The 121896-nt window shown below is 45.0% G+C and overlaps 4 protein-coding genes and 1 pseudogene across 7 annotated transcripts; 1 reads left to right on the top strand and 4 right to left on the bottom strand.

The window, feature by feature from the left end:
• Positions 1-758: 758 nt before the first annotated feature.
• On the bottom strand, positions 759-11966 carry CUNH16orf89 (chromosome unknown C16orf89 homolog). Its single transcript, XM_090279159.1, has 8 exons — positions 11765-11966; positions 9060-9209; positions 7941-8091; positions 6874-6991; positions 5509-5644; positions 4748-4852; positions 3329-3415; positions 759-1060 (listed from the first exon to the last, which is right to left on the bottom strand). Exons 1-8 carry the CDS (start codon positions 11964-11966, stop codon positions 846-848), a joined length of 1164 nt encoding a protein of 387 aa, XP_090135285.1. The 3' UTR covers positions 759-845.
• Positions 11967-19268: 7302 nt separating this feature from the next.
• LOC150009313 (GTP-binding nuclear protein Ran-like) lies at positions 19269-19687 on the bottom strand (annotated as a pseudogene).
• A 633-nt stretch (positions 19688-20320) lies between these two features.
• ALG1 (ALG1 chitobiosyldiphosphodolichol beta-mannosyltransferase) lies at positions 20321-34493 on the top strand. 2 transcript variants are annotated; one of them, XM_090277053.1, is made up of 13 exons: positions 20321-20543; positions 21724-21801; positions 21915-22018; positions 23128-23276; positions 25168-25257; positions 25594-25704; positions 26457-26578; positions 26770-26808; positions 27130-27189; positions 27967-28077; positions 29274-29388; positions 30283-30358; positions 31602-34493. In XM_090277053.1, the coding sequence occupies exons 1-13, from the start codon at positions 20336-20338 to the stop codon at positions 31731-31733; spliced, it is 1395 nt and encodes a 464-aa protein (XP_090133179.1). In that variant the 5' UTR covers positions 20321-20335; the 3' UTR covers positions 31734-34493. The 2 variants fall into 2 exon arrangements, with proteins under 2 accessions (XP_090133179.1, XP_090133180.1); XM_090277054.1 differs by lacking the exon at positions 31602-34493 and having other exon boundaries at positions 30249-30310.
• Positions 33277-48457, bottom strand: EEF2KMT (eukaryotic elongation factor 2 lysine methyltransferase). Of its 3 annotated transcripts, none has more exons than XM_090277055.1 (8): positions 47989-48457; positions 45927-45986; positions 44042-44122; positions 42730-42831; positions 36811-36944; positions 36434-36729; positions 35538-35687; positions 33277-33531 (listed from the first exon to the last, which is right to left on the bottom strand). In XM_090277055.1, exons 1-8 carry the CDS (start codon positions 48112-48114, stop codon positions 33431-33433), a joined length of 1050 nt encoding a protein of 349 aa, XP_090133181.1. In that variant the 5' UTR covers positions 48115-48457; the 3' UTR covers positions 33277-33430. The 3 variants fall into 3 exon arrangements, with proteins under 3 accessions (XP_090133181.1, XP_090133183.1, XP_090133182.1); XM_090277057.1 differs by having other exon boundaries at positions 48040-48455; XM_090277056.1 differs by having other exon boundaries at positions 48019-48454.
• Positions 48458-50225: 1768 nt separating this feature from the next.
• Positions 50226-79167, bottom strand: LOC150009310 (ectonucleotide pyrophosphatase/phosphodiesterase family member 7-like). The gene is made up of 6 exons (XM_090277052.1): positions 78886-79167; positions 62780-62925; positions 56206-56832; positions 53498-53735; positions 52243-52366; positions 50226-50574 (listed from the first exon to the last, which is right to left on the bottom strand). Exons 1-6 carry the CDS (start codon positions 79130-79132, stop codon positions 50505-50507), a joined length of 1452 nt encoding a protein of 483 aa, XP_090133178.1. The 5' UTR covers positions 79133-79167; the 3' UTR covers positions 50226-50504.
• Positions 79168-121896: the final 42729 nt, after the last annotated feature.

The raw sequence follows: 121896 nt of genomic DNA, 5'->3' as shown, positions 1-121896 counted from the left end.
AACAATTCTTTTTCTTTTCACCAAACTCTGGTATTGAGAGTTAAAATTTTGGCGGCGGGCAATCGGGCCCCTAACTAAAGAGCCCGTGGGTTTGTTTTCAACTGGAGCAGCCCAGGGGTTCTGTAACATGGGGACAAGCCCCCATGTAACCTGCCATAGCCACCCTTATGGTAGCAGGTAACATTTCCCTGGCACTTACTATGTCACAGGCACCTTTCTCAGTGCTCTACAAAAGTAAGTGTCACAGCAGTGGAGCTAACGTTGAGGTAGGTGCTCTAATTCTTCCAATTGTACTGATGAGGAAACAGTCACAGAGACACTAAATGACTTTGCCCAGGGACACGAGCTGATCAGTAAGACAACTGGGACTTGGACTGAGGCAGCCAAGGTGCAGAACATACAGTTCACCATTATGCTAAACTGCCTTTTATAAAATGACATGACTGTGACATGATGTGACTTCATGATATCATAGAGATTTTTGGTTAGGATATAAAGATTTTATGTGCTGCCTTTTGTGCTACTATTTTGAGTTCTAGGTCATGATTTATTTTTCAAGACCTTTATTTCTCCCACTGGGGAGGATACAACAGTTGACATCTGAACAAATTGCCTTTAGGACTCCAAGTTTACAGGTCTCTTTAGAGTTTGTTGAGTGGGGTTGAAGACTCAGAGCCCAGCTCTTGAAGTTGTCCCAAAGGCTGAGAAACAAGGCTCAACTCCCCACTCCACTGCACTCTAAATTTATTCATCTGCTGCTATGCCTGGATCCTTCCTAGCCCCCTCCCCTGGCCCTGCGCCCCAGGGGGACAAAGCTGGGTGCTTAGCTCTCGGCTGCCTCCTTCTCAGGGTGTGACCCAGGATCTCAGGAGGGAAGAATTAAAGGCATGGGTTTTGTCTTCTGGGGCAGCACGAGTGGGGCCATCTGTGTCACTGGCCGTTGGTGGCGCCTCTGTGGCTTGCCACGGCTCTCCGCTTGCTGAGGGGTACCGTGCCAGGACATAGAGGAAGCCACCCAAGGCTGCCACGGCCATGGCTGTGTTGTGGGAGGAGCAGCCATCTGGGGAGAGAGACAGAGTACCCCTGTAAGTGCTGGGTGGGGGCTGCAGTTCCATCATGAGTGCTTTTCAGATGTTCCCCCAGCCAGCCTGGTGCCCACAGTTCCACTTGGGTTGGGCACCTGTCTGCCAGCTGCTGTAAGTATGCTGGCTGCTCATGGCTCCCTTTCCCAGAGGAATGTCTTCAGCCATCTGATCTGGGAGGTTACACCTCCTCCCAATGACTCAGCAATCCAGGGACCCAAAAGCCAGGCCCCTGTCTTGGATTGTGACTCTGTGATACAAGATTCATGCTCTCGTACTCGAGTGCACCCCCACCTCCTGCCATGGGGTCTGACCTGAGGCCCCGCTCTTTCCTGCTTCCCCTGCTCTCAGGCCCTCTGACACCTTTAGCACCTCACTGCCCCGTTTTACAGTTGGGGAAACTGAGGCTCTGATAGCAGAGCTGAGCTCCCAGCCTTGGTAATTTCACAGCTCATGTCTTGACCCTGACAGCCTTCCTCATCGCTGCTTCGGGCCTGCGGGTCCCATGCGAGCACCTGCCTGAAATAGGAATCCCTTTAGATGTCCTTTAGTTCTCTGAACTCAACGTGGGCCACCCACCTTTAGTCTCTGGGCAGGTGGAGGGAGCCAAGACTTTTCTCTCCCCTCACAAACTTGGAGAAAAGAAGAATCCCAGCCAGGCCCCTTGGAGGGAGGAAGAATGCAGATTTCAAGGAGCTTAATTACTCCTGGCAGTCCACGCTTATCAGTGACCTACCATCACCAAATTCCATGGGGAGGGCTTTGCACAATGATCTGATATTAACCCCAACAGCCCTATGAAGGATGCACTGTTTGGTCCTCATTTTACAGATGAGGAAACTGAGGCTCAGAGAGGTTGTGTATTCCCATAGTGAATAGGGGCAGAAGCAGATTTGAACCCAGACAGCCTGACTTCAAACCCTGTGCTCCTAATCTCCATGGGTGTGTGTTATAAATAAAAGAAGGAGCATATCAATCCTGCCTGGGCAGTTTTCTAGGCTGCTGGTCAACCTTCAGGAGCCCCAGAAAGGGCTCCCAGCTCCCTCTCCAGTTCTCAGTGGTTAGGGAGCAGCCAGCTCCCAGGGTGTGCGCCGCAGGCTCCCTACCGCCCCAGACCCCTCTGTGTCAGGCAGGTCTGGCCAGGGCAGGGGCCCTCCTGAGAAAGTCTTTCCCTTGGCCTGCCCAAGCCCTAGCGGCAGCTACATAATGGACCCAGTGGATTTGTGATTCCTTTCCCTCTTGTCTGTCTGCAGATAAACGATGAGGTCGTGGTGGGGTTGATAGACGTTTAGTTACTGAAATCATCCCCCAACATACGCCAGGCATCTTCTCTGAGCTGGCTTTTCCTCTTCCCTTCCTGCTTTTGCTCTGCAGTTATTTATTTTTATTAATGAAAAGATTGACATCAAGTCCTCCCTTCCTTCTTTCTCCCTCCCTACCTTTCTCCATCCCTTTATTCCATGGTACATCTTGCCTTCCTCCTTTCCAATATAGTTATATCCTATTCTCAGTCTCTGCATTGGTGGGCTGACCACATAACTTATAATTTCAACCAGGACACTTTGGGGAGGAAAAGAAGCACTATCCAGGACAACAGGTGTAAGCTGGGGACACCAGGGCATGCGGCCCCTGGGATAGTGCTGGGTGCTTGCATGTTGGCTCTCAGATTCCCTCCCTGTCCCTCTTTGCTCCAAATCCCAGTGCACTGATCTCTTCAAACTACATTTCCCAGGCTGCCTTGCCCACCAACAGCAGGCACAGGTGGAGCTAATGTAGAAGCTGAGGTATTTCTCCCCCTTTCTGTCTCCTCTGCTTCCAGCCCCTGAAGATTCTGCTAACACCCCTCCCCTTTCCCTGCAGCTCTACCTCCTGGGAGGGCAGGGGTATCCTGAAGTGGTTCATCTCTCGGTTTTGTCACTTTTACTGTTTTCAGCTCTTGCAATACCTCTGACATGTTCCCTATATTCAATTCCCTCTTGGGAAGTTTTATATGCAGATTATGTTCTCCTGATCAGACTTCGATGGAGAGGCGTTATCTCTGTGATACACTGAAACTTCTCTTTTGTATTCCTTTCACTGAGACATCTCTAGACTCCCCACTTTCCAAGGGGAGTGTATCAGAGACTCCTGCCCATCTCCCCCAAACGCAGGGGCCCTTTGACCGGCCTCTTTAGTGACGCTGGGGCCTGTTTTCCATTGAGGGCCATCTGTGTGACACCAAGAAGGCCTCTTGGGTATTTTATTACCTGCAAATTGTTTTTCTCGCCTCTGTACTCTTCTCAAATAATGCTCTTGGTGTTGAATGACTTTAGAGAGTTCCTCATCTTCAGCATCTGGGAGAAGAGTGAAAGATGAACTTCTCAAGATGGATTTTTAAACTTTACTTGATAAACCTCCTCCCCGTCACAACATCCCAAGCAACTCAGGTCCTCTTTTGGGTCTGGAGACTCTTTCAGAAGTTTCCTTGAGCGCCTGTCAGGAGACCCTTTCACATGTTTCTCAAATTGTGGTCCCTCAACCACCCACATCAGAATGGCCAGAGGAGCTCATTAAAAATGCAGGCTCATGGTTCTGACTGGTGTGGCTCAGTTGGTTGGGCATTGTCTTGCAAAACGAAAGGCTGCCTGTTCAGTTCCTGGTCAGGGCACATGCCTGGGTTGCAGGTTCAGTTCCTGGTTCAGGGCAAGTGTGATAAGCACCCTATTGATGTTTCTCTCTCTCTCTTTCTCCCCCCACCTGCCCTCTAAAACAAACAAACAAAAATAAGAGGGTCATAAAACTGAGTGATATCATGTGCTAACTGTAATTGAAAAACAAATTTAAAACATTAAAAAATATTCAGGTTCTACAGCTCCAACCCTACTTACTGAATCTATAGGTCTGGGGACCTGAGAATCTTCATTTCATAAATTCCTCCATTTCAAAACAGACTCTTATTTCAAAAGCTTTGACTCTTTGAGCACCACAAACTTTTCATTTAGGATGCCAGTATTTATTGGCAGCCTCCACTGTACCCAGGTGGTTTCACATGTATTATGTCTGTTCCTCACAGTTTAGAAAGGAGATTATTATGCCCATTTATTTACAGCTGGGAAAATAGAGGCTCAGAGAGGTAAAGCAACTTACTCCAATGAGGAGCAGCTCTCCAGTGTCACACAGCTGGAAAGGAACTGCGTCTTCTACCCTTTGCTTCTGTGTCACCTCCTCCCAGACATCTCCCCTGACCACTCCGCTTAAAGAACTTTTCCTGATATTCTTTTCCTTGTCAGCTTGTGTGTCTTTCACAGCACTTCCAGAGCTCGCTATTATTTCACTTACCGGTTTAGGTGTGTTTTGCCTCTTATTCTCAGTGCCTTACTTCAGCTGGAGCCTAGAACAGTGCCTGGCCACAGTAGGTGCTCAGGGAATACTTGAAGGAATGAATCTATCTGTTATTGCAGGTGCAGGGGCCAGTGTCTTCCAACCTGACCACCTCCTGTCCTGCAAGGTTTTGGCTTCCGAAGTTCTGAGCCCATTTCCACTGTGTGTGGTTTGTGTGTGCATGCACATGGGAGTGGCAGATCTCTTTTTCTGTCCCTAACACTACTGCATCCTTTCCCCACCTGGCCTAGGACATGCTGCCCCCACCACCTTCTGCTCCCAGCCAGGGCCAAAGGGCAGCTCACCAGGCCTCCCAAAGCATCCTTCCTGTGGCTTTTGCCAGCTGAGAATGGCCTCCAGCCACCGATGCTTGTAGAAGTCAGAGAAGCCAGCGATTCCACAGAACATGACTGGAAGCCAACACAGAGACTCTCTGAAGCCCTGCCCCACAGGTCTACCTCCTGCCTTTCCCCAAGGCCACTACAGTGTCATCTGCCGCCTCCCGCCAGGGCCAGGCAGGGCCAGGAGGTGCACACTCAATTCAGTGGTTGGACGGAGTTAGCCGCGAGGCTCTGCTTTCATGAGCAGGGGCTCCCAGGCCTGGCTTCTGCCTCCCACTTACAGCCTTGTTCGAAGCGACTCAAGAGTTAGGATCAGGAGAGGGATCTGGACACCGAAGCCAAGGAGTGGCCACCCAGGGAACCCCTTTCTGCCTCATCTCTAAGGCTTTGAGGATCTGCTTGTCAGTCAGTCAATCAATCCATCCAGACCTATGTCACTGGGTCAGTCTTGGGAGGCAGGAAGCAGTCAAAACAGTGGCAGATAAAGTATAGGATGCCCAGTTAAATTGGCATTCCCAATAAACAACAAATTAAAAATTTTAAGTATAAGTATAGCTCATGCAATGTCTGAGATACATTTTGAGATAAAAATTATTTTTTTTATAAAGCTCAAATTTACCTGGGCATCTTGTGTTTTTATTTGCTAAATCTGGCAGCCCTACTCTGAGTGTGTATGCCTGTTATCAGGACACCCTGCTGCTTTGTCTCTAGACAGCAATGCCCACTGTTTTCCATGAAGACATCCCGGGTGGGGTAGGCATATCCAATGGCTTCAGCTCTCTGGTTCAGGTCCATCATGTTAGCGCAGAACAAGTTCATGTAGTGCTGGCTCTGGCAGAACAGCCCACTCGTGCATCCCTTCTGCGGGGACAAAGGAAGTTGGTACTGCAGGTGACGGATGTGTGCTCTGTTACAGGAAAGGCTTGCAGTTCTGAGAAGGTCCTGCAAGTAGCTACCTTTGGGTCATATCTTTTCCCTTTTCCCAGAATTTCTTCCCCATCCACACTCTCCACCTGCTGGAAGCTCAATCACTGGGGGTCAGAGAGATCTGGTTTGAGTCCTGGCTCTGCCGCTTGGGAGCTGTGTGACCTTGGCCTGCTAATTTAACCTTTGGGAGCCTCAAGGGTCTTCACAGGAAAAGGGCAATGCTGCTGGGAGCTGCCCTGGAGGGGTGCTTACGCAGATCTGTACCATTCTGGAAAATGCCCTACAGGATGCATAACACTAGGGGGCACTCTACTCCCATTAGCTGCTGTTAGGATATTCTGATTCCAGACTGACTGGGCTGGCAGCCTCAGTGCTACTCAAAGGTGGCCCACTGCTGCTGGGAGAGGACAAGAGATGAGGACAGGCTTTAGAAATCGTTATAGCAACGTGTTCAGGAAAACTTTCTGTCTGTTGAATTTAATAGTCAAAATAATTTTCCTTGTAATCTGGCTTTTATTGTATTTACAAAAATACTGGTCCATGATGATTTGCAAATAAATAATAATAAAGGAATCTGTTAAACAAAACCAGCAAGTCCCTTTTCAGCTAAAATTCCTGGACATTTAATTACATTTTTGAATAGAGATAATGAGCCCTACCTTTCTACATAAACAAATATGGGTGTTTTTAAACAATCATTATTATTTAGCAAAGTTTGAGCTCTTGGGCTTGGAAGAGCATCGGGCATTGGAGAGGTGGGGCAGGGCTGGTGTGGTCTGGATTTGGTCTCCTGGAAGCATCTATCAACTTTATTCTAAGTCCTTTTCCATTTTTTTTTTTTTTTTTTTTGGTATTTACCATCTTCTTTCTGCTGCTTCTCTTTGACTCTCGTTTTGTTTTTCTGATGCCCTATGATCCAGTTCAGCATGCGAAGCTCTTTCCAACAGAATCCTGAATCCCCCACCCCCAACCCCCAAACCAGTTTAGTTAGATTTTATAGCCAGTGGATGGCAGGCGACTCTCACTTCTCCTTCCTGATATCCAAAACACAAGTCCCCAAACCTCCTTATTTCCCCAGTGTGCAGCATACAGAACCACACTGCCAAAGTTCCTTTATCTTCCTTCACCTCCTCAGGGCATGGCCAGCCCACCCAGGCACTCACCATTCTGGCCAAGAGGAAGAAGAGCAGCTGGTGGGACAGGCAGTAGCCTGAGCAGCCAAGCTTGGTCATGAAGGTCCTGCAGAAGTTGGAAGGTCTGCAGGGCTGGCTGCTGTCTGTGCTGGGGGAGAGGTGGTTCCAGGAGGTTAAGGGTGTCCTCAAGGAAGCCCGAAGGCCTGGAGCCTTCCCTGGTCCCAATTCCCCCACTAGTTATTAGAACTCTGTAGGTTCCACCCTTGCTGGATGGAGCACAGACCCTCTATGAGCCCAGCTGTGTCCAGATGCAAACACCCCTCTTAAGGATGGTGGCAGAATGGGTGCCCAAGGGTCCCTGCATCTAGGGCTGCCCTGGGGATATGCTCTAAGGCCACAGCTCAGCAGGATAAAATGGGGGGTTCCACTAGGCTTGGGTCCTGCTTTCCAGGTCTAGGGCTGAGAAGGGGAGAAAGAACCATAAAACAAATGTACCGGCATATCACATCTGTGGCTACCAGTGGTGTCGGGAGAGGCAGCCCGTCATGGGAAGTCAGCCTCGTGCAGTGGGGTCGAGGAAGCTTCTGGAGGAAGGACTAGCAGGAGCTAGTCCTCAACTGTGAGCAGTTACTTAGGCACAGGGGTGGGGTGGGGTGGGAGGAAGCCCTATAAAGGTGTGTTCTTGGCAAAGGGATGGGCTTACCGTGGGAGAGTGCCCCTCAGGGTTGGACCAGAGGGGCCTGGGATCTGGAAGGGCAGGAGGGGTAGGTTTTTGTCCTGAGAACAATAGGAAGCTTCACACTGGGGGTGCGATGTTCAGGTGTGGTTTTTGACACAATCCCTCTGGTGTGGGGTGACCAGTCAGGAGGTGAGGGTGGGAGTGCAGAGGTGGGGGGTGGTTGGACTATGGAGGCAGCCTTAGGTGGACAGTGGGAGGCCACTTATATGTAATGGGGCTGGGAGAGGGTGGTGTCAGGGTGGCTCTGGGGAAACCTGCTCCTGATTTTGTACAAACCCTTGGGGACTTGGAGAGCTAGTTGAACAGGAGGACTGTTTTTTTTGTTTTTTGGGAAGTGGAGCAAGTACAGGGAGCCCACCTAGTTCCCAACAGCTGCACCAGGCACAAGTCACTTTGTTCCTCTGAGAAGGAGTCCTGGGGCTCAAGCGTGGGATACACCGTGGAGGCATTGGTGTGTGTCCAGATGAGTGGGAGCTTCCAAAATCCGGGCTGGATCGTTGGCTGGAACTCTAGCAGAAAGAAGGGGGTGGGGAGCAGCCCCAGGAGCAATGGGCCACACTATGCTTAACCCCTCTGCCCCCAGGCTCCTGTGGCTGAGAGCCAAGGAACTGGGTGATCCCCCCTGCGCATCCCTGACCATGCACTGGTGGGTGTCTGCTCGGGGGTCTCAGCCTTGCCTGCTGGTTGAGCACTGCATTTGAAACACTCAGGAGGCTCTTTTCCTAAACAAAGCAAAACCCAGCACAGTATTGGGACTGGCTTTGGCTAAGCCCACTGCATCTGTGGAAGCTTGGGGTGGAAAAAAGGGTTAGTTAGTTCCCTCAGCTCGGTTAGGACAGAGATACCCGGTCAGGGGCTTCTTTAGGGTTACATGAGCTGTGAGGGTCTTAGGGACCAGGCCTGGGACTGCAGAGAGCGAGGTCAGGGCTGGGGAGGGCTGGGCTGTGGCCCCCTGCAGTGGGGCCTGACTTGGCTTGTGAGCCTGAGGTGGGCGGGTTTTATAACCTCCACTCCTCACTTCTCGAACAGTTCAGGCCGGGCTTATAGGATGGGGCCCATTGTAGGGTAGGTAACTTGAGGCTGATGAGGAGAAACTTTTAGCTTTATGAGGCACAAGAGAGAGGTTAATATCTGCTGCGCTGAACTACCATTTAGATTTCCACTCCCCATCCCCTCTGGTCTAGGATGAAGGTCTCCAAGCCTGGATACAAGTTGAACAAATGAGAGGTGACATGTTCCCTACCTTCCACCCCTTCTATGTGGGTGGGAGAGGTCATCTCAGTTGGAAGTCAGGGACGAACAGACATTGCTCAGGGTCAGCCTGTGGTGCACTTGGCTGACAGGACTCAGTCGGTGACGGTTACGAGCTGTCCTGGACCCTCCCTCCCTTTGCGTCAGAGTAGCCACACTAGGTTATTTCAGTAAATGTCCCTAGGCTGTGTTCTTGAAGAAATGGGACTCCACCCCATGCCATTACCTCTTAGGTACTGGGGGTCACTTAGCTTGAGGTAGAAAATGGATCTGTGGAGGAGAGGTGTCAGCTCTTGCACCAGCTTCCCCACACGCAGGTTGTGTGGCTGCAGCCGGGGGTCCTGGGCCCACTCCTCCTGAACACCGTTTAGTTGCACTGGGAGGGAACAGAGCGCACTCATGTTACAGAAACAGGAGAGTCCAAAAATCCCAGAGTTTGCGGCTGGGGATGGGGTGAAGGAAGCATCTTTTCAGGATGCCTCCACATGCCTGAGGCTGGTGGCTAGTGTGTTTCTTATGCAAAATGGCTTTAATGCATCCAAAGCCTCACGTAGATGGGAGGGGTCTTGAACCAGAGGACAGTATGGAAAAAGCACACAGAGCAACGCCCACTGCGGCAGAGGACACAGTCAGGGATATATAAGCAGCTGCGGACACTTTAGCGCTCGCTCTCTCTCTCTCTCTCTCTCTCTCTCTCTCTCTCTCTCTCTCTCGCGCGCGCGCGCGCGCGCGCGCGCGCGCTCAATCTCTCTCCCGCTCTCGCTCTCTCGCCCCCTCCATGCGGCGTGGTGAAGGGGCCTTCTCCATGCGGAATAAAGAAGGTAAGTTCTCCATGTGGCTTGGAGAAGGGGTCTCTAGGCTGCTTTAAGAGGCTCTCGCCATTCGGTTTTGAGGAGAGGAGATCCATGTGGTTTACAGGAAGAAGGCAGTTTGCAAGGATGCTGAGAATCCAGGCGGTTCTGCATTGAGAGCTGGAGGGCACCACAGCACAGAAAGGACCTCCCCAATCAGATTTGAGTGATTGGCAGCCACTGGTAAAGCTGAACTGTGTTTGGAAAGTAGGGAAATGGTTTCTCTAACTTTTCTAAAACTAGCCTGATTTGGTGGGGGGGGGAGGCAAGGATATGTGTTTATGGGTGTTTTAAAGAACATAAGACTTAACAACAGAAATCCGCAAATAACTAAATCTATATAACTGTTAAATAAACAATTCTTTTTTTTCACTAAACTCTGGTATTGAGAGTTAAAATTTTGGCGGCGGGCAATCGGGCCCCTAACTAAAGAGCCCGTGGGTTTGTTTTCAATTGGAGCAGCCCAGGGGTTCTGTAACACTCATTCCACCATCTGACATGCCATGTGGATAGGAAAAAAGACCCTAAGATATAGCGCTTACCGAGCCTCTCTGCCTCCTTCAGCTCCTGAAGGGAAAGAATTCACTGAGCTTATTGGAAATTAGGCCTCTGTGGTGCTCAGCTGGGGATGGGGATGGGGTCAGAGTGAGGAGGTTGTGGGGGGCTAAGATATAAGGGGGTGAGCTGGGTTCAAATTCTGACTCTAGTGCTTTCTTTGTTGGGTAGCAAGAGAGTCATTTAACTCCTCTCCACTTTACTTTCTTCATATGTAAAGGGGGGATAATGATAGTAAGGACAAGGGGTTATAAAACAATTAATTGAGATGCGATCTCCCTCATGGGAGCCTGCCATGCATGCCTTTCTGACCCTCTCAGTCCCCCCAGGCGCAGTACCTTTGCCTTTCTCTCCCCTGAGCTCCAAGGGCCCTTCTTTTGCTTTTGCTTCTGTAACTTGCTTCCTGAGCTTACGCAGCCCAGCTGGCCCACTTCTATACCTTTGTAACTTTCTAAGTAAACTTTCTCTTATAATTTGAAATAAAAGGATTACTTGAGGTAATGCATGAGAGGACTTAGCATTGTCCATAGTGCAATGTAAGTGCCTAATAAAGTGTAGCTATTAGTATTAATTTGGGAGACTTGGGGTTGTTAAATAGGAGAGAAAAATGAGGGAGGGATTCAGATTGCAGGGTGAAGAACCATATACACTTAAGTTGCACAAGGACAACACATTCGTCTTCTGGGTTTGTATATGTATTAAGACAATTTTCCAGCAGATGGCAGTCAAGTGACTTGAGGAAGGGGGAACCTTTTTCTAATTCTCACAAAGGTGCCCTAAGGACTGACTAGCAGTGGCCCTGCAGTGGTAAGAGAGAATGATGGTGGCCGGAAGAGTTGTCTTTGTCCCAGAGCCCTCCCTTCTGCTGGGACCTGGAGCCCTGGTGGGCTGAAAGCTACACTGGTAGCATAAAGCGGGCGATTTGGGAGCGGGGCCAGCCAGAGCCCCAGGCTGACACCCAGTCAGCTCTTTATCACTTAGGGTGGCCTGTGGGGAGGGGCTTACTGCAACTCATGGTGTGCGTGGGGGGTGGCTCCCTGTTTGCCTTGGCCTGTCTCCAGTCACCTCCTTGGGGATCTTATATTTCTCAAAGCTGAACAAACACTTGGCTCTTTTCTCAGAGCCTCCAGGTGGCTTTGGCTGGAAGTGGGTGGGGCTGGGGCTGGAACTGACCTTAGGGGTCCCGGGTTTTGTCCATGGCCACCCTCCCATAAATACCCCTTCAAAGGACACATACCCTATGCCCACTTTGTTCATGGCATGTCATGAGGGAGGGACTGTCAAATGGATCAGTTCCTCCTGGGAAAATAATAATTTCCTACTCTTTTCTCATGTGGCCTTCGAATCTGTCTTTCTAAAAAATGTGGTAACAACAGGGCCCCCAGTCACTCAAAAGAAGCAAGTCACCCCCACCTCGCTTTCCTAATAGTCAAACCAGAGGGTGGTCAGGTCCCAGGGATTCAGAGCAGTCAGATTGGGAACTGGTTTCCCTGTGGCCAGTCCAGGGGAAGGAGAGCACACCCACCTTCCAGCACCCGGAACCCCACCACGCCATCAAGGTTGATTTCGGGCAGCCTCTTCTTCAAGAAGGAGGTGGCTCTCTCCAATGCTGAGAGGATGAGGCCAGCGATGGTAACCTTGCCCTCTGGAGTGTCCAGCGGTGGCAATGAGGAGGAACACAGTGGTGCCAGCAGCAAGAGCAGGAGCAGGAGCCCCAGGCTGGACATGGCTGGTTTCTTCTTGAGGCTGGTGAGCAGCTTCAGCCCAGGCCAACCCACCCCCACCCGCCTCTTCCTGCCTTCTCCTTCCCTCCCCTCTGAAGGGCTGCAGATGACTGGCTCAGTGGCTCTGGCTCAGCAGGGCTGACCCAGCAGCTGGGGTGGCCTGGACAGAGGGCTCTGGGAAGGGCAGCTGCAGGGGACTGACTGCAGGGGGTGGGGTGGGGCAGGGGGGTGCATGGGGAGGAGCATCAGTCAGGCCAGGCCTGGAAGTGGAGCCAGCTGGCCAAGGGCTGGGGAGAGGGGCTCCCACCCTTTCCTTCTCATTTGATTCTCCAGGCCCACCGGCTACATCTTTGATCTAGCAATTTCAGTTACAATGCAGAAATTCCAAAGCACTGACACGCAATTAAAAAAAAAAAAGTTTAGAATAAACTCATTTGAGGCACACCTGCCCCAAATGACGGAAGATTTCTTAGGGCACCACCTATCCAGTAGAAACAGAAAATGAACCACAAAAATAGACCACATGGTCACTTACAAATTTTTCTAGTAGCCGCATTAAAAAAAGCTGAGAAGCAGGTGAAATGAATTTTAATGATCTATTTTATTTAATCTAGTAGATCCAAAATGTTACCTTTTCAACTTGTAATCAATAAAAAAGATTCATTTTTACATTCTTAAAATATTATTTTACTCATCTGACTTCCTTGAAATCTGGGGAGTGTTTACACTCAGAGAACATTTCAACTCTGGCTGGGTACATTTCAAGAGCCTGACAGCCACTTCCGTGTTGGAGGGTGAGGACTTAGAGCCCTTAGGTAGCTCACTCAGTGTGAAAGCACATTTGTTTCCTTGTGGAAATCTCAATGTGGTTTATTGGGTGCTATCCCAAACCTTGCCTGACTGTCACGGCGATGCGCTCCATATTACCTTTCTAAAACTCAAAAAATTCTGAGCTCAGAAACATACCTGGCCCTGGGCTTCAGATAAGAGATTATAGGTCTGTAAAAATAATAAAAATACCACTACACAAATGTGCATCTGATGCTCCTTGAGGGCAGGCTCCAAGTCAGGGTTTCTCAAGCTTTTTATTTCAGCCTTGCCCTTCCTCACATTTCTGACTCCCAGTCTTAGACATTTTCCCCCCTGAACATTTAAGAATAATACATTTATTGAGCCCTGGTTGGTATGGCTCAGTGGATTGAGTGCCGGCCTGTGAACCAAAAGGCTGCTGGTTTGATTCCTGGTCAGGGCGCATGCCTGAGTTGCAGACCAGGTCCACAGTTGGGGGCGTGTGAGATGCAACTGATTGATATATCTCTCACACATTGGTGTTTCTCTCCCTCTCTTTCTTCCTTCCTCTCCCTCGCTCTAAAAGTAAATAAAATCTTAAAACAAACAAAAAAAGAATAATACATTTATTGAGATATAATTTGCATATCATAAAATTTGCCGTTTTAAAGTGTACAGGCAATGTCTTTGAAAGTATATTCACAAAGTTGTGCAACCACCACCACTGTCTTATTTTTGAATATTTTCTTCACTCTCAAAGGAAACCCCATACCCATTAGCAGTCACTCCTCATTCTCCCCACCCCTCAGCCTTCCCGCCCCTGGCAAACCACTCATCTACTTTGTTTGTATGGGTTTGCCTCTTCTGGACATTTCATAAAGCAGAATCATATAATACATGACCTTTTGTATCTGACTTTTCCTTCATTTAGTATAATGTTTTCTTTCTTTTTGTGTGTGGCAGTTTTATAACTTTGCTTGAAATCAGGAGTTGGTCCTCATTCACATTAACTCTTTGTAGATTTTTAAAAATGGTACAGGTATGTAGGTGACCTAAGTATACAGTTTGGTGAAGCTTCATCCTCATTACGTTTTCTGGGCAACCGCACCCAGATAGAGTATGAAGCATTTTTTATTCCTTTGGCCCAGACAGCTTGTTGGGCCTGGTGTCAGTGCATACATCTGGAGTTCCCATCTCTTTCATGGCAAATTTCTGGATCTCTGAGTGCCCACGGGGCACTCTTCTTGAAACCCACTCCATGGATGCACTTGTGAATGTTGATGGTGTATTTTCTGGTCACTACCTCGTTGATGGCAGAATGGCCCTTTTTCTTTTCGCCACTCTTCTTTGCCAGAGCCTTGATGCTGGGCTCAAGTTGGAAAGAAGGAACGCGAGGTATTGTCAGCGTAACTTTCTCTCTCTCTCCCTCTCCCTCCCTCCCTCCTTTCTTCCTTCCTTCCTTCTTTTTTCTTTCTTTCTTTCTTTCTTTCTTTCTTTCTTTCTTTCTTTCTTTCTTTCTTTCTTTCTTTCTTTCTTTATCTTTCTTTCCTTCCTTCTTTCTTTCTTTCTTCCTTCCTTTCTCTCTCTCTCTTTCTTTTTAAAAAGATTTTATTTATTTACTTCTAGAGAGAGGGGAAGGGAGGGAGAAAGAATGGGGAAGAAACATCAATGTGTGAGATACATCAGTCAGTTGCCTCTCACGTGCCCACAGCTGGGGCCTGGTTCGCAGCCCAAACATGTGCCCGACTGGGAATCATACCCATGACCTTTCAGTTTGCAGGCTAGCACTCAATCTGCTAAGCTACACCAGCCAGGGCTTCAGCATAACATTTTCAATTTCATCCACACTGAAGCATGAATCAGTATTTCTTTCCTTTTTACAGCTGAATATTATTCCATTGTGTGGATGAATCACATTTTATCCATTCATCAGTTGATGGACATGTGAGTTGTGCCCACCTTTCTGTCATTGTGAATAATGTCGATATAAATATTCATTTATACATTTTTTTTTTGAAAATCTGCTTCAATTCAGGGTTCACTTCCCATATCTAGGAGCAATTGCTGGGTCATATGGTATGCTTTATGTTTAACTGTTGAAGCACTGCCGAACTATTTTCCACAGTGGCAGCTCCATTTTACATTCCCACCAGTGATGTATGAGGTCTCCTCATACACAAGTTTTTGTGTGGAACTCCCATGAAGTTTTAATACTGCAGATATACTGTATATTTGTTTATGCACTGTATGTCTGGGCTTTTTACATGATAAGTTTTTCTTTGCTCCCCAAGAACCATTTTTTGCCCTATTGAGTGTACCGTTGAGAATGAATGTTACAGGTGAAGCTTGTCATTATCATCATTTCTTTGGCTCTGTGTGGGGGGGTGATTCATTTTTATTTTATTTAAAAAATATATTTATTTACTTATTTTTAGAGAGAGGGGAAGGGAGGGAGAAAGAGAAGGAGAGAAACATCAATGTGTGGTTGCCTCTTATGCACCCCCAACTGGGGACCCAGTCTGCAACCCAGAAATGTGCCCTGACCAGGAATCGAACCAGTAACCCTTTGATTTGCAGGTTGGCACTCTATCCACTGATCCACCCCAGCCAGGGCTATTTTTTTTTTTTTTTTATTGATTATGCTATTACAGTTGTCCCAATTTACTTCCCCCCTGCTCCCCCCTCCCTCCAGTTGTCTCCCTCCTTGGTCCATGCCCATTGGCCCTGCATACAGTTCCTTTCAACATCTTCTTGTCCACTCCATTCCCTCCCACTATGCTTCCCAATTCCTGCACCATCTCCCTCCCTCTCCCCCCTCCCCCCATTGACCTCCCCCCAGTATGCTCCGGTTACCTATAATTCTTTTTCCCTTCTCGTTGCCTACTTAGTTTGCCCTTGCCTCAGTTCCCTAACTTCTGCTGTTGGTTATCATAATACAGTTTTCATTTTAATGTTCATTGTCCTGATCCTCCTTCTTCTAAACAAGTCCCTTCAACATCTCATTTAATAGTAGTTTGGACCCAACAAACTCCTTCAGTCTTACTTTGTCCTGGAAACACTTTCTCTGCCCTTCTATCCTGAATGAGAGCTTTGCTGGATAGAGTAATCGTGGTTGTAGGTTTTTGATTTTCGTTACTTTGAATATTTCTTGCCAGTCCCTTCTTGCCTGTAAAGTCTCCTTTGAGAAATCCGCTGATAGTCTAATTGGGACCCCTTTGTACATGATTCTTCTCTTCTCTCTTGCAGCTTTTAAGATTGTCTCTTTATCTTTAATTTTTGACATTTTGACGATAATGTGTCTTGGTGTGGTCCTCCCTGGGTCCAGCCTATCTGGAACTCTCTGTGCTTCTTGGACCTGTAAGTTTACCTCCTTCCCCAAGTTAGGGAAGTACTGCTTCATTATTTTTTCACATAGTTTTTCAATTTCTAATTCTTCTTCACCCTCTGGCAATCCGATAACCCAAACGTTCGTTCTCTTATAGCTGTCCCAGAGGTTTCCGAGCCTCTCGTCATATTCCTCATTCTTGTTTCTTCTTTCCGCACTGGTTGACTGTTCCCTCCCTATGTTCCAATTTGTTGATTTGATCCATGGCTTTCCCTTCCTCACCACTTGTATGTATTTTTGTTCATTTCAGCAGGGCTAGCCTTCATTCCTTCCCTGTCTTGATTCAGCCCCGCTGTTAGGTCTGTAAGCTCTCTTATGACTATGGCTCTAAACTGAGCTTTGAAAGATTTGCTATTTGTTCCTCGGTCAAGGCTTTTATTTGTTTTTTCATTAGCTGTGTGATTGGTATTTCAATCATTAATTCTGCCATTCTAACCGTTTTGTTTATCTTTCCCTCTTGGGCAGGGTGCTGTCACACCTCCTATGCTGTATTGGGCGGAGCCCCATGTGCTCATCACAACCTGGCGACCCTTCTCACCACCCTGTGGCGCTTTGCGTGGGGGCGGAGGAGGTGTGTCCAAGATGGATTCCGGCTGTTACTCTCCAATGGGGAACAGGGATGCCTCCCAACGGGGGTCTGCCCTCTCCGGCACTGGAATCACAAGCCAAAGGATTCGGTCTGCAGCGGGGACCGGCCCTCAGGCGCCTCTCTCCTCCCCCCAAACACAGGCATCTGCTCACCAGGTCCTGCTGTTCGCCGCTGCTGCTGCCGCCTCCAGCACAGTTCGATCTCTCTCAGCCTCAGGCTCGCACTTCCTACCCATCCGGACGAGCACCACTTCTTTATGACTGCATACGCTGGACTTCCATGTAGCTTTATTTTCAGGAACTTCTTATTATTTTTAGTTTTGCATTAGCTGTAACCCTTCTTAGTTGTAGAGGGAGACAGAGCGTGTTGGTCTATGCCTCCATCTTGACCGGAAGTCGCCAGGGCTATTTTTATATTTTCAAGCTGTTCTTCCTTTTTTTAAAAAAAGATTTTATTTATTAGTTAAAGTATTTTACTTTTTTATTTTTAGAGAGAGGGAAAAGGAGGGAGAAAGAGGAGAGAAACATCAATGTGCGAGAGAAACATTAATCAGTTGCCTCTCACACACCCCCAACTGAAGACCTGGCCTGCAACCCAGGCATGTGTTCTGACTGGGAATTGAACTGGCAGCCTTTCAATCTGTAGGCTGACACTCAATCTGCTGAATTTCACCAGCTAGGGCTATTTATTTACTTTTAGAGAGAAGGGAAGTGGTGGAGAAAGAGAGGAGGAGAAACATCAATGTGTGAGAGAAACACTGGTAGGTTGCCTCTTGCATGCCCTCAACAGGTCTTGCAACTCAGACATGTGCCCTGATTCGGAATCAAACTGGTGATCTTTTGGTTGGCAGGATGGCGCCCAACCCATTGAGCCACACCAGTCAGGGCAGTAAGTGACTTATTGTAACCCACTATCTCACAGCTAGTATCAAGTGGTACAGGGATACCAGTTCCTGAATTGACATCTTCAGCATCAGGTAATCCTTCCAGGGTTCACTTCCCATATCTGAAAGGGGAAACAATAGCCTCCTGACCTTTGGAAGGACTGAATTTCATGTGTGATGAACACCAATGGGGCAAGCAGGATAAGAAGGGCTGGCTGGCAGGCACTGTGCTCCTCTCTCCCTAAAGAAAACATTCTCAACTTCTTTTCCAGTTGGAGTTTCATCTTCCATAGCTAGGCATTTACTCTCAGTTTGCCAAAACCATGGTGCCTGGTCCTTATCCTGTTAGATTTTCAGAACAAGAGGGGTTCTCTGAGATGTGAAGTTCCCTCCCTTAATTTATAGGTCAGGAAAGCCAATTGATTTGTTTAAGATCAAGGAACCCATGAAGCTGAGGTCTCTAGATCCCAGCCCCATCCCACAAAAGGGGGTGGATGGGGTGGGCAGGGCACATGCAGCTAAAGGCAGGAGCCTCGCTGGTAACTGAGGGAATAATGAGGCTGCCTACAGTCTCTGTCTGCCCATCCCTCCCATCTGTACATATTGATTCATCCTTCCTTCCCCTCTTCAGCTCAGGTTTTAAGCCCTGCCTCTCTGCCATACAGTCATTAGTGGTATGAACTTCAGTGTCCTTATCTGTATAAAGGGGAGTCATAGGGCTATTGTGAGAATCAAATCATAAATGTGCCAAGAGCTGGGGTCACTGGGGAAACACATCAGTCCTGTCCAGTGGGCACTAACCTGTCCAGGTTCTTATCTCTTTGTGGCATGTGTAACTGGGTGAGGCGGGTCTGAGGGTGGCTGGTGGCTGTGCTGGGTGGTCTGCAGGTTCTGGGGCAGCTCCCAAGGTAGGGGCAGTGGGGGTGGCTTCACCAACATGCTCTCAGTGTCTGTCAGCAAGGGGACCCCTTTCAAGTCAAAAGGCTGTCACATGGATACACACTAAACTCTGTAGTGTGGCTATTTCGGAAAGTGAAACTGGAGGGTCAGGGGGAAATTTTACTCAATACTATGTATACTTAAAATATTATGGTTTTTACTTTCTTTTTTGTCCTTTCCTATTCCCTTTATTTTTATGTTTTAAATGTTTATTCAAGTACAACACACATCTTAAAAAACTAATAAGTGTGCTGCTGGATGAATTTTCCCAAAAAGAACACACTACGTCAGGAACACCTAGACCAAGAAAGAGAACATGGCTGCCCCTGCCCCCCCCAGGTCCCCATTTGCCCCCTCCCACTCACTTCCTGACTCTCCAAACTGGTCATTCCTCTGACTTCTAACAGCAAAGATTTTTTTTTTAGAGATTTGAAATACAACTTCATTCTGATTCTAAAAGAAAAGGAATGGGAATGACAGTAAAATATACAAGGTTTCACTACTGAATATTGTGATGTGATTGTAGCAGTTTTATACTTGAAACTCAACAAGGAAGCAACTGTATTCCAAAACAGCTAAATATGCAGGTACAAAAAATGAAGGTATTTTTTAACTGTCATGTTCACTCTGAAGCCTATTCATCTCCTTCAGCACCCCAAAAGTCAAGCTCACTTCTGCTTAGCTATATAATAAAGTGGCAAACACGCTGCACCCCTGACATCACAGGACAGTTGCCTGTAAAACCGGACTTCTGATGACGCTGGGCTCCAGCGTCCCTTTCTTACAGGCGTCACCCTCGTCAAGGAAAGCGGTGGTCTGGCAACCTCTAGATTGTGCTCACACTATGCTGCCAAAGCTGGGCCCTTGACAGCCTCTGGCGGGGCAAGAGCAGGCTCCAATTAGTTTACTAGCAAGCCAAAGAAAGGGCTTTTCAGAGTTGTAGTTCTTTTGGCAAAAATGTCATAGTACTGAAGATTCTTCCTTCGGTGGAAGACGATCTATTTTGCCTTAACTTTCCTGTCCTTAATATCTACTTTGTTGCTACACAACATGATGGGGATGTTTTCACACACTTGTACCTGATCTCTATGTCAGTTAGGTACATTCTTGTAGGTAACTCTCAATGTTACATCAGACATTATAATGGCACACTGGGCTTGGATGTAACAGCCATCTCTCAGTCTGCGGAACTTGTCTTGGCCAGCGGTATCCCACACATTTGAACTTGATAGGCACTCTGTTGGTGTGAAGCAGGAGGGAATGGACAAACTTCTCAAATTCACCAGATGATGTTTCACGAATGTGGTTTTCCCAGTCTGATCATCACCAGTTGAACTTGGGGTTACTCTTGGGCAACTGTCGTGATGTTAACTTCCAGAGGCATCTCAGGCTGGTCTGACTGAAAGCTGGCAAGAACAAAGATTAATTTTCATTTTATATACAGTACGTGGAACCAGCCAGCATTTACTCTTTGGCGTTTCGCCTCTCTCTCAACATTATGCTAACGAGATTCATCCAAATTGTCATCTCACTATATTTTGAAGTTATGTTAGAACTTTTAAATAAAATGTTCCTAGATCCCCACAAGGTAAAAGCTTTTATCTTCATACGACCGACTAATTAATCCTTGAACCTCAGGGATTTCTGGGTTTGGTGTGCAGCCTCTTCGGGAACCACGCCCTTGTCTGCTTTCTCTCCGCCCATCTGGGGGCGTGGGCGTGCGGCTGCGCACAGCCTCCCTGCCGCGAGGAGGGGTGCGGTCACGTGACTGAAGCCTGTTCAGCAAGATGGCTGCCTCCTATGTGGCCGTTCTAGCGTTGTCTATATTCTTCCCGCTGCTGCTGCTGATCGTTTGGAAGCGCTGGCGACTGGGCCATACGGCCCCGCACGTGGTCGTCGTGGTGCTGGGCGATGTGGGCCGCAGCCCCCGAATGCAGTACCACGCGCTGTCATTGGCCCAGCATGGCTTCTCCGTGACCCTTCTTGGGTTCTGCAGTGAGTGCCGGGAATCTGGGAAGGAGGCAGCTCTTTCAGCTTTGATCACCCCAGAGGGGTCGGGGCGGGGGTGAGGGGAGGATGCCCTTTTTCTCTCTCCTCCCTCGGCAGTTCTTCGAGAGTGGACGAGCCCGCTTCTGGACTGGACAGCCGTTGCCAGGTTTCTGCTCAGCCTCTGGGGGTGGGTCTCTAGGAACAGCCTAAATGAGCGCCTGCCCTATGCCAGGACAGTGTTAAGCTAAATTAACTCATTGCTTAGTTCTCAGTACTCCTGTTAAGTGCAAACACGGATTGGAACCCACGTGCGCGTGTGACTCCAGGGCCAGTACCGGTAACCGCATTCTTGAGGCTATTCTTGTCAGGCAGTGTCTGTGGAGACAGGCAGCTTGTCTCCTCTGCATTACTCTTATGCAGAGCTCTGCAGGCAGGAGATGTTTTTTATTTGCGCAGCATGTCCAGCTTTTACCCTCCGTGTGCACGGTCAGGCGTATCCATTTTTCCATCTTCCTCCCTGTTGACATCTGTAGATGAAGAGTAGCTTAGTTTCCTATCCGGGAGAAGCAGTAATAGCATTCTTTCTTTGCCTTTGGTCCCTGTTTAGAGGAGGTGGAGTGGGACTTCATAGGGGTCTCCCTGTGGTGGGATAATTCCACCATCCAAGGAATCTAGATCAGTTTGAGGGCCTACTGTGTGCCAGGCATTGTGTTGTTACAAAGGTTGTTAAGATTTGGGCCCTCCCTCAGTGGGCAGTGTAGTGGAATCTGGACAAGAATTAGCCTCCTTCTTTATTCTGGCTATTGAGGAACAGAGAGCTGTTTGGAAAAGTCCTATTTTCTTTTTTTAAAAAAGATTTTACTTATTTATTTTTAGAGAGAGGGGAAGGGAGGGAGAAGGAGATGGAAGAAAGAGAGGGAAAGAAACATTAATGCATGATGATAGGTTGCCTCTTGTGTGTCCCTAACTGGGGACCCAGCTCACAACCCAGGCATGCGCCCTGACTAGGAATGGAACCGGTGACCTTTTGGTTCGCAGACCAGCACTCTATCCACTGAGCCACACCAGCCAGGGCAAAATGTCCTATTTTTCAAAATACTCCCCACTATTTTGCCTGAACTGGTGCATTATCTGACTTTAAATTAGATCATTCTGTCTGGTTCATTAAGAGGGACATTATTTTCAGACTCCAAACCCCACGATGAGCTCTTGCAGAGCAACAGAATTCGGATTGTGCATTTGACAGAGCTTCAGAGACTTGCAGGTAGGAGTTTGTCAACTCTAGATTCCTCTTAATTGATGTGTGTATGTTGGGGAAGGAGGCCTGAAAATTGCCAAGAATTCCTTTGGTAGTGACAGCTATTTTCTGACTTGCAGTTGGGCCACATGTTCTTCAGTATGGAGCCAAAGTTGTATTTCAGGCGGTGCACTTGCTGTGGAAGTTGATGTGCAGGGAGTCAGCAACCTACATCTTTCTTCAGGTGTATGTCAGCCCTGCCTCTTTCTGTGAGAATCACTGTTAACAATTTACTTCCCAGCCTTTAAAAATGTACAAGTCGGTAAATAAATTGCATATATATGTATGTGTATAAACTTTTAAGAACATGAGTAGGAGTCTATGGTATGTGTCCATTCTACTTATGGTACCCATCTAGTCTTTTATTCTATATCATCACAGATAAGTCTTACACTGTACTTATTACATCTCACAACAATCCTAAGAACTAGGTTCTTATGTTATTTACATTTTAGAGATGACATGACCTACACCCAGAGAAGTTCAGTAAGTAACCCATTGTCACGCAGCTAGGAAGGGCTAGAGGCAGGATTTGAGCTAGATAGTCAGTCTGGTTCTGGAGTTAAGCTCTTTTTAAAATTATTTATTTATTTGTTTATTTATTTATTTTTAGAGAGAGGGGAAAGGAGAAAGAGAGGGAAAGAAACATCACTGCGTGGTTGCCTCTCACTTGTGCCCCCAACTGGGGACATGACGTGCAACCTAGTCATCTGCCCTGACTGGGAATTGAACTAGCAACACTTGGCTTGCAGGCTGACGCTCAATCTACTGAGCCACAGCAGCCAGGGCTTGGAGTTAAGCTCTTAACCTCTTCCCTTCATTTTTTAACATATAGAAAGCACCTTCTTTTAATTGCCTGATATACCCTAATGCATTTATTTAGTCTCATCTTAATAAACATTCAGATTCTTAGTGTGGCAAAGAGCATCAGTGAACATATGTTTTTTTTGCATGGGTGCAGTATTTTTCTTGGGATAAATTAATAGGAGTGGAAGTGCTTGCTCAAAACTCATGCACTTTAAAATGTGTGGTGTGCTACAGGATAGTCCTAGAGTAAGGTTGGGCCAATTTATCTCCCACCCAAGGGAATGTGATGCCTCTTCTCCCACATTTGTACCACCACTAGCTGTTGTTAGATGTTTTAATTTCCACCTAACTTAATGCACCTCCTTGTTCCATTTTTTGTCTCCTTGATTATGGATGATCTTGGACTTTTCAGGTTGGTCAGTTTTGTTTCTTTTATATCAATGATGGTTTGGTTATCTCCTTTTCATTCAAAACTCTTTTTCCCAGAATCCCCCGGGCCTGCCTGCCATTGCTGTCTGCTGGTTTGTGGGTTGCCTCTGTGGGAGCAAGCTCGTCATTGACTGGCACAACTATGGCTACTCCATTATGGGTCTGGTGCATGGCCCCAACCACCACCTCGTTCTGCTGGCCAAGTGGTGAGGGTCTGGGAGGATGGTGCAGACACCATCCCTAAACTGTGGTAGGAAGAAGGGCCTGTGCAGAGACTCATTGAAGATGGTTCCTTGTGTACTCTGTGGGGTAAGGGCTAGGCTGAGGAATAGGGCTGATGCTAGTTAAAAGTGATGGAAACAGGCCTAAGCAAAGGAGGGTATCTTTTTTTAAAAAAAGATTTTATTTATTTTTTTAGAGATAGGGGAAGGGAGGGAGAAAGAGAGTGAGAGAAACATTGATCGGTTGCTTCCTGCATGCACTCAAGCTGGGGACCAGGCGCACAACCCAGGCATGTGCCCTGATAGGGAATCTAACCAATGACATTTTGGTCTGCAGGACAATGCCCAATCCACTGAGTCACAGCAGCCAGGGCAGAAGGGTGTCTGTTGGCTCATGAAACAGAAAAGTCCAGAGAAATGGCTGACTTTGAGCTCAAAAAGGGTGTCATTGGGACCCCTCTCATCTCTTTCCACACTCCCTCTTAGAGTTATTTCTCAGGTTCTGGGAGCCTGCCTTGCTTTCAGCCTCACCCTGTCAAGCTCAGTGGAGAGCGTGAGATTGACTCCTGCTCACCTGCCATCCTGTGACCTTCCCACTGACACTGGGAGCTGTAGTACCCCATTGTCTCAGGCTTGGTACAAGTGTTCCCCTGCAAGAGCTGGGATCCCAGGTGCACTCAGACCAGATCCCCAAATAAAAACTGGGGCTGCTGCTGGAAGATAGGGACACAGACCTACAGTAGATGAGACAGAGAGAGGGAAGAAGGGCCTGTGGTGGCAGGTTTGACCTGGAGCAGGAAGAGTGGGTCCGTTCTGAGCCCTACTGAGTATATAACACCTTGCCTTGGTGGGGACTTGCAGCCTCAAGTCATCAGCGGCAGCCTTTCCCCTGATGGGCCATTCCTTGGTGGTGGTAACAGCGGTGGTAGCAGCAGCAATTACTGAGCGTTTGCTGCTGCATACCAGGCTCAGGCCAATCCTTTATCTCATTTAGTCTGCACTGCCCCTGTTTTACAAGTCAGAAAACTGAGGCTGAGCCCCGGCTGATATGGCTCAGTGGATTGAGCACTTGCCTGCAAACCAAAGGGATGGGTTTGATTCCCAGTCAGGGCACATGCCTGGGTTGCGGGCCAGTTGGGAGTGCATGTGAGACAACCACACATTGATGTTTCTCTCCCTCTCTTTCTCCCTTCCCCTCTCTCTAAAAATAAATAAATAAAATCTTAAAAAAAAGAAAGAAAGAAACTGAGGCTGAGAACCATTATGTCTCTTGCGACACAGCTAATAAGCGTGAGGACCAAAATTCAGTCCCAGGCTGTCCAGTTCCAGAGCTTTCTTTGTATCCTAAGTTAGGAACAAGCCATGATACACCAATGGTGTTAATCTAGAGTCGCTCCTTCCCCCTTACCAGTTCTCTTTCAGCTCTACCCTGTCATTAGGTTGCAAGCCAGAGTTTGGAACTAATTTGTTGTTAATGCTGCTCTAATATTTGCTAAACCCCCTTTGCAAGACATTGGAAGTGTTCTAAGTCTCACAGCCTTTGCAGGGAATAGCACAGTGTGGCTAAAATTTAATAATGGAGACTTCATTATATTTCTTCTTCTTATGGCAAAAGAGACTGGACTTTCCCTTCTGTAGCGATAGATGGTTTCCTTTGAAAGTATTTCTATTTAAGCAGAAAAATGATACATTGTAAAGAAAGGTGTGAAAGAAATAATAGCACAGGTGGAACTCAGATAGTGGCCTTGCCAGTGACCTGATTTGGGAGAGCCCAGCTCTGCAGCCTCTTCTGGATCAGAAGGTTTTGAGTCACAGGATGGTTATGGTCATGGGGCCTGGCCCAGGGCTCCGGATGACCAATGATACATCTTTTCAGGTATGAGAAGCTTTGCGGGCGCCTCTCCCACCTGAACCTGTGTGTGACCAATGAGATGCGGGAAGACCTGGCAGAGAATTGGGGCATCAGGTAGGGACCTGGGTGGGGGAGCGGTTCCAGCACAGGTGCTCCCAGCTGCAGTGTCTGCTGTGCCATATTGGCGAGGCATCTGGAAATACCCAGGGTCCTGGGAGATGGGAAGCTGGGGGAGGACCAGGCTGTAGTTTCTTTCCCAGCCAGCCAGAGGGCCCAGGCAGTTTTGATGTTAGACCTCTCTGTGCTTCCCTAAGTAATTCATAACTTCTTATTGTCATTGTGTGAAGCGTGAATCCCCCAAGTGCCCTTCTTTTTTCAGATCCTTCTGGGTCTTCTATTCCTTTGACCATTTCCCGCTCCTCCTAGAGCCCCCCAATGATCTCATTGCAGAGCTGTGACTGTCTACGATAAGCCAGCATCTTTCTTTAAAGAGACGCCCTTGGACCTGCAACACCGGCTCTTCATGAAGCTGGGTGGCACCTACTCAGCATTCAGGGCCAGGTAGGTCTCCTGTCTTCTGTCTTCTCTTGTGTTTGTTGCTGTGCTGGCTTCTTCCCTGTCTCTTCACTGCAGACCTGGGAATCCACTAAGCCACAGTTTGGCTAACTATGGCTGCAGGCCCACTGCCTCTTCATAAATAAAGTTTTATTGGAATGCAGCACATTCATCCATTTATGCATTGTCCATGGCTGCTTTCATACTATAACAGCAGAGCTGAGTTTTGCAAAAGAGATCGAATGGCCCCCAAAGCCTGAAGTAATTATTCTCTGGCCATTTAAGGAAATGTTTGTTCTGTGTAAGGCTTTACTTCCTGCCTGCGGGTTCCCGACCCTGTGGTGGAGTCTGTGGACCCGTGTGTTCCGTGGGTGTCTGACAGAGATAAGAAAAGGCCGTTTGAGAGCTTCACACACTAGATGTTTGCTCCTTTCAGTAACTTGGCAGTCAGTTTGGAGGTCACAGCATTTCCTCTAAGTTGAGGAAATGATAAGAACAGTAAACTGGTGAAGGCAGGGACTGAATGGGTGTTGTCTGCTATTGTGACCTCAGCACCTAGCAACAAATAGATATTGATAAAGAAAGCAAGGTGCATGTCTATGCCCCGGCCTGGGGTAGTAGGGTTAGCTCGGTGTTGCTGACATGGCCATACCCTGACCTTGGGGAGCCTCTGGGCCTCGCTTTGCTGGGGGACAGCCATCCTGGGCCCTGTGGGCCTGCTCTGTGGTATCTCACAGGCTCTGTCTCTGCTCCTTCAGCTCAGAACCCTTGGACCCTGCCACAGAGAGGTCAGCCTTCACGGAGCAGGATTCTGGAAGCGGAGTGGTGAAACGACTTCATGGGCGGCCGGCCCTGTTGGTCAGCAGCACGAGCTGGACAGGTCTCAGGATGCTTCTGGGCACTTGGGGGTGTACAAACACCAGTCTGAGCCTGCATTTGCATCCCTGCCAGGCCTGTGCTCCACATGTACTTGGGGTGTCCTAAGGTCCTGATGAGAAAGGTGGGGGGCATTGAACTGGGCAGGGAGGCATCTAGAAACCAGCCATAACACTTAGCTCTCTTTTCTTGTAGAGGATGAAGATTTCTCCATCTTGCTGGCAGCATTAGAAAGTAGGTGTGTGGCTGTAACCAGAAGCTGGGCTTGTCAGGGGCTGCTGAGCTGCGAGATGCTCACTGAGCCTTGCATGGTGTTCTCTGCAGAGTGTTCCTGCCCCCAGGGCTGCAGGGTGGGCCAGCCTGAGCACTGGGCTGGTGGAGGAGGTGGTGGCTTTGAGTCCCCATTTGGGTCATTGAGTGACCAGGCCTTAGATCTGAAGTGCCACCTCTGGGAGAGTGACCTGTGTTTGGAAGGTGTCCCTCCCCACTCCCTTCCTCCATTCCTTCATTCATGTAATTAGATCCTGCTTATCAAGTATTTATTTTCTTAAACAGAATTTGAACAGCTGATCCTGAATGGAGAAAGTTTTCCTGCTCTGGTCTGTGTGATAACAGGTGCTGCCTGGGACCCTCCATGTTCCTGTATTTAGTTTGGGGGCAGTGGAGAGGGTGGAAGGCACCTGCCTTTCTTGTGTGCCTTTCCCATGTCAGGCACGTAACATGCCTTGTTTCCTTAATCCTCATGGCAGCTCTCTGACATAGGATTTTCTACACCTATTAGAGGGTGAAGCTGAGGCTCAGAGGGGCCTCATGGCAGGGCATGGAATCTAGATTTGGATTTCAGATAGCACAACTTCAGAGATACTGAACTTTTCACTTCTGCAGTGGTATTTAGGCTTTTTACTTATTGTTTTAAAATAAAGAGGCCATTGGCTGACATAAAACTGCTTCCAAAGTAGCATAGTGGGGAGAGGAGCAGAGAGCTATAGTTGAAGGAGGAGGGTCCTGGGCCAGCTCTCCCACCTTGTGCACTCCCCTCCTCCTGGCTCCTGGGCTCCCAGGGTGGCAGGAGCCCACTGCACATGCCATGCCACCTGGGGTGCTTGGCCAGGCACAGGGACAGTGAGAAGCTGTGTCTGGTTGGCACTCTGGTGTCCAGCCAGAGTTGATCCTGGCCGTGTTCATAGCCTGTTGGGTGCAGATTGCCATGGCCTCAGCAGTCAGGATGCACACCCCTGGGCAGGGAATATTTCTGAAAGGGGTCGATAGGGGCTTGATTCGAGCTGTGGAGCGTGAGCCTCCTGCTCACACCTTGGAGGGGCTTCTCAGGCTTGGTGCCATGGATGGAGCCAGAGACAGGCCCAGTGCAGTGACTCCGATTTTCTCTGCAAGGCAAAGGGCCTCTCAAGGAGTATTATAGCCGCCTCATTGACCAGAAGCAATTCCAGCACATCCAGGTCTGTACCCCATGGCTGGAGGCTGAGGACTACCCCCTGCTTCTAGGTAAGAACACCTGGCGGGAGGCCTGCAGGGAGAGGGCTGAAGTTTAAAAGGGGATACTTCAGGGCTAGGGGACAGACTTTTTATGAAAACGGCCAGGTTGTAAATATTGTACTGGCCTCTGTTGTATATTCTTTGTTTTTACAACCCTTTACAAATTAAAAGCCATTCACAGCTCAAGGGCCATACACTTAGAGGCCTCAGGTTGGGTTGTGCGCTGCCTCAGGCCCTGCTCCAGGAGCCACCAGGACAGGGAGATGCTGCCTGTCAGGAACCTGTCTGAGGAGCTTTTGGCTGAACTCCAGGAAATGAGGCTGTTTCCTGGTGTGCCAGCTCCTCCCTGCCTGGTGAGCTCAGGAGCTATTTACTGAGGGATTCTAAGAGGGTTATGTCCTTTTAGTCTCCATGTCCTCCATTTAGTTCTGCTCTTCTGTTCAGGCAGAAGGGCTGGGCTTGGGCTTGGGTTGGGGTCCACTGTTCCCCAAATGTGGGAGGGTAGTGCAGAGGTGATGCATTGAACAGTGTTGACTCTCCCAGTGAGAAAGTCCTTCCCTCCTCTTCCTGTCTTAATTACCCTGGGGAGGGAAGGGTTGGCTTGGTACTGATATGTCCCTAAGGCCTCATCTTCTAGTAGCCAGTTAGCAGTCCTGGGCAGAGAGCCTTTGGTAGTCAGGCATTCCAGCTCGTATTTAGTGATGCGAAGTTGTTTATTTGGCTTTATTTTCACAGTGACAGCTGGTTTTCTGTTGAATCTGCTGTGGGTTCTTCTAATTATTGTGATAAAATATATATAACAAAGTTTGCCATTTTAACTATTTTTTCACTTTTAAGTGTACATACAACTCAGTGGCATGAATTAGTCACAATGTTGTACAGTCATCATCACAATCTATTTCCGAAACAGTCTCATCACCCCAAGCAGAAACTCTGACCCCATTAAGTGTAATTGCTATGGATTCTTTTAAAATAAATTGTGGTTAAGTAGATAAAGGGAGTCAGTTTAAACATGTTAACGACAGGCAGGTAGTTTTCAGATAGGGCTGAGTGGCCAGGAGTGGACATTGCTGTGCCCCCCGCCCTGTACCAGGCTGCTTGGCCAACTCCAGCCAGTGGTATGAGGGTGGGGAGTGTTCTCCACTTGCATCATGTGTGGTCAAAGGGAGCACGGCCAATGCTCTGACAGCCCCCACACCCTGCAGGGTCAGCGGACCTGGGCGTCTGCCTGCACAAGTCCTCCAGTGGCCTGGACCTGCCCATGAAGGTGGTGGACATGTTTGGATGTTGCCTGCCAGTGTGTGCTGTGAACTTCCGGTGGTAGGAGCAGAAACCAAATCTTTCCAGAGTTAGGAGTTCTCAAACCAGCCACTGGGGGGAGCCAGTGTGGTCAGTGCTGCCCCTTAGAAAGGCGCCACCTCCTGATCCGTGCAGCTCAGCTAGGTGGCTCTGGGGATAGGAGTCCTCTCTGGTGGGCCAAATCCTGCTGTAGGAGTTGGCTTCCACGTAGAGCTCATGTTGAATGAAAACTATGTGTCCTAAATACTCAACTCGGGGCTTGTGCTCAAAGGATAAAGTCGTGGCTGGAATTGCCTGCACAATTTACATGACTTTATTTACCTATCTCTCTTGCCTGAGCTCATTTACTTGGATTCAAATCAGTCAAATGAGTGCAGTTCTCTGTCTCCACTCTTCCTGGTAAAGATGAGTGTTTGGAGAGGACAGCGTTGGAAAAGGCTCTAGAAACAGCGCCTTCCATGGGCTGAGGGGCAGCTTCTGAATGAGAATCAGGACGTTAGACCCTTGCATGAGCTGATATCTGCACGCTGTGCTACCCAGCAAAGTTATCCTTAATGTGTGGAGCCTGCCTCCGGTTGCCTTCTACCTTGTTTCTCTGCTGTGCAGTTAAGAAAAAAATGCAGAACCCACTGAGCATGTTCTCACTGGAAAGAGCATAGAGCCGAAAAGGTCCAGATTCCTGTTCATTGCCCCTCCATCCCCAGATTGGTTTGGGTTTTTGATATGTATCTTCCCAGGTCTATTTTCTATTCAAATGCCAAATCTAAAACAGATCCATTGGAAACCAGACTGACTGGTATTTACCCCTAGCTTAGCCTGTGGGTGGCAGTGGTGGCGTGGGGGTCCGGGTGGGCACCATAGGGTTCTGCTTTCTTCTCTAGGCAGCTCTTAGTCCTGCCTTGACTGTCTCTGCAGCTTACACGAGCTTGTGAAACATGAGGAAAACGGCCTGGTCTTCAAGGACTCAGAGGAACTGGCAGCTCAGCTGCAGGTAGCCACGTCTGCCCCCATGCCAGGGCTCACAGGGCTTGGAGGCTAGCCCAGAGCCACACCCTCAGACTCCCTGCTCCTGCAGCCATGTGGGCCTGTGTTGGGTCTGGTTGAAAAGCAACAGGAGGGAGCTGTGGTCCCAGATGCTGGGGCCTCAGTGGACTCAGGGGAATTAAGGTCCACCCCACCTGCGTTCTGGTTTGTGGAGCTTCTACCATGCAGATGCTGATGCACAGGTGGACTGTGTGTGTCACTTTTGACTGGATATCAGGAGGGAGAGTGAGGAGTGAAGGCAGCTTCCTAAGTCAGCCTTGCAAGATGGGTGGGAGTCTTCAAAGGATACTTATTTCTTTTTAAAAAATATTTACTTTTAGAGAGGGGGCAGGGAGGGAGAGAATCATCAGTGTGCCAGAGATACATCAATCAATTGCCTGTCGCATGCTCACATGCCCACAACCTGGGATCTGGCCTACAACCCAGACATGTGCCTTGACTGGGAATTGAACTGGTGACCTTTTGGTTTGCAGGCTGACACTCAACCCACTGAGCCACACCAGCAAGGGCAAAGGATACTTATTTCTTATTACCACAAGTAATATATCAATATTTTTGACAGTTGAGACCATGGGTTGAAAACTTTCTAAAAAAGCTGAGCTAGAAAAATCTGTGGTGTGACTGTGTTTCAATGTTACGAAGACAGGTGAGAGGCCGAATTTGGCCCACATGCTGTAGTTTGCAGACACCTGACAGTTTAGCAAAACTGGGAAGAACACAGACATTGCCTTGTTCCCAACCCATGGTCTGGATGGTGCTGGGCAGAGGTTGAGGGGTGGATGCTCTTGGTGGAAGGAGCAGCATAGCAGAGGCAGGGGGCTAATGCAGATCCCAGTGTGTGGATGGGTAACACTAGCTTGGCCCAGCTTTTGAGCAGGAGGTGGAGCATGGCTGGGGTGTGAGGGCTCTAGAATGCCTGGTGAGGGAGCAGGCTTGCTGGGTTGGGGATGTGGGGGTCAGAGATGTTTGAGACCAGTTCAGCAGGCTGAGGGTGGAAGCTGGGCTGGCAAGCATAGGGCCACTGGAGGTGCCAGGACACTGCTGGTGGTAGTGTGGCCACAGAGGGAAGGTTTCGAATCACTAGCCTGGCCGCTGGTGTTTGGGGTGTGGCAGGGGGCCCAGGCTGCTGGGAAGGAAATGATGGGGGCAGGGAAGCAGTGATGAGGGAACTTTTGGTCTTTTTCTTCTAGATGCTTTTCTCAAAATTTCCTGATCCTGTTGGCAAACTGAACCAGTTCCGGAAGAACCTCCGGGAGTCTAAGCAGCTTTGTTGGGATGAGAACTGGAAACAGACAGTTCTTCCTTTGCTTATGGACATGTGATGCCTCTGAGCATGTCCTGGTGCTGGATGTCATAAAAAGGGAGACCCTACTGCTGATGCAGACCCCTCCCTGCTCTCCTATCCTTCCCACCAGAAACCTGGTCCACTTCCCTCCTCCATCCTTTCAGCTGCTGCCCAGTCCCTGGGCAAACTGTTTAGAGCAGTGCCTCCCAGTGGACAGTAGTTGAAAGGTCAGCAACAGGTGCTGCCTGTGGAATGAAGTTATTCCCCCCCCCCCCACTTTCCTTTAAACTTCATTCAAGAGGCAAATTCTGGCCGTTTCATGACATTTTTGGTCAATTAAAAAAAAAAAAAATCCTATGGTCATTTCTAAGTTGCAAAACACAGTCTCAATCCAGGACAGATTGGTGAGGGCAGCAAGTTTTCATGTACTTGGTTCAGGTATAGATGGCTTCCCACCATTGGGAACACTCAGTCACACCTCTGTGGGGGACGCCTTTTTCTCAGGCTGGCTGCTCTCTCGGCCTCCAGTTTTGTGAGGTCCATTCCACATGGAATCTGTTGAAAGTCCCATCACTTCCTGTAGTCAGTTTATTTATTTGTTTATTTTTTTTTGAGAATGATTTAAAACACCTCCAGACAGCCAGTCTGTGGGCCTGTTAGCAGATTGTTGTGTGCATTGGGCTATCACAGTCAACATTAACACAGGTCAGAAATGGAGAAATCTCAAACCAAAGGGCCACAAATGGAATTTTCAATAAGATGGAGAAGGTTGTCTACCAAGTGAAGTGCTTGTTCCCATTGTAAATTAAGGGAAACCTATGAAAAACCATTTCATCTGCTCTTCACGCATTATCAAGGGTAGAAGGGTTTGGGTGTTTGGGATGGTTAAGGGGAGAGGATTTGTTGTAAGGGTTTCTTTACAGAGCACTGTAGTGTGAGACCCACATCTTAAAAGCCGGAAGAGGAGGTATCTGCTTCATACCTCAAACTTCGTGAAGGAGCTCCCAACGGCACACATGTGAAGCGAACATGACCTTCGTAGTCGAGGGGATGTGGTGGTCTGGCACATCCAAACAGCCAGAGGGAGGTTTACCAGACAAGCTGAGGAAGTGTCTGTTGGGACTGGAATGAAGGTTAATGACCAGGAACTTGTGGCCCAGGAAACTGGTTCAGCCTGGTTTCTTCTTTGGAGGCCCCGCGTCATTTCTCTTTTCCTCCTCTTTCTTTTCTTCCCCCCAGTTAATTACTTTTCTGTTACTTGCCTGTGGCTTATTCAGCATCACTTCATCCGTTTCTATCTCCTGGTGTCTGCCCTTCTCAGCATCTGCTCTGTTGTGTCCCGAATATTTTGATTCCTGCTTTGAAGAAGGCACCACAGCCTGCCACACTGTAGGCAGAGAGGTGCCATGCCTACGACAGACTTGTCTTTATGAGGGACGTGTCCAGAATGGGGGGAATGTACATGATATATGTGTTTGCTTGCACAAATGGAATTCTTATCTCAGCCAAAATTTTCATTTCTGATTCATGGTGATTTGCTTATGAATAAGAACTGCTGACAGAAAGGGGCAGCCCCATGCTTGAATAGTTTATATTTTATTGGAACATAGTTTGTGGTTCCTGACTCAGAATTTAACATTCCTCAAACATTTAAGTCCAATGAAAGGTTTATCCAGGTGAATGTTTTCCCAGGTGATTTAATTTTGAGGGTAATTTTAAAAAACGTTTGTGAACCTACAGCATTAGTTTCAGAATTGCCATCTCCGAGTGCTCTTCATAGGGAAACAGTTTTTGGTTGTGACGAGGCACTGCTTCCCATGGGATCCCAGCTTGGCCTGGAAACAGAGCATATGTGTCTCATGATGACGGGATTTGGGGACAGGATGCCACCCTATGAGTGCAGGGCTGCAGGACAGGCCTGGGTGTGGGTGGGGTTACACACCAGATTTTCAAGCCCCATCCAGACCCCTAGAATCAGCCTCCAGGGGTAGGATCAGGAAATCGTCTTAAAACATTGCATGGCAGACAGGTTGGCTACCTCTGCCCATTGGGCCATACTCATCTCTGGGAGGTCATGGCCTTTCTTGTTCCCTGTAGCCCTCTGCATCTGTCCTCAACCCTGTCACCAGGTGCAGCTCAATGGAGCCAAGATTTGAATGTGCTCAGCTTGACTGCTCAGCCTGGTGCCTCCTCACAAAATCTGGACATGCATCTGAAGGGGCTCCCAGCCTCTTCATAAGCACAGGTGTCTGAAGAGCTGTTGGCAAGGTTCATTTTGTCATCAGTTTTTTTATGAATGAAAAATAAGTATTTAAAAAGGAGATAGACATGCAAGTGTAGAAGCATGTATAACCTGCCATCCAAGTACAACAACTATTAACTAGTGTATATTCTTCCAGATTTTCCCCCATACAAATATTAATAGAAAGGTGATTATTTTTTAAAATAAAAATTGGCTTATACTATATATGCTTTTGGCACCTTGCTTTCTTCGCTTAAAATCTATTATAGATTTTGATGGTTGCCAGGTGGGAGGGGTTTTGGGGATCTGGGTGAAAAAGGTGGAGGGATTGAAAAGTACAATGTGGCAAGTACAGAACAGTCATGGGGATGTAAAATACAGCATAGGGAATGTAGTCAATACTGTAATAACTTACGGTGTTAGATGGATACTAAATTTATTTGGGGTGATCACTTTGTAAGTTATACAAATGTCTAACCATGGCGTTTACTGTACATCTGAAAATAATGATGTACATCAACTGGAATTTAAAAATAAAATATACTTTAAAATAAATTATATTGTCGATGTTTTTATCCGTAAGTATTTGAAGAAAGACTTCATTCTTTTTGGAGTCTGCACAGCACTCTGCCAGTGGGATATGGGCACATGTGGGTAGGTGTGTGGGTGGTCTGTGTGTCTGTTTGTAGCAGACGCTGCAGGTGGGGCTTTGCTGGGGTGGTGGTGTTGGTGCAAATGGGCCCTACACTGTTGCCAGGTTTTGAGTGGGAAGGCTGGGTTGGGCCTGGCGTGCGGTTGAATTGAACAGCAGTGGTCGTGGGGGCTGGGGGGGATAGGGGTGGAGAGCAGGAGCTGGCTCCCTGGCTCCAGCCCTTGGAGCTAGCGTGGTTATGTAGCCTCCCTATACCCCAGAGTTTCCATGGGTGACATGGAGGATGACAGCACACCCCACCCAGCTGCTGGAGGGGCTGGCACATGTCAGGTTTGAGGAGACAAGTGTCTGGCCTGAAGCAGTGCCTGTTTAGGGCTGTAAATGCAGACTCTTCCCCCTCCTCTAAAGTCACCCCTTGTTCTTCCATTTACTGGGTGCTTAATCCAGGAACAGCAGCTACCATTTTCCTGAGTGTTCCCCCATAAGCCAGGTTCTGTTTCACCTCTCAGGTGGATGTTTACGCTGTACAGATGACCCGGAGGCAGGGAGAGCCCAGCTCTACCAGGGGGGCAGTGGGATCCACCTGCAGAGCCTGTGTCTGATTGCCGTGTGGCCTGAACCTCGTCTACCCTGACACCTATCGGGCATCCGCCATTTCTCCCTCTTTACAGACAATGAAACAGGCCAAAAGGCTCTGAAAACCTGCTCTAAACACGGTAAGGCCACTGGTCTCAGCCCTCCAGGATCATGGTGTGAGTTGCCTCCATCCCCCGAGAGCCCACTCTCCAGCCCTGCCTCCTCTGCTGACCTTCAGGGTGGGAGTCATCAGGGCTTCCTGGTTTGTCTTTAGGGTCCCATTCTTTTAGTTCCCTGATTTCTGCCTCACTGGAGGCAGGCCTGGATGGCCTCTCCGAGACAGCAGCTTGTCCTGGGGTCCCGGGGCTCACCCAATTCAGTGGTGAACAGCCGGCATGTCTCTGGGTTGCGGATGGTGTAGGCAACGTAGGCAACAAGAGCCCGCTGGTCCTTCTGGCAAGCAGAGAGCCTCTGCAGGACCCTGACCAGGGACAGGATAATTTCGGGGCAATACAGCACATCTGCAACGAAACCCCAGGTTACTGACAGGGTCTGCCTCTAGGATTCAGGGCCCCAGAACTAAGGATGCTGGGTTGTGCCAACTTTGGCAGGAGGTTAAGGGCTGGGAAAGCAGCAGTTCTAATAGATGGAAAGAAAACTATGTGAAGAAAAAGAAACTCCTTAGGAGAGAACAAAAGCTGCCAAAAGGCAATGCAACAACGGAAAAATATCCAAGACTCACAGAGGAATCAGGCACAGTACTGGGAAAACTGTGCTGCTCTGTGTGGACCTGAAAGGACAAGGCTGCCATGGCCAACGCCCCCCCTGAACCCCCCCCCTCCCCCGAAGATGGGGCTGCTCTAGCTATTTGATTTAGGTTCTAGACAGCAACTGAGCAGCCTCCCTCAGGCTGCTGGAAAGGGACAGAAAAGTCTGTCTACTCGGCTGTGGCCCGGCTAATAGGTCAGACTGGCACGGCACCCAGGGGCCTTTTCTGTGGGGAAGAGCCTGGTTCATTTATCTGGTGGAACCACTTCCAATGGGATTGCGTGTGGCCATTTTCTCAAACAGGAGGGCTGTGCCTTTAGGGCACCCATGAGGCATACTCCATGCTCTGAAGTCACCCTGGAGGTTCACAGTGACACTTTCAGAAGTCTCATCATTACCCCCTCTTCCCCTGCAGAGTCCATGGTCCCTTTCCCTGAACTGAGAGCTGGGTGGAGCCACAGGGAAGCCACTGGCTTCAGTGGCTAGGGATGAGCAGTACCTGCTGCGAGTATGATGTCTGGCTGGAAGGCAGCAAGCTGCGGGGCTGTCACAACATCCCAGTCCAGCTGTGCCACTGTCACTGTGGGGCTCTCTGAGTTGTGGGTGTTGTGTCCTGGGTGCTGTGTAGGGGTGGTGGCATCTGGCTCCAACAAGAAGCCATTGAGAAGGATGTTCCCTTGGAGCTGCTCGAGGACATGGCTGTGACAGTCACTGAAGATATATGCTCTAGGATGGCACACTTTGCAAATGGCCAGGCCTGTGAGGCCGGCTCCACTGCCGAGCTCTAACACAGTCCTGAGTGGGAGATGGGAACACCGGTCTGCAATTGTGTCAGGGCAAACCCGCCCTGCTGCCCTGCCCTGAGCCCCGAGGTACCTGTGAGTGAAAGCCGCTGGGTTCTCTAGGGCCCACTCTGCAAGGTAGAGTGCAGCATTCCATGTGACCAGGCCGGTGGTGCCATGGGAAATGATGGCTGTGCTCTCAGAGAGTGTGACCGAGTCCCCAGAAGGCTGGAAGGAGACAGGGAGAGAGAATAATCCAGCTGCCGGAAGACAAGGAGTTGGTGTTAAAGACAAAAAAAATCACAACATTGGCTAAACACCTGGTTCATGGCATGGAATACTACACAGCAATACAAGAAGAATGACGTGTGGATGTGTGCCCCCACCTGCATGGACTGCAAGGGCGTGATATTGAATGAAAAAAGCTAATCTCAGAAAGTCATGTACTATGTGATTCTATTTATCTAACATTTTGAAAATTATAGAATTGTTGAGGTGGAGACACAGGTCAGTGGTTGCCAGGGGTAGAGATGGGGACAGGGAATGGGTTTTACTGTAAAGGGGTGGCCTGAGGGAGGTATCTGCAGCCACAGAACAGTTCCGTACCTTGGCTGTGGTGGCGCCCATGCAGATGCCCTCATGTGATAAATGATGCAGAATCACACACTCACGGTGCCAGTGTCAGCTGTGATGCTGCATGAGTGTCAGATGTCTCCCTTGAGGGAAATTGTGGAAAGGGTATGTGGACCTCCCTGTACTATTTTTTCAGCTTTTTATGAAATGATAATTGTTAACAAAAAAAAATTACAACTCTGATATTGTGAGCTATATGTAAAAAATCTCAGTGTGTGTGGCTCTCTGAGTTCAACCACACATTTGGGGCTGGGGAATTCTTTGGCCTTTGGAGTTTCCTGTTATTCTCATTCCCAAAGCAGGCAGGGGACCCCACACTTGGCTCGCTGCCATGTGCTTCATGGAACATCCAGTCCTGAAACATGTTCTCCAACCTGGGGCTGCTGAGGATGGCACCCCCAACAGGCACTCACCCAGGGTTGGTTTGCTAGCTGTCTCTGAGCTCACAAAACCCACGGAGAGGGTTCAGGTCTCTGGAGTTTGTGAAAATTCATTTGTTCACTTGTCCATTCATTCATCACATTTTTCCTGAGCATCTACTATGGGTGCTGGGGATTCAGCTGTGATAAGATGAACTTATTCTCTGTTCTTATGGAACTTATATGCCAGTAGGGGATATGAACTATAATAAACAAATAAGATAATTTCACAGTTATCCAGTGCCATGAAGAAAATAAGAAGGGACCCTACAATAATAGAAGACTGGGGGTGGGGAAGGGGAGGTCTGTTTTAGATAGACTGATCACGGAGGAGGTGACATATGACCTGAGACCTGGGTTAAAAAAAAAGAAGTGAGGCATGTAAGGTTCTAGGGGGAGAGCATTCTAGGCAGAGCAAATGAAAAGGCCCTGAGGCAACATTGCAATTAGTGAGTTCAAGGAAGAGAAAGAAGACCAGGGGACTGGAGCACAGGGAGAGCAGGAAGAACTAGACACGAGAGAAAGGCTGGGGCTGGACATGGGAGCCCTCATTAGCCACATAAGGAACTAGGATTGAGTCATAGTGCAAAGAGAAGCCACTGGTAGGTTCTGAGCAGGTGAGTGACATGATAGGATTTACCTCTTAAATCAGGGGCTCACTTGGGAATCTGGGGAAGAGGGCTACAGCATAGGTTTGAATCTTCTTGAATCTCCACATAAGAACAGACAGAGCAGCGAGGTAGGGACAAGATTTATAAGAAGGTGTCTCTGTGAATCTGAAAATAACAAGAGGTAAGAGAAAACCAGACAGATACAATCCTCACGCTCAGTGGGTATGTGGAGATAGAACAGGGATGGAATGGGGCATGTGACAGATCTAAGGACTGGAGAACCCAGAACCAAAAGGCATTCACTGGAAATGCAGGGGCTGGCCAAGAACAGCAAGAACACTTCAAAGGGAACTTGACCACCTGAGTCATGGGGGGTGTGAGGGACCTGGGACGAGGCCTGATGGCAACTACAAACACTCAGATATGTGTGACAATAACAGAAAATGTCATTTCAGAAATAAAGATTACTTGAAGGAACACGAGAAGAAAAACAAAACAAATAGGAGGTGAAATGAAGTGATTTTTAAAAATAGAAAAGAAATTAAGAAAGAGAGTATTATGGGATGAACTGTGTCCCCCCTTCCAAATTTATATGCTGAAGTCCTAACCCATAGCACCTTTTTCTGAATGAAACCTTATTTGAAGGTGAGGTCTTTACAGAGGGAATCAAGTTAAAGTAATGGGCCTTAATCCATTATCACTAAGTCCTTATAAAAAAAGGAAACTAGGACATTGAAACATCATAGAGGGACAATGATATGAAGAGACAGAGGAGAAGACAGCTGTCTACGAGTCGAGGAGCAAGGCCTGGAACACAGCCTTGCCTTGAAACTGTGTTGACACCTTGATTTTGGAGTTATAGCTTCCAGAACTACGAGATGATAAATTTCTTTTGTTTAAGCCACCCATTTTTAGGTATGAAAACCTAAACAAGTGCTAAAAATTATAATTCAAGAAAGCATTCCTGGAAAAACAAAAAGATTTGAAATAATATTGAAGGAGTACCCACATTGCACCTGAGACCACTGGCCCAGAACAGTCAACCTCAAGACATATTCTAGTAAAATCACTGAACTTTAAAGAAAGAAAATCCTCTGGCCATCTAAGAGAAAAGGGCATGTAGCATAGAAGGGAGAGAAAATTAGATTATCATTAGGCTTTTCTATAGCAATGCCAAAGAAAATGGAGAAACATATTTAAGAGACTCAAGAGAGACTCAAGTATAAATTGCTCAAACTGTTATTAACGTGTAAGAACTCTAGGAAGGTCAATTCCAGAAGCCCTTCTTAAAGAATCTACTAGAGAACGAACTTCAGAAAACCAAAATGGCTAGAGAGAGACGTCAGCATGGAGATTGAGGGGGAGCTCTAAAGCTATACAGATTAAAAAGAAAGAAATTATGGAATGTGTGCTAGGTCAATATTACCTAAGCCCTAACCCCTGACCCTGTGACTGTGTTATGTTACATGGCAAAGGGATTCTGAAGATGTGCTTAAGGTTAACAACTTGAGATGGAGAAATTATCCTGGATTATCTAGGTGAGATCAATTTCATCATCTGAGCCCTTAAAAGTACAGCATTTTTTTCCTGGCTGAAGACTGAGAGATGCAGAGGAAAAAGAGGCAGGAGAGATTTAAATTGCAAAAGGAACTCAACCAACTCCTGCTGGTTTTGGAGATGAAGGGGCCATGGGCCAGGGAACATGGGGCGGCCTTTGGAAGATGAGAACAACCCCCAGCCAAGAACCAGGAAGGAAATGAAACCTGAGTCCTGCAGCCACAGTAAACAAAATTGTGCCAATGACCTGCCTGAGCCTGGAAGCAGGTTCTCCTCTAGGGCCCAGCTTACTGACACCGGGATTTTAGTCCTGTGAGACTTAAGGAAGAGAAACCAGCAGAGCCCACCAGACTCGTGAGCTACAGAATTAAAAGACAACACAACAATTTATGTTGCCTTAAACTGCTAAGTTGTGGTAATACTATGTAATGTTATGGTGTGGCAACAAATGAACAAGCAAAATGAGGGAGAATGGGGATAGTACATATAAAAGTTTTACACAATTTTCAGTAACCATAATTGGTGGATAAAATTAGCACTCTTGTTCCGAGATGGCTGCATAAGTATTATGGGATAAAGCAAACAGGGAGTTAAGATCAGAACCAGAATTCCAGTGTACGAGAAAGGAGACACAAGTGCACTGTGAAAAGGTTGAATGAAGCCCTGCAGTTCTGATTTTGAATCAGAAACATCAATATGGACTCATGAGGTAGTCTATGGAAAAAGGATGGAGATATATATCACTACTCATATCCCAGTCTGTCCACTGCAAAGACCTATACTGTAGCAATGGGCACCATAATGACCAGATTGTGGTCTCTAAATATCACTGCTCACTAAAAGAAACCAGGGCTTGTTGAAGACATAGCTGATTTCAGGTCTGGGACAGGAAATATACAAGATGAGTCTGGAAAAGCTTGAAAAAAATAAAGCAAGAAAACTATTAGAGTGACAACAAACTCACAGCTATCAACAACTGAATCTAAAAAATAAAAACAAAATGCAACTAAGCAAGCCAGAACAGGAACAGAATCATAGGTATGGGGATCATTTGGAGGGTTATCAGCTGGGAGGGGGGAGGGGGAGAAATGGGGAAATGGTGCAGAGATTAAGAAGCATAATCAGTTGGTATAAAATAGACAGGGGGAAGTTAAGAATAATATAGGAAAGGGTGAAGCCAAAGAACTTATATGCACAACCCATGGACATGAACTAAGGGTGGTGGGATTGCTGGAGGGAAGGGGGGGTACTGGGCGGAGGGGAGCAAAGGGGAAAAAAATCGAAACTACTGTAACAACTTAATCAATAAAATATACATAAAAAAAGAAAGAAAGAAAACTATTAGGGTAATGTCAAAAGGGTTCAGAAACCTACTTGAAATGGCTCAAAATAGGACATTTTAAGCTTTAATAAGGACATGATTTTATTTATTTATTTCTCCATTTAAAAAAATTTTATTGTTGTTCAATTAGTTGTCCCAGTTTTTCCCCCTTGCTCTCCCCTGCCCTGCCCACCATGGATTGAACCCTTCTGGGGAGGAGAGGAAACAAATCTGTCTTGAAAAGGAAAGATGAAGCCTATATACTGCCTTTTCTCTACAAGTTGTACCCATGAGTAAACAAATAGTGGATGAAGGGAGGCACCTCCTTACAAAATTTCTCCAGCTAATGAATGAAAACAAAATGAATGAATCAGGAAATCACCCCTTTACATCTTCCAGTAAATAAATGAGTCTAAGATTTAGACATCCATAACCACTATCACTAAGAGGATGGAAAACAGATATGATGTGCCTCCTGGAACCTCGTATTGTGTTCTTGGCAAAGCAATCAAACAGACATGAATCTAAGTGGGCCTTTGAATGCAGACACCGATTTTCCGAAACAGAGGAGGGAGGAACAAGTTGAATAGCACCATGTGTGAGCAACCAAAAGCCAGCCTGTGAAAAGCTGTCTAGACAAAACCACCAGGGCTGTTCAAAGAAGGCACTGCCAGGAAAAGAAAGAGCTGGGATAGAGGTAGGGAACTTGTGGATGAAGGGAGACTTCAAGCCACACCTAGTTAATAGCCAAGACAAAACGTGTGTGTCCAGAGGTGGACAGGGCAGTGAGAAAACCTCAGAGTGATTAGTCTGGAAGGGAGATGGTAGTTACTTTTGCAGGGACTGAGGGCTGGGATGGGGATAAGTCAGACGTGGGCCTTGTGGGCTGGCTGCCAAAGTTCTGTCCCTTGAGTGACAGTCACCATGGTGGCTGCCTTGCAATGATTCAATAAGCTGTAAATTTCTTTTGTGTGGTTTTCTGTATCTATGCTTTATTTTATAGTAAAAGGTTAAAACCAAACAAACAAAAACATCCAAGATCCCTCTGGCTGTTGTGTGCAGAATGAATGTTCATGGGGCAAGAAGCTGGAAGACCAGTCAGAAGGCCGTGGCATTGGGCTAGGCTGGTGAGGGTGGTAGTGGAGGAGAGTGGGAAGTGACTGTTGTCCTACAACATCCACTCATCAAGTATTTATTGCAGACTGAGCACCAGATCCCTGCTGTGCCAATACTGTGCATTACCTAATTTAACTCCCAGCCACTCCAATAAGATAGGTACTATTATTTGTCAGAGTGCTTGATTTACGGATGAAGAAATTAAGGCTCAGGAAGGCTAACTAACTCCATCTAAGACCACAGAACTGATGAGTCAGGACATGAACCCATGGGAGGCTGACTGGAGCCTGAGTGTTAACTCTGTGTGCAGAGGTGAGTGCCTGGCCTGTGTGGGGAGAAAGACACATGGCTCCTACCAGCAGATAGGTCCGGTGGCACTGAGTGGGCTCCTCGGCTGTCAGGACCTCTGCCAACGCCTCATACAGCTTGTCCAAAGGCTCCTCGTGGGCAGCTTCGTGCTGGGGGTGGGTAGAGCGAGAGCTTCAGCAAGAGCATTAAAATGACCCTCATGAATCAAACAAAGGTCTTATCTGTTTGCTTTTACTCTGATTTCTAAAAATGGCTGGAGGATTTTCACCAAACTTGAAGGGGAAGTTTGGAATGGATTGACATAATATAGGCCACCTGGCATATTAAAAATTCACTCGGTGGGGCAACCTGGGATATCTCAAAGAGGTGTAGAGGGTGAGTGAAAGTAAGGTGTAGTCTAGGCCAGCAGAAATGGAATTGCATGAGAGCTGCTGTGTGACAGGGACAGAGTTCTGCCCTTTGATCATGATGTCCTGGATGGAGAAAACAAACGGTGCTTTAAAGTGGGCCCAGGCAAAAGCCACAGGATGGGCACGCCACATTTCAGGGTGGGGCTTTATCGGCGGGCAACCCTCTGTCCTGTGCCCCATGGGGATGGGGCGGGGCAGCATCAGGTGGCCACACTTCTCCTGGTAGTATGGGGAGACCTGCTGGTGGCTCCTAGATGCACCATGCTGGTGAGAACTGGAGATGCAGGGAATGGAAAAGCCCGGATCATTCCATGTGCTAACCCTTTCTATTCAGAGGCCGAACACGTTGGGTCTGCTACTGACCAATGAGGAACTACCTTTCTGAAGTCCAATCTAAAGTGAAACTCAGCAAATTTGAGCGCATCCTTAAAATCCATTTAGTATCAGTCAGGAAAAGAGCTGTTCCAGGTAGATTCACTGGAGAGAGGCAGTGATAAGGGGGACTAGTTATAAAGGCATTGTAAGACTTAAAACCTCCAAAGGGGACAATATAGCAATACAGAGATTGGCAATAGCAGGAAACTGTCAAAACCTCTCAGGTGGCAGAGGGAGAAAGGCCAGATTACAGTGCTCAGGGCTGCCCCGTAGGAATAAGAACTTGCACAGGGACCACAGAGGAGATGCAGCTGCTGTCAGACACACCTTGAGGCAGAGGGAGAAATACCCTGGCTTTTCTTTTCCTCCAGCCCTCCATGGCCTTTCACTGGTGGAACTAAGCTGGGAGACTTGCCCAGGGAGCACCTGCTGTATGGGGGTTTGCAGAGCAGACAAAGGGCATGGGATGGATTTGAGCTCCAACAGGAAAAGCTGGGCAGAGGGCCCACTTCTGGAGAGCCAGCCAAGTCCCAGATGCTGTGTGGCTACCGGACAGACGGTGCCCACCACTCACCTTTCTGATGAGCTCTGAGAGAAAGCACCGGGCATACTTCATTGAAGGTGGATGCTTCATGCACAGAGGATGTTTCACGGTCTGTGACAAAGGACACATGTGAGTTGCTGGAGAGACTCGGCCTTAAGTCTCCCATGAGCTTTAACTGAATACAGGGTAAACCCCAGTTACTCAGTCCCTCTGCAAAGACACACACAGACACAAAGGTTCTGGTACCAGGTGATCCTCATGCATCTGAAAGTCTTAAGAGTAAGTCCTTTCCTAAAAACATTCTCTACTACAGCAGCACAGACTGTGGCAGTGTTTCTAATGCTAACACCCTGCTAATGACTGGATATCTGTGTCTCCCCAAATTCATACGTTAAATCTAACACCCAATGTGATGGTATTATGAGGTGGGGCCTTTGGGAGGTGATTAGGTCATGGAGGGGGAGCCCCCATGAATGTGTTTAGTGCTCTAATAAGAGAGACCACATAGAGCTCCCTTGTGCCTTCCACCATATGAGGACACAATGAAAGGATGGCCTTCTATGAACCAGGTAGCAGACCCTCACTGGACACTGAACCTGCTGGCACCTTGATCTTGGACTTCCCAGTCTCCCAAACTATTAGAAATAAATTCCAGTTGTTTATAAGCCACCCAGTCTATGGTATTCTGTATAGCAGCTGGAATGGACTAAGACAATCCTTCCCAGGGCAGCCAACATGAATTAGACTTTGTAGTAAGGACAAGTCGGGGATTGTCTGGCTCTGTGGAAGAGGCAAGAGCCCAAATGGTGGGAACAAGGCAGACTTGGCACCTGTCTTGGAGCTCACATGCTGGGCCAAGGAGATGAGCAGGAGCCAGACTGTGAGGAGTGCTATGATGGCCAAAACAGAGGAAGATGAGGGCTCTGCCTGGGATGTGGAGGAGGGGGGAAGGGTGTGCTCCAGGGCGATAGTTCAGTGGAAGCCTAGAGATTCAGAGAGCAGGGGAGCTAGATCTAGGCAGAGGGAATAGTTTATGCAGGCTCCAAGGTGGCCACAGGTTGGCATTTTGGAAAGAAGGACAGGATGACAGGAACAATGAGAGCAGGGGCCAGATCACAGGGTGCCTATTGGCTAGAGGGACATGATTTACCCAAGGGCAATAAAATACCCACACAATGCTCAAGGGGCTTTCAAGTTGGCTGGTATTGGGGTGAGAATCAGAGTAGGCTACAATATAATGAACAATGACCTTGGACATCTCTGAGCTCACAGTCCTGAATACTAGATTGCCCTGGAAGTCCTCCCTAGCTACAGCTCCATCTTTCTTGCGTGGTGGTCAGATGGATACTCCTGGCTCACCCTCCACATAGGAATTCTTAATCTGGCATCCTTGGGTGGGCTTAGTGGTAGGGGGAGAGTCTGTGACTCCCCTGAATTTATATGCAAAATGTATATAAATGGCGAGGGGCAGGGTGGGACCAGGCCAGGCAGAGTGGTGGTTCCATATATACCCTCACCCCCATGTTCCTGAGAATCCAAAATTCACCTCCAAAAAGCAGGGGCCCATCTATATCTAGAAAAGAGGCACAAGTGGGTAAGACCCATGTCCTTAATTTTTCCTTAAATGTAAAAAAGAAAGTCTCTAAACAACCAGCAAATGCTATATGTTCCCACAGCTGTCATCTGTTTTCTCTATAGACAATTTAAAAAACATCCCCTGGATTCTGTCCTCTCAAGTAGATTTTTGAATATTCTGTTATCTTCATCCAAGAAAACAAAAGAGCCAGAGCTCTCTGAGGTGCTACCACCCAAATACAGTGTCTTCCCTTTTAAAGGATACAAGCACACCCATTTCACCCCTGTCCTGTCCTCATGGGCAAGTGAGGAGGCTGGTGACGTGTCCCGTGATTCTTACCTTTTGCAAAATATCCAGTAGCAGCTCAGAACCTGAGTCCCTTAATTTCTCCTCAAGGCTCTATTTGGAGACAGAGGGGAAGAGAGAAATCTCAAGGGCATTTTCACAGGAACACATTGGCAAAGTGCTAAGTGATCCCTCCCTAGGGACAAGCGGCCAATTGGAAGTGGAAGCCATAGGTATTGAAAGCCTGACCTTGACAAGTCACAGGTTACACCTGGATGAGTTGCAGAAAGAATGTCAGGAGACAGACTCTCGGTTTGCTTTAGCTCTGGCTGCTAAACCTCGCCTGTGTCAGAGACAAGCTCCATGGCTGAACTGGTCAGCCAGGAATTACAGTTAAGACACCAGCACTTGATGGGCTTACCTTGGACTTGACAAACAGTGGACATACAGAATGTGCAGCTGCCAGGGCCAGCTATGTATACTGTCCTTTCCTGCAGGGGACTCTAGCCAGGTAGTGAGCTCAGGCTCCAGAATCAGGCTGACTGCTCAGCTGGTGTGTGACACTGGGCAAATCACGTCATTTCTACAGAGCAATTTATGACACCCTAAAAGACCTATAAGACCAGGCTCTAGCCTCTCTCTCTCACCTAATCTGCCACCACCCCTATTCCATCCCTGCTCATGCCACTCCAGCCACACTGGCCTCCTCGCAGCAGCTTGCTTTTACTGGCAGAACCTTTGCACTCCCTGCTCCCCAAGACCTCCCACAGCCTGCTGCTTTATAGTTCAGGTTCTGGCTCAAATGTCCCCTCTGGGAGGCCTTCCCTGATTCCCCTACTTTGATGATATGTTTCCTTGTTTTATTGACTTTATAGCCACTGTTATCCCCTGGCATTTTCTTGCTTATTCATTTACATGTTTTTTCTCTGGCTCTCCTACCTGAGTAGGTCGTCATCATTATGCTGCTGATCCTAGTGCCTGGCTCATGGAAGGCATTCAGTAAGCATTTGGTGATGGAATACAAATGCTAGCTAACACTTACATCCACTTACCATGAGCCAGGCACTGCCTCAGGTACTTCATTCTCATGTACTCCTGACAACAACCCTATGAAGTAAACATTATTCTATCTCCTGTTTCACTAATAAAAAAGAACCTAAGGCCCAGAGACATGCAGTCACTTGCCCAAGGTCACACAGCTTGTATGGGATTCGGTCAGGATTCCAAGCAGGCAGGCTATCTCTGAGGTCTGAGCTCTTCACTACTGCACTCTCCCTAGTCAAACAACAGTTTTGGTCAAATACAATGATAGTAATAGTGCCCAGCACTTGGGTGTTGTGGGCCAGTCTAAGACCTGGAGTCAACCCAGTGAGCTCAGCACACATGTACTATAAAGGAGGCAGTGTCATTAGAAGTTCCCCCTTGGCAAAGGAAGCTGCTGCCATGCCACTGGCCTGTGCAACGAGGGCAGGTCCCCAGGGTGGGGGTCGGGGGCGGGGATGAGACCTGTTTCATCCGTTTTCTGGCCAGCTTTGTACTTCCCTGACTGTTCCATCAGAGGCTTAAGCGCCTCAAGCTTAGATTTTGTCAAATGCTGATGATACAGATAGAACACTCGGGGATGGTGGGGGAGGGGGTGTTGTCTATGACCGGGTCACTGTGCTCATTGAAACATATCTCCAGCTGTCCTGAGGCCGTTTACTGTTTAAATGGGCAACAAAAGCTGTTACTCAATGGCCAGGATGATAACTGGCTTAAAAAAAAGGTCACGAAAATTACTGGGAACTGGTCATGACCCTAAAAACCCGAGTGAAAGGGAGTTGGGCGGAAACCCTGCACTCCTTCAACTGGTGGGACCCAAGTCAGCAAAAGCAGCCCAGGGCGGGATAAGGACAGGGGAGTAAGGAGATGATAGCCCGGTGCAGGGAGGGCTTCCCAAGGGCGCGCAGGTGCACCTCCTGCTCTCCTCTGCCAGCCTGCGCGGCCCTCGGCGGAGCTCGGGGATTAGGACCGGAGGTACGGCCCGGACACCCGAGGAAGCTGAAGCCGTCACGTGGCGGGGAGGGCAGGGAGTGGGAGCCCAGAGCACCTCCCTCACCAGTCCTTCACCACCCACCGATTGCCTTCCGCGCGCCCAGCCGCCCACCTGCCAGGGGAAGGAGCGCACCGCGCGCGCCGCCAGGAAGCGGCGCTCGAAACGCTGCAGCAGGCGTGAGGTTCCCGAGCTCTCCTCCGGCGCCATGGCGGGGCGGAGCCGCGGCACTGCTCGGGAGACTGGGCGGAAGCGGGGCGGTGCCCAGAGGAGGCGAGCCGAGCCCGAAGCAGCTCGTGGGGCCGGAGGCGGGGCTTGGGGCGGGACCAGGCGCTGCTCGGGCCCCGGGAGGCGAGGCTTGGGGTATCGAGGCGGGGCCCGGCGGTGCTGTAGTCCCAGGGTGTGGTGTTGCGGAAACGGTCTAGGTGTTGCATGCAGGGTTGTGGGAGATGGGACTTGGGGAGGGTTCGAGGCGGGTCCTGGAGGAGGGCTCTGAGCCAAGTTTGCCACCTGGGAGGCGGGATGGAGCCAGGCTTTGGCGCCACATTAGTGCTTTGCAGAGCAGCGAGCGCTTCATTAGTAACGTCTGATGAGGCTGAGTCGGCAGCCGTCCGTCTCGAGAGACGATGGTGTAGCTTCTTAAGAGTCTATCTGCACCGCCGAGAATGGCTGTGCAGTCCGACTCGGGAGTGACATGGTATCTGTCTCCTCCCGTGTTGAATCGACATCATGCGATGACGCTGAAGCTACAGAGCCTGGGCAGGGTGATATGGAGGGTCTGCTGTTGCCCATGCAGCAGACCCCCCCTCTCTTCGCAGCTGAAGGATCCAAGGGAAAGACGGAGTCAATACAGCTTGGCTTCAGGTGCGCCGCAGGAGTTGCCGGTATTGACTACAACGTCAAACCGCCTTAGGGACTCCGGCTCCGGATTTTCTGTCGGGGTTTACTCCCTTAGCCTTTCCCCTGAAGAGGTATGCCGCAAGGCAGCGGAGGTTTTTTGGAGTCAGAGTTTTCCTTCTCTGCTGTACCCTGACTGGAAGATCGAACCAGCGACACTTAGCTCGCAGGCCGACGCTCAATCCACTGAGCTAAACCAGCCAGGGCCTAATGAGGCTGAGACCCTGGTAATAATTCTCACTCTTCCTGCACCTTTACTGAGGGTCTTTTTGTCAGGGGCTATCCGTGCGGACTTATCTTCGCCCTGTGCCACCCCTCTGCGAACAGGCAGAAGGGACCCCGACAGCCCTCATGCCCCTCGAGGGTGCGGGAGTGCTTGCGCAGGCCCAGGCCATAGCCGCCCTTTTTCTCCTTGGAAAAGGGCATTTAGTTCAAGGTGTTGGTTTCCACACTGGCTGGTACACGGAGGGCAAAGAGAAACAGAAGTGAGGCAGGCCACTGCAGACTAGTAGGTGGCAGGTTTAATAAGAGAGCTTACTTAAGAGTCTTGTTTTCACCCGTGTCTCAAGAGGAGCAGGCCTCCGCACTCTTTCAGAATCTTAAAATTTCTTTAGAGGCCTTAACCGGTTCAGTCACGTACCCAGTACAGGTGGTCTTAACACTATAGTTCTCTCAAGACTGCCCTGAAATCAGCTCGCACTTTGGGAATGGCGGGCGGGGGAGGGGGTGAGGAGCCTCCAACTGCCCTGGGCCGGCTCGCAGGTCAACCCCCGGTCATGTCCTCTCGATGACCCCCAAAGGAAGGCAGTAGATCTCGCTCTCCCAGCGTTTGGGTCTATCCCTAACTCATGGGGACTTTAGTTCATCAAATTCTTATTAAGCAATTATTATATGCTTGGCACTGTCAGGCATTGAGGATGCAACAGTGAGAAAAACCAGGCGTGGTCCCTGCTCTCCAGGGACCCAGGGTCTCTTAAACTAATTATCACACAGATAAATGCAGAAACATGATGGCATTATATGCCGGGCAGGTGAGCACATGGAGCTGAATGGGAGTTCTCACTTTGCAGGAAAAAGGAATCTGAAAAAAGAGTAAGAGGGCTCTTGGGTGTTGTGGGGTGGTACAGAGGTGGGGATGGGGAGGAATAGAAAAAAATAATTATTTCTATTTGACATTGTTATGTCTTGAGTGAAAGGCAGGGCAGACAGTTCACAACTCACCAGCGCTGCCTCTGGAGTTTGAACTGTGTTCAAAGTCTACATGGTTACCTTCCCAAATCTCTCATAAAACTCCATTTAGAAGCATCTTGAGAGCTAGTTTGTTAAATATACTTGCAGAAGGTAAATGAGAGGACAGATGAAATCTCATTACCCCTTTTGGATGAGAAACACTGTAGCCCTGCTATGAGAACAAGAAAGGAGAATTAATTCTAATTGACTGTATTTATTATCTCATATCTTTTGTGCTTCTTCCTCAACCAAGTGGGCACAGGTTCTGACACAAAAATTGTTCATCTTTTATTCCCTCAACACTGTTGATTTAAATAAAGAAGAAGCTGTCCTATGGTTATTGCTGCGTTTTTCCACGGAACTAATAGTTTCTGGTTCCAAGATGTTGCATAAATTCTCTTTAGTCATAGTGTCCTGAGATAGAGTCACCTGTGATACAACAATGAGCTGTAACTATGATTTAAGTCTTCGTCCTAAAAGAATGACCCTGGGAGCTGGGTCAGGTGCATTGGTTCACTTTTGTCGTTTTCATCAGCTCTCTGCCTGTAGGAGAAAACCAATGGAAATGGATCAGTTAAACTTGTAAATATAGGGTGTATTCTATGAACACACATAATAGCTATTAATTACCTTTCCTCTCAGGAGCAAAAGAACACATATAGTCAATGCCATAGTAATACTGTAAGATGTTACACTAAGATATTAATAAACCTAGGCTGGCCCAACTTTTTCTAATGCCACAGATGGGAAGCAGATTGGGGAAGGACCCTGAGCGGGCAACAGCACTGATCTGCACTCGGAAGAAAACTATCTTTGTGTGTGGGCTCTCAGGAGGGACAAAGGTTGATACATTTCAGGTCTGAATCTGGAAGGATCAAGGCACTGAAGGGATGGTTAATGTTCTATGAACGTCACAGGTGTGGTATGTTCAGGTGTAATTGAAGATTAGGACTTCTGTTTAATGCAACATGTAAAAATTCTAGGTGATGTTAATATGGAGAGAAGCATTAGGACATGTCTCAGTGGTCCTTCCAGTGGCAAGAGGGATGTGTATGTGCATATGCTATGTTAAAGATCCAGCTTCTGGATTTGAGGCTTTCAGTAATAATAATAATAATAATAATAATAATAATAAACCCTAATGCCTGTATAGAATTGTTGCCTTTTATAAATTGTGCTGTGGGCATGGCAATTTAATCAGTACATTGCAGTTTTTCCTGTATCTCTCTTATGGCTAATGGTTTCTGTAAGAAGGAAACATTAATTTATAAAATGTTGCTTCAGGGTGTAGAGACCTTTATAGGTCATGTTTGAACTTACAGGAAAGTTTTATAGTTTAAATATAAATTATGTTAAATGTGGGCTTTGAAATGGAGTTAAGGTTAAGTAAAGTTCTGACTTTTCTTAGTTTATAGTGTTCAGGAGGTCCCCATACTATGTTAAAGTAGAAGAATGGTCAGCATTGGGTGTAATAATACAGGAGGCTCAGTCTAATGATAAACTATTGAGATGTCGAAAGCAGTGCAGCAGGCTCATATAATGCTTTGACTGGTGGCAGGACCAATATTATGGGTTGAATCGTGTCCCCCCCAAACATGCCGTATTTGAATATGACCTTATTTGGAAATAGGGTCTGTGCAGATATAATTAATTTAAGATGAGATCATACTGAATTACAGGGAGCCCTAAATCCCATGACTGGTGTCCTTAAAAGACAGAGACACAGAGAGAAGGTGGCTGTGTGACAGTGGAGGCAGAGATTGGGGAAAGGACATCTAGGATTGCTGGCAACCACCAGAGGCTGGAAGAGGCAAGGCAGCACCCTCCCCCACAGGTTTCAGAGACACCATAGCCCTTGTTGACACCTTGATTTTGGACTTCTAGCCCCCAGATCTGTGAAACATTTCTGTTGATTTTAAGTCACCCAGTTTGTGGTGCTTTGTTATAGCAGCCCTAGAAAACTAATACAACCAGTGCATAATTTGGGGATGGGAGCAGTGCAAAATGAAAATGCAGGGTCCTTGTTAAAAATCAAGAATTTTGAGACTGTGACAGTATATTATTAAACCAAGCTGGCGACTCTTCTGAGTCCTGGGCCCAAGCTAGCTTTGGTTGCTGGGTTCTCAAAGTGTCAGACACCCTGCAGCAGGGAGTGGTTGAAATAGATTATTACAATGTTCACCAACCACAGGAAATCCAAAGGCCACTCACTTCTTTTTCCGTTGAATGGCTGTGTATGTCACACTAGTGACAAACAGAACTGCAAGAACTCCTGTGACAGTCCCGAGACCTATTGCTGTATTTCGGAGAGCAGATGCCCTCTGCACCTCTGCTCCTGTTAAAAAAAAATCAGATGGTTTTTAATTGTCCAATTATTAAGATGCTGTTCCAGCTGCTCATAGGTCCCTGGGAAGTTTCCCATCCAGGCACTAGTGAATATTAATTATGGAAATGAAATGTACATTTAACTCAAGAAAATGCTCACTGTAGAGAAATCTCACAGGGCAAGTCGTTGAAAGCAGATTTACTAAATGACCTATTTGCCAAATGACCCATTTGCCTAATGACCGCTTTGCCAAATGACCAATTTGCTAAAAGCCAATTCACTGAAAATCAGTTATGGGATGTTCTGCTTATCAATAACTAATGGTCAAACACATCTTACCCTGGCTCCCAATGTGCTGTGGGACAGAAGTAGGGTCCAAATAGTTCTAAAGTTAAAAAAAAATCCTCAGTAATTTGGTGAAGTGGTCATTTATTTCATTAGTTTCCTGCAAAATGGCCTGCCTGCTTTCTGTAAGTTCACAAGAATATTGTGGGCAGTGGCTTGGAAGAAGGGAAAAGGGGGTGCAGGAAGCTGTTCTTTATACTGTTTTGGTTGAGTGTGATGTTGTAAGCATTTGATAAATCATCAGGCGGTATCTAAGTCTCCTCTGGCAGAAGAAAAGCTGGCTGGTATTTGCGAACAACTGAATTCCCAGAGATGATTCCTCTATTCCTTTATGTTGCCCAGATTTGGAATTTTGAAGTTTTAGAATTAGCAATCTCATTTACAGGAATCCCTGCCTCCTTTTTTTCCAGCAACGTGCGGAAGGGGTAAGCAACATTTTTCCAGGCACTAGCATGCATGGAGTTGTAGAAGGAAGGCAAATTTTCAGTATTTACAAGGGGCATCTGGGGACAGTCTGAACACCATTTCTGAGAATTGAGAGGATTATCCTCTAACTTCCTCTATGGAGAGTCTTCCCTTTGCCCCAGACACACTATATAAAATATCACCAGCATGTCTTCTGCTATCTTTTTAGAGCTGCTGATATATTGTGCTGGGGGTGCTGAAGCTGCTGGGAAATAGGATTGTTCTGCTTGATTTCACCCCGTCCTCAGGAGACCCCATTATGAATGTATTCTTTCTCAGGACAGAACAGGCCACACCGCCAATTTTCTGGTGTTTGCTTTTGTATCTCACCTGGTTGCTGGTCGTAAGAGTCCACAAGCATTTCCTGGGTGACTGCCAGGGAGCCATTGTGGGGTTCAGGTGTGACCCCCAGGAGCTTACACATGAGTGGGTAGATATGGATGCTGTCAAAAGGCTCAGCCAGGTGATTTTTCTTGAAATTTGGCCCGAAAGCTCTGAATATGGTCTTCATGTCCATGTGGACATTGTCAAACCCATGATCTCCTTTGTTGAAATATATTATAAGTCGCTGAAAAATAATAATAAAAAAGCCAGTTTAGATTCAAATTCACTGAAAGAAAACTTCCCCTTAGATAATATCATGCTTGTCAGATCCATGAAATCCTTGAAACTTTAAATGACAAGGAAGGACACTGCTTTCCGCAGTGGCAGAGAGAAGAGCAAGGAATGAAAGATCTTTAAGAAAGAATAAAGAAAGCATATTCATTAGAAACAGCAAGAAGATAATGATAACAATACTGACAAAAACAATAAGCTCAAGCACAGAGCTCTTACTATGTACCATGAATTGTTCTGAATGCTTTGTATATATATATTAACTCTTTTTACCCTCACAGTGGCCTAGCAAGGGCACTATTATCATCATTCCTATTTTGAAGATATGAAAACTGAGGAGCCTTCTCTGAGTTATGTAGTAGCAAGGTTTGAAGCAGATATCTGAATCCAGACTGTCTGGTTCTAGAGCCAAGTATGTTTTTGATGGCACAAAAGTGTATATATATATATATATATATACATATATATATATATATATATATATATATATATATTTTTTTTTTTTTTTTTGGAGGTGGGGGTAAGATGCGGAGAGGAGGGAATAAGGACTGTAGGTAATTGTTTAATGAATGACAGGTTTTTGTCTGTGCCCTTTTTCAAATGACTGAGTAACATTAGTCACAACACTGCTTATAATGTCTTAGGACCAACAGATATTTTAACATGTAAGGAATGTGATGCTCTGCACTTTGGAAAGTTGGTCTCCTATTTGGCCTGGTGAATACAGAAAGCTCCTGTCGCTCAGCTCAGATCCTCTTGCCCTCACTAAAGAAACCAGTCCAATGACCTTTGAGGCCATGGGGCAGCCCATCAAGAGCAAGTGTAGAAGAGTAGCATCCACTCTACTCTGCACCTCAAGGCAGGCAGGTAGATGGGAACCTGAGAAAGTATATTCAGGGGGATGTACTGTGACCAAAGAATATTTTCTCTGATTGTCAGTTTGCCAAAAGATTAAACTGATCACAGAATCCTGTTCCCTCAGACTCTCTGGTTGGTCATGTTGGGGATGTGGCTGTTCCATTAAATGCCTTCACATCATGAACCAGGTTTACAAAGAGGCCATGGACTCTGGGATCTCTCCTTGGAGAGGCCTTAGCTTTGGGCATATATCCTCAGTGTTTTGGACTATTTGATGAATTACAAAATACCAATAAACTGTTGCATTTTATTGTGAATACTTCCACCACTGTTAGACAATAGCCCAATGAGTTTTCCTATACCTATTATACTCAGGACTTGTCGTAAGCCGAGAGTATACAGATTGCAAACATAATTATAATGTTTGGCTCCTGTCCACAGCCTTAGACAGGGATTCTTCAAGCTATACCTAACGTGGTCTTTTGTTATGGATGTTTAAACATCACCTCAACTTTGTTCTGCCGTGAATTATTGGTTGGTAGTTAACAAAAACTGCACCATTTCACTTGTCTCACAATTAGCATTGATTTTGGTATTTTCTTCTTTAGACTTGCTTATTTTTCTTATAACAGCTTTGTTGAGAGGTAACCCACATACCATACAGTTTACCCATTTAAAGTGTACAATTCAATGATTTTTAGTCTACTCACAGAGCTGTGCAACTAAGTTCCTCCAAAAAGAAACCCTGTGGCCTTCTGCAATCACTCCCCATTTGTCCCCAAGTCCTCTCTACTCCTGGCTCTAGACAACCACTGATCTATGTTTTTGTCTTTATAGAGTTGCCTGTTCTGGACATTTTATTTAATTATACTGTATGTGGTCCTTTGTATGTAACTTCTTTCACTGGGCATAATTTTCTCAAGGTGCATTCAATTTGTAGTATGTATCAGGACTTTGTTCCTTTTAATGGCTATAGAATATTCCACTTTATAGATATACCATGTATGTTCATCCATTCATCAGCTGATAGGCACATTTGTGCTGTTTTCATCTTTTGTTTATTGTGAGTGATGCTGCTGTGAGCATCTATAAATTTTTGTTTGAACAGGATTGCTTTTTAAAAATTTTTATTTTTAATCTCCTGGTGATCTGTGCATAATAATCAAGGATTCAGTCTTGGGTTTAGACCTCAGCCTTATACTTCTAATCCTAAATCACTTCTCTCTAGCTTTGGTTTCTTCCTCACTAAAATGAGGGAGATAAGAGCATCTGTCTTTAGGGTAGTTGGAAAGATAAAATTGAAATAACTCATATTAAGTTTTTGGCACAGTGCTGGATACTTAGCCTTGGTCAGGGATGTTTGTCATTATTATTGCATAATGGTAACAGGGCAACGGTGCTTGGGTGAGATATGGAGTGGGGGGGGGGTAGGTGGGGAACACATGGAAAACAGTGGGTTATCACTCATTGTGCATGCACTTATGTTTTCATGTTTTCTAGAAACATCCCTCCCTAGTGGTTGTCTCCCAGATCCAAGATGACTATTCATTTTAGAATCAACTCACCCCATTAATGTTATAACCGGAGTCAGCATACATTAAAATTGGCAGGACCCGCTCGTGCTTAGCAAAATGGAAGCGTTCCGGAAATTCCTCCTTCTTATAGACATTGAGGTGTGGGTGTGCATTCTTCAGTGCTTGGTAAAGGGCTTCCTCTTGCCCCGGTTTAGGTAGGATCATCCCAAATCCTCCATAGTCCACAATATCAAACTTGACCAAGTCCTTGTACCTGATGTAGTTGGTCAAGAGGATCTCAGTGACATCAGGCTTCTTTTTTACTGTGGTCATGCCGTGGTCTGATGTGATGATGACATTGAGGTGCTCAGTCAATCTGTGCCTCTCGATGGCTTCCAGCAAGTACCCGATGGTTCTGTCGATTTGCTGAATAATTACCCTTCTGTTTTCTGTCTCGGGCCCAAATCGGTGTCCCACATTATCTGGCTCTCCATAGTACAGAGTCACAAAGTCAAAGTCTTCCTTAGTGAACCAGTTCATTACAATATCGATGTTCTCCCTCCACTCAGTCTCATTGCTGTCCGGGTGAGTGTAAGACTCCACCAGGGACCTCTGGACAGCTTCCCCTTTGTATTTAGCACCTCCCCCGGGATAGTGGAATGATGCCGTCTTCCTCCCCTGCAAGCACAAGAAGAAAATTCCATCAGGGCCATTTCTCATATCTTTTTCATAATAAGCAAAGCCTAACTTGTTGACATCCCTGTCCTTGTTCAGAGGTTTAGAAAACATATGGGCTTTGGAGTCATGGGGGCTGGATTTCATTCTTGGCTTCACCAGGATCTCATAGAATCTAAACCTCTGTTAGTTGAAAGACATGCCACTATTTTAGGCACTTAAAGGAAGAACAATGCTGCCAATTAAAGGACGACACTCTGGTATATGGAAGATGTACTCTAATGCCAGAGATGGAACAATGAAAAAAAATTTCCTTAGAATGGAGGAAAAATGGCTTTCTAAGTTGGTGATAGTGAATTTTTTAATCTCTTATGATTCACTGTTTCTACATGTAAAATGCTAAAAAAGTTGATGGAAGTTTTGTGAGTTCTGAGCTAGATAAAAATTTTAAAAGATTTTATTTACTTTTAGAGAGAGGGGAAAGGAGGGAGACAGAGAAGGAGGGAAGCATCAGTGTGTGTTGCCTATCACACGCCCCTAACCAGGGACCTGGTCTGCAACCCAGGCCTGTGCTCTGACTGGGAATTGAACTGGCAACTGTATGGTTTGCAGGCTGGTGCTCAATCCACTGAGCCACACCGGCCAAGGATGAGCTAGATAATTTTAAGACAAAGTGTTGGGCATCGTGTTTTGGCACATAGTAGACAATCTTTGCCTCTGGATATAACAAGCCACCACAGACCTTACTCAGTGTGTGTAGTGTACAGTTAATATGTTTTCCTGCCCAGCACCCACTCCCCTGACTGCTGGTTAGAGTCCCCTGACTTTCCCTAGAGACTCTTCTCTGCTCTTGCTCCATGCCAGGTTTGGGATATGTTGGCTTCACATCTGGCTCCAGATGTGGGATGTGGCTCTAGCTTGGCTACAGAGGACACTGCATCCTCTGGCCGCTGTAGCTGGTTCAGCCTTGGGTCCATGTTCCAATTAAAGCTAATGAAATATGATCTTGGGACTTTCTCTGGATCTATTGGAGAGAGGAAAAGCTGTCCTACTGCTTCCCATATCTAATACTTTAAAAATTTGTTGGTGAATATTAGAAGGGGGGATTGCTATCTTGTTCCCTGTGCAGATGTTTGTTCAACTACTGGGCCTGATGACCTGCCTAGAGGCAGAACAATATGGCAGTTAAAAGTGTGCCCTGATGCTGAATTGCTTGATTATATCCTTTTTCCACCACTTGGATGCATGTTACTCACACTCTCCACCTCAGTTTCTGCATCTCTAAAACAGGGATGATGATGCCATGTCATGGGCTTGTTATGAGGACTAAATGAGAGCACATTAATACGTATTCAATGAGCTTAGCTTTTACTTTTCCTGGAGACAAAGAGCATTGGGCAAGGTGGCATAGTCAGGTGAAGAGGGGCCAACAATGGTTTACTCTAGTTTCTGTCACCTATGGGCACTGAAGGTGAATCTGGAATGTGCCTGTACACCCCAGGTTTGGGAACTACAGAGGAAAGATGAGATTGAGGGCTTCAGTAGCGGCAGAAATGACTGCAGAATGGGGCATCGGGCTTATTATATTGGAGGAATGGGGTGGGTCAGCTGTGAAGTGTGGCTGAGTCTTGCAAGGCCCCAGAGAGGCCTGGGATTGCTGCTTGACACTGAGACCCTTGTCAGTGGGGCCTGCTGACCTTCATCCCTCTATGTTGGGCCACAGGCATCTAGGCAGGGCAGTAAATTACAGCCAACAGGAAAAGGGTCATGGCCTTCCTACAATCCATCATGGGAGTTGCTGATATCTCTTTCCTCTCCTTGTCTCTAGAGAGTAAACCAGGGAAGGGTATGTGTGTGTCTGAAGGAGTAGAACACAGATCGTGCTCCTTCTGCCCCAGGCTGCTGGGGCCACCAGAGGGCCTATGGGGAGGATGGGGACATCTGGGAAGGGGAGCTTTGATGTGGATTTGAGATGAAGTTTCTTACATGAGCAGAACTGAGTCTTCAGAAATGAGGCTGTTTTAATAACGCAAGCGACTGCAAAGTCATAAAAATATTCTTAAGTGATCTGCTCCCCAGCAGAAAGGTGATTTTGGATAAAGCTTGGTAAAATAGTTAGGAAAGGAAAAGAATTTCCTGTATGCTCACTAATGTGTTAACAATGAGATGGACACATCTTACTAAGGAGGTTCTGTTTTTGCAAAGCAGCTACTCAACCAGGAACAGGCACTCAATAGATATTTGGTTCAGTGAATGAATGGCCTACTTGCTCAGGGAGCATGTACTTTCCTTCATCTCAGCTAAGCTATTACCTTGAGGATTGTTCTGTGACACACCCTGTATCGCTTAAGATTTGAATGTTCTGAAAAACACTCTGAAATTCATTGGTTTCATTAGAACCAAGGGCTGGTGGTATGTGACTGTGTTGACTTGGTATGGAGAATAAGTGATTGGGAAGAATAATGGCCACCGGGTTGTGGCTATTTTGTCAATAACTGAGCAGAAAAGTATACCTAAGAGTAATGCCCAAACTTCCTATGTATGTTTGAGAAGTCATAGTGGATGCTAATGGTGCCCCACCCAGATCTCCTTACTGGTCCAAAGCACTCTCACCCATTTCTGTGAGGCTGGCTGCTAATGATGCTCAGCTGCCTCATTATCTGGAAAATTACCCTCACCCAAGTATGCCCAGTTCTATCTTACTTGGGAAGGTGTCCCATAGTGTTCTTCCACCCCCAGCTGCCTGTGGCCAGTGATTGACTGAAGGGAGGATAAAAGATCAGCTCCCTGGCCTTAGGGTGAGATAACTTTGAGGTTCAATTTATGCTCCAGAGCTCCGCATGGGTCAGGCTGAAGCTGGTCTCCACCTGGGACCACATCTCACTTAGCTCTTTCCCCTGCCCTGTCAGTTTTCCTTATTCCCATCTCTTGAGACCTCTCTCTCAATGCATTACATGCACTGAATCCCTGCCTCAGGCTCTGCTTTTAGGAAACTTGACCTAAGAAATAGTCTTAATACTAAATACTTTGCAAGGCTCTAGGAGCTCTGCTATCCATAGCTATAGATGAAATATTATTTCCTCCACTCTCCAAGCACTCATTTTCTATTATCCAGTTTTATTTTCTGTGAAGTGCTTTCCCCAATCTGAACTTATCTTGATTTGTTTACTTATTTACTGTCTATTTCTCTCCTCTAGAGAGATCAGTGGACATGTCTATCTTGTTGCCCTCACTTTTCCTGGGACCTAGAAGAGGCCTGGCTCAGGGTAAGTGCTAACTGTTGATTAAATGCATGCTGAATGAATGCATGAATCATATTTTCTTTTGTGGGTATAAAACCCATCCTGTTCTCACTCCTTATCAACTTCTGAAAATAGTTAAAGAAATTCTCTTTTGGGTTCTACCATCTTATTTGTAACCTCCACAGGTAATACAGTTCCTTTCTGGTAATAGAATTTCTATGGTTGGTTTAACTTTCAAATCCTCTAATATTTATTTATTGCATTTCTGACCGGCAAGTAATATAATTCTCAGTTTTTAGCGATAGTGCTTTGTTTAACTTACATATAAATTGACTTTTCTCTGAAGTATAGAATTGACTGGAAGGATGACACTTCTAACATTTTGTAGAATGTAGTTTGACTGGCTATTTTATTATTTAGAATAACTGACATTGATGTTCCGAGGGGCTTAGGCAGCCCTGCATATCCAGTTGAATTCCTGATGTTTGCATGTTAAATCTCAGATGTTCCCAACTTGGAATTGAATTGTTTTCTTGTGCCGTATTCTCAACATACAATTTTAAAGACATTCCAAGCTGTAGTGTTAGGAAACTATGATTTTTCTCACTTGGTCCCATAGGAATTTTAGGAGTTGTGCTGCTCTGTGAAATGAGCTCCAGAGAGAAATGTGTGTGTGAGTGTACACACACTTGACTCTGTTTATTTGTAACTCATGATAATCAAAAGTGCTATTTTCAACAAATACTTCTGAGAAATAATCTGAGCCCTTAATTGGATGGGAGAGAGTTGATATTTACTATTTTACCCTTTAATTAGCATAATCAGTGTTTCCAGTAGCAATAGCAATTGGAAAATTGCTAATTTTATTAGGTTCATCATTCTCCCTTAGTGTAGGGTTGCATCAGTGTGGCTATTACTTTTAAGTTGCTTTTAAACACAAGAGCTGGTACTTCCTACAGGGAAATCCTGACTGCTGGGTTCTGAACAGACCCACCAAACTCTTCAGAACCAATAATTAGAGGAAAAGTTCTAGTTTGGTTTTGTGTTTTGTCTTGTTTCTTCCTTTAGGTGATAGAATTAATGTCACAAGGCAAAGGTTTTATGAAAGCCCCTGTGCTTTGGTGGGGAATATGTGTGGCTTAGGGAAAGGAGTTTGTTATTCATTCCAGGGAATGATTGAGTGGATAGAGATGGACTCCATGTATTTGAAATTCAAAAGTCAAAATTCATTCTGAGCATTTTCATTGCTCTTCTGTGCTTTGGAGAAGTCACCGAACAGAAGGCAGCTATGAATTCAAGATTCTCTTTTCTTCCCCTCCCACCCTTTTTGGAGGAGGGGTTGTTATTCTTAGAGTCCTTATGATGCATAATAAAGACTAAATTTGTGTCAATAGTGGGATGCATTATCTTGCTATTCTAGAAAGATCTTGCTCATAGCTCTTCCAAGTTGGGGAGCTATGGTCTAGAAGACCTGGCTTACAATGAGAACCGAGGACTATAGCTGCCCTCCCACCCTCTCCTCCAGTCCCCTCCTGGTAGTCACCTACTGTAGTCCTGCTACAGACTCTTGGCACCAATGAAGATCTCACTTGGATCAACTTCTGCCATCTCACTGCTTAATACACTCTATAGCTTCTCCAGAGAGAGGCAAAGTATTCCCCTAGGTTTTTATGGCTTTCCTAGGTTTTATAGTCATGGTTGCCTGCCTTTCTCTGAGAATTAGAGTTTGTGAACGTGGTGAAATACCTTGGCCATTGATCACACTTTCAGTTATTGGGGATGCTCATTGAAAATCTGAGCAATGGAGCCTCTCGGTTTATACCCTGACCATTAGTGAAGACCTGCTGGACTGTGGGTATATTTGTGGGCTGTGAATAATGGTTGCAAAGGTGGTTAGGAATCTTATCTTTTATGCATCGTCCACCAAGAAATGTCAGTTCTCGTGTATCTTGATGAACTTCAGCAGCATTAGTGTCACTGATGGAAAACATTTTACAGATGGGGCAACTCATGCACAGAGAGGAGGCCATTGCCCAAGGCTGCATTAGACCACCTTGCCATGTGACATGCTTAGTGTGGGCTTGGAGCACAGAGATGAAGCCCCAGAACCCAGCATAGTTTTGGAGCAAAGGCTGGTGTCTTGTGGAAGGAGAGAGAGGTCCTATTCTGAAGTGACAACTGGAAGCTCATTCAGAAAATGCAAAGCTGGCAACAGGTTTTGGGGCTGGGAGTTGAACACACAGCTCTGACTTCTGCCTTTTCAAAGCAATAATGAATGGCCACCAGAATCCTTTCAAATGAATGTTTTCATCAGGGCTTCACATAGTCTGAAGATGAATTAAATGGTCAACTTCATTCTTAAGAGCTTTTATGCCTAAGTCTGAGGAAGTGTATAAACAGATTTCTATTCAGAGCCGCTGGGTCCAGATGCTATGGTGAGCCCTGGAGGTACAATCATAATTAAGCCAGTCTCTTCTCTGACTTGTCCATCCATAACAGCTAACAGTTACTGAGCATTTCCTCTGTACCTACTGCTTTTCACACATATCACACTTAATCCTTACGTCAAATCTATCAAATATCATCATCATGATCCCTATTACACATTTAGGAAAACAAATGCTTAGAGAGGTCACTTGCCCCAGGTCACACATCTAATCTCCATCCCACGTGCTGTAGAATGAGAGGCCGAGGGTTTCTGCCTGTACCTGTCTCTGGGCTGTGATCCAGAGGGGGAGAACGCCATTGTCCCACCACTCAGTCTTGTTCTGTGTGGTCTTGAAGGAGTACTTCCAGCCCGTCTCAGTGTTAAACATCATGTTGTGAATGACTCCATGATCTTCAATCCAGCGACCTTGGGGATAAAGGAGGGAAGGTATAAGTTCTATGCACAGGTTGCTAGGGGTAATAATGTAGTTGTAAGACCACCTCTCCCAACATCCTTCTCGTTGGTCTATGTCTTCTGGTAGAGTGTGACTCCAGATGGCTACCCAGGGGCTTCAGACTTGTTTTTCTGGAGGTACAAATGTTGGTAGCCACAAAGGAAGGGTGATCACATCTCACACATGCCAGATTGGATCTGCTTCTGGAACAGACCTCTCAGGCCAGGGGCATGCTGATATTGGCTGTGGAAACTGATGAAGGAGAAAGGAAGGCAGAGCATAGGGAGGCCAAGTTCTTTGGGTTATTCTGCATCCAGAAGCTAAGAGCCTGGGATTTGGACACTTCCTGTGGGATTATTTTTCTTATCTTCTGCTTGTAATGATCTGGTTCAATATTTACCATCCAGTTGGCCTGATTCTCTCAGCAAACCTTCCAGGGTTTTTCCTAGGACTCCTATGGGTTATGCCATTTAGGAGAACCAATGGAATCAGGAAGGATTTCTAGACATAGCTGGGTGTAGACTTATTTCTCTCTACTTGAGGAAAGAAGGTGGATGTTGGGGAATGTGAGTAAACTAGATTGTTCCTGAAGACACAGGAATTGAACTGAGTATGAAAAGTCCCTGTAATCTTACACTGAACCAGATAAAGGGGGAGTGAACATGGAGGGCAGTCTAAGGGGAGAACTGAGCTGCTACTCCCTCTGCCTCCTGGAAGAGAAAGACTCTGGATGATCCTACTGACTGTAATAAGATGGTGATGATTTCTCTTATGTCCGAGGTCAACTGAGGCAGGGCATTCATGATCATGGGAACAGGGAAGGGAAAGGCTCTCCACTGGGTCAGAGTCATTACCAGGCTGCGGGTGGGTAAAGGCTTTCAACTGGAAAGACGCAAAAAGAGTTGTTGCTGTAAAGCTTTAAACAGTTGTTTTGCTTTGTAGGTAGGCCATACAGCCAAGCACACATGGGGTTACTGGAAAGAATTTGTGCTGCTGCCAGGGGTTGGGGCCTTGAAGTGTCAAGGTTCTTGGTTAAGGATTAAATCAGATTGTTGGCAGAGAAAAGGTAGTGACCTAGAGTCCACAAGAGCTGGGTGCCAACCCTGACATGACTTCTGAACTTGCTGTGTAAACTTGGACAAACACCTAATGCTTCTGGCTTTGGGTTGCTTGTGTAATAGGGGTAGGTTTGTGTAATGAAATCATGGCACATATTTACCATGCCATGTACCAACATCTCTCCAAGTCCTTTAGGGACATTAATTCATGTAATTCTCCCAATAGCTCTGCAGTGGGTATTACTATAGCCCCCTTTAGAGATTTCTCCCTTTATAGGAAACTGAGGCATAGGGTTGGCTTAATTAAGGTCATGAAGCAGAGCTGGGCTTTGAACCTGGAAGATTTGGTTATAACCCATGCCTTTTTGTTATTTTATTCAGGTAAAATTCACATAACTTAAAATTAATTATTAATGTTTTAAAGTGTATAATTTAGTGGTATTTTGTGCAGTCACAGTGTTATGAAATAATCACCTCTCTAGTTCCAAGATACTTACATTACCCACAAAGGAGACCCTGTATCCATTAGCATTCACCCCCCCCATTCTTTTATTCCCTTCCTCTGTTGGCCACTACTCTACTTTATATTGCTATGGATTTGTCTATTCTGGACATTTCATAGAAATTAAATCATACAATGTTGACTTCTTGTGTCTGGTTTCTTTTACCGAACACAATATTTTCCAGGTTCATCCATTCTATAGAATGTATTTGTACTTCATTCCTTTCTGTGGCTGAGTAATATTCCATGGGTGGTTAGACCAGAATTTATTTATCCATTCATCAGTTGATGGACATTTATGTTACTTCCATTATTTTTGTCTACTGTGAATAATGCTGCTCTAAACATTCATGTACAAGTATCTGTTTGAACTTCTGCTTTTAATTCTGTTGGGAGTAGAATTGCTGGGTTGTATGGTAATTCTCTGTTTAAGTTTTTGAGGAACTGCCAAACTATTTTCCATAGTGGCTGTACCATTTTATATGTGGAAGGGTTCCAATCTCTCCACATTCTTACCAACACTTACTTTCCTTTAAAAAACAAAACAAAACTCTAGTGATTATACTATTACAGTTGTTCCAATTTTTCCCCCTTTGCCCCCCTCTGCCTGGTACCCCCATTCCCTCCAGAAATCCCCCCTTAGTTCATGTCCGTGGGTCATGGGTATAAGTTCTTTGGCATCTCCATTTCCTATACTATTCTTAACATACCCCTGTCTATTTTGTTCCTACCAATTAGGTTTCCTAATCCCTGAACCTTTACCCCCATTCTCCCCTGCACCCCTCTCAGCTGATAACCCTCCAAATGATCTCCATATCTATGATTTTGTTCCTGTTCTGGTTGTTTGTTTAGTGTGTTTTTTTAGATTCAGTTGTTGATAGTTGTGAATTTGTTGCCATTTTAATGTTCATAGTTTTCATCTTTTTAAAAATAAGTCCTTTTAACATTTCATGTGATAAGGGCTTGGTGATGATGAACTCTTTTAGCTTTACTTTGTCTGGGAAGCACTTTATCTGCCCTTCCATTCTAAATGATAGCTTTGCTGGATAGAGTAATCTTGGTTGTAGGTCCTTGCTTTTCATCACTGTGAATACTTCTTGCCTGCAAAATTTCTTTTGAGAAATCAGCTGAGAGTCCTATGGGAACTCCTTTATAGGTAACTCTGTGCTTTTCTCTTGCTGCTTTTAAGATTCTCTCTTTATCTCGAAACTTTGGCATTTTAATTATGATGTATTTTGGTGTAGTCCTCTTTGGGTTCAACTTGTTTGGGGCTCTCTGTGCTTCCTGGACTTGTATGTCTATTTCCTTTACCAAATTAGGGAAGTTTTCTTTCATTATTTTTTCAAATAAGTTTTCAATTTCTTGCTCTTTCTCTTCTCCTTTGGCATCCCTATGATTTGGATGTTGGTACATTTGGAGATGTCCCAGAGGATCCTTATACTATCCTAACTTTTTTGAATTCTCTTTTCTTTCTGTTCTGGTTGAATGCTTATTTCTTCCTTATGTTCCAAATTATTGATTTGAATCCCAGCCTCATCCCTTCCACGGTTGGTTCCCTATGGATTTTCCTTTATTTTACTTAGTGTAACCTTCATTTCTTCCTGAGTCTTTTATTTTGTTGCTGTACTTAATGAGTTTTTTGAGCATCCTGATCACCAGTATTTTGAACTCCACATATAATAGGTTGGTTATCTGTTTCTTTTAGTTCTTTTTGTGGAGTTTTGTTCTGTTTTTTCATTTGGGCCATATTTCTTTGTCTCCTCAATTTGTCAGCTTCCCTGTGTTTGTTTCTGTGTCTTAGGTAGAGCTGCTTTGACTCCCTGTCTTAGTAGTGATGCCTGTTGTAGAAAAGGCACCTGTAAATTGTGTGGGGTGGAGCTTCAGGTAATCACCAGGGTGGGGCAACCCTCTTCACCACTTTGTGGCTTTGTGTGTGGGGAGGGCTTTGAAAGAGGACAAGGTTGCTGCCTGGCTTTTGGAGGTTTGCCCAACACTTGCCCTGTGTGACTGGCACCCTTCCAGCTGTTGCCCTGGTGCTGAATCCCAGATGGTGTGGGTCTGTGGGTCTGTGTATGTTTTAAGTCCATGTGGGCCCTTTAAGTGGAGGCTCCTGAATATCTGGCAGTTTCTTCCACCACTCCAGCCCCCCCCTCCCGGTTTTTACAGCTAGAAGTTATGGGGATTTATCTTTCTGGTATTGGAACCCTGGGCTGTTCAGTCTGGCCTGGGGCTGGGATCACTCACTCCCAAGGTGCCCCTCCCGATTTTTATTCACCACACATGAATGTAGGACCACCCATTCTGCCACTGCCACTGCCTCTCCATGCCTCTCTGCTCCTCTCTGTGTCTCTGTCCCTCCTACATGTCTGGATGAATGTGGCTTCTTTAAATCCTTGGTTGTCTGACTTCCATACAGCTTGATTTTCTGATGGTTCTGGGTGTTATTTGTTTTGAGGTTTAGTTGTAATTCTTTCTGTGGTTGTGGAAGGAGGTGAAGCATGTTTACTGATGCCTCATCTTGACTGGAAGTCCCCTTTTGTTAAAAAATTATGACCAACCTAGTGGGTGTGATGTGGTGTCTCATTGTGCTTTTGACTTGCATTTTTCCATGCCTGATGATGTTGAACATCTACAACCAGTGCTTTTAATCTCTCCATGATACTAGCTCTCAGGAGTAGGGGTTGAATAGCTTGAGTGGGATTACTTTGTTACTGGTAGGTAGAGGCCATAATGGGCAAGAACTTTTTGAGCCTCACAAATGAATCATGAAGCCTTCTGAAATCTGCAACAAGCCCTCCTCTTATTATAGCACCTGAGATTTCTCATGGCTGAGCCATGCCACATTCCAGCAGAGGAAATGGAAGCACAGAGATAATTCACCTAGGGAGCGGTTCTACTTTGCCTTTTACTTTTTAAAATCTGAAACATCCTAGATTCTGTTCTGTCTTCCTGTCCAGTAAAAAGCAAGTCATCACCCTGGGATTACAAACACCCTATTGTAGCATTTCTCTATTGTATTTTCTACCACCAGCATTAGACTCAATTGAGTTGCTTGTTAAAACACAGATTCCCTGGTCCTCCATTCTAGCCCTTGCTGAATCCTCACCTCTGGTGTGGGGTCTGGGAGCCTGTGTTTTATCAAGTCAGTGGTTTTAGTGTCCACTGACTCATCAGAACCACTGGTTCAGGGGCTTTAGTCATTCACACAAGCATGTTAGTCATTAACATACATGCACTAATTCTAGCAGATTGTCTGTTACCAAGGAACCAGAGGGAAGGCAGGCAGCCACAAAAACCTGGCTTAGTCAGTATCTGGGAAAGCATGGGGCCCAGAGTCACTGGGAGGGCTTGGGAGAAGGGATGGGAGAAAACAAAGGATGCCACGGACATGGAAACTTTCCCCTCCTGTACCTTAAGAATGCTGCTTGCACGCCCTGGGACCTAGAGGTCAGTTATAATTTCAGTTGAGTAGACTAGCCTGGGATCCAATCATAGAATCCATTTTTCCCCTTAAAGCGATATTACCCAAGTTTCAGACGACTAAGCTAAAATGAGCTCAGGGAGCATGACCCTTCCATTCAGTGGCACGGCCAGTCTCAGTAATTGCGCAAAGGGAACCATCTCTATGGTGTTTGGGTTATTTCCACCCTGACACTTAAAGGCATGTTCTAAATCCAACCAGTGGCTGGGGACCACTAATGATCCAGCAGAGGTTTCCACTATTCATTTGATTCCTCCTTTACGCTGCTCAAACATCTTTATCTGGTCAAGGGCCAGTTCTGGAATGTGGACAAAACATGACAGAGGAGAAGAAAAGCAGAGAAAGGAACAGCTGTAGGGAGGAGCATTCACATTTTACTTAAACTGCATTTTGTACTCTGGAGACAACCAGGGATCTCGCTAAAAAAACTATGTGAAGGGTACACGGTTGTGCCTCAAGTTCCAGAAGCTGCAAAGAAGCGGGTTTCACTGAGGTCAGAAGATGCTGCCTCACTTGCAGTACAGTCCTGCACAAGGGGGGCTGGGCTGGAGGGGAAGGTTGGTCTTGGCTCTTGCATGCCCTCACTTTCTCTCTCTGGGCCTCAGTTTCTCTCTTTGTAAAACAAACTAGGTTAACGATTTCTAAGGGCCTTTCTGGCTGTCATACTGAGAGTCTGTCATTTCAACGTCTGGTGCTGTGTGTAATTATGCAAGCTAAACAGGAAGTAGGTTGAGCTCTCCTCATGAATGAGATTCCTGCTGCTTGCTAATTATGCGTTAATCAGGGTACAATGCAGACTCCCACACCATATCAGTTCTGGCAAGGTTCGGACAAATTCACCCAGCTGAGCATTTCAGGTCTGGGAACAAACCCAGATAGATTCAACTCCTTCTCTTGGTTTTCAGAGACAAGCATTTATTTTTCATACTTGCAGAGTGAATTTAGGAAACCATGAAGTCCAGCGTTTTGTCCAATTTTTCCTTTCTACTTCCCTTTCTTAAATATTTTGAGCAAGTACTATCCTAGATTGACTCATGGTATTTACAGCTAGGGGGCAGGAAAGAGAGTTAAAAACAGAAAAAGTATCTTCTGGCATGCCTGCAGTGCCCACAGGTACCTTCTCTTGAAATCTCCCTACTCATAAATCCTGCCGATAGGCGGGTCTAGGCACCATATTTGTACCATGTGACATATCCTCCCTATATTCTGCTGGTTGGCCAGAAGCCCAATTTTCTCTCTCTCAAGACCTGAACCAAGGGACACAGTAGCTAATCAGCTGGTGGTGAGCTCTGCTGTCTACAATGGTTGACCGTGAGCAAAAAGAGAAAGACGGTTGTGAATGAGAGAAGCAGAGATAAGAATGGGGCTGATGAGAAAGACCACTGGGCTTCTGAGAGCCAGAAAGAGGAAGTTTCCATTCTCTGATTGCCTCTAATTTGGTTCTCATATTCATGAGTTTTCTCATTAGATCCTTGCAATGCAGTCCTTCCCCTTGGGCTAGCATGAATGGATTTCTGTTTCTTATAACCATTTTTCACTCACATGGCAGAGAGTAGGGCAGCACCTCATTTATTTTGGTATCTCCCTGGCACAAAGAATATTACGGCTTTACTCTTAGTAGGCATTCAACAAATGGTTGTTGAATATAATTGAATAAACCCCATTCCCACCTTCTGCCCCATTTGCAGATGGCCAGGTATGATTTGAACAGAGAGCAGGACTTGATTTAGTCCAAAGTCAATTTGGGAAAAAAACACACAACCCCCAACATTTCCTCACCTTCTACCTACTAATTTTTCACATGGAACAGTATATGTTTTTGCAAATAGTCCATTAGGGGATTGACACACTTTCATGCATTCACTTACTTAACAATAATTTGAGGACGTACTATATGTCATTTGCTAATTCCTTTGAACTGATCTACCATATAAGCTACAGATGTATCTTCATTAAGTTCAGATTCCCAAAACCAAAGAAGAAAATGTCCTATTAACCACCTAGGATAAAATCATTGAGGAAGAACAGACAGCTGCCAAATCAAGTCAACCAACCACCTTAAATCAACCCAATGCTCCCATCTTGAGCAGACAAGCTCATTCAGAATCACAGCCAAGACACTGATGGAAAATAGTCCCATTTAGTCTCAAAACCATATTCACCCCAAGTCTACAACCCTGAGTAACCACCCATTGATAACATAAAAAACGTATTGAAATAAGAACAGGTGTCCCAGCGCACCAATAGAAATTTAACACCTTATTAGCTCCTGCGATAGAAATAAGGCTTGACTCCAACACAAGCACCAGATGATGGCAGCCCTTTTCTGGATGGAGGAAATAAAACCTTAGTGCACCCATTTTACTAATTTGCTCTTGCCCCTCTGTAAATGCAAATGAGTGCTTCTTTTTGACATTGCTTTTTAATTACTGCCATCAACAAACCATTTTATCCTTGAATAAAACTTGAGAATGTCCCTAAGGCAGAGGCACAATTCCTTAGGAAGTAGGCCAGCAGAGAATGGGCTTTCTCACCCCCACCTCTTTCTTTAATCTACAGTTAGAAACAGAAACTCTGTCTCTTCAAGGAGCTGGAAGCAGATGAGCTGTCCTTGAGTTCCATCTGGGAACCCTACTGACACACAGTTCTACCTGTGGCCTGACTTACTGGCCACTGTCAAAGAGACAGGATCTGTCCTTGCTTTTGCATTTCTTTTATCCCTAGAAACTGTGAATATTACCTTACTTGGAAACAGGGTCTCTGCAGAAGTAACTAAGTTAGGGATCTTGAGATGAGGAGATCAATCCTAGATTTTGTGTATGGTCTCTAAATCCAAAGACGACTTTCCTTATAAGAAGCAGAAGAGGAGAATACACAGACAGGAAGAGGAAGGTGACCAGGGAGGTAGAAACTGAAGTGATGCTGGCACAAGCCAGGAAATGCTTGCAGCCACCAGGAGAGGCAAGGGCGGATTCTCTCCCAGAAACTCTGGAGAGAGCACAGCCCTGCTGACACCTTGATTCTGGATTTCTGGCCTCTAGACATTTTGTTCCTTGAAGCCACCAGTTTATGGTACTTCATTACAACAGCCAGAGGAAACAAATACACTTGTACTCTCAGTCTCAAGTGGTTCCTGCTTCTCCTCACACAAGACCTTGAAGTCCAGAGCAGTGCTGATTTTTTTGCTTGGTTGTTGTAGTGTTTTGGGCTGAACCTTCCTCTTATGTGATCCATAGACCATTAGTGTCAGTGTCACCTGGGAGTTTGTTAGAAATACATCTATTCCAGGGATTCTCAACTAGGTGATGATTTTCCTCCCTGAGAACCATTTGGCAATGTCTGGAGCCAGTTCTGGTTGTCATAACTGGGGGAGGGATACTGCTGGTATCTAGCAAAGGTCAGAGATGTGGCTAAATATTCTATAATGCACAGGACAGGTCCCCCACTTCACCACCCCCAGACAAAAAATCATCTGGCCTGAAAGGGCAATAGTGCTGAGGTTGAGAAATTCTGATTTAGTGCTAATAATCATCCAGGTACATTTGGCCACACTTCCTTTGCTCCTGTCTCATGTAGAAGGAGAGGTGAACTCATAATTGATTACACCTATGAGAAATTTTACCTCTTATAGGTTGATTTTGGGATGGAATGTGAGCAACTGATCATTTGTGCAAGTTGTACCCTGTACACCTCCAGGGACCACATGTTATTTATGAAAACAACGCCCTAGAATTGTGCTGTACACAATCTATATGACTATGAGTGGTTACTCTGGTTCTGGGGTTGCCCTTGGTGGGGTTATGGAACTGGGAGAGACAATTTCTGGTCAGCAGGAGCCTTGAGGCTACCATAAAGCGTCCTTTCAAGGAAGGAGAAAATGTTGAACAAAGACGACCTTATTTTTATTATTCTTGAACATCATCTATTGTCTAGTTATGGAGCATCTCCTTTTCACCCTGGGGCCATATCCATTTGACGAGATCTAAAATTGTCAAATTATAATGTCATGGCTTATGCTTTTGATATATTTTGTCTGAAACATAGTGGCGATACCTTCTTAATATCAGTCAGTTCCTTGGGGGAGAAAATATATTTACATGGCTGCCATAAGGCTTCCTACCCACCCACCATTTGCTTGGAAGGATTTCCTTAGTTTCAACAGCATAACTTACTCTTACTAGTCCTCAATCACTTTGCAATAAAAACTGAGATTGCAAAAATGTTCATTGTCATTATTAGTGATGGAGCAGTAAGTATAGCCTTCTCAAGAGAGAGAGGGAATTGGGGTGTTTCAATTAGCACTATGAGCTGCTTAACCCTCAGAGAATGGCTTTTCCTTTTGGTGAGATCTGAGGGGATCTCAGAGTTCAGGGAGACAGAGGAGCAGTACTGGAAGGTGTCTGTGTGCATGTGTGATCACCAAATCCAGGCCTTGTGAGCAGCCCCACAGATAGAGTTGTGATTTCTTGGGACTGAGTACTGGGTTGCCAGACTGCAAACCCCCATTCCTGCACTGTCAGGCCCAGGCTGGTGTGGTGGGCTTCTGTCATTTATGCCAGTCTTTCTTCTCTTGGTCTTCCTTGATAGTAATCCCTGACTTGCCACTGGGGACCAACCAGCCCACCACTCATAGTCCACACTCTTTGTGTAGGGCTTGCCAACCCCCACCCTGATCTGGGAGTGGGCAAGTGCTCCCAGCTTGGGTGTTCAGCATCATTTCACACCCCCTGGCGACAGCACTTGGTTCTGAGAACCTGATTGGCCCAATGAGAGTCATCTTGGGAGTTTTGTGGTCACTCTTAGAAAGAAAAGAGAGAGGGAGAAGGAGAGGGAAATGGAGAGAATGAGAGAGATATATCTATCATTTTGATGACATAATTTGAGGACCTGGATGTAACCAGACCTGAAGTTATCGATGAATTATGCATTATATGACTGTTATTAGTTGAATTGTGTTCCTTGAAGAAGATATATTGAAGCCCTAAATCCTAGGATATCAGAATATGGTCTTATGTGGAAATAGTGCCATTGCAGAGATGAAGTCATACTGGAGTAGGATGGGCCCCCAATCAAAATGAATGGTGTCCTTATACGATGGCCATGCAAAGTCAGAGACACAGGGAGAGCTCCATGGATTGGATGGGGGATTGTAGTGATGCATACAAGCTAAGAAGCATCAAAGATTGCCTGTGAACCACAGGAAGCTAAGAAGAGACAAAGGATTCCTTACAGGTTTCATGGGGAGCATGGCTCTAATGAAACTTTGATTTCAGATTTTTGTCCTCCAGAGCTGCTCAATAACACATTTCTGTTGTTTTAAGCCACCCACTTTGTGTTATGGAAGCCTTAGGAAATAAGCATAATTAGTTTCAGATTAATAATCCTCTTTATCTGCCTCCTCCTTTCTCCTTCTTATCCTTGTCTCTTACTCTTCTTCAAAATTATTGTCCTCCTCCTCCTCCTCATCATTATTTTATCCTAAGCAACAGAAAGGGTCTAATACTAATGTGGTGATACACTGTGATGTGGAGAGTCCAGCCTCTGTGGTTACTCATTGCCCTCTTGCATTAACCCCTGGGGCTCAGAGGTTAGACCATAATTCTGGGGGCTTTCTGGAGCTCCGCTCTGGGGCACCATATCATTTCCTGCTGCCTTTAAACAAAGGCTGACGCTCACCCTCTGGTTATCTGAGCCCCATCAAGGACCTATTTGAGGTAGACAGAATCCAAGACAGCCCCCAAGATTCCTACCCCTCTCCTCCATATATAGGCCTTGTTAATTCTCTCCCCTTACACATGGGCATTACCTTTGGCTTGCTTCTAATCAGTAGTACATGGAAAATTTGAAGGAGTTTTGCAGATATAACTGAGGCTGCTAATCAGTTTACTTTGAATTAATCAAAAGGGAAATTACCCAGGATGGGCCTGACCTGATCAGGTGAGCTCTTAAAAGAGGGTCTAGTGTAGAAAGACACTCTTCTGCTGGCTTTAAGGAAGCAAGGTGCCATGAGTTCTTAGCTTCAAGAAAATGACTTCTTCCAAAAGTCAGGTGAGCTTGGGAGAAGATTTCAGCCTAGCCAACACCTTGATTGCAGCCCTGTGAGACCCTGAGCAGAGGACCAAACTCAGTCATACTCAGACTCTTGACCTATGGAAACTGAGAGATAATACATGAGTATTGTTCTAAGCTTCTAAGTTCATGGTAATGTGTTTCATGGCCATAGAAAACAAATACATTTTTCAGGTGGTGTGGCCCAGCTCCCTTTGTGTATGTATGGCATGGAGGTAGGAGGAAGAAAACTATCTTGCTGGATGTCACGGACCAGCCAATGAGGGAGGGAGAAGCTTGATGAATACGCAGGCCTGCTCAGTTCCCAGCCTTGGGGAGCTAGAGGGAAAATGATACCCCACAGCCAGGCCTTGCTGCACTCGGAAGCCACGATCCTAGACAGAGGTCCCATTCTCCCCCTCTTGTACTGAGAGGCAAATACTTGGAGGAAAAACACACTCTTTGTAAGGATGAAAAGATCTTGAATGGAGAGATGAAAAGGTGGGATATTTTGAATTAATAGCCAGTTAAAAAAAATTCTCTGTCCTTTTAGCCTTTCCCTTACTCAAAAAAGCCAGGACTTCTGTCCTCCATGCTTTCAGGATGGGATGACATGGGAGAAAATGTAGAAAGCAGAGCTTCCTCTGGCTTTGGAGCTTCACAAGCTTGATTCCTTATGGGAGCTATAGGGGAGTTGGGGTGCAGAGAAAGGGGCACATAGGTAACTAAGAACAAATCTCCCCTGTCTGATGCCCTGAGCTGTCAGAGAAAGGAAGTAGAGGTGGAAGGATCCCCAGGTAAACAGCTCTTTGCCCTTCTCCCTGGTAGAACTACAGAGAAGCAGAAGCAAGTACCCCAAAGACCTGTGGGATCAGAGAGCAAATGGGATGTGAGCCTGTGTTGTGGGAAAGCCCTGGAAAGATGAAAAGACTCTGGAGACACATAAGTGTCCAGTTGCCGCTGTCCCCACTGCCTGGCCCAGTGGAGATGCTCAAACAATAATTGTCCAGTGAAAGAACGCATATAACGGGAGCACCCTAAAAAAACTCTCCGGGCAGCAGGGAAAGCTGATGAGGGTCATGAGATCCTGACTCTGAGTGAAGGCTGAGATATTTGCATACTGGGCAGCCCCAAAGCATGAGGAGGTCCTGCTGCCAGATGTAAACTGTGCCTCTTGTGGCCCAGAGTTCTGACCTGGGCAGCCAAGTCAGCTATGTTTTAGGGGGGTTCGCTCCTGGGCTCTGTACCTGGGGCCTGGCCTCTCCAGCCTTGGTCCCTGCTTGGGACCACCTGGTCCTTATTCTTTGGATTCTGTCTAGGACATTCAGAGGGGTGACCACATGGCTTCTCAGGCCTGAGCCCTTGTTGGAGCTGTGCCACTCTACTTTGAAGCTGAGACGTGAAGCAGTGCAGCAGCTCCCTGCCAGCCTCTCTCCTGTGTTAAATTGCCCGGAGGTGTTTGCAAGAACGCCAGTGAATTAGTTGTTGGGCCTAGAGAGCTTCTTTTATCATAGTTTGTATCAGGCCGACCTCCTGGAATCCGATGAGGTCTTTAGTCACTGGCAGCTCCAATTTTTATCCATTATTTTTTCTATTACAGATGATTCTTCTCCACATTGGAGTCAGACAGAGGTCAGCTTGAGCCTAGTTCATGAAGATTAATACCACTGGTTTTGCTCGGTCCGGGGTGGCCTCTCCTTCATTAATACAACATATTCAGCGTATATACTCATTGCCTGGAAGCTTGAGGCCATATTCAAAGGGATTTGAAATGATTACTTATTTAAACCAAAGATAACATAGGGCTATAGTCATGCTGGGGGGTAAGAATTGAGGACCCGTTGTCTGAACAGTTCAAGGCTGAGTTCGAATCCTGCTCCTGCCCCAGGGGAGATTTGTATATTCTGTGAGCCTCGAATATTTCAGCTGTAAAGAGAGCAACTGTCCTGACCTCATATCACTGTTATGAGAATTGAAGGACATGATCATTTTCGTAAGCCAAGTACTGGGCTCAACCACTCAAGGCAGTGCTTTTTAAGCTTGGGGGCATTGGGTGATGTATGGAGACATTTTTGGTTGTCACAATGGGAGGAAGGAATGCTTCTGGCATTTAGATGGTGGAGACTGCTTAACCTCCCATAACGTACAGGACAGCCCCACCACAGGGAACCATCTGGTCCCAAATGTCCACGAATCTGTTTCAAAGTTGACCCAATGTGAATCCTGCTCAAAAAATGGAAGGTCTGGTTATGAATAAGGGGGACACAGGAACACGCTTTTTCCACAGTGGGTGAATGTAAAAGATTATTTTGAGTTATAGCACTTTGTTTTTTATAGTCAATATGTTTGCATGATCCAAGATCTAAAAGGGTCACAGGGCATGCAGTCTAAAGTCTCCCTACTACCTTTCCCCCTCCGTGGAGGAACCAGTGTTACCGATTTCTTGTTGATTTATCCAGAGGTCCTCTATGCATCTGGAAACAATTACATGTGCATTTATCCACATATATTTTATATGCACATATACATGCATACTACCCACATTCTTTGCATCTTGCTTTTGTTACTCAATCCATTTTAGAGATAGCTTCTTATGGGCACCAAGACCTTCCTCATTTTTTTTTTCTTTTAAAGATGACTGAGTATGCCATACTATGGGTATATTTTATTTAGACACTTTGGATGGGTATTTTCTTTTGTGGTTACAAACACTAAAGCAATGAATAACTTTGTAAGTACATGGTTTTACACTGTATGTATATGTATGTGTGTGTATATATGTATTTGTAGGATAAAGGCCCACAAGTGCTATTGCCAAATAAGAAAGTTCCTGCATTTGTGATTGTGTTGGAAGTTGCCAAATTACCCTCCTCTGGAGCTGTTCTGTTTCCAGTTCCCCTGGCAGTGAATGTAGTAGAGGAGTTGGGGTGATTTTGTAATTTTTAAAATTTGCTCTCACTGTTTATATCATCTCATCAAAACCCTCCTGGGAATAAATAAGTAGCGGGCAAGCCTTATAATGTTTTGTGCCCATTGTATTCTCTGTGTCTAGGGACCCAGCGTCTGCCAGCAGGAGATCTTTTAAGTGTTATGAAGTTAAAGTTGATGGGAAGTGGCATTTGCTTTCTCCAGGAGAGGGCTATTTAGTCTCTGCTTCCTGGTGCTAATAGTTCCCAAATGACTAGCCTCTCAAAGAATTTTCATGTAGGAAAATCTCTCTCAGCAAATCTCCCTCAGAGTGTCTGTTCCAATTTATTTTTAAGTTTCTGATGTGAGGGCCCCTTTGAGAGTCTGAGGAAGCAATAAAACCCTTTCCCCAAAAAATGGCACCAGCAAGTTTGCTTGTCCTCCAGGGAGTGGCTCTCAGGATAGGAGTGAGGCTCATAGTTCCAAGCACCCCTCCCTGTGCCGCTGTCCCCAAGAGAGGTCTGCAGATTCCCAGCTCAGAACAGGGCAAAATCAGTTCTATATAGCCAGGGTGCCCTGGTGCCAGGCCTGGCTCCTCCCTCCCACACTTCCTGGCCAAGTGACCGGGCAGTTACTCAGCTCTGGTTTTCTCATCTGTGGAGCGGGGACAACACCGCCTTGCATCTGTGTATTAGAGACAGCGAAGGCAAAGCACCTAGCCCAGCGCTTGACATCAAGCCCTTGTTGGAGAAACGGAAGCTATTGTTTTTCTTATCATTGTGGAGTGTTTTGCCACGAAGATTCTAGAACAACCATGTTCCTTTTTGTCACAGAGACCTCATACATGCTGTTCCCTCTGCCTAGAACACTTCTCCTTCCTGTTGTCATTCAAGGTCTCTTTCTCTTGCAGCTCAACTGCCCCATCTCAGAGACCCCTTTCCTGCCTCTCCAACTTCAAATTAACTTACTCTGGCCATCTTCTCCTGGAGAAACTCTCCTCTTCCTTCTTGGTGCCTCTCCGAGTTGTAGCTAGATGTATTAGTGTATATGCTTGCCTAACGTCTGTCTGCCCCTGTGGATTACCTGCTCCAGGTGAGCTGGGAGGGCCTGAACAGGCAAGGGCCCTGAGGCAGGTGGGGCTGAGTGGAGGCACAGGTAGGAGGATTTTGTATATGGAGGGAAGCATTCGGGGGGAAGAGATGAGAAAGGCCAGGAGCCTCCTGGGCCACAGAAAGACAAAATTTGTATTCTCTTCTAAGAGTATTGGTGGTTTCCCTTTAACTTGCCAGTATTAAGCAGGGTAATTGCTTGATCTAATTGAGTTCTTTAAACTTTAAAGTTTTATTATTATTATTATTTTATCCTCACTCGAGGACATGCACATTAATTTTAGAGGGAAAAGTAGAGAAAGAGAGAGAGAAACACAGAAACATTGATGTGAGAGAGAAACATCAATCAGCCACCTCCTGCTCATATCCTGACTGGGACTGAACCTGCAACCCAGGTATGTGCTCTGATCAGAGATCAGTTTATGGGATGATGCTCCAACCAACAGAGCCATACTGGTCAGAGCAAGTTTTTATTATTTTTATAAAATTATTTAAATAACTTACTTTTAAAAAAGATCATCAGCCACTGTGTAAAAGGCAGGGTGGAGGGTGGAGTGGGCCTGGTGAGCACAGAGATCCCTTAGGGGGGCTGCAGTCCTAGTTCTGATTCTGTCTGTAAGTCAGGGCTCTGTAGCTCATGGGGTTCTGGAAATACTCCTGAGATTCCATGGTATTCTAAGTTAGTGCTTCTTCCAGGGAGTGACCCCAAGTTGCAGGAGCTGCCTCAGCCTTTCCAGAGTTTAGCCAGAATGAGTCCTCCCTCAGAGAATGACAGATACCAGGGCCTTCCACCAGCATTTGTGGACTGGGTGCAGAGTGGAGCTTACCTGAGATTGTGGTGAAGTGGGACGGGGAAGTCATTGTTACGAAGGGTGGGGTGAGGTACTTGGCCTTCACGCCCTCCCGCACCAGGCGGTCCATGTTGGGGGTGTCCACATCCTGGTCGTAGTTCCAGCGGAAGCCATCAAACGAGATCAACAGCAGCTTATTGAAGCTCTTCCTCCCGGGGATGGGGTGGCTGCTGGTCCAACCGAGTAGAACGGACAGCAGCAGCCCGAGGCCCCTGAGCCGCATCGTGCTGGGAGTGCCTCACATGCACACATCGCAGAGTTCATGGGCCCGCTCCCATTTTCTCCCTTTTTTTATCTATAGTTGAACAAAGTCCAAATTGATAATTCTGCCCCAGCAGAAAACGTGATGACACGTTTTCTATGAAGAAAAACTTCTGGGAATAGTGGTGATCTTTGCACAACCTTGTGAATGCACTTAATGCCACTGAATTGTACACTTTAAAATGGTACATTTTATGTTATATGTATTTAACCCTTTTAAGAAAAGTCAAATTGTGTGAAGTATTTTGGATTCTCATGCTTATTCTATTGCTGTAAAGATTTGGGGAACAAAATAGATTGGTGTTTTCCTTTGCTCAGTACATCCTGTTTTATCGGGAGAACAAATGATTGTTTATTATGGTTATGAAAACAGTCAGCATGGATTAAGTACTCATGAGGGCTGGGAATGGTATATGCATTATATATTTGATTTAATTATTATTTTTTAAATCTTAGGAAGTTTATTAGTTGAAAATTCCCCCTAAGAATTCTAAAAAATTATTGTGGTCAAATACACATAAGATAAAATTTACCATGTTAACCATTTGCAAGTGTACAAATTCAGTGATATTTAGTACATTCCCAATGTTGTGCAACCATTGCCACTATCTAGTTCCAGAATATTCTCATTATTTCAAAAGGAAACCCTATACCCATTAGTAGTCATTCCTCATTCCTCTCTCCCTGGGCCTCTAGCAACCACTAATCTGCTTTCTATCTGTTTAGATTTACCTATTCTGGACATTGCATATAAGTAGAATCATACGCTATGTGGTCTTTTGTGTCTGGCTTCTTTCAATGAGCATGTTTTCAAGTCTCATCCACATTGTAGTGTGAATCAGTGCTTCATTCCTTTATATGGCTGAATAATATTCTACTGTATGGATATTTTACATTTTATATATCTATTCACAGACTGATGGACATTTGGGTTGTTTCTACCTTTGGCTGTTATAAATGGTGCTGCTGTAAACATTTGTGTATAGACTTCGGTTTGAATAATCCCTGATTTACACTTAATTTTTACAATGTATGAGATAGGTTCTACTTTGTAGCTGAATAAATAGCTCACAGAGGCTAAGAGACCACTTCAAGGTCACACAGCACAAGTGAGGTTAGGAATATATTTTTATTACTTGGCTACATGTTTTCCGGGCACAGGGGCATTAAATTCCTCACAAATTGCTTTGAACACACTTAAGCATCTTCCCATCTACTCCACATTTATTGTATAGGAGACAGAGGTACAGATTCAAAGGTTGTCTGTGTGTGGCTCAGAGTCTAGGAGACAAGTAAAGGGCTATGTGCAGTGGAAAGGTCCTGATGGAGGTGCGTGCAGAAGCAGGTCCTAAACCTGAGAAGCTTGGCAGGGAGGGGTTCCTGGAGGAGGTGGTGCTAGACTTGAGTTTTGTAGTCTTGGATGAGTTAGCGTCTTGGAAGCACATTCACTCAGTCACTCATTCAGATATGACAACAGTCTCCTAACAGATCCCCCTGCTGTCAGTCTTTTCCTGTGGGTGCGTGGATGACACTTACCTTTGCACTTTTAGAAAGGTCTGTGAATTTTATAAAGATGTCACCAATGCGTTTTCTGGCGACAGTCTGCCTGGGTTTTCGGTTTAAGTTTTTGTCTTGACATGGTGGCTGAAGGCTGGATGTCAGGCTCAGATGAGATGATCCATTTCCCTCTTGCGAAATTGCCTGAGAATTCTGTTCCAGGCATTTGCTTAGGTTGAATCTTTGGGGTGAGGAGGTGGTGTGTCAGGGGAGTTGCATTTTGTATTTGCATAACTTGGCTTGTTAGCACGGTGTTTTGCTATAATTAATTAGCAAGGTGTCTTGCTATATAAGGGATTTTCATAGAATTTTGTGGTAAGTAGGCAGCATTGTGGTTGAGTGTTTTGAAGTTTGACAGTTTGACAGTTTGAAGTTTCCATCTTGGCTCTGCCACTTACTATCTATGACACGTTGGGGCAAGTCTCACAACCTCTCTATGCTTGTTTTTTTTCTGTGTAAGAAGGAATGATGATATATTTCCTGAGGTTGTGAGGCTCTGATAAGATAATGCATGTCAGCTAGAACGCTTACTGCTCATGGGACATACATGTGCTCCCCCTCATTTCCCAGACTTCTTGTAATTTATGACCAGTGTGCTGTGAGCAGAAGCCACATGCATCATCACTTCCAGCCCAGAGCTTTCAAACGCTGGTGCATAACCATCCCAATCTCTCATCCCCTCTGCAGTAACTGTGGTAGACTGGTGGTAAGATGGAAAATTTCCATCATTCTAGGTCTCTGAGTGACCATATGGAGGATAGTCCCCAGCTAACCCATGGGGAATGTAGAATGTGAAAAGTCAACCTCTGTTGCCAAGCTACTGATATTTTGGGGTTAATTTGCTACTGTGACATAACCTAGTCTGTCCTGGGTAATGCAGCATGTGGAGCATGGTCCCTAGTTATAGTAAATGCCCAACAGAGTTAGTTACTTTTAGCATAATAATAAATCACTACTGATAGTTTCATTATCTGATCTGATGAGGCCAATGATGGACAAATCGGACTTGGCACTTTTTCTAGCATGTGGGAGGGACAGACGATTGAGGGCCAATAAATAAGCATCATTATCTTTAGTTTGTATCCCTGGATGCCTTGGTGACAATGAATAATGCCTCTGGGATAGCCAGGCCCAGAGGAGAGTTGCTGTTGATACCAGGGTTGGGACTGTCCAAGGCCAAGCATTGGTCTGAAGAGAACCTTGAGTTTCTGGTGCGTAGATTCTCCAAAGGAAAACAAATATTTGTACTAAGTGGTTTGGCTCTTTGGGAATTGTATACTAATCAATTAGACCCTTTTTGGGGACAATCTACACACATCCCTATATTCTGAAAACACAGAAAAAAATATCTAACAGTCATGCAACTATCTGCCACGTCCACTGAAACTTCCCTAAAGTGCAATGTTTGCTGTAATCAGCAGGACTTAGTGGAGGTGAGTGGCTAGAGAGAATTCTCATTATAGTCACCGTGATGCTTATGGTCACTGCATTGTGGTGTGTCTTGGTTTTTCTTTGGTGAGTTCTGGTTTGGAAGGAATAAATCCATTATTTTAAAAAAATACGTTATTGATTTTGGAGAGAGAGGAAGGGAGAGAGAGGGAGAGAAACATCGATGTCAGAGAGAAACATTGATTTGTTGCCTCCATCTGTGCCCTGACTGGGGATTGAACTTGCAACTTAGTTATGTGCCCTGATGGGGAATCAAACCCCTAACCTTTTGGTGTACGGGATGATGCTCCAACCAACTGAGGCACACTGCACAGGGCATAAATCCATTATTTGTTTAGCAAATATTTATTGAGCACTTTGTATAGTTCAGAGGATAAGATATGGAGGAGAGTAAATCTTGTCCTGCCATTATGTTTTCAAGCTGTTTTGGTACTCAGTTCTGGAACATGGAGGCTTGAGAGACCCACAGTTCCAAAAGCATCTCTCAACAGTGCCATCTTGAACTAGACTCGTCCTCACAAGTCCAGTAGAGCCATCTCTGACTCTTACCTTCTTTTGCACAATTGATATACCTATCAGTCATGGGGAACTGTGAAATCGATGACTGACCAAAGAATACCATTACATTTTGTTAATAAATCTACATATTTATGACACAATCACTGGTGTGGACATGGGGAAAGTCCACAAACATTTTAGGAATCATCCCAGATGGTGGCAATAAACTCTTGGTTGCATCTTACTAGTGTAGGTAAGAAAAGAAGCCATGCTCTAGTCTGGTTTTCCCTTGAAGTAGACCCTGAAACAAGGATGGGAATGCAAGTGGTTAATTTGGGAGATGATCCCAGGAAGGACAATAGCAAAGTGTGAAAGTGATACAAGGAAGGGAAGGAGGCCAACACAAGGTATTTCAGTCTTGGGTGCATACAACTAGAATGATAAATACCAACAGGCTATGGGTAGGACATCAAAAGTCATTCTGCAGAAAGTCAGGGATGCAGCTGGGCTCCAGGGGCTAGGGACTTACATACCACCAGACCTCTCTCCATCTCTGTATCTGCCCCGCCCCCTTGCATATCAGCTTAATTTTCTCTCACTCAGGGATGGTTTTCTCCATACAATGAGGTATGTGGTCACAGAAGCTCCTGTTTTTATCACTCCACAGTTCCTGTCATCACAGGAAGATTGTATTTTTTCCAGTTTCAGCGAGGACAAAAGTCCAAGGGAAGAGTTCTGATTGGCCTGTTTTTGTCAGATGCCCAACTCTGGACCAATCAATTATGGCTGGGGGGGGGTATAGTCATGTGGGAACATGGTAGCTCCCACTAGAATCACACGATTGAAGTAGGAAGAGGTACAGTCTCAACAGAGGGGAGAAGGGGTAGGCTGAAAAAATAATAGATGTCTGTGATGAAAGGCTTAGGAGATACATCCCATTAAACCTGTTAACAGTTTTAAACCCCTGTTAACTGGGGTTTAAAAACTTTTTTTTTTGAATATAAAGTTTCATTATGGTTCTTGCAGCATGATTTAGCAGAAAGGAAAAAACTACTATGAGCCAAACATGTCCTATCTACAAGCTGTTGCTATGGATTCAGATACTTATTGATTAATCCAAAGATCGATTATAATGCTTTGCAAGCAATGTAAACTCTGATAGGGTCTGCTTATGATGAGGCTGAAGTTAAGCAAGAAGAGAATTGGCATGTAGGACAATCTAAATTCTTCCATTGAGTACTGTCAAGTTTAGGTTCTGGCTGGCAGTAGATGCACTTTGAGTGAGGGTTGTATATATGTGTGTGTTTGTGTGTGTGTGTGTGTGTGTGTGAGGTAGTTTCCAAAATAGGTAAATATCCCATAAATGCCCTTTGCAATGTGATTGTGAATCATTCCTTTGGGAGGTTGAGTTTATTCTTCTCCTCTCATATCTGGGCTGGCCTATGACTTGCTTTGACCAATGGGTGTGTCCAAAGTGATGGTGTCCAATATTTGGTCCTAGGCCTGGAGAGCCCTTATAGCTTCCTTTATTTTTGCTCTCTTGGAAGCCAACACCAAGTAATCTCTTGTTGTCCTGTTCAAGGGACATGGGGGACCCTGGAAGATGAAAGGCCACGTGGAAAGAAAATCAGGTTCCCCTGTCAGCAGCCAACACTAGCTGCTAGGTATGTGCATAAGGCATCATTGACTTTCCAGCTCAGCTGTGCCTCCAGCTGCTACAAGTGTGCCAGGTGAGACCAGCAGAGGAAATGCCCTACCAGCTCACAGAAATATGAAAAATAATAAATTATTGTGTTTTAAATCTACTAAGTTTTGGGTGCAACAGAAATAGCCCACGAGGGTATGAGCATGTGAGGTGCATATATCCCATCTGCTGAAGATCCATGAGTTCCTAGGATCCAACCCAGAGCTCACATGTTCTCATTGTTCTTGTTGTTTTAAATATCAATAAAAAATGTTTAAAGACAATTTTTTAGAGCAGTTTTAGGTTCCCAGCAAGAGGAAGGCAGAGATTTCCCACATACATTCAACCCCTACACATACATAGCCTCCTCCCATTACCAACATCTCTCAACAAATGGTATATTTGTTACAACTGATGAACCTACAATAAGACATTATAGTCACCCAAAGTCCATAGTTTATATTACAGTTCACTTTTGTTGTTGTACCAAAAATTTGGACTTGTATAAAACTTTCATAGATTTGGACCATCTCAGGGAAATCCCAAAGTTCAGAAGTTATTTTTCTTTCTGGTATATTCCACATGTGGTTAAGCCTTAGGAATTTCTGAAAAGGATCTGAAATGAAAGAAAAATTTAAAGAATGTATTCTTATGGCTTCATGTCAGCAAGGTTCATGCTGAGTGTTAGACTAAGTAATAGTGTTAGTTAGACTAAATAATAGTGTTAAATTTGATTAAGTAATGGTGTTAAACTAGATTGTGTTTTCAAAGACTCGGATGGCCTCCCAACACCTATGACCTACCTAGAAGGGTTAGTTCACCTGGAAGGGAGCCACATCTCTTTGGGCTAATATGCTATTTTATAAAGACAAATGCCAGCACATCATATCCTCTCCTATAAATCTCTACTAATATAACCTCAGAAGCATTGATAAAATATTCAGTACAATAGTTTTACTGAAGATTTGAGGAGAATGTAGAAGAAGAGATTATGTTGCATACCACATGGCAAAGCCTCCATCTTTGGTAATTCTGATTTCTCTCCTTGTTTGATATTTTGGGCCATGCCAAACAAGTCATATACCTCTTTCTTACAACAAATGTTTAAATACCGCCACATTTCCCCCTCTTCTCTCTCTCTCCCCCTCCTTCCTTCCTTTCCTTTTGTAGAGTTGGGTTGGCAAATTTTTTCTATAATAAGCCAGATAGTAAATATTTTAATCATTGCAGGCCATATGGGCTCTGTCACAGTTACTCAGCTCTGTGACTGTTGCATGAAAAGCAACCATAGATAATTGTAAATAAATACAGGTGGAGCAGAAGTAGGCATACAGTTGTTTGCATAGAAAATAATACAGTAATTAATAAATAATAATACAAGAATAAGCTCTGTGTTTCATGTATTCACAACTGTAAACGTGGCTGAGTTCCAATAAAACTTTATTTACAAAAACATAGGGCAGATAGAATTTGGCCCATGAGCCATGGTTTTCTGACCCCTGCTGCTCCAGAAAATTCTCTCTAGCCTGAACATCTCTAACTCTTTGACCATTGCCTTTTGATGTAGCTTTGATTTTCTTCCCTGTGGTAGTAATCATTTTCTGAATTCCTGTTAATTTGTCCATCTTTTAAAATGTGGCCCCTGGAACAAGATGCTTCAGTCTGCAAATGTGATGATGTAACACTTTTTCATGCCACATTTTGAGTAGGAGAAGGAGAGCAAGAGTGACCATCACTCAGACCTTGTGAAAATTTGATGAGATTTCTCTGTGAAGATTTTAAACCTGTTAATCACAGGCTGGAAAAACAGAAACCAGAAGTGTGATCTGTCAAGTTTGAATTTAATGTCTGATGCACGGAGGTCTCTGACAAATGTGATTAAATATTAGAAGGGAAGATGTCCACATAAACAGTGTCTATCTTCAGGTGAGGATCCAGAAGATAATCTTGTGAGCAGAACTTTCTGAGAATTGAGATGAGAAAAGAGGTGGTGTTAGGAGAGTAAAAAGGTCAATAATTAAGGCTATGACTGTGCTGGAAGAGGCAAAAGAAGAAAATTAGATGGCCAAGCATGAATAATGAGAAATCGTTGATGGAAGTAGCAGTGTAGAACAGATACTAAAGGCTTCTTTATTCTCATAGTCAAAAGTTTTTGCTTAGGCTGGCTGGGGAAGAAAAGGCAAGTATGTAGAGAATCCCATTTCACTAAGTATGGAAGGAGGATTTTGGAAACGGTCTCAGAAGAATATGGGGGTTCATTGGAAGTCACCAGAGGCTGAGCCCCCTCTTGGCATAATGCTGAGACTGAGGGATAGAGCATGGCATATAATCAGGTCTCTGCTTGTTTAACACAATCATCTTTGACATATTGGTTGTTCTCGCAGCCTAGTCCTGACACTTCTCTGCTCTCTCTAGAATTGCCCAATAGATGAGCCCATCAGTTCCCATAGGTTTAGCTGCCACTTCTTGGCTATTGGCTGCTGAATGTCTATCTCTAACACAGACTTCTCCTTTGAACACAAGGCTTACGTGTCCAATGTTTCTCTTGGTTTTTCCACGTGTCACCAAAGTGGACATCTCGCACTTAATATGTCCAAAGACACTAAAGCCAAATTCTTGCTTTTTGTTACCCTTCCTCCCTGTGCCCCATCCACGCCTTCTCTATTCCTTAAGTGGTCCCACCATCTACCCAGCTGTTCAGGACAGTAAATCAAACATTTCCCTCTTTCCCCACTAGCAAGTCCTGTGATTTTGAACTTTGTTTATTCTTTCCATCTTTACTGTCACTGTCTTAGCCTGGGATACCAACCATATCTCAGCCAGCTGTGGCTGCAGCCTCCTGACTGGTTTTCTGCTCGCACCCACAACCTTTAGCAGTACATTTCCTACCGGGCAGCTAAAGCGATCTTAGGGTCCCTGCTTTGGCTTCCCATTGCATGGAGAGTAAAATCAATACCTTGAGTCCCTGCCAGCTCTTGCCCACCTTTCTACCTCTTTCAGCCACATTGGCCTCCTTTAGGTTCTTTGAACCTAACAAGCTTTTCCCATCCTGTTGTTCCCTGAGAATGGTTTTCCTTTGCTTTTCTCCAGACTAACCTCTTAACACCCTTTAAGCCTTAGCTTAAATGTCTACAGAGAGTCCTTTCCTGACTGTCTCTTCTCTCTATTTCAGTATCTTGCTACACCCTTCATGGACTTTCACTTAAAAAATTTTGTATTTCTTTATAATTTTTTATTCTTGTCTCCCCCAATGCCCATATGCTCTTTGACAGGGAGGCATGCCTGCTTTGTTCATCATTGTATCACCAGCACCCAGCACAGTGCCTGGCACATAATGATTGCTTAATAAATAAATTCATAATGAAGGGATAAATAGAGTTACTTCTTTGAACTACAGACAATGAGCTTAAACACTGTGTTTTTCTTAGACATTATGTGCAATTAGACATACAATAAATGATGATGATGACAACATCTGTCTTGCCTGATGTTCATTACCAATCACTAGATTAGTCAGTTGTGCCTATTTTGACAGTTCTGTTTTCAACCTAATGATATGTTTCTTTTAACTTATGGCTGTTGGCTTTGTTTGGGTTTTTTAGCCTGACAAAGTGTCAGGTTATGTTTATATTTGCTCTTTTATTTATGTCATTAACTTTTAAAATGCTGTTGCCCTTGATAAGAAGCCCTAGTTAGGGCAAGTTATTAGTCAGGATGGTTTGGGTTATGCTATTGTAACAACAATACCCAATCTCAACTCAGCAAAGTTTACGAGATCTGTCCAGAAAGTATCCATCCTCATAATATATAAGATAGAGACATTTATTGAAAAAAATATAAGATACAAGACACATTGTACATAGGACAATGATGCCTCAGTCCCCTTCAAAACAGGCACCTTGGGACCTCACACAGTGTACTTCTGAGGCCTAAAAGTGAACTGGTGACATGGTTTCGTACACGACCCCAGAAGGAAAAAGCCCTCAAAATGAGAGTGTACTGACCTTGAACACTAGAAAGTGGGGGGTGACTCTGAGTACTCTGGGAATCTGGTCAGTTCCCAGGGGCCAAGGACCCACCAGGTGCTTCTTGTCATGCAGAGAGCAATTATCTCCATATAATTATTGTTATTAAAATCTACATAAGCTAGGGATCAGGGCTTGGTCCTCTGAAGCCTCACTCATGGAGTGGATGCACAGCCTGGGACCCCTAGTGTTCCCACCAAGGCTCTGGAGGACAGCTGCCCCAGGGCTTTCTGGTGTGTTGCTCTGTGACTTCAGATGCTATTAGCTTGGTGGGTGATGTACTCCATTCTCCCTCTCCCAGGCGTGTTGCTCTGTGACTTCAGATGCTGATAGCTCAGTTGGTGATGTATTGCTCCTGAAACTCCCCTCTGCCTTTCCCTGTGTCTTACTATTGATTTATACTCTTCCCCTAATAAAGCATTTTTCCTTATCACTATCCAGAGTGCCTGTGTTTTAGTTTTCGAATCCCTTTCAGTAGTGCTGCTCACTACACACAATTCTCCCAGTCACCATTGTATTTTCCTGAATCTCATTGACAGTCTGAAATCTCTTTCCTTTCAAAGGTGACTTTAGTTTTGGGAAAAGCCAGAAGTCACAGGGCACAAAATTTGGGCTTTAGGGGGGCTGAGTCACCTGGGTGACTTGACGTTTCACCAAAAAACTGCACGAGACGTGGTGCATGAGCAAGCACTTTGTCATGATTAACTGCCGGTCACCAGTTGTCCATAGCTGTGGCTTTCTGAATCATCTGAATAGTTTTCGTAGAGGAATGTTCAAGCTTTAATGCAAAATTTGATGCAGGTTTATTGCTTTACTCGCTCAGTCATTTTGAATGTGATGGCCACACAGTACACATGCTCATTCAACAGCATCTATAGCCCCCACTGACTAGTACTGTAAAATTGTCATTATTTATGTATGCACATTTCAGTCCACCCTCTTGGCTGTCAGGTTACACTGATGTCATGCAAACTGTGCAAACTGTTTTTGTTATAATAGCAATGACTGGACTTTTTCTGGACAGACCTCGTATTCTTGGTCATGTTCCACGACCAATGTGTGTCTGGGTTCTCATAAACCTTGCTGAGTTGAGCCACTGAGATTGGGTATTGTTGTTATAACAGCATAACCCAAACCATCCTGACTAGTAAATTGCCCATTCTAGACACTCAGGGATCCAGGCTATTGAAAACATCTGTATATATATCCTTGAACAACATTAAGGGGTAGGGAATGTGGTAAATCACAGTTTCTTAACTCTTCCACCTGGAAGTGACACAAGTTACTTTTGCTCATGTTTCATTGGACAAAATAGATCACATGGTCATGCCCAACTTCCGTGTGCCTGGAAGGCCAATCAAATGTTTATAAACAGCCTTGTTTACTACTCCCATCAGCTATACAGAAGAACTCATTTAATGTAGCTACTTAGTTGCGATTCCTCTGAAGTGAATTGTAGTCTGTTAACATGAAGAAGATATGTGCATTTCCAAGTTGTTATTGGCCACCATTTTATTTCAGAATGTCAGATTTAAAAATTTTGTCAGAGGAAAGTACAGTGTGATGGTTAAAAGCAGGGCTCTGCTAGTTCTGCAGCTTTTTGACTATGTGATCTTTGGCAAGTTTCTTTACTTTCTCATGCTTCAGTTTTCTCAATAATAATAGTAATAGTAATAATAATATCCATCTATCCCCATGGGGATAGCCCAGTGCTTAAAACATATGGGTTCAAAAATACTATTTATTATTATTAGTTTTGGTAGGTAGTTACTAACTTCTGTCAAAATCAGGAGTTCAATAACTTTTAACACTTGGTTGGGATCTATCATTGAAGGAACATGTTTCTGAAAAGCAAGGCTGGGGGAGTGGGAGGAAGGCAAAATTTAGTGGATGTTTTGGATTGTGGACTTTAGTTGTGTGGTCTTGGGGCCAAGTTCTAGCTTAAGCACCAGATAGCAAAGCAGCGTTTGCTAAATTCCATCACTTTCCTGGGCCCCAGCCTCATCTGTAACAAATGGAGTTAATAGCACCCACTTTTTTTTCAGGACTGAGATAAAGATGATTATGTAAGAGGGGATAGCAGTAACTTCCACTGAGGGTCAAAAGTGTTAGTCTACTTCTATCCTAATATTCTACTGCTGTGTAACAAATTACCACAAACTTAGTGGCTTAAAACACCATCCATTTAGTATTTTATGGTTTCCATGGGTCAAGAGTCTGGGCTGGGCTTAAATGGGTCTCACAAGATTGAAACCACCATGCTGGTGGAGAGCCTCACCTGAGGCTCAGGGTCCTCATCCAAGCTCATGCAGGTTGTTGACAGAATTCAGTTCCTTGTGGTTGTTGGATTGAGGCCCTCAGTTCCTAGAGGCTGCCCTTCTCCACAGACAACTCACAGCATGGCTGTCTCCTTGGAGGCCAGGGGGTGAATCTCTGAAACTTCACCTTCTTTAAAGGGCTCACTTGGTGAGGATAGGCTCATGTAGGATGATCTTCCTTTTGATTAACTCTTGAGTCAACTGATTAGGGACCTTAATTGCATGTGAAAATTCCTTCCCCTTTGTTATGTAACCTAGTCAAAATTCTGTCCATACTCAAGGAGAGGAGATTATATGGGCATGGACACTTGGGTAGTGGGGATCTTGGGATCCATCTTAGAATTCTCAGCTTATTTCCTCCAAGAAGAGTAGATGGCAGGGAGCGGTGAACACAGGAGCACAGCCCAGAGGTGGAGAGCCTGGTATTGGGGTAGGATGGAGGAGGCTGAGAGGCAAAAATGGATGAAGTTTTTCATACTTGCCTGTCAGCCTCCTCTATCCTAGCCCAACACCAGCCAAGACCAAGGTAAAGCAGGTCATTTAGACTTTTTTTCTCTCTTCCTCCTGAGGCAGTGCTTGCAGTTTCATTCTTTCCCTTCCCATCCAGACATCCACCAGGTGTGAGCAGGAATCACCAGGGGCTATGATCAGAGATGCAGGTGAGTAATAGGTGGGATGATGGGAACAAAGAAATATTCAAGACAGTTTTCTCAATGGCATTGTAAACCACAGGCACAGGAAACCTACAATGAAATCGAACCCAGAGAGAAGTGAATTTAAATGGTGATTTTTTTCAGAATCTTCCAGGTGTCAGAGGCTCTTTTAAGCAAAACAAATGTCTGGTTCTGCAGAGGGAGGTCCAAAGAAGCTAGTGTGATGTGCATGAACCAAATTACCAACCACCTGTGCAGGAAAACAGGCTCTTCTTGCTCACAGAGCCATGGGGCATACTTGCTAATAAGCAAGATAAAAAGGTCAATTTCAGCTAGAAACAAAAGGTTGCTAACCCTGAGCACTCTAGGTTCCTCTCAGCAAAGCCTTATGCATAACAACATCGTTGCCAGGGAGCGAACTGAGAGCGTAATCCTGAGAACCCTTTCAGAGGCCTGTGACAGATGCCCACAGCTCCTAATGGGGCTGCAGTGGAGGAATTCCCAGGGAGGTCTTGAGCCAGCTTCAGAGCCCCCCTTCCCTCCCTCTGCAGATACAGTTCCATTCTGCACTTTGAAATTGCACTCAGTGCTTGTCAACATCTGCCCTACAGAATGGACGGAAATCACTTGCTCGTACATCACTGCCAGGCAGGGTAGAGAAGGACCCTCCTCTGTCAACAAAAAAGGTGGCATGATAGAGTAAGATGGAGCATCAGCTTGGATTATGAAGGATTCTTAGAGTTGGTATAATTCCACAAAGGGAGGGAGAGCTCCAGCCTGCCTGCGTTTGGAATGACATTGATAAAGCCGGCGTTGCTCAATGGGATACAGATTAGAAGCAACCTCTGTCCTCACCTGATGCTAAATGGCCTGCCTGTGAGATGAACTAAAATTCAGAGTCAGTAAACAATTGCAAAAGTCCACATATCATTGAGCATTGCTGATAAATATTAATGAGATGGGAGCCTGCACTGGGATTGGGCAGTATTGATTACGAGAGGAAATAAAATGTGCTGGCCAGTTCTTGACAATCTAAGGCAGTCTAAGGCATTTTGTTTAAAGTATCTCTTGCCCAGCATACATCCTGGTAAGTCTGAGGTGTGATATGTGCTGTTGTTTCCTCCTCTTCTTCCCTACTCCATCCCTTTCATTCCTTTGGTTGCTCATTCATTCATTCATTCATTTAACAAATGTTTGAGTACTTGCTACACATCTACAAAGTGCAGGTACTAGAGATAAAATGGTGGACGAATGGACACAGTTGTTTTCCCTCTTAGAGTTTACATACAGTGGTAAGAAAGATGCTTTAAAAGGCAATTTCAAGGTATGGGGTGTAACTTGGGAAGAGGCAAGGACCCTTTAATGAGCAACTGGGTCAGGGGAAAGGCTTCCCAAGAGAAGTAATGGCTGGGGGGAGACTGAAGGATGTGTAGGAAGGAGGTGGGGGGCCAGGGGAAATATCCTAAAAAGCATCTCTGCGAAAGCATGGGGGTCAGAGTGGAGCTTCTGAGGGTTGTGGTGTGGACAGCTGGCATGGGCAGGGAGAAGGGTAAGAAATGAGGCTGGAGGTGAGGGTGGTTAGTGGTGTAGTGGGTTAAACTGTGTCCCCTCAAAAGCTACGTCTAAGTCCTAACCCCCGTACCTGTGAATATGACCTTATTTGTAAATGGGGTCTTTATAGATGCAATCAAGTTACGGTGAGGTCCTACTGGATTGGTAGCCAGGAGGGCCACTCCAATGACTGTTGTCTTCACAAGACAAAGAAGAGGGAGACTTAGATACAGAGACACAGAGGAGGCACTGGGAAAAGGCCATGCACGATGGAGACAGGGATGAGAGTGAGGCAGCTTCAAGCCAGGAAATGCCATGCATTGCTGGGGGTCACTGGAAGTGGGAAGAGGAGAGGAAGGATCCTCCCCTAGAACCTTCACAGAGAGCCCATCCCTGCTGGTGCCTTGATTTTGAACTTCTGCCTCCAGACCTGTGAGACAATATTTCTGTTGTCTTAAGCCAATCGGCTTGTGGTAATTTGTTATGGCAGCCACAGGACATTAACACAGAGGGGTAGAATACCTGGGAGGAGCGTACATGTTTCTTCGGTTACAGAAAGCTGGGTAAATGCCAGAAATGGGGTGATAACTGGGGCTGCCAACTCAATTGTTTGCAGGGTCTGGGTGGGGGTAGAAGTACTAAACAGAGGCCCCATCTAGAGGAAGAGCCACTTCTCAGCTGCAGTTGCTGTGTGTGCCATGTTCTGATTTTTTTAGTGGAAATTAGTAATCAGATTATTTTTAAAGTGTGGAAAATCTTCATTTTAAAATATTGGAAACTAATGAACAACAATGTAAAAACACTGTGCAGGCAAAAACAAATAAGGCTGTAGCCCTGAATTGGACTGCGGTCTCACCATCTGAGACCTCACGAGAGAAGTTTACAAGTAAGTGAAATCATTGATGTAAATTGTCACACACAATTATGTTTGTTTTGGGACAGTATGAAAATGATCAATTTCCAGAGAAATATATCCTGGAGAAAAGGATAGTGCTGTCTCCAGGGAGACCTAGAATGACTGTCACAGAGACAGCTAAGTTCTATAATGCCCCCGCCCCTGAACTTTCTTAGGCAGGTGTCCCTGCACATGGAGGGCACATCAGGTTCTATTTGGAGGACACTGGGGACCTTTAATGTGCCCAGTCAAGCCACCTAGGGATCTGATTAAAATGCAGATCCTGATTCAGTGGGTCTGGGGTGGGGCCTGAGGTTTGACATGTCAGACGAGCTCCTGAGTTGGTGCTGCTGCGGATGCTGCTGGCCTGAGAACCTCACTTGAGCTGTAAAGTTTTCAAGGTTCTGTGCTACCACGGTGCCCATCAGAAGAGAAATTCCCCAGCTCTGACACTCATTGAACCTCGCCTGTCTGCCCACTGTCTGGGGGTGGATGGGGAGTTAAGCAGGACAGGGGGGAACCATAGCTGCCTTCACCTTTAGAAGCACGGAGTAGGGAGCTTTGCCCAATGTGACAGAAAGGTTTGGCTCAGTAGATGGAGCAGGAAGAGTGAGTCTGATAGGAAGCAAAGACATTTGGAGAGCCAGCTGCCCTCCCTGGACCAAATTCCAAGTGCAGCCTGGAAGAACCCTGTCGTCACTCCTTCTCACCCACCACGGTGGTGTCTGGCTTCTCTTTTTGTGCAAACATTTGTCTTTGTGCTCTTGGAAAAATTGGACCCATAAATTGAATCTGCCTTCAGGCAGTTTAACTTGCGTGGCCAGCACTTACTCAGCAGTTAGCCACTAGCCTCATTAACCTTGGCTGTTAGCAAGAGGTTTTGTTGGTGGGGTGGGTGGAGTAGATTGTGGTGGTCCCAGAGCTTATGAATTACACTTTGATAATTTCTGGAGTGTGTCGGGAAGCAGAGTCATTTATTTTGTTGAGTAAACATAGTTGATGTTCCAAGCCCTATTTGTTGATATTGTTGATGTGTGTGTATGTGCCTGTGTGAGCGTTCACGTGTGCACACTGGTTTTAAATGCTGAATAGTGACCTCTCCCTGAAGGTGTCTCTTACCCACTTGGTGTTGCCAGGAGATCTGAAAAACCAATGTCTTGGGTTCTAGTAGACTGTATTTCTCCAAACATTGTCCTTTGTCCACCTGCATCAAATCATCTGGAGCTTGCTAAAATGCAGATTCCTGGGCACTGCTGGGGACCTTCTGTATTAAAATCTCTGGTGCTGGAGCACAGGAGTCTGCATTCTTGTCAACTCTCCCTGGTAACCCCGATGCACAGGAGTATGGAGGACCACTACTGTTGATGGGACTCACAGGGTTCCTTCTGCATGCCAGCTGGGCCATGGCACCTATCTTTGGGTGGTTGTCTTGCTTATACAATATACTTGTGTTATATATTACAAAGCACTTGTGTTTCTCAGGGATCACTGGGTTGACTATATAAGTGATCACTGTGGCCCAGTTTGCTGCCCACCTTCATTTTCTTATGTCCTTTAATAGTCTAGGTTATAATCTGGGGACTCTTGCCTCAAGGCCCTACAGCTGGTAGGTGGTGAAGTTAGGATTCAACCCCAGGCAGCCTGGCTTCAAAGTTGTCTCCCTTATCCGCTATAGTATGCAGCTATAGTAGTAGACTCCTGGGGCCCCACTTCAGGGCTCAGTACTCACACTGTTTTGTGCACTGAGCTCCTTCCTGCACCCATGACCACCTGGTTGCTCACCCAGTGCATGGGGTAGATGTACCAGAAGTTACCACACTGGGAGCAGCCCCCAGCCAAGCAGAGTGCCACAGGGAGGCATTGGTGGATAACTACCCAGCTTCCTTCCCTTTCAGGAGAGAAGCTTCTGGGACATACTCCGTGTAGTCTTTCTGAGTTTCCCAGTGCATTTGAGCCCCAGATGACCGTAGCAGGGACCTGCTCATCCGACCCCCAGTATTGGCTTCTTCCTGTCACTGTCTCACGTCTCCATTCCCCTGTCAGTGCATCTTTGGATTACCTCCCAAATCAACTACTTGTGCACAAATCGCTATCAAAGGAGGTCTGCTTCTGGGACATCATGTGCTTTAACCACCTTAGGCATATCATTTGATGTTCACATTAGCCTTGTCCAGGAGGTATATACCATCGTCAGCTCTATTTCACAGATGGGGGAACTGAGGCTTGGAGAATGGAAGCCATTTGTCCAAGCTTAGTTTCTGAGTCAGGACTGGAATCCAGGTCTGTTGGCACTAATGCCCAAGCTCTCAGCCTGCATCTTATACTGCAAAGTTTATGGAAAAGTGGTAAATAGAAGATGAAATGTGTCCGGCCTGGGTTGTGGGCAAGGTCCCCAGTTAGGGGTATGCAAGAGGCAAACCATTGAGAGGCAACCGATTGATGTTTCTCTGGCACATTGATGTTTCTTTCCCTCTCTTTCTCCCTCCCTTTCCCTCTCTCTAAAAAATAAATATAATCTTTAAAAAAAGAAAAGAAAAGCACCCAATCTTTAACCATTAAGCAGGATGTTAGCTGTAAGTTTTTCATAGGTGTCCTTTATCAGACTGAGGAATTCCCCTTCTATTCCTAGTTTGCTGAGTTTTTGTTGTTTGTTTTTAAATCATGAGTAAATATTGAATTTTCTCATATTCTTTTTTTCTGCTTCTATTGGGATAAGAATGTGTTTTCATTATACTGTTAATATGTTGTATTATACTTACTTGTTTTTGAATGTTAAACTAATCTTAAAATTCATAAGGAGTAAATCCCAATTGGTCATGGTGTATTATCCTTTTTACACATTGTTGGATTTGCTTTGTTGGCATTTTGTTAAGACTTTTTGCTCATGAAGAAATAACTTTCTATAGTTTTCTTATAACATCTTTGTCTGGTTCTGGTATCAAGGTAATGATTGTCTCATAAAATTTAATTGAAAGGTGTTTTTTCTTCTTCTATTAGAGAGTTTGTATAGGATTTATATTATTTCTTTTTAAAATATTTGATCAACAATGAGAAGGTTGGCTGAACCACTGGGAAAGGTTTTCAGTTGTTAGTTCAATTTCTTTAATATATTTAGAGCTATTCAGATTTTCTTTGTCTTCTGGAATTATTTTAGGTAAGGCGTGTACATCAATGACCATTTCATTTAAGTTACTGATTTGTTGGCATTAAGTTGTTCATAATATAGAGATGTGAACGTTCACTTTTCACTTGATGCCCTTCCATACTCTTTGAGTTTTTTTTTAATTTTTTTATGTATGTAGGGTCCTAAAATTGGGGAATCCAGGGAAACGGCCAAATTGATAAATGACAAAATTGAAATAGAATGTTTGTATTATTAAATGATTGCTACCTACTGTGTAAAGGGCATTGTGCTGAGTACTTAAAAAGCAAAGTTCTTGCCTTTATGAAGCTTATGGTTTAGCAGGAGATATTTGAAGTATTAGGTACCACTAAAAGGTATAACAGAAGTGGAAGCATTAGAGAAAATTCTTCTAAAGGGCCCAGCAAAGTTACAGAGGAGGTATTATTTGAGCTGATATGTGCATGTTTCAGTTTGCTAAATTGGCAAGCTAGGGGAGAATGTTTAAATTAGGAGGTTTCGTGCATGGAAAGGTATGAAGAACCTAAAACAACTTAGGGAATAAGAAGTAGTTGAGGATTGCTAAAATTTTAAGTGAAAGTTTTGCTGCTTTGTTTTTTTTTTTTAAACTTTGGATCCCTTTCTATGGGTTTAATATCAAGGTTTTATATATATTCACACGTATATCTAATACAAAGCAACCCTGGCTGGTTTGGCTCAGTGGATTGAGCGTCGGCCTGCGAGCTAAGTGTCGCTGGTTCGATCTTCCAGTCAGGGCACATCAGAGAAGGAAAACTCTGACTCCAAAAAAACCTCCGCTGCCTTGCGGCATACCTCTTCAGGGGAAAGGCTAAGGGAGTAAACCCCGACAGAAAATCCGGAGCCGGAGTCCCTAAGGCGGTTTGACGTTGTAGTCAACACCGGCAGCTCCTGCGGCGCACCTGAAGCCAAGCTGTATTGACTCCGTCTTTCCCTTGGACCCTTCAGCTGCGAAGAGAGGGGGGGTCTGCTACATGGGCAACAGCAGACCCTCCATATTACCCTGCCCAGGCTCTGTAGCTTCAGCTTCACTGGAGAGGACACTCCAGCATCATCGCAAGATGTCGATTCAACACGGGAGGAGACAGATACCGTGTCACTCCCGAGTCGGACTGCACAGCCATTCTCGGCGGTGCAGATAGACTCTTAAGAAGCTACACCATCGTCTCTTGAGACGGACGGCTGCCGACGACTTTCCTTCTCTTGCTCCTCCCATCCCAACTGAGAGGGGTGTTCATTGTGTACATCTTTAAATTTGCAATGCAGGTAGAGAAGTCTAAAACTCTGATCTCAGATGTGACTGCTGTACCCCATAACGAGCCAGTGTGCCCACATCAGGCCTGGCTTACAATTAGGGCTTTTGACAACTTGAGCTGAACTTTTCAGAGCGAACACCCGCCAAGACAGATCCTTTCTGCTGGAGTACTCCCTCTCCCCACCACCCTTGGCCCTAGCAACGCCCCCACTCCGCACTGTGAACTGACCTCTCGTTTCTAGTGAAATGCTTTTTTTCAAAAAAACCTTCTAAGGTTTTTGTGCTGATTGATTTCAAGTCTATGATTTTGTCTGTGGCTGCCTTGTTCTCAAGGTCTGCGTTCATGTTGTAATTTTGCACTTCAGCCCATAAACTGTTCTGCCAAGAGCAGAATTTCTGTTTTCAAAGAATAAATAATAATAAACTTCTCTGGAATAGTAGTAACTTCCAGAGCCTCCTTAGGTCCAGACCCTCACTTGTTCATTTGGTAAATTCAGCAAGTTCTCGAGCTCCACAGGCATGAGGAAACAAAGTCAGATACCCACCTATTAAATATCTATGGAATGATTAATATGTGCAGGCTGGTGAACATGTAATTACAAACACAAGAAATGTTATTATGGGGAAAAAAAAGTGATACAAGAGAATGACAGCAGACTAAATTTTATAACCCTTATTGGGTTTGTTATATAGATTATTATATAATTTATAGATTTTACAATTAAGTCATTATAGATTGTATAGTTATTATTTATAATAATAATAGTAGATTATTCTCTGTACTTACATTCATATAAAACACACACACAAATCAATAGGATTATACTGTACACGTTATTTTTCAACTAGCTGGTTTTTAAAAAAATTTATTTATTTATATTTCTTTTTTTATTGTTATTCTATTACAGTTGTTCCAATTTTCCCTTCATTGCTCTCCACTGCCTTGCTGCCCCCACTCCCGTAGTCAATCCCCACCCTGTTGTCCATGCCCATGGGTCATTTATACTAGACCCTTTCCCTTCTCCCCCCCTTCTCCTCATCTCCCCCAAACTAGCAGTTTATTTTACTATAGAATATATCATGGACTTCTTACTAAGAGAGTACATGAAGACTACCTCATTTTAACAAACTTGAAGAAATTTTTATTGACTATATTGGGGTGACATTGGTTAGTAAAATTATGTAGGTTTCAGGTATACAATTCTGTAATACATCATCTGTATATTGTATTGTGTGTTCACTACCTGAAGTCAAGTCTCCTTCCGTCACCATTTATATCCCTTTTATTCTCTTCTACCTGCCCTTATCTGCCCTCCCCCTCTGGGAATCACCTTACTGTTGTATCTATGAGGGTTTTGTTGCTTAATCCCTTCCCCTTTTTAACCCAGCCACCCAACCCCCTCCCCTCTAGCAACTGTCAATCTGTTTTCTGTATCTATGAGTCTGCATTTTGTTTGTTTGTTTATTTGGTTCGTTAGATTCCACATATAAGTGAAATCATATGGTATTTGTCTTTCTTTGACTGGCTTATTTCACGTAGCATGTCACTCTCCAGGTCCATCCATGCTGTTGTAAAAGGGAAGATTTCCTTCTTCTTTACAGTTGAGTAGTATTCCATTGTATAAATGTACCACAGCCTTTTATCCAATCATCTACTGATGGGTATTTGAGCTGCTTCCAAATTTTGGCTATTGCAAGTAAACACTGCAATGAACATAAGGGTGCATATATTCTTTCAAATCAGTGTTTTGGATTTCTTTGGATATATTCCTAGAAGTGGAATTGCTGGGTCATAAGGCTGTTTCATTTTTAATTTAAAAAACATTTTTTAAGATTTTATTTATTTTTTAGGGAGAGCAGAAGGGAGGAAGAAAGAGAGGGAGAGAAACATTGTGTGCATGAGAAATATCAGTTGCCTCTCACACACCCCTAACTGGGGACCTGGCCCACAACCCAGGCATGTGCTCTGACTGGGAATCAAACCAGCAACCTTTTGGTTCGCAGGATGGCACTCAGCCCACTGAGCCACACCAGCAAGGGCTCATATTTAATTTTTTGAGGAAACTCCATACTGTTTTCCACAGTGGCTGCACCAGTCTGCATTTCCACCAACAGTACATGAGGGTTCCCTTTTCTCCACATCCTCACCAGCACTTGTTGTTTGTTGATTTGTTGATGATGGCCATTCTGACTGGTGTGAGGTGATATCTCATTGTGGTTTTAATTTGCATTCTTCTGATGGTTACTGACATTGAGCATATTTTCATATGTCTATTGCCCATTTGTATGTCCTCTATGACAGAAACTTTCAAACTTATACACAAGTAAAGAGAATGGTAAAATGAGTCTCCGCTCACCCAACTTCAGCAGTTACCAACTCCTGTCTAAGTTCTTTAATTAATTTATTAAAAAAAGATTTTACTTATTAATTCTTAGAAGAAAGGGAGGGAGAAAGAGAGGGAGAGAAACATCGATGTGGTAGAGAAACATTGATCAGTTACCTCTTGCACACCCCCTGACCAGGGACTGGGCCTGCAACCCAGGCATGTGCCCTGACTGGGAATCAAATCAGCAACCTTTTGCTTTGTGGGATGATCCCCAACCCACTGAGCCACACCAGTCAGGACCTGTCTCAATTTATTTTGTGTAGACACCCCCTTCAATCTACTTCCTCCTTTCCACATTATTTTGGAGGAAATCCCAAACAGCATATCACTACATTTATAAATATATCATAATACCTCATTTCTTTTTAACTGCTATGTGATTGTCGGCAGCCGTCCGTCTCAAGAGACGATGGTGTAGCTTCTTAAGAGTCTATCTGCACCGCCGAGAATGGTTGTGCAGTCCGACTCGGGAGTGACACGGTATCTGTCTCCTCCCGTGTTGAATCGACATCTTGCGATGACGCTGGAGTGTCCTCTCCAGTGAAGCTGAAGCTACAGAGCCTGGGCAGGGTGATATGGAGGGTCTGCTGTTGCCCATGCAGCGGACCCCCCCTCTCTTCGCAGCTGAAGGGTCCAAGGGAAAGATGGAGTCAATACAGCTTGGCTTCAGGTGCGCTGCAGGAGTTGCCGGTGTTGACTACAACGTCAAACCGCCTTAGGGACTCCGGCTCCGGATTTTCTGTCGGGGTTTACTCCCTTAGCCTTTCCCCTGAAGAGGTATGCCGCAAGGCAGCGGAGGTTTTTTGGAATCAGAGTTTTCCTTCTCTGATGTGCCCTGACTGGAAGATCGAACCAGCGACACTTAGCTCGCAGGCCGACGCTCAATCCACTGAGCCAAACCAGCCAGGGTGGACTGCTATGTGATACTCCATAATTTATCCCATCTCCTATAATGCGCATTTCAGTTGTGTTTAATCTGGATAAAGATACATTTTTCTAGTTGTAAATGTGGAATTCAATGAAAGTTTTTTTTTTCCTCTTCTGAAGGAGCCCTTATACTGGGGACGCAGATTCTAGACATGACTAAAACAAAAGCATGCTTCCTTGCTGCCTTCTGCCCCTTCCAGAGCTAGTGTAGAGGGTCTCTGAGTCAGGCAGGAAGGGATGAGGTTTGCTGGCCATGAGGTAGGGGTGAGTGGTCATTCCTACAGCCTGAGAGGACTCCAAAATGGTGCGAAGAAGAAGAAGAAGGAGGAGGAGGAGGAGGAGGGGCAGGAGGAGGAGAAAGAGGGGGGATGGGGAGGAGAAGGAGAGGGGGAGGGGGAGAAAAGAAGAGAGACAGGAGGGAGAGGCTGGTCTTTCTATGAAAGAGGAGATATTTTTTCTCAGGGAATCTCCTTTTATGTCTCATTGGTCAAGACTGAATCACATGGCCACCTGTAACTGACAGGGAGGCTGGGAAAGCAAGTATCACTTTTATTCAGTATCTGTAGACAGAGGCAAGAAAGAAAGAGCTGAGGAGGGGCCCCTACCCATGAACAAACAACTCTCCAACTTTTCCAAACAAATTACCAACTAATCCATTATGCTCTTCTATTCTACTACATTCAGGACCTTCATGCATCAATCCATGTCAGGGACTGTCTCAGGCAGCTTTTGTTTGGAAGACTCATGTCCCAAGATGGGCACTTTTTGGAGAAACACTAATAATTCAGTAGTTTTAGTTTTTTCTCCTCACAATTAGGACAGTGCCAAAATCGATGTCTTATCCATAAATACTTGTACATCTGTGACTGTATTTTGGCAGGTTAGATTTCTGGATGTGGGTTTGCTGTGTTTGAATACCCCATACGCTCTTTTTGGAAGCTTTTTCTAGTGCCGGATGAAGATCCCACTTGCTCATCTTCAAACCAACCATACCCCACAGTTTTCAGGGAAAACTGGGCAGTAATATGCATTTCTCCCACTTCCCACTCAAATCCATTATCCTGGCCTGCTGTGCCTTCCTTGTTTTGGCAATGAGTTTCGCTGATGACTCTGGAGCTGTTGTATACATTATCCATACATCTTCTTATATCACCTACTGATGCACTAGCTGGGGACAGCAAATACTACAAACATGGCACCAATAAAAAAGAATGTGTAATCAGTCTTTAAAAATTCCTTCTTGACTGCCAAGGGCGGCACATGAGGATGGAAAGTGAGCAGCTGGCTGGTCCTGCTGATTTCAAGGCAGCTTCACAGTGCAAATGACTGCTGCTTCACCATCAGTCTCTCCTCGACCTCTGGAAGAGGCGGATTCCAGGAGCCCTGAAAGATTTTATGGGGAGAGAATGCATGTCCAATGCTTATTTTTTCATTCCATTTTGTTTTATGGAGACATAATGCTTGTATGATAAAATATACTCATCTTTCATGTGCAATTTGATGATATTTTACACACATATACACCTATTGTTGTAAGTTGATCTGTGCCCCCGCAAGAGTTATGTTGAAGTCATAAGCCCCAGAATCTCAGAATGTGACTTGATTTAAAAACAAGGTTGTTGCAGATGTAATTAAAAAAAACAAGATCATACTGGAGTGGTGTCCTTTGTAAGAAGACGGAAACTTGGACACCTGCACACACAGGGAGAAGGCCATGTGAAGAAGAAGGCACAGATTGAAATGGTGCTTCTACAAACTAAGAAAGTCAAGGATTGCTGGCAACCACTGGAAGCTGGAAGGGGGATGGAGGGTTTTTCCCCTAGAGCCATCAGAGTTTGAGAGAGTGAGAGAGAGAGAGAGAGAGAGAGAGAGAGAGAGAGAGAGAGAGAGCAAACCCTGCTGACACCTTTATCTCAGTCTTCTGGCCTTAAGCTGCCCACTTTATGGTACTTTGTTACGGCAGCATAGCAAACTGATATAGCTGATATACTGTGTAACGGCCACTGAGGTGTAGATACGGAACCTTTTCAATGCCCAAATATTTCCCTTGGGTCCCTTCCTGATTATAACTCTTTCTCCACCCAAGGTAATCATCTATTCTGATTTCTATCACCATTGATATATTTTGCCTATTCTTGAACTTCGTATGACTGAAATGATCTGGTAGGAGTTATTCTTTGCCTGGCTTTGACACATCGTATCTGTGAGACTCCTTCATTGTGCTGTATATGCAGATTGGTACTAATTTTCCCCATAAACATTTACTGACCCTATGAAATGTGCTGTGTGCTGTGCTAGGCCCTGAGAAAATAAGGAATAGTTGGGCTTCCCTTTCCAGTTTTGAAGGGAGAATTGTAAACCACTCACCATGAGATGGTGTGGCCATGCATAGGTAAGGGTACATATGGGCTTTGGAAGCCTGCAGAGCATGGGGAAGCCAGGTGAGTCTCCACAAAAGAGGTGGGATGTTTGAGCTGGACATTCTGGGACGATGGACTGGCTTGAGTAGGAGCATTGAGTAAGGTTGCAGGGTTGTGTGCAGGGAACTGTGAGGAATCTGGTGTGGCTCATGAATAAAACTCTGTGGGTGAATAAGAGAGATATTTATCAACTAGTGCAGGGACTGGCAAGCTATAGCCCTCAGGCCAAAACTGGCCTACCTCCTGCTTTTGTGAATAAAGTTTTATTGGAACTCAGTGATACACATTAGTTTACATATGGTATATGGTTGCCTTGGCATTTCAGCTACAGCCTTGAGTAATTGTGATAGAGGCTGTATGGCTCTCAAAACCTAAGGTATTTATTATTTTCTCTTTAAAAAATATAGGTGATCCCTGGTCTAGTGTATGCCAGGAGCTGTGTCAGGTATTCTTCAATTATATTCCCATTTAATAACCATAGCAACCCCAAAAAGGAGCCATTATCTCCCTCAGTATAAAGACGAGGATCCTTAGGCTCAAAGGTAAAGTGATTTTTCAAGGTCGCACTGACAGCACAAGGAGGTACCATATCTGTTTGAGTTCAAAGGAGCTTATCCAAAGTAACTGGAATCTTTCCAACAATTAGTGATTATTCGAGGAAATTGGTTGAGGCCAGATTGTGGAGAGTCATGCATGTATTTTCCTCTTTGCACAATGAGCAGGTACTGAAGGTTCTTAAGAAAGGGAGTGGCATGATCAGGCCAGTTTGAGACCGTCATATCCAAGCCCTGACCTGGGTGGGTGTGGGGTCCAGGACTCATCAAGCAGCGTTTTTACTCACCCACAAAGTTCTTCTCAAGAGACACAGTGCTGACCCCTCTTGTGAATTTCTGAGATATGCCTCGGAGCTGGGGGTCTGCACAGAAACTTGTATGTGAATGTTCATAGCAACGTTATTCATAACAGCCAGAAAGTGGAAACACCTAAAATTCCCATTGACCGATGAATGGTAGTTATTGTATAACTTTGTGAATATATTAAAAATCACTGAACTGTGCACTTTAAGATGGTAAATATTATGGTGTGTGAATATCTTAATAATAATAATAATAAAAACAATAATAAAATACTCTCATTTGCGATGACACAAGGAACATTGTCAGGGCCAAGGTTGAACCCAGGTTGTCTACTTCCAGAGCCCAAGTCTGATCCCATTCTGTCCAGATCCTGTCCTTCCAAGTAGGATACGTTCATGTCGTACCTAAGAAATCCCAAGTCACTCGATTTATATTCTTTCGAAGAGAAGCGTACATTGATCCAGGAGATGGTGTGGCATAGTGGTGAAGCACTGGGTGGAATCTTTGCTCTGTCACTCCTCAGCTGTGCCTCAGTTTCCTCATTTGGCAAATCTGGTTGGTAATAACAGTACTGACCACATAGGGTTGCTGAGAGGAGAAAATGAATTAATACAAGTGAGATATTTTGCAGTGTGTTTGTTGGTAGTAGCGCCCAGTAAATGTTTCCCTGTCTCTTTCTGAGTTGTCAGGGATCTCTGTCTGGACTGTGGTCCATAGTCTTTGAGCTTGGGTGTGTCTGCAGCTGTCGAATCCTGGTTGTCCAAGAGATAAGTGGGAATATATGGCTGATGCTGTGTCCAGGTACAAAGGTGAGAGAGGAGAAACCTGCCAGGATTTGATGACACCAGGGTCAACCTTTGTTCCTTGAGTCATCACTATTTTCAATTCCCCACAGCCCTGATTTTGAGCACAATATAAGTAAAGCTTAAAAAAGATCTGATGGTATAAGGGTCACATAGTAATCATAGTGGGTTTTAATATTCAAATTAGAATTTGAGTGAATTTGGATAATCAAAAACTTTTCAATTCTACTCCCCATTCTCTGCTAGGTCTCCTCAAGGCTGAATAGCTTTGAAGTGGCCATAAATTTGCATAATGGCTTCCATAAAGCTAATCACTTTAGGTCTGGAAGCTATTTCTGCCTGGGGCTATTACAGTCTTCCACTGTTTCCTTAGCTGATATATAAAATCAGAAGAATTGAGGATTTTTTTTCAGATTGAGCGAGGGGTGTTGAAGAGTCTCGCTGAGGCTTACTGGAGCTTTGAAGGACAGACCAGGCTCCCGGACATGCTCTCGGTGGCATTGGAGGTTGTTTCACCTGCCACTTTGGCGTGTGTTGGGAAAGGCAGCAGATTCCAGAGGAGACTGGAGAAGGTCTGTAATATAGCCTTATGTATTATTTGGGAAAAATTTCCTCTCTTGAGTCTGTCTTGAAAGGGGCCACTAGCTCACTCCCTTTGAGTTGGTGAATGCCAAGTAGCCAATGAAACCTGGTGAGATTTTCCTCGCATTTTAGTCTCTCCTTCCCAGATACTTCAGGCTATTCATGAGCCTCAGCCACTGGGTAGCGGTCACTCTGTTTCTACGCTTCTTGAGTTTATACAATTTAGATTATCTGAACCTTGAATCTATATGTTACAGTAATGGAGGGAGGTTTATTTTAACTGAAATTTTGTTGTTTTTCACTAGCCAATACATTCAAATGGTATAACAGGATATGTCAGGACTTCCGGCCAAGATGGAGGCCTAGACTGACACACTCCATTTCCCTCCACAACTAAGAAGAACTACAACTACTGCAAAACTGGAAATAACCAGAAGTTCCAGAAAATAAAGCTACATGGAAGTACAGCATCTGAAGTTATAAACAAGTGGTGCTCGTCCAGATGGGTAGGAGGGGTGAAGCGGGGAGGGGAGAGGTCAAGCTGTGCTGGCAGCGGCAGCTGTGGCAACAGGTGGTGGGACTGCGGTAAGCACAGACACCATATTTAAGGGGAGGTGAGAAGCACCTGGGAGCCCCTCGGCTGCAGACCAGACCTGTCAGTTCGCAATTCCAAAGCTAGGGAAGACAGACCCCCATTGCCTTGGACTGTGAGGCCCAGAGGGTACGGGGACAGAGGAGGAGGCTCCTGGTCTCTCAGCAGAGAGTGAGTGACAGGAATCCATCTTGGACCCCTGCCCCCACACAAAATGCTACAGCGTGGTGAGAAGGGTCACCCAGTAGTGATGAGTGCACGGGGCTCCACCTCCTATAGTGTAGAAGGTGTGACAGCCCCGCCCAGAAAGCAAAGGTAAACACAAAACTGTTAGGTTAGCACAGATCATGATAGAGATCCCCGTGATGCAGCTGACCAGCCAGCAAATATCTAATCTAATGGCTCAACAGTTAGGAAATCTTTCTGAGGCACGGTTCAGAGCTTTGGTTATAAGAATGCTTACACACCTAACAGCAGATCTTAAACAAGATGGGGAACCAATGAAGGCTAGTCCTACTGAAATGAAAAAAAAACACATAAAAAACTAGTGGTGAGGGAAAGAAAACCTGGGATCAAATCAACAAATCGGAACATAAGGAAGGAACAAATAGTCAACCAGTGCAGAAAGAGGAAACAAAAAGTGAGAAAAATGAGGGGCGGCTCAGAAACCTATGGGACAGCTATAAGCAGGCCAACATCCAAATCATAGGGTTGCCAGCAGGTGAGGAAGAACTAGAAACTGAAAAATTATGTGAAAAAATAATGAAGCAGAACTTTCCTAACTTGGGGGAGGAAATAGACTTCCAGGTCCAGGAAGCACAGAAAGTCCCCAAAAAACTGGACCCAGGGAGAATGACACCAAGACACATTATAATCAAAATGTCAAAAATTAAAGATAAAGAGAGAATCTTAAAAGCAGCAAGAGAGAAGAAGAGAATTATGTACAAAGGGATTGCAATAAGACTATCAGCTGATTTTTCAGAAGAAACTCTGCAAGCAAGAAGGGACTGGCAAGAAATATTCAAAGTAATGAAAAGCAAAAACCTACAACCACGATTACTCTATCCAGAAGAACTGTCATTCAGAATAGAAGGGCAGAGACAGTGCTTCCAGGACAAAGTAAAACTGAAGGAGTTCATCAGATCCAAACCACTGTTATATGAAATGTTAAAGGGACTTGTTTAGGAGAAAGAGGATCAAAAGTATGAACATTAAAATGAAAACTGTATCACAACAACCAACAACAGAAACTAGGGTGCTGAAACAAAGACAAACTAAGTAGGCAACGTGAGTGGGAAAAAATTATAGGTGTGAGGAACATTTTGGGGGGAGGTCAGCAGGGAGGGGGGATAGGGAGGGAGATGGTACAGGAATTAAGAAGCATAGTAGGAGGGAGTGGAGTAGACAGGAAGATGTTGAGAAAAACTATATGCACAACCAATGATCATAGACTAAGGGGGGGGCAACTGGAGGAAGGGGGGTCACTGGGTTGAGGAGAACAAAGGGAAAAGAAATTGGGACAACTGTAACAGTGTAATCAGAAAGCATATTAAAAAAATGGTAAAACATTCAAAAGGTACAGAGGGGTTGCTCTATACTAAATGTTTGTACCCCTCACCCCCCAGTTCATATGTTGAAATCATAATCCCTAATAAGATGGTATTAGGAGGTAGGGCATTTGAGAGATGATTAAGTTAGGAGGATGGAGACCTCATTAATGCCGTTATAAAAAGATACCTCAGAGAGCTCCCTGGTCCCTACTATCATGTGAGGACTCTGAGAACACCAGCTATAAACCAGGAAGCAGGTCCTAACCAGGCACTGAATCTATCAGCACCTTAATCTGGATTTCCCAGCCTCCAGAATGGTGAAGAATGAATTTCTATTATTTACAAGCCACATAGTCTATGATATTTTGTTACAGTAGCCTAAATGAACTAATGTTACCAAATAGCAACTGGGGGCCTGCTGCCTGCCACCGGCCTCTAGGCAAAATTACAGAGGCAGAGGTTTGGTGATAAAGGAAAGGAATCTTTATTCAAAAGCTTTACAGTTTTGGAATAACAGCTTTCCACAAGAATTAGTCACTTAGGCCTATCAATTAAGCCTAAACACTAACTCTTTAGTTACAGCTTTAATCATTAAGCCTATCAATTAAGGCTAAACTCTAACACCTGGGTTCTCTTAGCATTTTCCCCTGTTAGTTTTTAGTTATCTTATTTCTATAGGGTTAGTTTACAAACTAAAACAACATAAGATACAAAAGTTTCACAGTTTTGGAAGAATGGCAGGCTTCTACCTCAGAGCTCGTCCCCTCTAGAACACCCAAAGAATAAGCCTGCCACCCTTTGCCAGGCCAGCCCGATGCTAGGCTGCATAGATACTATTCCATTTTTTGGGTGTGCCGTAATTTACTTAGCCAATCCCCTCCTGATGAACACTTAGCTTGTTTCTAGACTCTTGCTCTTATCACCAGTGCTATAAGGAGTAACACTATTTAGCACCTTTGCTAGCAATCTGATGAATTTCAAGAGATGGAATTGCTGAATCAAAGGGTGTATATGTCTGTAATTTTATTAGATGTTGTCAAATTGCTCTAAGGGTGCTTGAAATTTATTATAGAAAATTTCAAATATGTAAAAAATAGGATAGTTTCATGCACACTATGTACACATCACACAATTGAAAAATAACAATTACCAACTGGTGGCCAATCTTGTTTTGTCTACACCCCACTCATGTACTCCCTCCCCCACCAAGCACCTCGGTTATTTAGAAGCAAAACCAGACTCATATATTCCAAAGGAGAGAGTTAACAGTTTTAAATATGGTCACATCTGTTAATGAGGTTCTTGTGGCAGGACTGAACTTCGAGGGGAATCCTTCATAGATGTAACACTTGGAGAACACCTGTGTCCCTCGGAAAGTGACCCTTTATCTGGGAGAGTCTTGGTGTCTGCCGTCTACCATCTGCCTACCCCACCCTACCTGCTGGAGACCGTTCCTTTTCACCCAGAAGATGATCTCAGAAATCAGCATTGCACTGCAGATTTTTGGAGATGATGTTCTGGAAGGTTGAATGGTTGGGAATGAGCTGACTCAGCCAGCTGCTTTGGAACGCTGATACAGAGCGGGAGCCCAAAGCAATAAAAAAGTACCTTTGACCTGTCGTATCTGAACATTATCAGCAAGTGAGAGCCTTCTTTGTAGCAACAGCAGAACTTTGATATTGTGTCTTATCTAATTTTCACACCATTTTTCCTGTGAGTAATAGAAAGGGATCCAAGCAAGGACGGGCTTTGAAGGGAGACTGGCTCTGTGGAGAGGAGGTTTTATCCACCACTCATATCCCAACAGAGTATGGACTTTCTCTTAGAGAATTGGAGGGCATAGCATTTATGACAGTGTAAATGGGATGGTAAGTCATTCTCCCAACAAAGCCACACGTGTTAGCTCCCTTGAGTCTTGGGGGTTTTTTGATCACCAAATCTAAAAAAAACACCCCGGGAAGCAGGCCAGGTGATGTTGTGCCCAATTTCAGGACAGGGAAAAAGAGGGCACAGAAATGTGAAAGGACATAGAAAAAAATCACTCCGGAGATCCACTCCCCTGCTCCCATCCTAGCCGTGATTTTTACGAGCGATTCCCGAGGGCTTCTCCTTACCTTCACCTCCACAGCCACCACCCTGCTGCAGGCCCTCCTCATCTCTCCTCTGAGTTAGTATAGAACCTTCTGGCTGGTCCTTCTGCTTCGTTAGCAACCCCACTCCCCACTCCCCTGCAGCTGTCAGAATACGTCAGCCCTGTGCTCATAGCCTCCCAGTGGCTCCATCTCACTGGGGCAAAACAGTTTCCCACCATTCGCTGCTCTGCCCTCCCTCACCTGCTCCTGGTGATCCTGCAACAAACCAAGCCTTAGGGCACTCCCTCTTGCTCTTCACTCCACCTGGAGTGCTCTTCCCCTAAGAATGCTGCAGGGCTTGACCCTGGCTTTTGGGGAATATTTTAACGAAGCCTCCCTTGGCCACCCATCTAAGACTGCACCCCTCCCCTGGCACTCCTTATTCACTTCCTTTTTTTACTCCTCCCTTAGCACTTAACTCAACTATCACACCTTGGCAGCATGGGGAGGTCTTCACCAGCTACTGCCATGCCAGATCCTGAACCAGACACCACCATTGTAAAGAAACTCCATCAGAAATTCAACTGCTTCCTAAAAGACAAATATATGTATATAAAAATAAAAGTATGAGCGGAATCACTGTCTAAAATTCCCTTTCTGCACACGATTTCCTGAGCGCACCCTTGCCACACAGCACTAATCTGCATGGCAGCTCTTAGAAAGGGCCTTGTATTTTTGGGCACTACCCCAGGACAGGTTTGTACTTTTTTCCTTGGTATACAATAAGATAAATGGCCTGAATAGCTAATTTGCATGTAAGGTATACACATGTACAAGTGTGAACATTACCTTACATTCTTATCACTTTATTTTCTCTTTCTCAATGTCAACCTGCTGCCAAAAGTTAAAATAAAACGAAAGTATTGAGATGGTTTAGTGATTAATTTTTAGTTTCTGTCTGGATGCTCAGCGTAAGAGCTGCTCAAGTGATTGTTTGTCTTTGGACTAGTTTGCAAGTGTGTGCACACTCACCATTCCCCCACCCCCACCCCAGTAACACATAGTTGCATCTTCCGTGGTTGTGCTGTTGAGTAATTCAGCTGTGTTTAGCTCTCCAGAAGAAAGAGGCATGTTTTTATCAATTACAGGTTGCAATAAAAGTAGGGATGGAGTAAGCAACTGTTGCCTCCAAGAATAACATGAAGAAAGCAAAAGCCAAGTAGCTGAAGAATCCATACAAAAAAAGGCATAATACAGAGCTTTGTTGTTAATCAGTTATAAATATTTAGTAATTCCTTTTATGATTTCCCCTTTAACTAATGAATTACTCAGCAGTATATTTAAAAATTTCCACATGTATGTTGTGTTTATCTTTTTTTACTGTTGATTTCTAATTTTGCTGCATTATGGTCAGACAATGCCAGTTATGTAATGGACTATATTGTGCTTTCCCTTATGGACTAACATGAGCTCATTGTTGTTAACAAACATGCCACATATGCTTAAAAGAATTCTGGATGATCTGTTTTTAAAGATAGAGTTTTCATTTTAAAATATCATTGACCTTAAAAATAAAACAGCCGGTTATTTTCACTAGCAAAAAATGGGTTTATTCAGAAATAGCAGAGAATTGCAAATCAGGCTGAGCATGGTATTGCAAAAGCTATAGGCAAATATAGCAAACAAAGGAAAGAACAGTTACTTTATAGAAAAAAAGGAGGAGGTTGGGTGGAGGTGTTTTGAACGGAAAGTGCATTGGAGGAAAGTGAGAGTTCAGACTGGTGATGGTTTCTCATTGGCCGAGTTGCAATGGTTCCCATTGGCTGGGTTTATTGCTGGGCAAGGAGAAAATCTTCCTTCCTCCTGTGGGTAGTAAAGTAGAGACATTTCTTATTGGGAAAGCAAGGTATGTCTCTTCCTGTTGGGTCTGTAATTGATGTTTCTTCCCTTTGGCGTATGCAATTCAGATGGAGTGGTAGTGCCTGAGAACTCCCCCTTTAGCCTCCCAACTCCATTTTAAATGAGGTTTCTTTTATTAATTTTCACAGTAAATAATCAAGGTTAGCAGTGTAATTGATGTCTAACTTCTTTTCCTGTCTACTAGATCTCTCTGAACCTTATATATGACTGAGTAACATGAGACGATGCTGCTGTGACTAATAAACCCTGAAAATGCCAAGATTTCACAAACCATCCATTTATTTGTCACCTATGATACAGGTCAGTGCAAGTCAGGGGCTCCTTGGTGGCCCTCTCCCAAGTGTTTCAGAGATCTGGGAGGTTTCCATCTTGTAATTTTGTCAACTCAGGGTTTTTAAATTGTAGCCACATGGGTGGGAAAAAGAGGTAGTACAGAGAACCCATAATTAATTATCTTAGACTAGAAGTCACATGTGATGTGTTACATTTCTATTGGTGGGAATGCACTCACATGCTCCCAATGTAACCCCAAGGAATGCTGGGAAATGTTGTTTTCCTGCATGTCCAGGAAGAGAAATGGTGTGATGAATATGTTATTGCGCCTGACACACTGAGAAAGTGCTTAACATTTCTTACTTTTATTGGGGATTTGTCTGTCTTTCCATGTAACCTTCTTAGTTTTTGCTTACATAGTTCCAGGCTATGTTGTTTGGTGTATTCAGCTTGACGACTATTGTATCTTCTTTGCAAAGTAGTCATCGCTTATTAGTATGAATGAAAAGTATTTTATAGATAGATGGGGTCATGGAATGGTAGTACTTTCAGGGCCTTGAAGACCCTCCAACTCCTCCACTGTCAGGCAAGAACAACTGAATCCTAGAAAGGGGAAGTCATTGGTCCCATTAATTGGTGGCAGAATTGAGACCAACATTGCAATAGCTTTGCCTTTCTGCTATCATGTTCTTCCTCTGTCTTCACTATAATTGTTGTTTCTACTCACAATCTCTTAGTGCTAAGTATGTAAAGATAATGATTAATCTGAGTCTCTCAAGAAAGTCCTTTCCAGGTTGGCACTGGGAACAAGAAATCTCTGGATAAAAAACATTAAGTAGTAGCACTTCTGTGAACAGCTTCCAGATTAGTCCCTTATCCCCCACCCCATTTCTTTTCCTGAAGCACAGTTGCAGAAAACACATTAACCTGAGATGAAACACATATTAGGAAAAGGCTCTCTCCATAGCATTATCTATTACTCTAATGAGCATGAAAAAGGGGAGAGGGGATGCTCTCTCTCTACCTATTGTAACCTCCACTACAGAGTTGACATACACAAGCTCATTATTGCATTATGTTTTATTCAACAAAATAACTTTAATGTTGTAGTTTAAATTGAATTTGGTAAAACATCTTCATCTCCGACATAATGTGCCTCAAGTGTCTTCTTGGTGCTGTGTTTTCTCCAGAATTATAGTGCTGAAGCTATGGAAATGGCGAAATTATATGCAATCTGCAAAACAATGTGGCTGTAACATGGTAATTGGCCTTGCACATAATTAAAGGAACATTTTCTCATCAGAGCTGTTCCATCGAAGACCCAAAGGCTATCACTGTACAAATCATCCACTTAGGAAAACCTTTATTCCAGTAGACCATAAAAATCTGGTTATGCAAACAGATTTGCTTATTCGGTAGCATTAATGGCTCCTCACAGTTAAAAAATAATCAAGGTGATTGACCTATAATCTGCCTCCTCTGTGACTGAGTGTCATTTTTATTTTGACAGTTAGGAGCTTTTTGACTCTGTGAAAATTATTCACAGCTGGCATCAGGACCCAGGGAAGGGACTCTCAAAAACCAACAACCTGGGTGTTCTAAGACTGTTAATCAAAAGAATATCACTTCAGCTGGATTAAGGTCTTGTACCTGGTACAAAGGCTCTTACAATGGAATTGGATTCTAAGATGTGACACCTTCTTGAGTCAGTTCAGATTCTTGATTGATAGATGCTTGCTGGAAAATTGTTTCAGTGTCTGTGCAATAGCTGACCTTATGTTTTTTTATTTTTATTTTTTTAAAGTAGCATTATATGTTTTGAGACCTTCCAGCAGTTATTTTTATACATGATCTTTAGAAATGGTCTTGAATAACTCTTACTAAGAAAACACCAATCAGTGTTTTCTGGGGAGATGTCTGATGGTTGGTTGTTTTAATTATGAATCTCTCCCCTATCTTTGTCTCCTAGGACCTATTCTTATTTCTCCACACAATATTTTTTGGGGGGCGGGCAGGATCACCTACTGCCAAGGTCCTTCCATCTTCTTGTTTACATACCAGAACTCTCTGTATGACTCTGTTCTGGCATATCCAACTTCCCACTGGTCATATCCACTTGGGTGCCCCTCTTGAACTTGATCTCAGCTTACCCTTCCTTTCCTGAATTCCTCTTCCGCCTGGGTTCATGAGGTCCGACTCATCTCATGATCCACTCAACTTCCCAAAACCTTAGATGACATCCTGTATTCCTCCTCTTTCCTCAGTCAAGTTGGTCCACCTCTCCTCTCCATCCACTGCACCTCAGCCTCAGTCCAGCTGACCATCTCATGTCACTTGGGTTACTCCAGCCTCCCACCTGGTTTCCTTGCTACTTATCCACCCTCTGAACTCACATTTTTCTTTTTATAGCACCAAGATTATCATTAGGAGTAGAGGAGCTACTTAACGACACCTCCTGGCTCCCTTTGTCTACAGGGTAAACATGGCTGTCAAGAACCATTATGATCTGGCTCCAGCTTATTTCTACATTTCTCGGCTCTTACTCTTACAGTTATATAAATTTCTTTCATCCCCTCAAATGCTCTTTCAGCTCTCAATCTTTGCATATGCTCTTTCCTCTGCTTGGAGCAATCTTCCACCCTCTTCCTCATTCACCTGGATAATTTGTATCATCTTCTAGTCTTCAGCTTAAAGGTTTTTGATGGGGGAAGTCTTTCTGACTACCTAATATTAGACTAGGTGCCCCTTTCATGTGCTTCTGCCTTATTCAAACCCATGTCCTAGCACTCTGAGGTCATAAATGATTTTTTAAATGGTTTATTTCCCTCATGAAATGCAAGGCTCATTGAGGAAAGGGCCCATGGGGGTTCAGCATTTTACTTCCAGTACCTGACATTTGACAAAGCTTATTTTTTTCCCTACATACCATGTGGTCTGCTTTAGGGCTGTGCACACAAGTTCTGACATTGGAGAATGACCTTCCTAACATTCATTCTGAGTTGGCTTGGAGAAAAATCCAGTAGGCACTTCCCAAAATATGAAACAAAAGGTTAAGGTAAACCTGAAGTTCTTCAAACTCAGGATGAATTAGAATCCCCTGGGAAGCTTCTTACCGATGCTGACTCCTGTGGCCCATTTTTAAAGTCAATGAGTTAGTTGCTCCCTCCTCAAAATATATCCAGAATGCAGCCCCTCTTTAGCAACCATCTGGACCGAACCTCTCTCGGCTCCCACCTGTCACTGCAATATCTCCTTGCTGGTCTCCTCCTGCTTCTGCCCTTGTCCTCCCAGAGTCTATTCTCCCAGAGCAGCTGGAGTGATCCCTTTAAACAGAACTCAGGTCAGATCGGTTCTCTGTTCAGGACCCTCCAGTGTCTACTGTCTCACTTAGAGTTGAAGCTGGAGCTTCAGCCATAACCCGCAAGGCCCCCTATGACCAGACCCCTAACTGCCTCCTCTCTGCTCTAATCTGCTCCCAGTCTTCTCATCACTTTCTCTGCTCCAGCCACAATGGCCTCTTCTCTGATTCATGATCATACAAAGTGCCCCTGCCTCGTGGCCTTTGTACTTGCTATTCTCTCCTGCCTGGAACACTCTTCCCCGAGACATCTACATCGCTTGCTTTGTCTCTCCCTTCAGCTCTCTCACCTCTCAGTGAGCCTTTCCAGACCTCCCTGTCTAAAATGGCAATACCCACCCTTCTTCCAATACTTCCTGTCCCCTTCCTGCTTTGTTTTGTCCTTCCTTTTCATTTCTAAGGCAGACACATTTAAAGTATTTTATCTTATTTATTTTCAGTTCCTCCCACTAGAATGCCAGTTCCGTGAGAGCAGAATTTTTGTCTGTTCTGTTCACTATTGTATCTCCAGTACCCAGGACAGTGCTTGGCACATAGGGAGCATCCAGTAAGTATCTGTTAAATGAATGGTTAAACTGGAATCTGCATTTTTTATTGTGGTAAATACATATAACGCAAAATTTATCATTTTAAGCATTTGAAAGTGTACAATTTCATACATTCACTATGTTGGCAACCAGCTTTTATTTTTTTCCAGAGCTTTTCCATCACTCCAAAAAGAAACCCCACACCCATTCAGTCATGATCCACTCTCCTCCCCAGTCCCTGGCAACACTAATCTGCTTTCTGTCCTATGGATTTGCCTTTTTGGATATTTTGCATAAATAGAATCACATAATATGTGGCCTTTTGGGTTTGGTTTCTTTCACTTAGCGAAATGTTTTTGAGGTTCACCTATTTACAGGAACCTGCATTTTTTAGGTATATTTTATTGATTATGCTATTACGGTTGTCCCCATTTTTCCTCTTTGCCCCAACCACTCAGTGCCCCCCTTTCCTCAGTAATCCCCTCCTTAGTTTATGTATATGGGTCATGCATATAACCATTGGCTTCTCCATTTCCTATACAATTCTTAACATCACCGTGTTATTTTGTACCTACCAATTATGCTTCTTAATCCCTACACCTCTTCCCCCATTCTCCCCTTCCCTGCTGATAACCCTCCATATGATCTCCATATCTATGATACTGATTCTGGATATACATATATATATATATATGATACTGATTCTGGATATATATATCTATATATATATTTTTTAGTATATTTTATTGATTATGTTGTTACAATAGTCCCAAGTTTTTCCCTTTGCTCTCCTCTGCCCAGTACCCCACTTCCCTCCAGCAATCCAACCCCCACTTGTTCATGTCCATGGGTCGTGCATATAAGTTCTTTGGCTTCACCATTTCCTATATTATTCTTAACTTCCCCCTGTCTATTATGTACCAACCAGTTATGCTTCTTAATCCCTGCACCATTTTCCCATTTCCCCCCCTTCCCTCTCCCAGCTGGTAACTCTCCAAATGATCCCCATACCTATGATTCTGTTCCTATTCTGGTTTGCTTAGTTGGATTTTGTTTGTATTTTTTAGATTCAGTTGTTGATAGTTGTGAGTTTGTTGTCATTTTAATGTTCATAATTTTGATCTTCTTTTTCTTAAGTAAGTCCCTTTGACATTTCATATAATAATGACTTGGTGATGATGAACTCCTTTAGCTTTATCTTGTCTGTGAAGCACTTCATCTACTCTTCCATTCTAAATGATAGCTTTGCTGGAGAGAGTAATCTTGGTTGTAGGTCCTTGCTTTTCATCACATTGAATACTTATTGCCAGTCCTTTCTTGCCTGCAAAGTTTCTTTTGAGAAATCAGCTGATAGTCTTATAGGCACCCCTTTGTAGGTAACTCTTTGCTTTTGTCTTGCTGCTTTTAAGATTCTCTCTTTATCTTGAACCTTTGGCATTTTAATCATGATGTGTCTTGGTGTAGTCCTCCTTGGGTCTAGCTTGTTTGGGACTCTATGTTTCCTGGACTTGTATGTCTATTTCCTTCACCAAATTTGGGAAATTTTCATTCATTATTTTTCACATAAGCTTCCAATTTCTTGCTCTTCCTCTTCTCCTTCTGGCACCCCTATGATTCGGATGTTGGTATGTTTAAAGTTGTCCCAGAGGTTCCTAAGCTGCTCCTCATTTTTTTCAATTCTTGTTTCCTCATTCTGTACTGGCTGATCGTTTTTTTCTTCCTTATGTTCCAAATCATTGACTTGAACCCCGGTTTCCTTCCATTCAGCATTGGTTTTGTGTGGATTTTCCTTAATTTCATTTAGCATAGCCTTCCCTTCTTCCTTTCTGTGCTTACCATACTCAAGCATATCTGTCAAGCCTGTGAGCATCTTTATCACCAGTGCTTTGAACTCTACATCTATTAGGTTGGCTATCTCCTTGTCACTTAGTTCTCCCACTGGACACTTAATCCCTTCCCTCTTTTGGGTCATAGATCTCTTTCTCCTCATCTTGACAGGCTCCTGTGTTTGTTTGCCTCTGTGTCTTAGGTAGAGCTGTCACACTTCTTACATCGTAAGGGTGGAACCTTATGTATTCGTCAGTACCAGTGACCTATTTCACCATGTTGTGATGCTCTATGTGGGGGAGGGGTCTTAGAGGAAACAATGCCACTTGCCCCCTTTCCAGGCACTTCTCCCATTTCCGTATGGGACTGGCACCCCTCTAGCTGTTGCCCTGGCTGTCGTTCCCAGAGTGGGTGGGTCTGAAGATGTTCTAGGACCATGGGGATTGTTTAAACAAGTGGACTCTGCTGAGAGACTGGCAGTTTCTTCCTCTGCTCCAACCCCCACTGGTTTGCACAGTCAGAAGCAATGAGGCTTTATTTTCCCCAGTGCTGGGACCGTGAGCTGTGCGGTCTGGTCTGGTGCTGGGAGCGCTCCCCAAGTGTCCCTCCTGACTTTTTAAAATGTGTGACTGCATTTTCTGCTAGCCTGCTACACCACTGCTGATGCCACACCATGTCCTTTCTGCCCCAGCTCTGTCCCTCCTACCTGTTTGGATGCTATTTCTTCTTTATATTTTTGTTTGTTGGACTTCCATGCAGCTCAGTTTTTCTGGAACTTCTGCTTGTCTCTAGTTTTGAGGTAGATGTATTCCTTCTTAGAGATGCAGTGTGTCTGTCTAGGCCTCAATCTTGGCCAGAAGTCCCTGATTCTGGATATATTTTGAGGAGGGAGCAACAAATTCATCCTGTTTGCTTAGTTTGTTTTTGTTTTTGTTTTCTGTTTTCTTAGATTCAGTTGTTGATAGTTGTGAGTTTGCTGTCATTTTACTGTTCATAGTTTTGATCTTTTATTTCTTAAATAAGTCCCTTTAGCATTTCATGTAATAGTGGTTTGGTGATGATGAACTCCTTTAGCTTTACCTTTTCTGGGAAGCACTTTATCTGCCCTTCCATTCTAAATAATAGAATGGATAGAGTAATCTTGTTGGATAGAGTAATCTTGGTTGTAGGTCCTTGCTTTTCATCACTTTGAATACTTCTTGCATCCTATTAGCAGAATGATTTCAAGCATCAGCTTCAGGGGAGAAATAATGATTTTGAGTTCCAGCTCTACTACTCACTAACTATGTGACCTTAGATTAGTTACTTAACCTCTGAGATCTGTTTTGCTTCTGTAAAGTGGTAATTGCAATGGTGCCCAACTCATAGGGCTCCCTGGAGGATGAAATGAGCTAATTCTCAACACGGCTTTCAACCCTTGTTAGTGTTAAAATTAACCAATTGCCAGACCCACATCTACTGCAGTGCATTTGCTGATTCCACTGGAAATCGGTTTCTAAGTTCCCAACGACCAAACCAGATTACAAACAAGGTGTTAGTTAGCCCAGAGCTTTGGAAAAGAGATTTTATCCCTACACAGTGACTAAGATGCTGAACTGAAACCTCCTGCTTTCTCATCTAAGTTCAAAGTCACCTGGGGGCTTGCAGGGCAGTACTAGTGACCACTTAGGGAGCAGTGATGCTTTGAAAAGTCAGCTGAGAATTGTGTTGTTGATGGGTGGCAACTCAGAGTGCAAATTAACTCCCAGAGAGAAACCCACGCCGCTGGGGAAAATGTGCCCAGGCTGGCAGCCACACCAGGATGGAGGGCTTTTCCTGCGGGCTCTCATAAGTGCAAACAGCCGGAAGGTTTTGCTTTCTGAGCTAAGCGGAACAGTGTTCCTCACTGCACATTGCCATTCTGCAGCAAATGTTTATTCCTGTTGCATTGATTAAAAGTGCTTACAGAAGAGGTTTGAAGGGAGTGGTGACAGTGTGAGTTATGGCCCTGCTGGCTGCCAGTGGAGCCGGCTGCTCTGCACCGCTCTGCAAGGGTGTTATGAAAAGTGGCTGGGCCCCTCAGGAGTGACTGAGTGTAATGTTGCTGCCACAACATCTTGTAGCCTGATTGGGGCTGTATTTGCAGAGCCCAAACCAGGAATCTTGTTCAGATGCATAAATAAGCTTTCTTCCCTCCCTCTCTGCAGAACTCCATTTGCTCTTTACCCAGGTCTTTATCCAGAAGTGCTTTTAGCAACAGAGTGACCCAATGCGCTTTTCTAGTCTCTCCTTGCCAATGCCTGTCAGAGTGGCTAGGAAGAAGTCCTTGATGAAATCAATTATAGAACTGTTTGGAGGACTTTGGCTAGCCGTCAAGGTGTTTGCATTTTTTAATTGGTTTCTAGTTACCTCAAATGTGTTTCTAATTAGTAGAGCTTCAGGCATTGTAGGGAAATGAAGTGCAAATATGTAAATATTGTGAGGGAAGACTCTCCTATGCCTGCCCCATGAGTGGCTTTTACTTATCTTGGTTTCCTTTCTTTGAGTCTAGCCCTTTTTCTAAACTTTCAGTGAGGGTCCCTGGGGGTGAGTTGTTGGAGTCGTTATTTTTAAATCGGGTTGGTAAACTAGGACAGCTTGATGAAGTCACGCAATATATACTTTGCTGTGGCAGACTACATTCTCTGAGAAGATGGCCACAATAATATTTCCCATCCTATGGATTTTTCTAGAAGCTTGTCACACCCCCATGGAGAAGTGGAGTACAGTTCCCCTCCCTTTGAATCTATTTCCACAAATAAAATGTGGTGGCAGTGGCTCTCTGTGACTTGGAGGCTGTTAGGAAAGCTGCGCAGCTTCCTCCTGGTTCTCTTTACAAGCTCCCACTTTGAATTAAGCCACCGTGCTGTGCGGAAGCCCACACAGACCATGGCAAGGGCCACGTGGAAAGGACCCTCCAGCCCACAGCCCTGGCAGCTGACACTGGCACCAACTATTCAGCTGTGGAATGAGCCCTCTGGAGAGTGGTCCTTTCAGTCCCCACTCAGGATGTAAGAAACTAGGGGAATTTCTGGTCAAGTGGAATGGGAAAACTAAGACAAGAAAATTACACAAGGCCTAAGCGTTTGAGCAACTTACAGCCTGCTGGTGAATCATAAGACCTTACCTCTCCTCACCAAGGACACTTGAGAGTGAATGGTTCATACCTCTCCTCCCTAACCAGAGAATACAGAGCTTAAACCTCCCTGGTCTGGAAAATAGAGAACAGAGGCCCGATTAATGCCATTTCCGACAGCTAACCCAAGGACAGATGAAGTCAGGGGAACAAATAACCAAAAAAAAAAAAAAAAAAAAAAAAAAAAAAAGCCATTAAAAGGCAGGTAGACTCAAGATAAAACAGTATAGCAGACCAAAGAATATCCCCAAACCCCCCTATACTCTTGTTTTGATGCATCAGCATATTAAAAATGCACCTGGAAAGCTAGTGAATATTTTGCTAAACCCCACTCCCCACCCCTCCCAAGGTTCTCACCCTCAGAAGAAAGATAAAAAACCCTCAGGACAAAGACTCAGTGCAGGTTTGCTCTAGAGCATGCCCATGCCGCTT

This window comes from Furipterus horrens, unplaced genomic scaffold, assembly GCF_987537825.1.
Source record: "Furipterus horrens unplaced genomic scaffold, mFurHor1.1.pri manual_scaffold_5, whole genome shotgun sequence".
Classification (NCBI taxonomy): Eukaryota; Metazoa; Chordata; class Mammalia; order Chiroptera; family Furipteridae; genus Furipterus; species Furipterus horrens.
Note: the sequence above shows the minus strand (reverse complement) of the source record. Positions and strands in the feature narration are given on the sequence as shown.

Coding starts and splice junctions, on each gene's coding strand:
- CUNH16orf89 (XM_090279159.1), bottom strand. CDS start 11,966: ATGTCCAGCCTGGGGCTCCTGCTCCTGCTCTTGCTGCTGGCACCACTG. Junction 9,210..11,764: donor GGGGTTCCGGGTGCTGGAAG/GTGGGTGTGCTC, acceptor GTTCCCTCCCAG/TGCAACTAAACGGTGTTCAG. Junction 8,092..9,059: donor TGACCCCCAGTACCTAAGAG/GTAATGGCATGG, acceptor TCTTTCTGCTAG/AGTTCCAGCCAACGATCCAG.
- ALG1 (XM_090277053.1), top strand. CDS start 20,336: ATGGCTGCCTCCTATGTGGCCGTTCTAGCGTTGTCTATATTCTTCCCG. Junction 27,190..27,966: donor TCTGGTCTGTGTGATAACAG/GTGCTGCCTGGG, acceptor TTTCTCTGCAAG/GCAAAGGGCCTCTCAAGGAG. Junction 29,389..30,282: donor TGTGCTGTGAACTTCCGGTG/GTAGGAGCAGAA, acceptor CTGTCTCTGCAG/CTTACACGAGCTTGTGAAAC.
- EEF2KMT (XM_090277055.1), bottom strand. CDS start 48,114: ATGGCGCCGGAGGAGAGCTCGGGAACCTCACGCCTGCTGCAGCGTTTC. Junction 36,945..42,729: donor GCCACCGGACCTATCTGCTG/GTAGGAGCCATG, acceptor GTCTCCTTCCAG/CCTTCTGGGGACTCGGTCAC. Junction 36,730..36,810: donor CCAGCGGCTTTCACTCACAG/GTACCTCGGGGC, acceptor TCTCCCACTCAG/GACTGTGTTAGAGCTCGGCA.
- LOC150009310 (XM_090277052.1), bottom strand. CDS start 79,132: ATGCGGCTCAGGGGCCTCGGGCTGCTGCTGTCCGTTCTACTCGGTTGG. Junction 53,736..56,205: donor CCGGTTATAACATTAATGGG/GTGAGTTGATTC, acceptor ATTATTTTTCAG/CGACTTATAATATATTTCAA. Junction 52,367..53,497: donor CTCTTACGACCAGCAACCAG/GTGAGATACAAA, acceptor TTTTTTTAACAG/GAGCAGAGGTGCAGAGGGCA.